The 144,179-nt window shown below is 35.3% G+C and overlaps 1 protein-coding gene and 2 long non-coding RNA genes across 9 annotated transcripts; 2 read left to right on the plus strand and 1 right to left on the minus strand.

Moving 5' to 3' along the window:
- The first annotated feature begins 22,329 nt into the window (after window positions 1-22,329).
- LOC102155318 lies at window positions 22,330-58,076 on the plus strand. The gene is made up of 5 exons (XR_005376331.1): window positions 22,330-22,550; window positions 24,052-24,134; window positions 52,472-52,548; window positions 55,168-55,338; window positions 57,714-58,076. It is a non-coding gene; the product is annotated as an uncharacterized LOC102155318 (long non-coding RNA).
- Window positions 58,077-58,566: 490 nt separating this feature from the next.
- PCDH20 (protocadherin 20) lies at window positions 58,567-64,121 on the minus strand. Its single transcript, XM_038569707.1, has 2 exons — window positions 63,840-64,121; window positions 58,567-62,711 (listed from the first exon to the last, which is right to left on the minus strand). Exons 1-2 carry the CDS (start codon window positions 63,888-63,890, stop codon window positions 59,985-59,987), a joined length of 2,778 nt encoding a protein of 925 aa, XP_038425635.1. The 5' UTR covers window positions 63,891-64,121; the 3' UTR covers window positions 58,567-59,984.
- A 514-nt stretch (window positions 64,122-64,635) lies between these two features.
- On the plus strand, window positions 64,636-108,481 carry LOC111091635. Of its 7 annotated transcripts, none has more exons than XR_005376334.1 (8): window positions 64,636-64,774; window positions 65,343-66,708; window positions 69,016-69,201; window positions 70,166-70,262; window positions 83,626-83,710; window positions 86,395-86,598; window positions 97,633-97,910; window positions 105,786-108,481. It is a non-coding gene; the product is annotated as an uncharacterized LOC111091635 (long non-coding RNA). The 7 variants fall into 7 exon arrangements; XR_005376337.1 differs by having other exon boundaries at window positions 97,737-97,910; XR_005376338.1 differs by having other exon boundaries at window positions 69,016-69,082.
- The last annotated feature ends 35,698 nt before the right edge of the window (window positions 108,482-144,179 follow it).

The following is a 144,179-nucleotide window of genomic DNA, read 5'->3' on the forward strand; positions in this document are numbered from 1 at the left end:
TCGTTTTGGGCAGCCCAATATCTAAATCCATTCCATTCCAGTTTGGGTGAAATCTTACATGAATCATTGTATGTGGCAGAGGCCATGTTTCCCATAATAATAGAATCAGCCATTCTGTCTCTTCTAATGACCCATACCTTGTACATCTTCAAGAATTGTTTAGGTTAACACAGATTTTGTGCTATAGATGTCTATGACTTAAAAAAAATAAACAAGAAGTTATTAAATGGATTCAGATTGCCACAATTCTTAAGAGACTCAACTAGTTAGCAGTCAATTTGGGGTCTCTTTGTACAAAGATCTGTGAATGGTTTGAGATTTTACCTACTTTCAAGTTAACAAGTTTGTCTGTCACAGTTTAATGGATCCTGGTAAAGATATAAGACTTCGGCATCAGAGAAAAAGGATAGTTTTTCCACTCACAGGAACATGCTCACAGCAATAGCAGTAGCCAAAGTACTAGCACTTTTGCATGTTTCCTGAGTCCCATTGTCTTCAGAGCTATATGAAGAGTGGTAGATGACACTTGTATACTCAGTGAGGTGCATGACAAAATAGGAGCATTGAGAGTCTGAATCTTTCATGGACAACAAGCATACCTACTCTTTGCTACAGAAGGAAGCACTATCCGACTCTTGTTTTCTCAAGTGCTTCACTATACAAACATCCTTGAAGGGTAGTAAGTGCCTTGCTCACAAGATGTACAGAAATTTGATAGACTGATCAAAAGTTTTTTGATATCCAACACTCATGTATCAGGATTATTCTATATTATAAGATCTATGCCTCAGAATAGTATGCTCTTAAGTGATAACAAGAAAGAAAACTTTAATCTGGAATTTTTTTTTATAATTTTGTATTAATGCTACTATTCTTAAGTAGAAAACACTTATATAAAGAATATCAAATTTAAATTCCATTTACAGGTCTCTTATGAGGAAGAAAAGTGGTAAAGTGTTCTGAGTATAAAGTTTTATAACTCTCAACAAAGATTACCACATATATATTTAATAATTGTTTTATGTCTATTAAAGCCAATGATGAGAGGCAAATCTAATTCTGTTCTAAAGACTAATAATTGACTAACTTATTCCTTGTGATTTAGGAAAAGTTTTGTTTTGTTTTTCCAATTTGAAAAGATTCATTCCATTTTAATGCTAGGTTTATAACAAGCAAACATACTGGTTGAACATGAATTTTTAAGATTTTTTTCCCCATGTTTATTAGACATGTTTTATGGTATATTCATTGTTTGATTTTTATTTATTTATTTTTTAAGATATATTTTTTATTTATTTGAAAGAGAGAGAGAGAGAGAGAGAGGGAAAGCAGCAGGTGGGGTTGGAGGAAGGCAGAAGAAGCAAGAGTCCTAAGCAGATTCTGATGCAGGGGCTCGATCCCACAGCCTTGAGATCAGGACCTTCAGGACCCCAGCTGAAACCAAGAGTCAGATGCTCAACCAACTATACCACCCAGATAAATATTCATTGTTTTAAATGCACACACAGAATTGTTTCTTCAATTTCTTTTTTTCCCCTTGATAATGCCATTTCTGTGGCATTAGCAACTGAATGCTATTTTTTCCATTGTCATGAATAATAGTGACAATGGCATTAGTACCAGATACACAAGTGGCTCTGATAATACATAATCTGACCTTTATCTCTAATCTGATCAGCATGGGCTGCCACCCTTCTAGCTGTGACATAACAGCTGTTTTGATAGCTGACTGCAATCAATCATTGCACTTGCCTGATTCAGCAATGTTGAATTGCTTTGAGCTTTTCTCTGAGAAAGACTACTTCACTCTGGGAGTTGGTGGCTAATATTTGTCTTCCTCTATGTGGCTTTTGAGAAAATCTGATGGAATTATTAATAAAACAGAATGACAATGCATATGCAAGCCTAATTTAAATAAACATATGTTTAAAACTATGTTGTGAACCAAAATTAAAATTAGGGAGCTGGTTTTAGAAGTTTGGAATGAATGTCTTAGATACCAAAGTTAAAAAAAGAAAATCTAATGTCACTTTACATACTTGTTAGGCTCTAATATTAATCTTATTAACTAACAATAAAACTGAATGCCAGTAGAAAACAATGTTTTCTAAGACTTAAAAATTAAACAAAGGTAGACATATTGAATTAAAAGTGCCATTTTATTTATCTTTACTTTTAATACTTGGGGAATATGAGAACTCTGAGAATCTGAGAGGTCATTATATACATGCCCATTGTTTTGTGGGTTCAAAAACTAAAGTATGGAGATATTAAGTGATGTTTCCAACAACCATGGTGGTACCAGAGAAGAGCCTTGGTCAGAAAAAAGACATGTAGTAGAAGTCCACTTATAGAGCTAGAAGAAAGGGGTGAGAGCCTCTGAGAGCCAGTTTTCCTCAAGGCAGAAGTATATAGGTATCAGTAAACTCACCACTAGACGGGGCTTTAAATGACTTATCTGTCCAAATACATAATATATTGGTTTCTTTATGACTGCTGGCAGCCCTATATACACTGTCCAACCCAGAATCTAGTGATGTCTTTGGGGTGCCAGTACAATTACCAATTCATAGTACTGTATTGGAACCAACATGAGTTTTTTCCTTGGTGAGTCAAAAACGACACCAGGTTGAGTTGTCCCACAAAGAAAAGTTGATCTGTAGCACACAAGGAGATCACAAAGAATGGCTTCCAAAGCCATGATGCCCCAAGCAAGCCTTTTATTTAAGGTTCCTTTTATTTAGGGTTAGGATGAATATTTAGACAGGGAAGCTTTGTCATCAGATGTATATAGAGGTGGGCAGAAGGTTGCACATGTGCCTTAAGGAAACATGCCAATACATACATTGTATCTTATGTAAACAAGGCTTGTGCCTTCCTTTGATGGAGATTTTAGTATTCTAATGAGGTAATGGTTATCACTGGTCACACCAGAGGTCACTCCATGGTCCATCTGCACAGATACGAGTCAGGAGTTAAGCTCAAACTGGTCTGAGTGGTCTGGGCCTACTGGAGGTCTTGTCTGGGCAGGTGCAGTTACTCAAGAAGCAGTTTTGCTTTCCATTTGCCTGAGTTAAGAGATAAGCTGGAAAGAAGAGCTTAAGGGAAAATATGGGACAAGGTTGGTGAGTATAAGTAGGTGGGCAGTAAAGGTCAGATCTTAGGGTCTAGCTGGTGGCAGTACTACCATAGCCATTTATTTCACCTTGATTTTTTGCTGTAATATTTTAAACTGTCATCTTGTAACTAAGTAGGCTTTTAAAGAGCTGAATAGGGAAATTCTTTTTAGAATGTTTAATAGGGAAATTTTAGCTGATGTTTTTCTTTTCTTCCCTTTAGCAATTTCCCTTATAGCAAGCAGATGCATTTATAATAATTTCTTCGACCTTAAGGCTACTCAAAGCATGGTGGAAACTGATCAGTAATTTTACATCATTGATAATATGATGTTAGTGTTTCTTCAGCTGAAAAGCCAATTATTTAGCTACTTTCTTCATCACAAGGCAAAGTGTCTCTTTCCAGCTCAGCTGAAATAGTTTATTAATTATATTTCCTTATCTATCTAGACTCAACATTTTGTTTGATATTACTTTCACTTGCAAAAGCCAATGTACATACAAATGTGGGTGTAAAAAGTACAAACAAATGGATTCGCATGCATATTCCATGCATTGATATGAATGAAGGCTGTTACTCCTGGTGGTCGATATTAATTAATGAGGTCATAGGAGGAGGTGATGGTTTTCTATGATGTTATACATGTACACATTTCACATACACAATTAAATTTGATAATGTTATTCCATGTCTTATGTTTATACCTATTTTCCCTTTGCTTATGCCTAATGAACATAGACCACATCTTCTAATACTTTCTACTGAGTACTTCTTTTTAAAAAGTATTTTATTTAAATTTGCCAACATATAGTATAACACCCAGTGCTCATCATATCACATACCCTCCTTAATGTCTGTCACCCAGTTACCCAGCCCCTCACCCCCCTTCTGTAACCCTTTGTTTCCCATAATTAGGAGTCTCTCATGGTTTGTCTTCCTCTTTAATTTTTCCCCACTCAGTTTCCTTCCTTTCCCTTATAGTCTCTTTTGCTATTTCTTATATTCCACATATAAGTGAAACCATATCATGATTATCTTTCTCCAATTGACTTATTTTACTCAGCATTATACCCTCCAGTTCCATCCATGTCAAAGCAAATGGTGGGTATTCATCCCTTCTGAATGGCTGAATAATATTCCATTGTGTATATATATAATATATATATGTATTATACACATATATGCATATACATATATATACCACCTCTTTTTTATCCTTTCATCTGTCAAAGGACATCGTGGCTCCTTCCACAGTTTGGCTATTGTGGACATTGCTGCTATGAACATTGGGGTGCATATGTCCCATTGTTTCATTACATCTGTATCTTTGGGGTAAACACCCAGTACTGAGTACTTCTAATACTTCTAACACTAATTCCTTTAAAATTATTTCTCAACATTGTTCTCCATATACTATGAACAATTTCTTGTTTTTAGTGGTGGGGAGGGGACAGGGGCAAAGGGAGAAAGAGAGAGAGAATCCCAGCCAGGCTCCACACCCAATGCGGAGCTTAATGCAGGTTCAATTTCATGATCTTGATCATGACCTGAGCCAAAATCAAGAGTCAGATGCCCAACCTACTGAGCCACATAGCCCCGCTATGTACAATTTCTAAATTATGTTGACTTGTATTATAAAATATAAGACTGCACCTATTCTCTCAAAATGTGCTTGTATTAACTAAAAGTTATACTCTGGCAAACTACTGAGCAGAGAGTTTACTTCAATGGTTTTTTTGATAGTAAATAAACACCTAGGTTAGAACACATTTAATACTATTTTCTTCTGTCTCCTTTATCCCACTCTACTTTTAAAAATTACTAATTTTGACATCCTATTTCATGATGAAGGAAAATGCACTTTTAAATTAGAGTTGTGCAGTTTTAGAATTAGAAGGAATGCCTTATCACCACCAAGTAACCTGATGTTTCTGTTGACTTTATTTTTGGTATTAAGTATTTATTTCATTGCTTTTTTTATTTTCAAGCTTTGTTGAGATCATTAACATATAGCATTGTGTAAGTTTAATGTTTATGGTGTGATGATTTGACTTATGCTTATACTGATAAATTATTAACAAAATAAGGTTGGTTAACATATCCATCATCTCACATCATTATCATTTTGCTTATGAGTGTACTAATAACTTTTCAGATTTACTCTTAGCAACTGTTAACAATATAGTATTGTTAACTATAGCCACCATATGGTACATAATATTCCCAGAACTTATTTATATGATAATTACATATTATAACCATTGGACTACATGCGCTTCTCCCCAGTCCCTCCACCAGCTTATTCTCTATAGACCTCACCAGTGGAGGGCATCTGGGTGGCTCAGTGTTTGAGCATCTGCTTTTGGCTCAGGTCTTGATCCCGGGATCCTGGGATGGACTCCTGCATTGGTTTGCTGTGGGGAGCTTGCTTCTCCCTCTGCCTATGTCTCTGCCTCTTTTTCTGTGACTCTCATGAATAAATAAATAAAATCTTAAAAAAAAAAACATAAATTTTCTGGTCCTGAGTTTTCTTTATTGGGAGCTTATTAATTACTGATTCAATTATGTTATCATTACTAATGGTCAATTAGGTTATCATTCAGGTTTTCTGTGTTTCTTCATGACTCAGTCTGGGTCAATTTTACCTTTCTAAAACTTCATCTATATTTTGCGAGGTTGTCCAGTTTGTTGGTGTGTAGTGTTCATAGTAATCTCTTATGGTTCTTTATAGTTCTGGGATATCTCTTTTAAAGTCTCTTCTTTAACTCATAAATTTATTGATTTGAATCCTCTATCAAAATTTCTTGTTAGTCTACCTAAGGTTTTGTCAGTTTTCTTTATCATTTAAAGAGCCAACACAGTTTTAAAAATATTTTCTGTTGTTTTCCTACCCTCAATTTCATTTATTTCTGCTCTGATCTTTATTGTTTCCTCTCTTCTGCTAACATTGGGCTTAGTTTCTTCTTCTTTCTCTAGTTCTTTGACGTGTATAGTTTGGTTGATTGATATTTTTATTCTTGATATATGTATTTAGCTGTAAATTTTCCTCTTGGAATTGCTTTTGCTGCATACCATAATTTTTGGTATGTTGTGTTTCCATTTTTACTTGACTCAATATATATTTTTTAATTTGAAAAATTTCAATTCCAGTATAATTGACGTATAATATTATATTAGTTTCAGATGTACAATATAGTGATTCAAAAATTCTATACATCATTACTAGTGATGATCAAGATAAATGTACTCATAATCCCCTTTATATATTTTGTCCACCCCTCCCATCCACCTCCCCTCTGGTAACCATCAATTCTCTATCGTTATGGGTTTTTTTTTTTGTTTGTCTATTTTTTTCTTTGTTCGTTTAGTTTTTTAAATTCCACATATAAGTGAAATCATATGGTATTTGTCTTTGTCTGACTGACTTATTTCACTTAGTATTATACCCCCTAGATCCATCCATGTTGTTGCAAATGGCAAGATTTCATTCGTTTATATGTCTGAGTAATATCCCATTGTATATATACAAAGTATACATATACACTTTTGTTTTATCCATTCATATGGATATCAGTGGGCCCTTGGGCTGCCTCCATAATTTGATTATTGTAAGTAATGCTACAATAGACAAGGGTCCATATATCTTTCTGAGTTAGTGTTTTCATGTTCTTTGGGTAAATACCCCATAGTGGAATTACTGGGTCATATGGTAGTTCTATTTTTAATTTTTTCAGGGATGTTTATATAGTTTTTCACAGTGGCTGTTTGCATTCCCACCAACAGTGCATGAGGTTTCCTTTTTATCTACATCCTCACCAACACTTGTTTCTTGTGTTTTTTATTTTAGCCATTCTAACAGGTATGAGGTGATATGTCATTAGAGTTTTGATTTTCATTTCCCTCATGATGAGTGATGTTGAGCATTTTTGCAGGTGTCTGTTGGCCATCTGTATGTCTTTGGAGAAATACCTGTTCATGTCTTCTGCCCATTTTTAATCGGTTTATTTGTTTTTCTGGTGTTGAGTTCTATAAGTTCTTTATTTATTTAGGACATTAACCCTTTATTAGATATGTCATTTGAAAATACCTTTTCTCATTCAGTAGCTTGTCTTTTAGTTTTGTTGACTGTTTCCTTTGCTGTGCAAAAGCTTTTCATTTTGATATACTCTCAATAGTTTATTTTTGCTTTTGTTTCCCTTGCCTCAGGGGATATATCTAGAAAAATGTTGCCAATGTAAGAGAAATTAATGCCGGTGCTCTCTCCTAGGATTTTTATGGTTTCAGGTCTCACATTTAAGTCCTTAATCCCCAATCTGAGTATTATCTATGAGGTGAGCCTATTATCTTCCTATTTCACCATTTTCCTCAGAAGTATTGTCCCAGTGTATTTTTGATTACCCATTTGATTTCTTATTTGACCCATTGGTTATTCAGGAATGTGTTGTTTAGTTTCCACATATTTGTGAATTTTCTAGTTTTCCTCCTATTACTAATTTCCAGTTTTATACCATTATGTTTGGAAAGATTCCTGATACAGTTTCTATCTTCTTGAATTTGTTGAAATTTGGTTTGTGGCCAAACATGATAGATGCTGGAAATGTTCTGTGTGTGCTTAAAAGAATGTGTATTCTTCTGTTGTTGGATGCAATGTTCTGTATATGTCTATTAGGTCGATTTGGTGTATATTGTTATAAAATCTGCTTTTGCTATATTGATTTTCTGTCTAGATAATCTATCCACTGTTGATAGTGGAGTAGTAAAGCTCCATTTATTATTATACTGCTGTATATTTCCCTTTTAGTTCTGTTAGATTTGCTTTATATATTTAGGTGCTCTGATATTAGGTGCATAAATATTTACAATTGTTTAGCTTCTTTTTTAAAAATATTTTTAAAATTTATTTATTCATGAGACACACACACACACACAGAGAGAGAGAGAGAGAGAGAGAGAGAGAGAGAGAGAGGAAGAGACACAGGCAGCAGGAGAAGCAGACTCCATGCAGGGAGCCTGATGCGGGACTTGAGGATCAAGCCCTGGGCCAAAGGTGGCACTAAACCGCCAAGCCACCCAGACTGCCCTGTTTTAGCTTCTTGATAATTTGATCCCCCTATCATTATATAATGACCTTTTGTGTCTCTTCTGAACATTTTAATTTTATTTTATTTTTAAAGAGTTTATTTATTTATTTGAGAGAGAAAGAGAAGGTGTGTGAAAGAGAGACCACAAATACGGGAAAGGGCAGTGGGAGAGGGGGAATTGCTTTCTATCCCAGATATTTTGTTTCTTGCTTCCTCTCATGCTCTCCTCCTTTGTGACTTGATGATTTTGTGGCCATGTGCTTTGATTCCTTTATCATAATCTCTTCTGTATCAGCTATAGGATTTTCCTTTCTGGTTACCTTGAGACTTACATAAAATGTTTTCATAACATTCTATTTTAAGCTCAAAACAATGTACAGAACTTAATACTTTTACTTTTCCTTCCTCACAGTTTAGGTTACTGATGTTACAATTTATATCCATTTCATATTTTGTACCCAATAACAAATTATGATAGTTATAGTTACTTTTAAATAATTTGCTTTTTAGGGATCCCTGGGTGGCGCAGCGGTTTGGCGCCTGCCTTTGGCCCAGGGCGCGATCCTGGAGACCCGGGATCGAGTCCCACGTCGGGCTCCCGGTGCATGGAGCCTGCTTCTCCCTCTCCCTTGCCTGTGTCTCTGCCTCTCTCTCTATGTGTGACTTTCATAAATAAATAAAAAAAATAAAATAAATAATAATTTGCTTTTTAACTTTTAAACTAGAATTTTGTTGATACACCACCATTATAATATTACAGAATCTGACTTTAACTCTATATTTACCTTTACCTATAAGTTTTATACATTCATATGTTTTTACAATGTTCATTAGCATTCTCTCATTTCAACTTGAAGTTCTGTCTTTAGCATTTCTTGTAAAGACATGTCTAGTTATAAAGAATTCCCTCACTTTTTGTTTGCCTGGGAAAGCCTTTGTTTTTCCTTAATTTCTTTTTTTTTAAGATTTTATTTATTTATTCATGAGACACAGAGAGAGAGAGGCAGAGACATAGGCAGAGGGAGAAGCAGGCCCTCCGAGGGGAGCCCAATGTGGAACTCGATCCCAGGACCCTGGGATCATGTCCCAAGCCAGAGGCAGATGCTCAGCCACTACGCCACCCAGGCATCCCTCTTTCATTTCTTATGAACTGTTTGGCAGTATAGCATTCTTGGATGACAGTTTTTTTTCTTTCAGTATATTGAATATATCATTCCACTCTTTCCTGGCCTATAAAGCTTCTGCTAAGAAACCCACTTATAGTCTTATGGGGGCTCTCTTGTATGTGATGGGTTGCTTTTCTCTTGCTAGTTTCAAAATTCTGTCTTTGTCCTTTACTTTTGACAATTATGATATTTCTCATTGCAACCCTTTTCCAATTCAACTTACTTGGATTCTATTGGACCTCAAGAATCTGGAGGTTCATTTCTCTTCCCAAATTTTTGGAGATGCCCAACCATTACTGCTCTATCCTTTTATCCTTTTCTGTTTCTTCCAGGAATCTTATAATGAGAATACTGTTACTTTCAGTCCTGTCTATGTGGTCTTTCTTCATCCTATTTCATTTTTTTTCCCCAATAGCTTCTTTGACTGAAGAATTTAAAATAATTTGTTTTCTATATCATTGATTCTTTCTTCTGTTTGGTTGAGTTGATGTAGAAGCTCTTTATTAAATTCTTCAGATTAGCCATATCTTTAGTTCTAGGATTTCTGTTTTCTTTTTCTTTTGATGGTTTCTGTGTCTTTTTGGAACTTCTTATTTTCATCATTCATTATTTTTCTTACTTCTTTTAGTTGTCTGTCTGTGTTCTAGGTTGCTGACATTATTTAAAAGGATTATTCTTAAGTATTGGTCAGACAATTCATAGATTCCCATTTCTTCAGGGTCAGTTATCAGAGTTTAATAGTATCCATTGCTGGTGTGAAGTTTATCTGATCCTTTGTAATCATGGTATCCTTGTAGTTAGTATCTGTGCATTTGAATAAGTTGTTCAGACGTTACAGGTTCTCCTTTTCAAGGGAGGACCTTCACCAGTCAGTTCAACTTGGACTCCAGGATGGATCAGCGGGTAGTGTCCCTGGATAGGCAGGCTTGCTATTACATCTCTAGTTGGGTAAGGTCACTGCCTGTGCTCTGAGGTCAAGGAGGGTGCTGCTGATTGGGCTCTATAGTTGGGTGAACCACTGCTAGCTATGTTCCACAGTCTGCTGGGTGTGTTATGTCATCAAATGGGGCCACTAGCTTATCTCTACAATCACGTCTGGTCAGGTGTGATCATAGGCTGTGTTTCCTAGTGAGGTAATACTACTGGTTGAAAATCTGCAATTGGGCAGGCTATGGGCTATGGTCTTTCATTGTTTCTGGTCAGTCAGGCCTCTAGTTTTGCTCTTAACTGGTTGGTGCTGCTGGCTGAACTCCATGTTTAAGAAGGACATAGGCTGTGCTTCATGGTCAGATAGTTTCTTTGATTCTATTCTGTAGTCAGGCAGGGCTCCAGGCTGTGTTTTGAAGTTGAGCAGGGCTGCAGGTTAGGCTTCACAGAGGTCATTGGCTATGTTTCAGTGTTGGGCATTGGACCTTGTGGCTGGTTGCAGTCAGGCTCTTTCATCAAGTAGAGCTTTCACCTGTACCCTACAGTAAGGTATTGCTGGAAATTGCTGTGTGATTAGGCTGGGTGACTGTCCAGACTTCACTGTTGGGTAAAGCTCCAGAATATGCTCCATATTTGGGCAGGATCATGGCTGGGCTTCCTGCTTGGGTAAGGCTACAAGCTGTGTTCAGCAATCAGGCAGCAATTAGGGTGGGGTCTTCTGCTTGCTGAAATTTTAGACTGGATTCTGTGGCTAGACAGTGCTGTAGACTGGGCTCCAAGGCTCAAGGTTAATGGTTGTAGACTGTAGTTAATGCTGTAGACTGGGCTCCTTGGTACACACAGATGACAGGCATCTGTGGCCAGACTTCCCAGTGGGCTGAGACTGGAAGCTATGCTTTGAAACTGAGTAAGGCTGCTAATTTTGCTCCCCTGCCTTGGTGAGAATATAGAATAGTCTCCATGGCCAGTATGGCCCTTTAGCTGAGAACTCAAATCAGGTAGAACTATCAATCAAGTTCCCTAGCCAGACCTAGCTACTGGCTCGGTTCTACAGATGGATAGAGCCAATGGCTGAGATTTCTGTTTGGGTGCTGCTGCAAGCAAGATTTTGGGTCTACAAGATCTAAGCACTAATAACTGTTCTCTACCCCTTTCAATTTCTGTCAGATCCCCAATGTTAGAGTTCCACAATTTCTCTGTGTGATCCCTGTGAGGTAAGATCTGTGTGGGCCTCTTAAAAAATGTTTTGCGATACTGCAAATGCAAATGCCCACCTTCAGTCTCTTTTTCCCTTTGGAAAAACAGTAGGCCCAAGAGGGCGTTCTTGGTGCTGCACTACACCAATCTGGTGGGGGTGGGGCATGATGCAGTCAAAGCAAAGCTGTTCCTCTTAACTCCTTTAATGGGGTTCTTCCCAGTCTTTGTGTTTTGGGAGACTGCTTCACCTTTATACCCAGGTTCTGGGATTTTCACAACGGTGTCTTGCCTATGGAAAGTTGTTAGTTGGCCTTCTTGTCAGGAGAACAGAAATTAGGGACAACCTCTGTCAACATCTTAATGTTACTCTTCTACTGGCTCTTTTTTAAGTTTGAGGCCATAGAGCTACTTCAGGAGTGTAGTCAGAATAGAAATCCTAAATTTAGGCCAACAGAGCTTTTTCAAGATGCTACTCTGATATTTAAAGATTATTGGATTTTCCTGGGCAGAAATCATATCTCATTAACCTGCTTACCATTCTCTCTCAATATCAAAATTTTCCTCAAAGGTCAGTTTCAGTTATTTATTTTTTTGAACCTCAAATCCTAGCTTATATCTATTATTTGTCAAGATCACAGTGATCCTGTGCATTTCACAACTTTTGCTGAAATGTAACCTTAGGGACTGACAGTGAAGAAACAAATTAGAATTTTCCTGCTGATCAAACCCCCAGGGTAAAATGAATTGCTTCAGAGCGTTCTGTGGAAAGAGAAGGCAAAGGGGACAATTTATGTGTATCAGTTTAACCTCTCTGGGCTGTTGACATTGGAACTGCCTAATGGCAAACTGTTAAGACCTATTAAGTTCTCATTAGCGATGCCCCTGGATTAGTGCCATGTGGTACAGGACATCATTTAATAGTAAATATTAAAACATATTTATGAAAAGAAGAGAAAGGCACATCTGCATTATTTAAAAGAAAATAGAAGAGTAGAACTTAATTGGTATCAAAACCAGGTCAGAGACTAATTATGATTTCAGTTCCATGTAACTTTACCTTCTCATTTCTTGACTTAGTAATTGTTTCGGGCAGTGCTATGGCTAGAAGAATAAAGTGCTTTCAGAAATGTGAGCAGCTCAGAATCATTATTAACCTCAGGCTGTCTACACAATTAATAATTCAATGTAATTTTATCTATACTAGTTTTCAGAATGCTTTGTTATGAGATAAGGTATTATTAATCCATCTGCCAGGGAGCAATCTCTAAAAAAGAATACAACTCATATATCAATTAATTTATTGTTAGTTTGGAAGTCTGTATGTGGACTGCAGTGTGGCATGCCAATTATTAATGATTTAAATCTGAGTGAATCCTTAAATATCATTGAAATATTAAGGTACAATAAAGCAAACGTAGCAACACATATTGTCATGCTGATAGCACTGAAAAGATCTATATAAAACGTGTGCAAAAGCTGAGTGTATTTCAAGGCATCAGAAGAAAAACTTAGTCACACCTTATGAAAACCATCATATTCATTTGTGAGCTTTATGTACATATATTTTAAATTTCTTATAATAAACACATAATTACGTGGTCAAAACAGTATATATTGTATGAAGACATTAAGTGGCCATTTTATTTAAGTTCAGTTCTCTTAAATTTGATTAGCTCTCCTTAAGTACTTACCTGGAGACCACTTGTTAGACTGTTTTAAACAAATTAGATTTATTATTATTATACATTGAATGTTTGTTTTTTGTGTCTAAGATTGTTCATTGTCTAAAATTGTCTGATCTATGAAAAAAAATAATTAACATAAAACTTTGAAGATCAAAAAAACTTTAGCAATGCAGAATTTAAAACTAGGGACAATGTAAACACCCAGAATTAAAATTTAGATAAAAACAGTATTTTACTGAAAGAAATTGTTAACCTTTTTATATTCTGCTTTTGTCTTACTGTGTGACCATATGCACATCAGTGTGCCTGTCTATTTTGACTTCCTTATCTGTAATGTGCAGTTAATACATTCTACTTAGTTTATTAGTTTGTAGTGAGAGTGTAAAAGTGAAGTATAGTGTTATATTTGTAAAGCACCCAGTTTGGGTGTTAATGGCAGATGAAAATCTCATTAACATTCTGAGAGCCGTTTAATCTCTCTCTTTTTCTTCATTTGCAAAGTGTTCTGAGTATTACAGATAAACTGTCAAGCACCAGGCACACAGTAGGTATTTAGCCAGTGGATCTATTTTCTAATCTTATTTACTACACAAGACTCGGTAGGAAGACTGATAACCAATTGTAAATTTCTCAAAGTGCAGTTTTCCGCTAACACTGAGGAAAGGACAATGTTGTGCAAATAACAATATATGCACATAACAATATATGCACAAATAACAATATGAAACCATGATTTTGGTATGTACATTCAATCAAACTATTATGACAAATTATACTTCATGATGATAGATGATTTTGTCTAAACACTTAGCTCTTTAGCAGTCTCCATTTTATTTATTTATTTTTTTAAATTTTTTTATATTTATTTAAGATTTTATTTATTTGACAGAGAGAGAACACAAGCAGGGGGAGCAGATGGCAGAGGGAGAGGCAGACTTCCTGCTGTGCAGGGAGCCTGACATGGTGTGTGTTGGGGGGTTGATCCCAGGACCCTGGGATCATGACCTGAGCTGAAGGCAGATGCTTAACCCACAGAGCTACCCAGGAGCCCCTCAGAGTGTCTATTTTAATTGTGAATTTTATCCTACAGGTATCTATTGGGTACTGAAAATTCACAATACTTTTTTTTTTCCACAGAAAGTTTTAGGGTTCCCAAGTAAAAGCCAATTTCCTGCCATATTCAACAGAAACATAAGTAGCAGTTTTGAATCTCTATTACCTAGAAGACATAGTTTGATAGCAATAATTCCAAATTGCTCCTTTGAATGTCTTTGAATCTCAAGTATTAAACTCCCAACCCAGCCTGGTTTGGGAGCTGAGTCAAGAGGTGAATGGAGCTTAACTGGATTGAGAATAATGGTAACTTCAGCAGCATGGAAATTAAAAGGGAGAGTCAATGAAGGGAAAGTCTCTAGCAGCAGGGAGGCAGGGTAAAAAGTAAAAACTTATGCCTATAGTTCATTGAAGGTTGAAGATTGACAATGTCTTCCCTTATGATTTACTACGTACATATGCCAGATGTGGTGGGATGTAATGTATGACACTCTTGACATGTGTATCTATGTTATAAGTCATAGAATCTCACATTTGGAGGAGACATTAGTGATTATTTACTATAACCCGTGTGCAATTTCAAATCTCATAAGCTCAATTTATAAGTTATCCTTGGATTAAATGAGAACTTCAGTATCAGTATTTATTTTGATGTACCTGTTTTATATCCTCTCTTTTTCACTTTAATAAGAATATATGTGATTTAGACTTTGTGCCATTTAGTTCAATTTAAATTGACAGCTTATAGAGCAGGAGCCCTCTTGTTGACTACTGAGCACTAGTAAAATGAATGATTGGCAACTTTGACTCTGCTCATTACTTAAAAAAGAAAAAGAAAAAAAAAAGAAATTTGATGATAATAGTAATAATAAAGTGAAGGTTCTGTAGCAACATATTTCCAGTTAGTTGATACCCACTTAATACTTAGCTGCTTTTGGAAAAAACAACAAAAAGCCACTAGAATACACAATGCTATTTATAGTGACCAAATCTAGAAAAACCATAATATTTTTCTTAGAGGATCAGTGGGGATTTTTATCAAAAGCTGGAAGTGACAGCTGATAGATTTTATTTTATTATTTGCTATAAGAAAGGGATACATTTTGTCTCCTGAATGTGTGGCATATACTTTGTCAAAGGAAACAATAGTACCTTCCAAATGGATTTAAATCACATATATATAATAATTCCCATTATCTCAAAAAGCTGCTTTGTGTCTATTCATAGATTATAAAAAGAAACCCTTAATAATTTAAAATTATAAATTTTTAAATTGTTTATGATTGGATATAAGGACAAGAAGGTGGTATTTTCCACACCTTTCATTTTTTATACATTAGAAACCCGTAACAACCACCACAAATAGAGATTTGGTTTGGGCTTTATTTGTTTATTTTCTCTTGTGGTTTTGATCTATAAATTTTAGGTATTTTTAAAGACATGAATTACCAGAGATGGAAAATTCTTAGCTAAAAATATAGGATAATAAAGCAAATTCCTTTAGATGAGCTTAACTGCCATAAAAAAGATAAAGGTATTTTATGTTATGGCCTGAGGCATTATATCTAGACTTGTGAATATCCACATACTATGAAATTTTTATATCTTGGGAAATTATAAAATAAAAGCACCTAGTGGTGTAGAACCTGTATAAAGTATATTTTGGAGAGTAGAAAAAGAGAAAAAGAGGACAATTTGGAGGCACCAAAATGTTAATTTACATTTGATTTAGTTGTAAACACTTCCAAGTTGTGATGCTAAAATTATAAGATCTTAATCTTATAAGCATAGACATGTCTTGATTATCACTAAAATATTATTCATGCCCCAAAGTAGTCTGCAGTTTCTACACTCTTTAACTTCTGTGCACCTCTCCATAATCTGGAACTAAACTTTGGTTGGCTAATCAAAAACTGAATACTCAGCCTTCTGTTAGTTTTCACTGTAGTGAGGAAATAAGGTTTTACTACTCAACCATGACCTCTCTAGGTTTGGTTAGGCTTTTCTGAGCTCTCTAAAGACAAGGGAAGAATAGTCTTTTTTGTACCTGTTATTTCCCAGCTACCTTCAATGACATAAATATATTATTTTAAGGAAATTTGCCAATACATTGTAGCATACAATGCACTCCTACTCAGATTTTCAGGAGAGATATTAGCATGTGATGGCAAGGAAAGTGATGATAAATTATCTAAGAGAGTTAAGAAAAATTGTGTGTGCATTTAATAGGAAATTTTAAAAATAGACACTTGACAACAAAATTGACTTAAATTTTAAGCAAGAGAAAAATATATTAGATATGTTTCTTGGAGCTATAGACTATCACTGTGATAAGGTCATAATTACATTTAATTAGTTTTACATGGTTATTTTGTTTCTTTTAATCTTGGGCATGCCAGAGAGTGCAGATAACTTTGACGGATAAAAGGTAAAGACTTTTCAAATATGCCAGGCTTTACTGTTTGTTGCAAATGGAGCTATTGACAGCTTCACTTGAAATTTTCTGGCAAATTTGGTAGGCCATCTTTACCAATAATATGAATAACCCCAGGGTAAAAAAAAAATGTAGTTGTTGATTTTAAATGACATAATAAATTGTCAACTGATAGAGTGGAAAATTTAATTCATGGCCCAGGAAAGAAATCTATAAAATATACAAGTTATATTTTTGCTTTTGTTTGATTGCTTTTTTCCATGCGACCAGTCATCTCTTTTTCTTTCTTTCTTTCTTTCTTTCTTTCTTTCTTTCTTTCTTTCTTTCTTTCTTTCTTTCTGAGAGAGATAATCAGAGCATGAGCGGGGTGAGGGGCAGAGGGAGAAGTGGACTCTCCGCTGAGCAGGGCGCCGAACATGAATCTTGATCCTAGAATTCTAGGATCATGACCTGAGCCAAAAGTGGACACTCAACTGACTGAGCCACCCAGGCATCCCAGGACTAGTCATCTTCTAAAATGTTCTCTCCATATTTTCCAAAGATTTTACTATTTAATAGATGTGAATTTGTATGTGTGGGTATGTGGATGTATGGGGAGAGATAGACAGATAGACAGGTAGACAGACAACAGATAATGTAACCACAAGAGAAATAAAATGTGTTATCTAATAGTCTTGGGTTATTGATTTCAACAATAAAGATCACTGGTGTTTGAGTTTGTCCTGCATGATCACTCATGAGGTGAAAAGTCTGAACATTTGTTTATGGATTAGCAAGAAGTTTTTATTTTATTTTAGTTTTATTCATTCTAACCACAAGTCGATCACATACAACTTCACTAATTGACATAATTGGCAACTCTTCAGACTAGTTTCGAACATTAAGATTCATTGTGACATCTTTCCTTTTGGGACAACTTAACACTAAAGTAACCCATCTACCTGATGGAGCATATAGTCTCAATCAAATCAGTACTGGAAAATTTTCAAAGTAAGAAAGATTCATTTGTGGAAACAATAGGTATTTTTTTCTTATAAAACAATTTAAAATACTGAAAGCATATATAGTTATATATGTACAACATAAAATATTACATTTTTGTTGTCTGTTGTTGATTAATAATGTGAATCACTGGGCAGCCCAGGTGGCTCAGCGGTTTGGCGCCACCTTCGGCCCAGGGCGTGATCCTGTAGACCCAAGATCAAGTCCTGCATCTGGCTCCCTGCATGGAGCCTGCTTCTCCCTCTGCCTGTGTCTCTGCCTCTCTCTCTTTCTCTGTCTCTAATAAATAATAAATAAAATCTTAAAAAATAATAATACTGTGAATCATCCTAAAACATTAGTAGCTTAAACACAATATTTTTCTGTAACAATTCTGTGGCTTGGCAAGGCTCAAATAGGTGGTTCTATCTTTCATGTGATTATTGTCAGAAAGCTGTTGGGCTGGAGATGTCTGGAGACCCAGCTGGACCAGATATCCAAGATGGCTTGCTCACATGGATGACAGTTGATGCTACTTGTCATCAGAGAGCAGAGTGGCTGTCTACAGTACCTTGTGCATAGTCTCCTGAGATGTTTTAGGCTCCTTACAGCAAGGCAGTTGAGTTCCAAGAATGAGTAATTTGAGAGGCAGGAAACGGCTGCCAATATTGTAAGGCCCACAGACAGAAACTGTGTCAACATTTCCACCACGGTATGTCAAAGTGGACACAAAACCTGCTCACCTTCCCAGGAAGAAAATATTAACCTCACTTTTCCATGGTAGGAGTAAAAGGAATTTGTGGCTGATTTTATTTCCCCATAATATTTGTTTTATAAATAATTTCAGTAATGTACTACATAGTCTTGCTTTTTGTGAAAACGAGGAAAGTACTATCTTTCCCAGTTCCATTCTGTTCCCTTGATAAATCATTTTATTTTGGTAACTAGATTTGCATAACTTGAATAAAATTTTCATAAATGAAATAATTTTCTATGAGAAAGACTTGGGAAATACATAAATAATATGTAAATAATAAATAGCTAATTATCAATCTGCGTCTAGTGATCAATCTATGATCTAAGTTAAACAATTAAAGATTTCAGAATAATTGAGCCAAACATCCATATAAATGTATTGCACTATGACTCTGGTAGATAGGTACAAATTAACAATTTATAAAGAACTTTCAACTTTTAAATGCTTAGTGACTTTTAAATTATTTTGTCTCATTGACTTTATGACAGTTTACTATGGTTTTTTCAAAGTGAGGAAGATTTCAGTTATTCTTTTAATATCTGAAAATTATCAAAAAAATTATCATACCAAATGCCTACAGATTGGTAGATTCTGAAGAATAATTTGGGAGTGGGCTATGAGTAAAATCAAAAGCTACAAATGTTTCAGAATAGAGTACTTCTGAAAATTGGTACATTTTTCCTTCTCATTTGACATTTATTATGGTCTTCACTGCATTTCTCTTTGAACAGTGTCTTTTTTAATTATTAATTTTTTTTAAAGTTGGCTCTGTGCCCAACATGGGGCTCAAAATTCATAATCTTGAGATCACAGTTACCAACTCTACCAACTCTGCCAGCAGGAAGCCCCTGAACACTGTCTTTTTATTCCTTTAATTATTTGTTTCACTGATACAGTAATCATAATATATCATTATAAATGTTGCATAGTGAATATGGTGATAGAGTATTTTAACAAAAAATATTGAAAAAGGGAAATTAGTGTTATTTTACCTTTCTCCACCTTTATGATACAAATAGGAATTTACATATTTGTGGTGACTTACCTTTTATAAATGTATGTAGCTGTAACTGTATTTAAAATGAATACAGTATAATAAAAGGTGATGATAATTAAATGTAATATAAGAAATTTTCTTATTAGACATTTTGTCTACCAAAAAAAATTAATGAAATAGTATGTCAAATACCTGCAATGAGCCATACTTCCTTTCTTGTTAAATAACCCTAAATGAAGCAAATCAGATTTTTTTTCAATTGATTCCACATTATAGAATGACATAGTACCTGAGCTAACTTTGAGTTCCCTTTGGTCAATTGCCCTGAAATGATAATCTTCAAAGTTTGTAGGTGAAATGTAATGATAGTTTTTGTAAGTCTCCACTAAAAGAACAAAAAACAGAAGAATGTGTAAGAAGAATATGTACAATTCTAGGCTGCCATGTTATTCATAGTGTTAATACTTTTCTACCTTATTATTCTAGAATATCAATGATGGTCTCATCTCAAATTTATATTTTCCTAGAAGTAGAATAGATTCTTAGACTTCCTTTAGAATAACCTGTTTTTGCAGGCATAATTAAATCCTTATTATTATAAAAAGTATGTCATAACCTCTTAAAAAGTTTTACAAATGAAACCTTTCAAACATCTATTTCGAGCCGTATCTTCCTAAACTATGACTTTAATTGCCTAATTTAGGTACACATTTCTTTGTTGTTAAGATATAATTTCATATCATTTGAGAAAAAGATTTTGCTTACCGTAGAAAGAAGAATCCTGAACAAAATTATTGCATAAGACATTACCATGAGTCATATCAAATTCATTGTTTAAAAAAGAGGTAAAATTTCAACAACTGTGAAAATTTAAAAATTTTATCCTACTTAGAAGCTAACAAATTAGCCTACCATAGTTTCATGAATGGTGATAGAAGACATGAGACTCTTGGGTCAGAGATGGACAGTTTATTGTTCACAGCAATAGAAGACACAGTGTTATCATTTTGCTCCATTTTACAAAACTCCAATTGTCATACAGAAACATTAAAGAGAGTCAACTGATACATGTGCATATGGTAGATGCATTATAGGAGAGGAACCCTGAATTTAGGGGACCTGAAGTATGCCTATTCTTTGCCCTTCAGGAGACATTATCTTTATTCCATCAAACAGTAAGCATATATTGCTTTTGCTCCAGAGGGGCATGATCTGTATGTTGGAAGGCTTTAAGCAAGCCTGTCCTTTCATACTTTTTACTATACAAACATCCTTAAAAAGACAATGTGGATCAATGGGTCATCAGTGCCTCACTTTGCTAAATGAGCAAAAATATAAGAAACCTATGGAGAATTGTTTCTCAACAGTAAAATGTACAATATAAATTTCCTAAAACAAAAATAAGATAGAAATAAAGACTAGCAGTGTAACACATTGACTGTTCATTCATAATGCCTCAATTGAATGTCTAATTGGGTAGCAACTTTTCAAGTTTCTTATTTATACAAAATATTGAAATAGTAAGTTTTAGGAAAATATCAGTCATTTGACTTTTTCCACAAAATCTGAAAGTGAACAAATGGTACCTCGTTTTTGCAAATTTATGCTAGGCATTATGGCAGTACCAAAAAATTATATGCTCTGAAATAATGTATGATTTCTTTGGAGAGACATAATGTCCATATATAAAGCAAGCTAGAGAACAACTTATTGTACTGTATATTGAAATACTAGATTGTGGATATAGAATTAATATCCTATTGATTTAATTTATAAACCATTTTAGCATATATTGCCTCATTTTGTATCCATGCCTCATTTGTATTATGATATTTTATTGATTTTTGCAATTTAAAATTTTTATCATCTCTGAAATAACCATGGATCTTATATTTGGTGGCATCTTACAAATAAAACAGCAGTATTTTCTGAGTGGTACAGACAATAATGGTACATTTTTCATCATTTGAAATGCATAATTTCCATTTGGAGAAGAAAGTGAAGCTCAAAAATATTAAGTTATTTTCCCAGGATGTCACAGCCAGTAGATGTAGAAGACATAATTTCTATCTAGGTCTTTTTATTCTATCACTCTTTAATCTAAGAAGAAGTGCTTTCTGCCTCTTGGCTTAACACCTCATGCTATTTCATTATTGATAGCACTGAGAGTTTCAAAAGAATACTATTTGCTCAGATTAGCTTAATATCAAACAGATCTTTTGTTTTAGTCCCACTGAGAATATCTTCAAAGAGTTTAAAGGTTAAATACAATAAGGCTGATGCGAAAATGAAGGAAAATACTATATGTTTGCCTGCGACCATCTGAGCTGTGTTTTTCTTCCTCTTTAGTATATAGATCTTTTACTGTATTAGTAACATAAAAACTTTGTCATAAGTATTTAAGATGTTTTCATTTTTTAGTTTTTGTTGGTTTTATGCTCTGTCTTTTGCTAAACTAGAATAATCTATATTTCAAGCCTTCAATATAAATTTATAAACTTTCACATAGTTTGTTTATGCACTCTTTCATATGTGTGGTTTTTATTTTCATTATTGACATTGATATTTTTACTTTTATTATTATTATTATTATTATTATTATTTGTTTATTTTAACAAATCAGTCTTTTCTGTTTCTTTTGTAATTGTTTGAAGATTTGTGAGTCTGGATAAGGTAAGATGGATCACAAAGTGGTCCAGTTTTAAGGACTGATGAAGTTACCGGATTCACCCAAGGCAACTTCTACTAAATTTATAAATTAGCATTGCAATACTCCAAATGTTTGCATATGAAACAAATGAGTGTCAGGATCCTCAGTGGGTACCACAACCTGGTCCCTCCCTTCTTCCTCTGGCAGATACTCCCTAAAGTTTGGTCTAAACTATGGATGCAGATTCAGGAATAGTTTGAAAGAAGTTCCTGACCGTACTTTTTAGTAGGAATTGGGGCACAGTGGTAACCCACGTTGCTTGAACCTAAAGTACAGATTCCAAGTTTTTGCTGTCGTAGAGTTCTATATTCTAGTTACAGAATGCTTACAAATTCACTGTTTTCATATTTTATTTCAGATTTCATCTCCACAGGCTCTGTTATGGTCTCCCACAGTAGGATGCTAGGGGGAGGTTAATTATAGTTCTGTGCTTAAGAGAATGTCTGTAAGTATAAACAAGCCAAAGATATGTGGCCTATTTTGGGGTTTCCTGGGGCCTGATGACTCATAGAAGTACAGGCCATGCTATTTGTCTTTTTGATCTCCTAGGTAACTCATATTTTTATGGTCTTTTCTTAATAGTTAGGAAGTAATAGAAATTCTCCTTATCTTCATACCTTGAGAAATAGGACTTTTTAATTTCATTTTTTTCTCTCCTTTTTAGTTTCTTCTTTCATTTTTCTTTTCTTTTTCTGATGGGAGCAGTACCAGAGAACCTGTATCATGTCATCTCCTAATCAGTACTCTCAAAACTAAACACCATATTGACTTTTCTTACCTTCAGTGTCTTGCAAAATTATCTGGAAAGAGAGAGGTCACACCTTCTTATTCTCAAAGGGATCTGTATCCCTCAAAAGTTAACTAACATTTTTCTGGAAGTGTAATCATTATGATACTATAGTGAGTTGTTGAAAGAAAAGAGTGTAAAAGTGTATTATCTTAGAACCACTTAGTTTTAACTTCAAATATAATACCAGGTACTGCATACTATAAAAATGTAGCAAACAGGAAGTAGAGGATCTAGAAAAATAAAATGTATTGATCATCTACTGTGTGTCAGGCATTACATTTGAATTATTTCTAGTTTAGTGATTACTGTGATGCATTTCAGATTCCCAAGACAGTGTTTAGAAACATTGTGAAAGAGAGATAGCAATTATGGGCATCTGGATTGCCCTAGGCATGACTCAAACATTTTTATCTATCCTCTCCTTTTAAATGAGAGTGGTATCTAACACTGACTGCCTAGATAAGAATATTGCCAAGAACAGTAATGAAATTACAAAGTCTTAATTGCTGTATATTTTTATGATTGAAATTTATTATTACTTGAAATTTCTTTTGTCTTTTTTTGCAACTTGCTGAGAATTTGTTTTTAGAGGATGGTCTTATTACCTTATAATAATCTAGTAATTTCCTCCAAGATTCTTCAACCTGGGTTTTTCAACTTAGGTTCATAGGCTTTGAGGGGAACTAGAAAAGGTTAGACATCAGGATCTTTCATTACTTCTTACTCTTATTTATAGTTTAAATAAGTATGGGTCTGTAAACATTCTACTCCATTTTTCCTGCTTCCTTTTTATATTTTACTATAAATACAAATGACTATAATCATTGAGTATATATTATTTTTTTGTCTGGCTTAATATTGTGAGATTCTTCTGTATTGTCATTAAAAAATTTATACATTCAGGTGAGGGCTTAATAGTATCTCATGATATTGATGGCCATTTCTCTGAATATTTTCCATCTGGATAATCTTCATAACAGTTTATTGCAAATTATGCTGTTGTTAAATATAAGAGAGGAAAAAATAACCATGATAATGAAGAAAAAAGGGAAAAAAGAGAAAAAAAGAAAAAAGACAATTTGGTGATTTACAATAGAAAATATATTTTTCATACACGGTCCTCAGTCATCTTGAGTTGACTGACTCTCCTCCATAGGTTCTATACCCTGGGACCTAAGCTGATGAAGAAGCCTCATTACGAGCATTGCTTGTCTCATGCCAAATGGAAAGGAGAACATGGTAGGTACACCCCATGGCTGAAAGCTTTTACTCAGAAGTGACACATGTCACTAGTATTTTTACTCAGAAGTGACACATTTTCACTAGTATTTCATTAGCCATAGGAATTTTCATGGTGAAAATTTTTCATCATTGATCCATTTTTCTCCTTGATCAGTTTTCCTTCCAACTTGTTAGTGCTTTTACTTTGGTTTTGTTGGTCTTCCTTTATTTTTTTCTATTTTATTAGTTCCCCATTTTATCTTTGCTATTTATTTATAATAATCCTTAATTTAGTGTGTCTTTCATATATTGACCTCTGATGTATACTTGGCTTGTTGATTACCAACATTCTCATTTTTAATATATACATTTGATGGTATACATAATGATATATATTTCCCTCTGATTTAAGTTGTACCTCACAAGTTTTAACATGTGCTATTTTCATTGTCATTCAAAGTACTTTTAAAAAAAATTAAATCATGACTTTTTAATTCAATCAATAAGTTAAAATTTCTAAACACCTTGAGATTTACTCATTCATTTGTAGCTTAATTGTGGTTATGGAAATACTTTGTATGATTTCCATCTCTTCACCTTAATTGTCAGGAATAGGGAAGTTATGTAATAAGTGTTCTCTATGCAGAAAAAGGTATATTGTAGTTATTAATAGGGAAATGGCCTACATGCACATTCTTATAAGATCAATTTATTAATCTCTTTTGTTCAGTATATTATATCAAGTGGTGTGGAAAGCTCAAGACAACTTTCCTGGGGCTAATCTACGTATTTTTTCCCTCCTCGAGATTAATGACAGATGTGGAGAGCTTGAAATCTGCCATGGTGGGAGAACTAACGCCACAAAAATTAGTAAATCCTCCAAACCAGGGCTTTTATTCTTGAGAGCCAGTAATTACACATTTACCAGGACCAGTGGCTATATTCTTATGTGTTTGTATGTGCATTCATACTACCAGCCATTGAGAATAAGTATGTTAACGTTTCCCGCAAATATCATGTATAGATATATTCCTGGTAGGGTTGTCAATGGTTATATATTTTGAAGCTACATCATTCTAAATTTAAAATGGTTACTTCTGATTGCTGAATTGAACCTTTTATTACAATGAGCTGTCCTTCTTTATCTCTAGTGATAGTTTTGCTTTATCATCTTTGAAATTAACAGCAACACCAGTTACTTTTATGAGATTTTCCATGGAATATATCTTTCTATTCTTTGCTTCCATCCTGAAAAGTTATGTTTAAATATGCCTCTCCTAAATAGAATATAATTGAGGTTTTATTTTTTATTCAATTGACAATCTTGTCTAATAAATGAAGCACTTAGTTGATTTACATTTAATATTGTTATTCACATATTTCAGTTTAAATCTCCCAATTTATTAAGTGATTTGTCTTTGCTTCATCTGTACTATGTCTTGGTTCTGTTGGAAGTGATTGTGTGAATGTTATTATTTTATTTTTTCTTTTCTTCCAATTTAGAAATATTCTTTAAAATTCACTTTCAAGTGAATTTATATTTATATTCAGAAAAACAAAAATGGAAAGAATATTGTGTCTACTTAAATTAATATAGACAGAGAGAGGGGGTGTATTATAATATTAGGGAATATTTAACTTTTAAGCTAATGAAAAGAAAAATAAAACAAAATGCACATAGTCATTCCTGAAAGGTACAAGGACAGTGAGAAAAAAAAAGCATAGAATGAAGCAAAGGGAAATCACTTAATAAAATGGTACATTTAAGTAACAATATCAAAAGTAAGTAAACTAAATGTTCCATTTATAAGGCCAGATTATTAAACCGGATGAAAATTTTCAATTATATTCTGTTTGTAATAGGTTTTATAGTTTTTTTTTTTTTAAGTCTATTGCTAATAACTCCAGTATCTGTAGTGCTCATAGTTCTGCTTCTATTTTTTGTTGTTTCTCTGGGTTTTGTTAATTTATCTACTCAATTTTTGGATTATTTTTATAGTGTGTTAGATATTGAATTTGCAATATTGTTTATAGAAATATTTGTATGGCTGGCATGTTATTCCTCCAAGAAGGATTTACAGTTGTTTCTGCCAGTCAGCCATAGAAAGTAGCCATCCAGAATCACAGCAATCAGTTTCATGTATTGAGTTAATTGGAAGCTGAATTTAAGTCCTAGTGGTAGTCTGTCATTTCTTACTCAGATTCATGCCTGAATTTCAGCCCTTTGTTAGTTCAGCCAAAGCAAGGACTTTCATCAAGGATCTTCTAAAGAGTCCTTTGATTACATCTCTGTACCCCTGAGTGCCCTAGGCCACTAAATTCTCTCTCAGCATCTCTGCTTCTCAGTTGTCTCTCTCTTCAACGGAAGGTTCCGATTTCTTGTCTTACTTCTCTTAAACATTTGAGAACTTAAAAATATTTTTCCAGCAGGATACTTATTCCAGTTTTAGTCAATCATTACTGAAAAGTAAGCCGTTGATATCATGGGAATTTATTTTGATAAATTTGACAAAAAGCTATTATCTTTTAGTGCCTTACTTTTTTAGCAAGCTGTTCCAGTCTTTATCGTTAGGAAATTCATTTTCCTTTTAAGTTGAAATATGGAAAGGAATCATCTCCATTGTACACACAACACAATTAAGACATAGGATATGAGGCATGAATATGTTAGTTTATTATATATCTCATTAACATGGATACAAAGTTGGGGATTTGAGTACTTAACTTCTTTCTACATAAGTAGCATTAGCAGTGATAGAGGATCCTGGCTACAGCTGAACTAGGAGAAATGGCCATATTAAGATTTCTCCTTTTTCTTTTACATACCAAATGGCTGACCTTAAGAATAACACACCTTCACTAGGCTTATGTCTTATTTAGATGAAAAGTGATTGTTAGGGATCCCTGGGTGGCGCAGCGGTTTGGCGCCTGCCTTTGGCCCAGGGCGTGATCCTGGAGACCCGGGATCGAATCCCACATCGGCCTCCCGGTGCATGGAGCCTGCTTCTCCCTCTGCCTGTGTCTCTGTCTCTCTCTCTCTCTCTGTGTGTGACTATCATAAATAAATAAAAATTTATAAAAAAAAAATAACCTAAATCCTTTCTAATGTTGTTCTATTGAAACTGAAATTCATTACAATATCTTTTTTTTCTTTTTTGCACATTAATGATATTTAATGATATGTTCTATAAGAAACAGTTGGATTTCTGGTTACATAAAAAATAATAACTTTCTATGTGGAACATAAAAATATAAAAGCATTCTCATGTCTATTTATCTGTGGCAACACATTTCATTTGGATATATCTGACAGAGAATGGTATTTTAATATAGTTGAGATTAAGATTTCTCTTGAAAGATTAAGAAAAAGCATTTCAAAATTTTATAACCTATCTATCGGATCCTATATGATGTTTATTACCCACCATAGGTCTTTCCTCACTTATTATAGTTTGCATCCCCAGAGCTGTACAATAGGTCACTGCTCATATTTATAGGCAGTTTCATCTGGATGAAATCAGGAAAGAATTCTTTTAATTAGATAAATTAAATGCAATCTGGGGAATTTACACTTCTGTATGTGCAGCAAATTTATCTCCTCCACTAGGTTTGGTAACATAAAATGAAAACCTGTAATAATGAGATTAACATGAATTATTATACATGATTATAGCTGTCAGAAGGGAATTGGATATATATAAACAGATGCATGCTCTAATCTTCCTTGAGGGTCATCATATTCTAGGATGTGATTGCAAAATACCGGCAGTGTGATTGGTGGCTGTGTTTCCCCTATCACATTAAACTTGTCAAAATTTTATAATAAAACTAATCTAGGAAAGACTAGGAGAATGAGAAGTCATCTCGTTACTTGTTTCTCTTAATCCCTAATCTGTCCTCCCTTTCCTCAAAGGGAATTTTGACAGGGCAGTCAAAGTGATATAAAAATTACAAACAGTAGTCCAACAGGAGGAAAAATGTAATAACGTAGTAGTAATGTAGTATGAATGAAGCAAGAGGTATTGCTACTTTTTGATCTAATTCCATAAAAGAAGGTAATGGCTACTTGCCTGTGCTGTGCGATTATAGAAATGTCAGTATAATTTTAAGGTTTTATATAGCCCATGGGTTTTTAACTTAAATTAGATCCAGCAAGAATAGAAAAGATTTAAAGACAAGCCAGGAGATAGTCATTTAGTGTGGTATTCAAAGAGGATTCTGCTATAACTGGAAGTAGTATGAGTAGTATGAAAAATATTTATATCTTTTCCAGTTTAGTGATTAACCAATAATTCACAAAAGGAACCTACTAACATCAGATATTTTCCAAATTTTATGGAGTTTCTTCTGAATAATCTGATAGATGGTGGCTTTTACTGTTCATGTTGCATTTTAGCTTCCAAAGGCAGTATATTAGAGATTTTTACGGGAGAGAGATAGCAATTAGGGACACCTGGAATGCTCCGGGCATGACCCAAACATTTTCTACTTGTCTTCTCTTCAATGAGAATAATGATATCTAACCCTGACTGCCTTGGTGAGAACTTTGCCAAGAACAGTAATAAAATTACACAGTATCTTTTTACAATTAAAATGTAATATCACCATGGAAATTTATGTACTATTTATGCAACATGTTGAGAATTTAGAAGATGGGCTTTTTGCCTTATAATAACCTAATCATTTCTTCCAGTGTAGAATTCCTTAATCAGGGGACAAGGATTTTGTGGGATTTATAAATGGGATGGACCTCAGGAACCAGAAGCACAATTTATGGATTTCATGGCTTCTTCACATTCTGAAAGGAATCTTCATTCCCCAAAAGCTAACACTCATTTGAGAATGAGATCCTTACATTACTACATCGCATTTTGAAAGAAAGGCACATGAGGAAGAGTCATATCCTAGGATGGTATATTTATAATTAGCACATAAAACACTTACTGTTATTAGGACATTTAAATGTAGATTATTAAAGCACAGCAAACAGGAAGGGAAAGTCCTAGATAAACTAAATGCATTGATGACGAGTATATATATTCCTTCAGGCATTATGTTGTGCCCATCATGCAGATTTCATTCTTGTAGAATAAGTTGTATACTTGTACATAGCTAAATATGATGACTATTTGGGATAAAAATGGTTTTTAATGTCAACATTAATTATACTTTAATGGAAATCATTGGATTTGGCAGAAGCTAATGATTGGTGGCCCTCCACCTTTGCTCCATATTAGTTAGAATCACCCTGGAAATTTTTTTAAAACTCCAGAGCAAAGTCCCATCCAGATTATTTGGATCAAAAACTCTAGGGGGAAGGGTTGTGCGCTGGTGTTTTAAAATATCTCCTTAGGTGACTCCATTGTTCAGAGGGTGTTGAGAACTAGTGCTCAACTACTGAAATGAATAATACCTAATTATATCATTTAAGCAGTAAGTACATTCAAGTACAATTTTACTTAATTTATCCTGACAAACTAACAATTCGTTCATTCATTATTCATTAAATATACATTTATAGAATGCCTGCTGACAAGTGAGCATTTTCTAAGATGTTGACAATTAGTGATAAATGTTTGGGTTTTATTCTCAAGGACATTACAGACATAAAAGGAAAATTATTATTCTATTTAGGTTTGACTTACCATTCACAGAAAGTTGCTCAAGTAGTTTTGAGAGAAAAGTGGTTTTAAAAAATTCTTTGTGGTTTTGATATCGTGAGGTTTTTCAAATAGACCAGACATTTTTTTTTTCGTAGTCTTCATTGTTCATTTCATCCCACTGTCAAAAATTTAGCACAGTCTTATTATACTTCCTACACTGGCAACTGAACTCAAACAGAGTAAAACACTTTACCTTTTATCTCTACATGCAAGACTCTAAAATCTTCTTTGAGCATTCAGTAGAGAGCAGCAGTCCTACTTTATTTCCTTATAAGCTAACTTTTAAATTTTTCTTACAGGTTAGAACTAACAAATGAGTTCAGCCATATTGCAAGTTCACAGATAAATATGTAAAATCAATTATACTCTATATACTTGTAAATGGTATGAACATGAGAGTAAGAAAACAATTGTATGTAAAATAGCGGGCTGGAGGAGGGAAGGGGTGAAATGAGCTTGGGTTTCTTTGTGAGGTGAGGACAATGTTCTAAAATGGATTGTGTGGCTGGTTGCAAAATTCTGGTAAGCTACTAGAAAACAATTGAATTGTATACTTAAGATAGTGAAATTTTCTGGTATGGGAGTTATATTTTAATAATTTCATTAAAAAGTTCCATTATAGGACTATCACATGTCATCTCTCCTCCCGACAGTACCACCTCTATAATCATTTTCCGCTTAACTCTGGCCTTCTATTTCTTAAAACAAAAAAGCCAAAAAACAAAAACAAAAACAAAAACAAAAAACCACTCAAGAGGAGTGAAAGTGCACCCCTAATTTTCTAGCCTCAATGCAGCCCTAATTTTCTAGCTTCCTCTGGGTTCTTTAGGGTTTCTTTTTCCCCCTGAGTTCTCTGTGTTGACATTCTAGATTCTATCCATGGAACTAGTTCTTAGATAATCAGAACCAGTCTCATGGCATCGAATACTCTCCACATACTAATGAATTCCATGTGGATCTCTAGCTTAGTGTTTGTCTTAAACTCTGTAGCTGTCTGTCCTGGCTGCCAACTCAATATCTAAAACTTCATTTCCAGTGCTTAACTCATTATTATTCCATACACGTTCCAAACCTTTTTCTCCCTCCATGTTCTTCACTGTCTCAGCAAATGACAACTTGAGCCTTCTATGTGTTTAGACCCAAACCTGTGGAATCTTTCTTGATTTCTTTCTCTAGCTAAATCTCGAAGATGAGTTTTCATTTCCTGGGCTGCTACCATCCTAGTCTATACCACAATGATAACATTAAGTCTCATTCTGGTGCTCTGGGTGTCCAGTGGGGAAATACTAACATTCAAAATGTTTACTTAATCACCATGATTTTAGTGCAGTGCCTCTCTGTTCTTAGTATGACATACATTCTATATTTCATAAGCTCTCTTGTGCAACCACTAAAAAGTACGTCTTCTGGTCTTTTTGTTGGAGTAGCAGTCCTCCGTCAGAGTAGAGAGGGACAGGAGATTTAGGCCTGTTTCTTTTTTATATATTATTTCAACCAACATCTCTGTACTCAATCCAATCTGTTTAACCAGTTTCTTTCTTTCTTTTTAAGAATTTATTTACTTATTTGAGAGACAGTGAGCGAGAGAGAGCACAAGCAGGGGAAAGAGCAGAGGGAGAAGGCTGGATCCCAGGATCCTGACATCATGACCTGACCCAAAGGCAGATGCTTAACCAACTGAGCCACCCAGGCATCCCTCAATGACCTTCAGAAACACCTGGTATTATTCAGTAATGCACTGTTTGAGAGCTTTCCCCATGGTCAGCTGAATTTTCAGTTTTCTAGGTTTGCTCTTCCAGTTGCCACTTTTCAGGTTTTTGCCATATCTAAAATTTTGTATCTATTATTTCCTCAGACCCTGTCTTTTGATGTTTTTCCCTTAAAATATTTTTTTTTCTGTCATTGGAATGCAGTCTCTGGAGAACCAGCAATAAGCAGTTTTTAAAACTTATGTTTGCTCATATACCCATTATCTTTTTAATTAATTCCAATTAAGTTTTCATCTTTACCACTTCACTTAAGCTATTCTTTTCATGGCCTCAAATATTTCAGTTTGCTAATCCAGTGCTCAACATCTCAACAACTTTTAACAAAATCGTTCACTCATCTAGTCTTGAAATATCATTAACACTTGGTTTTCAGAATACCATTTTCTCACTCATTTATGGTTTTTCTTCCACTTCAGGGGACACACCATCCATATTGGTTTTCTTAGCCGGCTTCTATTTTTCTTCTAGGCCTTGATGTATTGGTGAATTCCAAGGGTTCTGGTTTTAGATTTCTCTTTTCTATCTACATTTTCTTTAAATGAGTTCATTTATTTACCATGGACTTCAACTTTGTTTAAATGCATAACTCTAAGATTTATATACAATCCTGACCTCTTCCTTAAGGTACAAAGCTAATTGTACACATATCTTGTCTACAACTAAGTAGACAATACAAGACTTGCTTATATCTTGTTCATATTGCCACTCCATTCCCTTTCTTAATCTGATCCCATTCTCTTCCCTTATTACCTCATCTTCATTATTTCCACAGAGATATTCAGGTCAGTTGCCTTGGGCTGTAAGGCCTTAGGGCTTATTCCATTTTCTACTTCTTCTAAATGGAGAACTCAATCATCTCATCACTGCTCTTTATTTTAGCTCCTGTATCAGCACAATGGTTCCTTCCCCAGTATTTCTCTTCATTCTGAGTTTATCTTTTTTTGAACCTTTTGGATTTTGCTCGTCCCATACCTTCTCATGCTTGTTATCCATCTCAGGATAGTTTGTTCATTATCTTGCTTACTTAAGCTTTCCCTTAAAATTTCAGTCTCTTGTCAAAAGAAAGAATAAATGAATATATCATACAATGAGAGAAGAACATTAGTATTTAAGGAGATGGTGTTTGACACTGAGTCACCAAAACAGTCTGGTGTTAACATTAAGATAGCTGCTTAACCTTAGTTTCATTTTCCTCAAAATTGAACATGCAGACTATCAGAAAAAAACAATGGCTAGTGTTAGTTAATAAGGAGCAATCAGAAAGTTAGTAATACATCAGAAAGCATGCTGTAATAGGAGTGAGGAAAGAAGTCTTCAAAAGGAGGACATGTCCAACAAGTGTCAGGTCATTCTAAGATATTAAGTTAGATATGGAATGAAAAGGGCCTCCTAGATGATGCAAGGGACAAAAGGAGAACTGAATATATTGGTTTTCTTGGATTTTTTCTTTATGAAGGAAAGTCAAAAGATGGTGGGATATTGGATGTGAGAGAGCAGGGCTTTGACTAAACTCATTTGATAGTGGAAGAGCACTCACCATTTGGGGAGAGAGAAATAGCTGCCCACTTTTCTTCAGTGGGATAAACCTTGGTTATTTGAGTTCAGTGATAAACAGTATAGAACTGTACAGTCTCTTTCTAATAAACTTTAGGTAGCCTCTCTTTCATGTGCCTCAAACTGGTTTTACCATGGCATAAATTCCTTTGTTATTTGCTTACAATTCAGTTCTATCTGCCTTGTATTTATTGGCTAAGCATCCCATATTTTGGCATTAGGTTGTCCTTTCCATTTAGTTTTCAGGGTTATGTATTTTGATCATTTTTCTATATATGTGTAGGCACTTCATTTAGAGGGCTACATAGTTGAGCTACATTAATGCAGAAGTCTGTCAAGACTTTCATAAGGTGTCTTGTAGTTTTTGTTCTTAAAGTTCTTCCTATTTCCAGTTGGATTATAAAAAATTATGTATGACACATGTATTATTTAATACATGTGATGTATAAAGTTTATTGCTTACAGAAATACTTATCTTCCCTATTTGTGGAGAGTTGAATAAAAGATATCCATCTGATAATATTTCATGTGCTTTGGCAAAGTATTTGATAAATACATTGGCTAATATGATGCAATCTATTGTACAGTAAAATACTGTAACAAGGAAAGAAGACATGTAAGAGGGCTTCAGGAGTGATCTTCTTCTGATCTTAAATAAAACATTGTCCATCTAGCTACAACATATTAATCTAGAAAAGAATTTCGGTCTATTTAGATATGCTGTAAACCAAATAACTCTTTGGAGCTCTTTCTTTTAATTGTGTTGAACAAGCTATTCACTTCCTCTCAGTTAGGAAATCAAGCATGTATCAGAATTGTAGAGCGATGTATATGTTTCTAAGATAACTTCTAGCAAAATACCTATAATTCTACCTAGGGACTCTACCAGAAAACTCTCAGAACTAATAAAGTCAGTTCAGGGAAGTGGCAGGATGCAATCAACATAGAAAAATCAGTTATGTTTCTATACACAATGAACTATCTAAAAGAAAAATAAATAAAACAGTACTATTCACAATAGCATCAAAATCAATAAAAGACTTAATAAGTTCAACCAAGGAGGTAAAATATTTATATTAAGAAAAGTAAGACATTGATGAGAGAAATTGAAGAGAAAACAATTAAAATAAAAGGTACTTCATGTTCAGGGATTGGAAGAATGACTATTTCTAACATTCCTCTGCCACCCAAAGTCATCTATAGATTCAACACAATCCCTATCAGAATTTTAATGGTAAGATTTACAGAGTAGAAACAACAACTATGAAATTTTATAACCACAAGGACTCCAAGATTGCTAAAGCAATCCTGAGAAGGAAGAACAAAGCTGGAGGCATGACACTTCCTACTTCAAAATATATTACAGAGTAATAATAATCAAAACAGCATGGGACTGGCATTGAAACAAACACATAGATAAGTAGAACAGAATCAAGAAATTAGAAAGAAATCCTCATATATTTGGTCAACTAACATTTGACAGAGGAGCCAAGAATACTCAGTGAGAACAGGATAGTTTCTTCAATAAAGGGTGATGAGATAATTGGATATTCACACACACAAGAATGAAACTGAACCACTTCTTATACCACTCACAAAAATTACCTTGAAATGTATTAAAGATATAAATGTAAAACCTGAAACTGTAAACTCCTAGAAAAAAAACATAGGGAAAATTTCCTTAATAATCTTAGCAACAGTATTCTTTAAATGATACCAAAGCACAAACAGAATAGAAAATAAACAAGTGGGACTACATCAAACTAAAAGCCTTCCAGATAACAAAGGATATTACCAACAGGTTGGAAAGACAGCCAAAGGAATGGAAAAAGTATTGGCAAACCATCAATATGACAGGGAGTTAATATCCAAAATACATAAAGAACTCATAAAGCTCGATAACAAAAAAACAAATAATCCAATTAAAAATGGACAGAGGAACTGAACATAAATTTTTCAAAAGAAAACATACAAATGCTCAACAGGTACCTAAAAAGACACTCAACATCACTAACCATCTGAGAAAAATACATCCAAACCACAGTGAGTTACTGCCTCATACCTATCAGAATGGCTGTTGTCAAAGACAAGAGAGAACAAGTATTGGCGAGGATGTGATGAAAAAGGAACCCTGGTGCACCGTTGGTGGGAATGTAAATTAGTGTGATCGCTATGTAAAACAATATTGATGTTCCAAAAAAAATTAAATATAGAACTACCATCTGTTCTTAGCAATCCCACTTCTGTGTATACATTTATAGGAAATGCGATTACTTATCTTGAAGAGAGAATCTGCATCACCATATATATCGCAACATTATTCACAATAGCCAAGCATGGAAACAACTTGAATATCCATCAATGGGTTAATGGATTAAGAAAATGTGATGTGTGTATATGTGTGTGTCTGTATATGTGTATGCATGTGTGTATAGTATACATTGAAATAGTATTTAGTCATAAAAAGATGAAAATCCTATCTTTGCTTCAATATATATGGGCATTATGCTAGGTAAACTATGTCAGACAGAAAAAGTCAAATATTGTATAATATCATTTATATGTAGAATCTAAAAGAGCCCAACCTTTAGAAATAGATTGTAGATTGGTGATTGAAAGGGGCCAGGAGCTGGGAGAATAGGGAGATGTTGGCCTAAATGTATAAACTTCCAGTTATAAGATGAATAAGTTCTGGGAATCTAATGTACAGTATGATAACTATATTTTAACAAAGTGTATTATATATTCCAAAGATCTTAAATTTTCCCACCACACACACACACATTGGTAATTTACGTGAGGTTATGGATATGTTAACTAATCTTATTGTGATAATCCTTTCACAACATATGCACATATCAAATCATCACATTGTACATGTTTAGCTTACACAGGAAGTCAATGATAGATATCTCAATAAAGCTAGAAAAAAAGTTGATATGTGTTTGTTCTAAAATTAACTTGGAATTTCTTTAAGCAACTCCAAGGATTAAGAAATAGGCCTCAAGTCCATTAAGTCACTACTGAATAGGAAAGAATAAAACTGTAACTCCAATTTCAGAAATTATTTTAAAAATGTAACTGTCCAAAGAGTAAAATATCAAAAAATTATTTAAAGAGATAGAAGATAGATTATTATATAAATGAAGTAGATTACTCAAGCGATCAGAATTGAGTGCAGCTCCATATGGGTACCTGCTAGAAGAGCACAAGATAGAAGTACAGGGAGGCAATATTTCAAATATGCTTGCTATGTATCTATTATGGGTAAACCCACTTGTGAAGAAGTAAAACATGTCTCAGAGAATAATCTAAATCATCAAAATATTAGAAAAAAGCCCAATTACTTTACTGTAAGGTCATAACACAACTGAATTTCTTCTTGATAGAACTAAATGATTTTTTACTTTGAATAAAAGTTACTGCCTCTTTGGAAATTTTTCATTTTTCTTTGTAGGAAAATAAGCTCAAACTTTTATGTTGAAAATGCCAGGTAAACACTTGCCTTATACTGTATTTATCATTTAAAACTTCAACCTCCTACTAATTGAAAACTGAAGAAAAAATAAAAAAATAAAAAATAATAATAAAACTTCAGCTTCCTGTCTGTTTTCCTAAGGCCAGTGGCATGCATTCTTATTAAAGGCTGAAGTAAATGACCAGCTAACTCCTTGAGGAGTAAGGGTGACTGACATTAAAATACTTAAAAGCCAGATTTCTAAAGTGATGTTATTAAATATTAAGCATCATTATAATAATACTTTAATAAAAAGCCACTAGTTCTATTTAATTTAAACTCAGAAAAATGATTTATTTTGATGAATAAAAAGGCAAGAAGAGCATTAATTTAATCTAGACTTCATGTCATTTATTTAATTTATGCAATTATAGAATTATTACAGACACATTTCAAGTGATCTTTTGTGAAAGAAATATTAATGCTCATGAAAAGACAAACTCAAGTGAGTGTAGGTAGGGTGCACTATATGCTATTTAAGAGACCTATAAAGAAGTGCACAATAACTTTAGTATGTTCTAATTCAGTTACACAGAGAGTGATAGGTCCTGGACAGACCATGGTTGTGCTAAGGATAAACTCCAGATCTGTTAAGGGACTCACTACTGGGGCCCATTAGTGGCACAGAGGGTCATGATATTCCATACATATGAATCTGGCCTGCCTCTATTTCTGGCTCAAATGGAAGCCAGATCTCCTAATTGGTCACTGACTACAACTGGTACATCATCCTCTGTGTGAGGAGTGTGTGTGTGTGTGTGTGTATGTGTGTGTATCTTCTATATAGCATTATCTTTTAATACACACCAAAGATCTACTGAAAAAAAATTTCTTGGAGAATCACATCAATCTCTTACAGAATACAGCCTACCTTCCACACTGTCGTAGTTCTGAACAAGCATAGATTTCCTCCAAAAAACCCGAGCAACAGAAAGCATATCCTGCAAAAAACATGCTGCTGATAAAACGCATGTGGCAACCAGGTCTCTGGAGATTTGGAGACACTGCCTTCCTTCAAAATAGATTTAAACTCACAAACAGGAAACACTGTGAGTTCTGTTCTCCATGTGAATGAAGAAGACATTGCACTTGTAAATAGAATACCTAGGGAGTGTTCTTAAGGAACAGTTTGCACATTTTAATTTAATTTAATTTAAATTAATTTAAATTTAATTTATTTAATTTTAAGACCCTTTTATAGTGCTTATTCTGTGTAACGCAATTTTTTTTTTCCTTGGTAGTCATGCACTGTTTAATCCTGAAAACAAACCAAGGAAGAAGATACTATTTTTACTCTATTTTACAGATGAGGTGTACATAGTACTTTTTAAAAGTGATTATGTTTGTCATGATATTCTGCTGCTGCAGAGAATGTGATTGAACAGTTCTAAGGGCTGTCTTTTGAAATCCATCACCATGTTTGTGCCAAGGCTGTATGTCACACAGGCGGCTCTAGGACAGTGACTTAGTTGGTAGGATATTAAGGGAAACTGGTTTTTGGCAGACATGTGGCTGCCAGGACTCCTAGATGGCTGACTTTGCCAAACATTCTTGAAACTGCCCCTTGAATGGTGATGCAAGATGCTTCCACACAACCTTTTCTTTTTTTTTTTTTCTTAAGATTTATTTATTTGTTTTAGAGAGAGGGAGAGAGAGAGAGAAGAAGCAGAGAGAAAGAATCTCCTTACTGAGCATGGAGCCTGATACTGGGCTTGATTTCATCTCTTTGAGATGATGACCTGAGCCAAAATCAGGACTCAGACACTTACCCGACAGAGCCACCAGGCACCCCTCCACTCAACCTTTTCTAAGCTCAATTCTGCCTAATTGTTCCAAAGGATGAAACACGGAAATGTTTTATTTTGTGATTTTAGTTTGTTCCTAAATTGTGAAAAAAATTTAAAGAATGCAATGAATGAAGAAAAAACAACAAAAACAAATTAATTTCCATTGTGTTTGATTGCACTTATGATGTAAGTGCAGAATCCTAATTAATATGCCTGAAAATAATTCAACACCATATTCAAGAAAATCAGAAATGAGTACCAATAGTTTTTAAAAAATGTGATGAAATACCACCTCACACCTGTCAGAATGGCAAAATTAACAACACAGGAAACAACAGATGTAGGCGAGGATGTGGGGAAAGGGCAATCCTTTTGACTGTTGGTGGGAATGCAAACTGGTGCAGCCACTCTGGAAAACAGTATGGAGATTCCTCAGAGAGTTAAAAATAGAACTACCCTATAACCTAGCAATTGTACTACTAGGTATTTACCCAAAGGATACAAAAACACTGATTGGAAGGGGCACATGCACCCCAATGTTTATAGCATTATTATCTTATTATCAACAATAGCCAAATTAAGGAAAGAACCCAAATGTTCAAAATGCACATCAACTGATGAATGGATAAAAAAAGAGTGATATATATATATATATATACATATATATATATATATATACACACACACACACACACATATATATAGCCTATCTTGCCATTGCATATATATGCAAATCTTGGCATTTGCAATGATTGGGATGGAGTTAAGAGTGTAATATGCCAAGTAAAACCAGAGAGGGACAAATAGCATATGATTTCACTCATATGTGGAATTTAAGAAACAAAACAGATTAACATAGGGGAAGGGGAAAAAGGAGAGAGAAACAAACCATAAGAGACTCTTAACTATAGAGAGCAAACTGAGGGTTGCTGGAGGAAAGGTGGGTGGGGGGTTGGGCTAAATAGATGATGGGTATTAAGGAGGGCACTTGTGATGAGCACTGGGTGTTATATGTAAGTGATGAATCCTAATTAATGTGCCTGAAATAGGTCAATTCTAATCCTGAAACCAATATTACAGTATATGTTAACTGACTAGAATTTAAATAGTTAAAAAAATAAAATAAGAATTTGAAAAAATGTGATGTGGAAACATATTTGCTAATACTCAAAATTCATTCTTCAAAAGAAATTAGATTGATAGTGTGAGGTTACTTTTTGTAACATGATAAAACTATCTCATATTGTATTAGTTCTTCTAAGTTTATAAATGGGACTGATCACTTTTCCAGGATAACTGTTAAAATTGCTGGATCTATAAATAAAAGATTTATAAAATTAATGTCAAAGCTGAAGGAAAGTAAGTTTAAAAAATTTTTAAAGTAAAGTTATTAAACATTAGCTTAGTTTTCTAATTGAAGAAAAAAACCTCTAATCTTTAGCATGCGAAACAACACTCCTGAGATATCAAAAGTCCTATATTTTAAGACTATTATATAAAGGCACCTAATATTTCCTGATGAGAGTTTCTGTGAATTCTAAGTGAATTTTTTTCTGTTAAGAAGAAAAAAATAATAATCTTTTGAGAACTGACACAAAATTCTGGATTTTTAAAATGATGATAAATATCATAATTCAACTGATAACTTAAAACATAAAACTAATTGTTAAATTTATATATTGTATTACACATTCATATGAATGTGTAATGTGAAATATACAAATATATAACATTATTTTGTCATTTTATGCTAATTTTTAAAAAGTCTCCAAATTCTAGAATATTTTAGGTAAATATAGTGCACAAAATAAAAAAAAAGTTAAGATTGAGGCATGTATTATTCTATTTATTAGAAGTAAGATTTCAGTTCTGTCAAAGTCTTGTGCTTGAGTCAATAACTCTGACTTAGAGCTGCATTCCAAGCCACATATAGCTTTTGCAAATACTTTCTATTCAATTGTCTTCATACTAGATTATAGATGACTTGCGTACAAGAGCCAAGACTTATTCACTTTTGCATTCCAACCAAGAGGAAACCAGATATGAAACTTTTTTTTTCAGTGAAAATCCGTGTAATACATATTGTATTTTATTGAAACTTAGATATCATTGATTATAACATGTAGTGCTAAGACAGCAAAAACACTGCCAATTCTTAACATCCATCTCTATTTAGGAGATGATACATGTACAAAATGTTGCCTCTTAGGATTCATGAGATATAATACTGCCACTTTTACTATCGATTCTGGGATCCTCCGTGAAACTTTAAAAGAAATACCCGTGGTCTCAAGCTTTGGTCCTCTTGATTAATCTCTTGAATTCAGCCAAACCATAGTCAGTACCTTTCAGGACTGGAGTAAAATATTCACAGACTTCAATCCCTTGTGTAACTTAATCTACAGTAAACCAACCCTAAGTGTCTCGAGTATCTTCTCCTCCCAAATTCCTACCTCCTATTTTTTATGGGATCATCAGTAGTAATTTTGTTCAAAACCCACCATTTTGTGTTTTTGTGGTCTATATTCTATACACATGCTTCTTCAGTCTGTTCAACTCATTTTGTCCTGTCTTTTGAGCCTGTTTCCCACTCATCTGTCTCCTGGTTTTTTAATTTGCCTGACCCAAACTCTACTGTGTTTATAGCAGGTACCTACTTTATTGTTTCTTATTCAAATGTGTAAAAATGTAACTGTCTTTTTCTATAACTCAATTTCATTCCACTCAGTAATGGAATACTTAATCTTGCCAATTCCAAGTAAATTCAGTCAAATTTATTTGTTTAATATGGGTTTATAATTCAATCATGTTAAGATTTAAATGTATTTCTGAGGTTTTCTCCTTACTCTTCCATAATGAGGTTAATTAAATTATGAGCCTGCTAGGCACACCTGTTGCTAGAGGGTCATTATGGACATAGGACACTCTAGATTCTTCAGGATATAAAACAGACCTGAGGTCTTATGCTTGGGCATAAGAATGGTGAACTGAATGGAATTAAAGTATATTTTTTCTATTTCCCTTTTTGTCTTCTGCCACTAATGACCCACTAATACATGAGCTCTATCTTCATATAATTTCCAGTGGGGATGTTCCAGGCTGTACTGGGAAAACCATCTCATGGCAGGCCCAGTAACTTTCTTGCAGTGACTTTCTACACCTTATTTAGAGACAAGGAGAGCTTTCAGATTCCAGACATCATGAGTGATTGCTAGACATCAGAAGCCTTCAAATGCTTCACATTTCCATAATGAGATTTCTTGTCTCCAACACTAAGTTTATTGTTTCTGCCTCAACTCAGATATAAAAACACAGGTATCCCTACTCTTGGACTCCAAATTTGAAGGTGGATTCCAGATTGGGAGGTGGAGGCAGTGATTTTACACCACTACCCACCTACTCTCTGCCACCTATCTGTCCTCTACCACACACACAAATTACTTCTAACACATTAGCTTCCCCCCCCCAAAAAAAAAAAAAAAACTTTCTCTTTTTCACAAATCCTGAGTTTTCAGGCAGGGAAGAACTTCTTTGGCCAATACATGTGGAATTTCTTAATTTATGTTCCAGATTAGTATCCTGCCACACTCAGTTAACGTCCTCATAGTCTTTTAACTTTTTCCTTCATTTTCTGGGATGAGAGAGACATGGCTTTTTCCAGAGGGTGCTACTAATTTAAAGCCCTCTTAATCCTCTATTTTCCTACACTTCCTTTAGCTCAGGTTCAAGAGATGTTATGAGTCTCTTTACTCTATGACCCTGGGAATAACTTTCATCACTCCAATCTCCTGTGGGCATTCCTCTCATGAGCATTTCCAAAAACTCAGGGCATTGGGGTGCCTGGGGGGCTCAGTCAGATGATCATCTGACTATTGATTTTGGCTCAGGTCATGATCTTGGGGTCCTGGGATGGAACTCCATCTGGCTCCCCACTCACTGAGGAGTCGGCTTGTCTCCCTCTTTCTCTCTGCTCCCCTCCCCGCCTGCTTGTATGCTTGCTCTTGCTCTCTCTCAAATAAGTAAATCTTTTTTTAAAAATTCAGAGTATTTATATGATTAAATTTTAAAGTGGACACTGAGCTAATGAGATGTAATTGATATCATCTTTCATACTGTGATAACAAAGGTGAGAATTTTCAAATAATTTGGATGAAACCAGCTATGTGACTTTAAATGCCCATTTGATTTAAGGTAGGGCAGGGCTGAGAATGAGAATATGAATGAAAGAGGATTTGGGGTTGAAATATGTTTTGATATTTAGAGTTGATAAAAGGTGGTTCCTTACATTTTTAATTAAAAAAATAATTTAAGATTCATCAGAGAAGTCATGAAACCTCTGATTTTGCATTTGGGGACAGTGAGTAAATGAATAAATGCTAAGGAACACTGGGAAAAACGCCAAGCTTTTTGTTTCATGCCACAAATAGTTTTTTAGAAGGATACATTTATATTCTGCTATACTTTTTCTTGGTCACTGCCAACCCCAAAGTTCATCGTCTTTCCCATTTATTCACTGAAAAGACAGCATATTCCTCGTAGTCATCCCTACTTCCTGAAGTTCTGACACTTTCTGAGTTACCTTATTGTCCAGGTAGTTGATCCAGGCACTACTGTAATATTTCACTGCCTTCTCTCCAGTGACTCTCTTCCTGGCACTGTGAAAGCTTCCCACGCCCCCACCTCCTGGGTCACACTTTGGACCATGCAGTTGTCCAGAACTGCTTCACTTCTAAAATAATAAATACGTTGTTTTGTCTGACCAAATCCATCTAACCTACTCTTTCAATTTAAGTAACTCAATTCCTTCACGTTATTATGTATTCCTAACCCATGGAGTCCTCTGCTTTCTCCACTGCAGCTCTCTCGTCAGAATTCTTTTACGTCTTTCATAAGCTTTAGTGTTATGTCTACTTCAACCACCCTCTTTCTAGTATCTTCATCTCCTCTGCCCCATTTTCTTTTCATCACCCCTGTCTTGTAAAGTCTGTCTTGGTTGACATTCATACATCCCCTTTCTCCATGCTGGCATCTGTGTGCATGAAGAATGATTTAGATGATCACAAAATCACACAAGTTCATGTTTGAAGTATCCATTGCTGTCCTTGACATAATTAGCTCTTTTTCCTTTCCAAAAGCAGTTATTTCAAACGTTCTTCACTGTCCACAAATTTCTAACTCTCCCATTTCCTCTTAATTCTCAACAGATGATTTCATCTTTCAACTTCTTTATACTTCACAGAGAACATAGGTAATTACTCTTTTAAGTTCCTTCAACCAACTTATAATTTCAACCATTCTACAATTTCATCCCTCTTTGGCCTCTACCTCTTCTTTGGATAACATACTCTCTTGAATTATCTTCAACTTGAGCTACTGATTCTTCTCTATTTTCTCCTTCCAAATCTTTCTATTAATTCCACTATGTCCAGTGTTTTTCACAGGATGAAAGGCAGGAGAAAGGAAAACCTTCAATCATGTATCCTTCTTCAATTTTGTCCTATATTTCCCCTCTCTCTCTTAAAGCCAAATTTCATGAAGGGAATTGTCTGCCTTTACTTTCTGATGAGTCTAAATTCTACTGCAGTTTTGCCTACCCTCACACCACACAGTGAAACTCCTCTTGTCGAGGTCACAGTGACCTCTTTGTTGCTAAATCAAATCCAGCACTTTAGAATATACAAATTATTTTCACCTTCCTGCTTTTCTTTTAGTATTATTTCACAGTATTATCTACATTTTCAGAGTAAGAAACATATTCTTAAAGCTAATTTGGTTAACCTTACGGACATAACTATAGCTGGCAAAAGTTGATCTTGAATCAAGGGTTTCTGACTCGGGATACTATATTTTGCTACGATAAAACAAGGCAAACCAATTTTATTCTTGTATTCATTATTCCATGGATAATTACATTTATTTTTTGCTTATTATCATATAGTTCCATGGCCTACATTGATAGCAGATTCCACAGTATCTGAAGTTATTAATAATTTAGATGACCCAGAAATTTCTGGGAAAAGGGAAAGCTAATGAGAACAGTTTTGCCTCATGAATTTCTGAGCAAACATAAAGACACTGAACATGTTAAAGACATTCCTCCTAAGTAATGTAAATTGACCTAAGCAAAAATCTAAAAAAATAAAATAAAACAGTGAAAGAGTAAAATCTTAGCCATTATGAGGAACTAGACTGGGCTAAAAAAACAAATATTGAATGATAGATCTCTGATCCGGTTTGAAAAAAATCCAATCTTTTCTCTTTTTCTTTATAAATCTCTTTTCATTGAGAAACTTATATTTTGGCGATAAGAAAATTATGCAGAAGAATAGTTATAATCCACAAGAATTTTCAGTTCATTGCTATAGTATTGGTATGTGTAAAGCGCTCTGAAAGCAGAAAATAAGCTCTCCAGAGCAGGCTTTTCAGAAGAAATAGCACTTGAGCTAAGACTTAATGGATTACAGATGTTTTTCAGGTGGTTAAGAAAGGAAAGACATCTAAGCAGAGGGACCAGCATGTGCAAGATGCAGAAATATAGATATCCTGATGTATTTAGAGAACTACAACCCATTGTTCCAAGGAAGTATTAGTTAAGGCTTTAAAAAATATAATTGCCAGGGTGACAACTCAAAATAATTTGGAGGAATAAAACCCACAGAGTGGATTTATTCTTCACACAGTGGAAAATCTCCAGAGTGGCTGGTTTCAAGCACAGATGGATGGAAAGATTTAAAAGATGCCATCAATTCTGTTTTGTGTTCCTTTCTTGTCTTTCTCTCCCTTTACTTCCTCCTCTCCCTCTCCCTCTTTTCTCTTTTTCCTTCTATGTTAGACTGATCCTCACACAGGCTCTTACTTACCACAGAGAAATCAAAATAGCTACCAGCAGTGCTAAGCTAATAAGCTCATTCTTGTATTCCTGAGTCACAAAGTATGTATTCATTTTATGACTAGTGTCCTGTGCATAAGTGCAAATTTCTTGATAATGTGTACTATACAGCCCTATCTCATTTTATTTTCTATTGTTTACCTATATTTCAATTATACACATACCAGGTTAAGAAACTTCTAGATGAATGGGGAGCATTTGTCAGGAGTATAATAGATTCTTATGTGAGAAAAATAAGATAACTCTAGTAATTTTAGAGATAATACAGGGAGACAAAAAGTTGCTGTCATTTGTGACAATTCAGACAATTATTGTCTTTACTATGTTTTTTTTTAAAGATTTTATTTATGTATTAGAGAGAGAGAAAGAGAGAGAGAGATTGAGAAAGGCAGAGACATAGGCAGAGGGAGAAGCAGGCTCCATGCTGGGAACCCAACGTGGGATTAGATCCCGGGTCTCCAGGATCACACCCTGGGCTGAAGGCGGCACTAAACCGCTGAGCCACCAGGGCTGCCCCTCTTTACTATGTTTATGTCATAATTTAACCAATTAAGTACCAATGTAAACAGAGTTTTTTAATTACTATTAAACTGCAAAAAGTTTGCTTGTACACACAAGTTTGAAGCTATTCCCTTTGGTTATCTTTTTAGAAGTGGAAATGCAAAGGGAAAAAAATGCACAATTTCGAATGTACATATATTGGCCAATAGCCTTCCAGAAAAAAATTCCCGGTTTTTAGTTGCATTAGCAATCTACTTGTTTGAATTTTCTAGCAGTACACATTCCTTGAAATTCTGTAGCTTTCTAATTGTCAATATGATAATACAATTCTATTAGCAGAGAATTTCTTTGTGTATATTTTCACAAAGCAGGATCTGTCTGTAGTTATTTTATGTGTCCATTTATGGAGTGGTTAGTAAAGGGTGAAAGAGATGATTGTTTTCACACTTTTACTATCTGGTGACTTAATTTTTAATCATAATATGTTAGTGTGTCCACCTCATGTAGTATGACATGTGTGAGAAGGGATTGACAAATCCAACATTTTTACAAAAACAATAGGTTAGCAGCGCAGATTAGAAAGAAAGGAGCCAAATGAAGATGGCATATATTACTGGCATCCTGTCTTAGATGGAAGGGCCAGGAAAACAAATGAGAGAACCATTTGGATGTAATTAGGAAGCAGGAGGCAGGAAAAAGAAAGAAAAGTCTGTAAACGAAGGAGCAGATGATGCCTCGATAGCCAAACTCCCCAAATCTTTCAGCTTGCCTTGCCTGCTTGTTCGGCTGAAACAATGTATGTGGACTCTCACTGAAATGTACTCAGCCTTGAGATTATTAATAATTTTGAAACTGAAACCAGCTGCATACAAAATACTGTAGACCAAATGCTTCAATTGATTCTCCTGGCTTTATTGATCCCCTATTAAGACATTTATCTCCTTAAATTGCAGTTTTATTTTCAGTGTCCTTAACTAAACTCTGAGCTCCAAAGAACAGTTCCGATAGCACGTTTGAAAAGTATCTCTGTATGTGCCGCATACTAGATGCTTAATGAGAATTTTTAATAAACTAATTTATGAATCAATTTTCACATGTCTTCACGTGGTTCCCTCCCACCTCCCATTCAAAGCAACTGAAACCCAGAATAATACCTACCACCTTTTAAAAATCATTTGTCCATTTAACAAAATATTTAGTCTTAGGTCCTGAGGATACAATAATTGGCCTTGGAAATTTCTATGCCCTTGATGTGTCATACTTTAAATAAAGTGGTGCAGGCAAATGAGAAGTAAAAAGGAACTAGTATTTGAACGATTGACCACCATGTACAAGACATAGTGTTCTGCCCTTATGTGCATTATCTGCAATCCTCAGAACAGCTCCAGGGTCATCCTCCTGTGTGCATGGGGGGAAAATAGGGCTCATGGCTACTTATGAAATGTCTCTAAGGTTTTAATACTGGTGGTAAGAAGATCCAGGATGTAAATGCCTATTTTCTTTGCCCTGTTAAATGTTGCTAGTCCTTATTTACTTTATGGGGCTAGACAGTATTTTTCTATTTATTTCCAGTCAGATACAATGAGAGGGTAGTGAGATCATCATCAGCACCTCTTTCGTTCCTAACAATGAAAATTGATACTAATTCCATATTTTGTCTCCCTCAGGTTTTCATGCCTAAAATATATTTTCTATATTTTTCTCCAATTCTTCTTCCTTATTATACACTTCTCATACTAGTAGTTGAAATGGGGTTTCCAGGTCCTGGAAAAGATAACCTCTTGAATAACTATATCTTTTGCACCAGTGGCCATACATGATACTTCTGTTACCTACTTCATCACTTTTGCATGAGCCAGAACGTTAGGTCTTATGATGATGGTGCAGATCGCACCTGTTCTCACCACAGAGTCTCCTTAGAGTAGCACTCCCAGGCTTAGCTCCAAGCCTCTGCTAAATTGCCTTTTAAAGTCAAGATACAATAGTTTTCTTCTCAAGTATATAATTATTCTGATTTATGTATGAGGACTACCTGCCATTCTTGCTTTCACTCATTCCACATTATTTAGGTTCTAAAGCTACAGCTTTTTGTTTTTTAGACAAAGTTTCTGTGTATATCAGGCTTAAATTCTAGTAACTGTCCTAGACCAGAATTCCTAGAAGGTAAGAAGAGACATACTTGTTACCATTCTAGCTACTTTGCCTCCTTTTGATGATGATGATAACAACATTCTGATGAAAAAAAAAAAAAAAAAGACCTGATTCATGCTAATTTAGGAGTTCAGTCTTTAGGGAATGTTGGAAATTGTGTCCTTTTTTATAGCAGGTTTGGAGAGGATGCCAGTGATGAAATAAATCCCAAATTGGCTGGATATTAGAGTATCAAGAAAAAATGGCACATTAAAGGAATAATGAGAGTCAAATCTGGTGATTCTCAGACTTTGTTTCCCATACAAATCATCTGGGGAGTTTTTAAGAAAGTCTTGATTTCCATCCTACACCCCATACCCATTAAATTAGAAAGAGGGTAGGTAGGACCTAGAAATCAGGCTGTTGTTGGTTTTTTGGTTTTTGGTTTTAACTCCCTGGGTTATTTCAGCATGCAGACAAGCTTGAGAGCCAATAATCCAAATGCATTTTTTATCAATCTTTAATGTACATGTACATCAACTGGGGATCTTATTAAATACAGATTCTGGTTTAATAGATCTGGAGTGGGCCCTGGGTTCCGCATGTCCCAAGAGCAACTGGATGTTGCTACTGCTGCTCTGCATGGTGCACATCTAATAGCAAGGGTCTAAACAACAATTCTCACCCTGTCAGGACTGGAAGAGCTAGGTAGCCACTAGCCCTTTTCTGGGCAGTGGTTACTTCAAACCCTATTCACGACGGTGGAGGCATGTCAATGTTCCATGACGAGGACCACTTAAAAAGCTTTCAGGGAAGAGACTGCAATGTCTAGGTTTTCTGACAAGTTTGAAAACCTCTCCTTCTTGATCCAAGCCTGAGCAAGAACTGTGGTGACCTACATCTGTAGGTGCTGATCCCCTTCAAGGTCTTCGGGAAATACCATTATCAGGACTTGGCTTCTATTTACCCAAAGGCCAAACCTCTAGGAGAGAAGAAAAGGCCAGGCTTTTCATCAACATGTGAAACTCCAGTTCTGTAGCTTTTGTCCATTCTAAATGTGTTTCATAAATGAATAACTTAACTATGAATTGCCACACAACGTAGTGGGTGATTAGACAGATGGTAGGAAAGACCTGGTCCTTTTGTGAAGGTACAGCTTAGAATTGGGCAATGTTTAGAAATGAGCTATTTAACCTCGTGAGTGATCACCCCAGTTTCTTACAAAAATATGTTCTAATTGTTTACATAAGGTCCCTTGCTTCTCCACCTCCCCCCAGTTCTTTTCTCTTAGCTACATGAAAATTCTATTCTTGGAATATGTTTTTATTTTAAGATTTTTTAATGTTTGATTTTTAAATGTACTTGAACCAGTATCCCCAATTTTTTTCTTAGATTAGAATTTAGAACAAAAACCCTACAATCATCAAAAATGGCTGACATACAAAAAGAAAGAGAAATGTATACGTTGAAGAAAGAGACCATTTTTGCCAAATGAGGAATAAAATGACTTTGCATTTTAACCTTTCAGTCACAGGAGTCCTGATACGAATCCAAAATATTTGACTGCACTTGCAAAATGATATTCTTCCAATACAAAACATATTCTGTAATGTAGTCCTATTGGACTGTTATGTATTGGTTATGCCAATAATAAATGCCCAATAAAAGTCAGTGCACACTAAATCAATGATTCTAATGAACTTCATCTTCTACTGTGAATTTATTGTATAGAGTTAAGCAGCTTTTGAATAGGAAGTGGAGTTAGTAGAAAAGTAGAGTAAGAATGTGTTAAAGAGAAAAAAAAAGACTCCCAAAATGCTTGTTTTCAAAGAATTAAAGATTACAAGTCACTTCAAATGATCCATCGATTAGAGAGACTCACCCATTAGAAAGGCTCTTTGTCTGCAGTAACAAAAGAAAGATACATTTTAACATGCATCTTTTTTTTATATCAGAGCAACCTTTTACATATGCAATCATAACACATCCACCCACAGTAGTTCTCTATTACAAATATCAGCCATTCAGTTCATCTCATCCCAAACTGGGTCTGAGATGAATTCAACAATTCAGCACTGTTCATGCCAGCTGTAATCAACCAAGAAAATCCTTTATGGAAATAAAAACACTTCTGGTTTTCTGTTTATTTCTGTGACCTAGTGAAAGTAAAATCAACATACACTTTAACTAGCAGGGTTCTGTTGACTAGAACACAGTAGGTTCACAGTACATAATTTTATTTTCCATAGTATGCATATTGATTATTCTAAGATTTGTTTTTTTCTTTCCTTAGCAAAAGGATAATTAGGTATGTACTTAACACTCTTATAAAGGAAAATTCAAACTTCTATTGTAAAAGTTGCCCAAAATACAAGCAGATTTTGTTACAATGCATCAACTAAACTCAGCCTTTAATGGATGTGTAATGTATTTTTCAGGAGACTATAGTAGTTTCCATTACTGCTTTAACAAATTACCACAAAATTAACAGCTCAGAGTAACATCCATTTATTAACTGCCATTCCTCTCTCGTCAGAAGTGAGTACAGAGTGGCTTAATCAGTCCTCTACTTGGTACTTTGCAATGCAGAAATCAAGGTGTTAGCGGGGTTGTACTTTCTGGAAGTTCTGTGGATGAATCCACTTCCAAGCTCATTCAGGTTGTTTGTGAATTCAGTTTCATATGGTTATAGGACTGAAGTCCCTTTTTCTTGTTAACTGTGACTTAGGAGTCTTTATATTTCCTTAAGTCAGGAAATCTCCCTATTTTAAGGTCTATAGTGTCAATTACATTTGCAAGTTCCCTTTTGCCATATTACATAATGTATTCATAGATTCCACACACTCAGGCATGGATATCTTTGGGGCACCATAATCCTTACACATAGGCTAATATAGGTATTCTGAGAACATTGTGCTTCCCTTATGGAACACCAGTAGGATGGTTGATTATGATCAAGGAAGCTCAAAGGGGAATAAAACATTGATGTCTGAAGATTCCTCCTGGTTCAGTGAGACAAATATTTTCTAAGTCTTTGTGTATATTTACCTGTCTTTTCCAATATGTACTTTTACCACTAAGGTCTTTTAGAAATAATCTCCAGCTGGGCTAATTGACAATTACCACCAAACGGTTTGATTGAGAATGTTGGTATATCATGGCACTTCAAACTGTGTGTCCTGAGTCAAGCATAAAGCACAAAAATGAAATTAATTTGATCCATTTCAGTTGTATTAAATCTCTTACTTCAAAGAAACTTATAAGCCAACTTATATTCAGTTATTCTTCACAGAAATCTGTATATTAAATTGCTAAACATATTTGTAAATGAGATGGGGGAAATGGTAGTGGTTTTTGTAGGATAAAGTCTTTTGTGGACTAGATGGAGAAATCAGACATGCAGGATGGTTGGCTTTGCTAAATTTGAATGCTTAGATGATTCAGTGTAAGTGTTTTAAAGATAAGATAAATACCTGTATTGAAATTTCTCTCGTTGCAGTGAATGTTAACGGCTATTTACAAAAAATTCTGTAAATAAAATGAAGGTTTTTACTGTCGAAAAATGAAAGGATCATAAATTGAAAGCTGTCTCAAAGCAATAGTGCTTTTTAGCACCTGTTTTATGGTTAGCATTGCACACACTCATTTGGATTTTGAGAACATGTGGGATCTTAAAATTTAAGACAGAAATGTGAAGGAAACTGCTTTCCCAAGTTAATAAGGCAGTGGGGGTGAGTGATGAGGAGGAGGGTGGATGATGCTTTTCAAAAGGGAAAAAAACTTTTAGGTAAGTAATTTAATTTTTTAGGATTTTAAAATTATTATTCACTTAAATTTTTCTTCCTCTGACCATCCCACTCTCCCTTTAAAGTACAGTGTTTTTTTTTACCATGAATTTTCTAGAGTTACCTTCTCTGGAGTATTTTTTCTTCATAATAAAATGGAGAATTCAGAATGTATGTGCAGTAATTTTTATACATTAACATTAAAATGTCCTCTCATCATACATTTCACCAGATCTCATAACTTTGAAAAACACTGTTACATAGTATTACTTGAAAGATTTACATAACAATTCCCAAAGTACATTTTACACTCCCATTAAATCAAAACTTCACAATGCCAAGAAAACACCTTAAGAAAGCTTATTAACACAAAACTATGAATTTGAAATGATTTAATGTATATTTGAAAAATAGAAGTCTGTGCTATTTGTGAAACATAGTATGTGTGTACATATGTACAAATGTAGAGTCAATGAATATCATAATTACGTTTTAATTATTCTGGAGTCTAAAATTTATGATCTTTCTGAAAGGAGTGACTGGTTAACAGTGCCTGTTGCATTGATTTCTTTAAGTTTTTAAGTGGAAGTTTCCTTTAGAGTTACAGGGAATTCCAATTTTCAAAATGAGTAAAAGAAATAGATGTTGTAAAAGTCTTTAAATTTGCCCATTCTATCCACAGAAAACAATTTCCATTTACTAATTCATATACATTGCAAAGATGATATTCTTCTAATAATTTTGATATTCTCTTTATTAGCTTCTAGATATACCACATATCTCTGGGCAGCACTTTGATCTACTATCATGACCGTTGTCTCTCTGGTAGAGGTACAGGTAAGAGACACAGGTGAAAGAGTAGATGAGAGACACAATATTAATTTCTATATTTGTGTGGTTCACATTCGTTTTTCCCAAACTGGAGAGTAATCTTTTTGAGGATGGAAGAAGATTTATCCTTGTGCCAAGCATTAATGTCTTGCTTATAATAAGCATAGGCTAATATGTTTAGTAAATAAATAGTTAATGGTAATACTTTTATCTTTGTTAAAGACTCAGGATATAATACCCAAATCTGTAAGGAAAAGGACAATAATCCAAAGTTCCTTTGAGGTTGTGCAGTTTGTGATTTAGTGAGTTCCTAACGTTCAGTCATTCTGAGTTTACCTTCATTTAACTTACTATATATATAAGCCTGGTCATCTTCATTTTCTTTCTTCTTTCTTTCTTTCTTTCTTTCTTTCTTTCTTTCTTTCTTTCTTTCTTTCTTTCTTTCTTTCTTTCTTTTCTTTCTTTCTTTCTTTTCTTTCTTTTTCTTTCTTTCTTTCTTTCTTCTTTCTTTCTTTCTTTCTTTCTTTCTTTCTTTCTTTCTTTCTTTCTTTCTTCTTTCTTTCTTCTTTCTTTCTCTTTTTTCTTTTTCTTTATTAGGGAAAGGGGGAGGGACAGAGGGAGAAGGAGAGAAAGAACCACAAGCAGGCTCCATTCCCAGGACAGAGCCCAATGTGGAACTTAATCTCACATCCCTGAGATCATGACCTGAGCCAAAATCAAGAGTCTGATGTGTAATGGACTGAGCCACTGATTGCGCCAATTCATTTTCAAATCAGTTATATCCCTATAAACACACTCGGACTTACATTTTCTATCATATACAAGTTTTGCATAAGTAAATATTCATTCCCACATTTTAAATCAGGTTTATTCCTTCTGTGTTTCTGTAGGGTTCATGGAATTGTCCTTGATTATTCTCCCTTACTCTCTAATCTCTTAAAGTTTTATGCTTTCTTACTATTTCTTTGCAGTTATAATTATCAAATACATAATTGGAGGGGCACCTGGGTGGCTCAATCGGTTAAGCGTCTGCCTTTCGCTCAGGCCATGATCTTGGGGTCCTGGGATCAGAGTCTCTCACCCAGTTCCCTGGTCAGCAGGAAGTCTGCTTCTTCCTCTGCCCCTCCTCCTGCTCTTGCTTTCTCTCTTTCTTTCTCTCTCTCTCTCAAATAAAATCTTTAAAAAACTATAAAATTAAAAATACATAATTTTATCATTTTCTATATTTCTTCCTTTATGAGGAATAGCTTTATCTTTAAAATTGTGTCAATATTTTTTCTCCCAGTGCAAGCAGGGAAGATACATAAATCTCAATAAATCAAGTGAATAATTAGTTTTGATGGACCTCAGTTTTAGATGAGATTTCATTGCAGAGATTTTTTTTTAATTTTAATTTTTAGTATTGTCTTTATAAAACTTTGGTGAACTTTCTGATGAAGGTAAAATTAAAGTATATGTTGTAAGGGAAATATTTCAAAGTTGGATTTTGTATTTAGAAGGATTTTGAATATTTTTTACATTCATAAATCCTGTTTTGTTCTTCTTATCCCCTAAATTGTCAAACTTTTCCTTGGTATTCTGTATTTTAGTTTCTTCAACTGAAAAATGAGAGAGTTGCAAGTTCCGTGGTCTGACAACTTAAAGTCCTGGCCCTCATGAGATTTCCAAAAGAAAAAGGACATATGAATTCATTTTAAGAAAAAAAAAAAGGGGGGGAAAAGTCAAAGGGCTTAAGAAATGAATAAATATATTAGATTGCTTTGAGCATATGGGCCTTGAATCTAAAACAGTATCAATTTTATGGATTTTTGTTGTATAATAAGGACGTTGATTCAATGAATGTGATGGAAGAATGAGTGAAAAAACTGCTAAGACAATTTCATGGCAAACTAGTTAATTCCAAAAGCAATAATAATAGCCCCCCTTTTTTGTGGAGCCCTTCATTTGTGTGAAATATATTGCATGAATTAATTTATTTGATTTCCAAACTTCACAAGGAGATAGAACAAATACATAATTTTCATGTAGACAAGTCTTAGGGCAGTTATTTTGGAAAAGAGGACAATTTTTCTCAAAGCTAGGACTGCATACAATACTGTTTTTACACCTGTTATATGTTTATTTAGCCTGGGTTTGAAACTTCCACCAGTGAGTACTAGATACTAGTAAATTATTCATTTACACAGATAAACTCAGCCTAAGATATGTTCAATGACTTCTTTCATCCCAAAGTGATGTTAAACCTCAAGACCTAGGTATCTCTTTTTTTTTTTAAATAAAGATTTTATGTATTTATTCATGAGAGAGAGAGAGAAGCAGAGACATAGGCAGAGGGAGAAGCAGGCTCCCTGTGGGGAGCCCAACGCAGCACTTGATCCCAGGGCCGCGGGATCACAACCTGAGCCAAAAGCAGATGTTCAACCACTGAGCCACTCAGGTGCCCCCAAGACCTATGTATTTCTTGACGGTATTTACCCTTTTCACCTGCTCATAGTTCCTTGATCTTGTTCAGAATTGCCTGCAACAGACATATCATGTTTCTTGAAATGCACAAAACACTTGAAATTATGTTTGCATCTTATACTGTCCATTTGATATTTTATTCTTTTTTTCTTAAATTTTTAGTATGACTCTTCTGCCTGTGGAGATGTTTAGTGCAACTGCAAGCAAAATATTGCAAATGGATGAAATATTCTTCATGAAGTCAACCTCATGCTGGACTGTCTACCACATGCGCACACAATAATGTTTGTTAAATTGAATAGAATTGACAGTCATAAATACGAAATAAATTGGGTAAGTTAGTGCCCTTTATAATTCCATCTGTATCATAAAACCCAACATTAGAAAGGGGGTTATGGCTCCAGTGCTTTCATTGATCATTTAATGTTTAGTAAATGAGTTCCCTGCCTTTTCAAATTTGTAAAATAGGCTTGAAAGCCAAATATGAAAATTGTGAATTTTCTGGTCTCTCACATATCGATTTTTAATTTCTATTGGTATCACAAGTTTATAGCTTTAGTTTATAGCTTTATCAGCTATAAATTATTTACCTGCCATATCCTATACTATATCTTGTTCATATTCCCTGATTTAAGACCCAAACTTTCCCTTGAATTATCACTACTACCTTGTAGTGAGTCTCTATAATCTTCCTCAACAGAAGCTTCATACATGGCCAAAACGGTCAGTTTAAAACACAGATTCCCTAGGATAAAATTGCAACCTCCAAGTAGAACAATGAATCCCTTCATTATTTGCAGTATATGTACAGCTCCAAGCTCCTTACTCATTCTTTTCATCCCTTCAACCAAAAACATTGATTTTTCAATCATGACATGCTCTTTCACCTGTGTGCTTGGACATTATTCTCTCTTCCTTGAATACCCTTCTCTCTCCTCTGCCAACTTCTCCTAGTTAAATTTTCAATTAGACATCACCTCCTTTGAGAGGGCCCAAATTAGAAATTGCCCTCTTTGGGAAGCTTTATCTAATACTTTGTAATATTGGGTTAGGTCCTGCTCACTTGACACTCGACAAACTGGGAGTAATCATTTATCCCACACAATGTTTTGAGATTGAAGGGTTTTCTATTCTATTGGATTTCCACACTATAAAGTCATTGAGGGTCAAAGACTCTGCCTTGTTCTCAATTAAATTCCTGGTAATTAAGAGTACTAAAATAAATACAAATGGAATGAATAACTGAATTATTTTTTTTTAAATCATCCTGGTATTCTTCTTGACATTAGTGGGTTAAGGTTTAAAGTTCATCCAGTTTTGTTCTATGCCAATAAAGGAATACATTCCCATTTTAGGGGTTTATCAGAGAAAAAAAAATGCTACCATTTTAAAAGCAATTCTGTACAATATTTGACATTTAAAAATTATTATAGATTGTATGCATGTATGTACATATGAATCTGAAAAGTTTTATGATCTTTTCTTATCAGATGTGGAAACAACTAGAAAATACATTATAGTGGGGTTTTTTCCTCAGGAATTACCAATTAAAATTTTTTTTTCCTGCTTCGAGTCTATTTGCAGGACTGTCATTTCTCTACCTTTTAATAAATATTTATTTACAATTCACACTGTGAAGGCACATGGCTAGGCAGAGATAGTCAGCAAAATGGTATTTTGGAGCAATTGACTAGATCCTTGCAGTGAGCAGATCTACCTTAGAGGGAAGAAAATGGTCAGATATCTAGGTCTCTGGTCCCTCTGAGCTTAGACTGCCCAATGTTGAGTTGAAAAGCACCATATGTTTAGTATTGTCTTTCCTTACATTTTCCATGATCTGTAAGAGGCAAGAACCCCACAGAATCTTCACTTCTCCAAGGAGAGATTGAGACCTGAGTCTCCACTGACTCAGGAGAGCATTGCATAGTTCCTCCTTTTACAGTTGTTAATTGAGACATTTTCTGGGAGTACAAACTGGAATCCTTATGAGATATCTAACTGGAATCACGTCAACTCCATACCATCCTTAATATAGCCTCGGTATGTCTTTCATAGCAGGATTATGCCCATTGTTTTCATAAAACACATCCGGAACACAAAGGATTTGGATTTTTATTTTCATTAAAAGAAAATAAAATTGTTTTAAAAGAAGGACCATCCCCCCCCCCCCCCCCCCCCTTTAAACCACCATTGATAGAAGCAGAACTGCGGAGAAAACTTTTTTTTTTTTTTTTTTTTTTTTTTAAATAGGGTCAGGGAATCTACTCTGAAGACTCAAGTAATGTAAATTGTTTTTTCCCCTATAGCTGAAATTGCTTGTTGCTTTTAAATTTCCCAATCCAAATTAATGAACAATTTTCTCTGTAGTATAAGAATGGCTTTGGCAGTGCAGATCAGAGCAATCTCTTCTTCATTAAATTGGGCAAAGAGGATTCACTGGTTCTCAAACTGTTAAATGGATATTAGGGCTTTTAATGAATGGAACATTTATTTTTGTGCCAGCTCAACTAACAACATTGACATGATTAGCATACATTTTGGCAACTGTTCTAGCACAAGGTGTTAGTAAAAAGGGGCTTTTATCTTTGAGCTTAATTTACTTTAACCTTCCTTGTTATAAATGCTTTTAATGTGAATGAGATGTTTTTGTAAAGGAAATCCTGGCACAAGAAGTTATTCAGAAATATGTCTTTTTATTAACGTTACAGGCATTTCTCATGCTAGAGACGAAGCCTCTACCCCGAGGAACGTGAACTTTCTTCAAATTTAGAAATAAATAGAATATTTTGTTACTTTTACTCATGGTGAAATCACTGCCCTTAAGAGGATTTTTTTTACCTTAATGGTGCTACTTATTTAATATGTAGTTCCTTCCTTTAAAAAAGAGAAATAAGATACAAAGATGACTGGTAGAGGATGGTTTCCTCCACTGCCATACATCAATTATGAATGAAAAGTTTTGGGGGGTTAAATGATCTTAGTTTCTTAGCTCAGGTGCTTCTTATACAAAAGGAATTTCCAATAAAAATATAATTCCTTTTTGTAATAAACAGTACAGCTTCCTATGTTTGTTTTATTTATTCAAATTGTCAAACCGAAGAAAACAAGAGAAATGAGTTAATAATACAAATTCAAAAGGTCTTGGGTGTTTGCATTCAATTTTTTTTTGCAATGTATTTTAAAAATGTATTGAAAGCCATTGTAGCACAGCTAACAAAGGATTGGTTATAAGTATGTAGTAAAGCGAATGTCTATAGTTGATACTAGACCAAAAATTAATATGCGTGTGGACATGCCTGGGTATAAATTTTCATATGAACTCCTGTCAAACATATAGGCATACTATTATGTATATATATATACGTCTATGTCTACACACATATGAAATGATTTACCCAATGTTTAATTGAGTAATTAATTAGTTTAATATAAACTTTAGCAAACAGAATATTTGCACTTTACCCACATTTACCTCTAGAAGCAAACAAATGCCAATAGCAGGCACTTCAGTGAAAGAACAAGCCCATGTCCAAATATAAGATGGAAAAAATGAGAAAGAAATTATGAAAATATATACCTTTAATTTGCAGACATATAAACACGTTTGGTACAGTACAGACACGTGATGCCAAAAAGTAGAATGATCCAGTTTAAGCTAAACACATTCCTTGTGTATACAGATATTTTGCTATAGCTCTCGTATAAAATAAAATTCCCAGCTCACACAATGAAGTGAAAGAGATCAATCACTAAGGAACCAGCTTGCTTCATTGCAAAGGATTCAGTAAAAGCGAAGTTATCAAAGAAATCTGCTGCTGGGCTTACAAATAAACTCTTGGACCTAATCCAAAGCCAAAGAAAGGAAGCCAGAAATGGTAGCCAACAAACCTAAACAACAACAAAAAGATAAGTATAACTTTTCTATAAAGGGCTCAACTAAAACAACCGGTGATGTACACACTAGCTTCTAGAATAATTCTGCTTTAACATGATTTTTATTTTCTCCTGTGATAAATGAGTTCAAGCGCATGAAAACCTAAAATATAACCCAAGTAGAAAGTACTACTGACAAGTTGTCAAAGCACTAAAATGTCGTGAACACCTAGGAAGCACCTAAGGATTGAAACATTTCTTTGCTCCTGGCTGTTTTCCTTGGACACAATTTCTAGTTACAATGTCTTTAAAAGGAGAATATACACATTTCCCCTGTAATAATAGCAAGTGCAGTGGTACAGGGAACAGAAAGCAATTTGAGTACACAGAAAGTGAAAGACTCTTCAGCAGGTCAAATCTTTAACACATGGCAATGCCTTCACCCTTGCTAAAAAGAAACTGCGCTTCTTGGTAATGCTTTCTCTTTCAAACTATACATGATGTACTGGTGAGGTAATAAACATTCTGCTTACGGATGCATTTCCTTTCTTGCAATATCATACATTGAAGTGCAGTGAAATTCAATTTATTTCAATTTCATATTTCTTAAATGTTAAAAACAATATATTTAAAATATACTCTTTCACTAATTTCATGTACAACAACTGTCCTGTACAATACCTCAAAACAGTTCCCTGCAAAGGAGCAGCTGATGCCCTCTTGTGGTTAAAGGACTTTTTCCACCAAAAAAAAAAAAAAAAGCAATGTACCATTTCTTACCTTATTCCCAGGTTCTATCAATCTGCTTGGTGAATGAAAGCTGCAAATCATGTCCAAGCTTTTTTTTTTTTTTAAATATATATATATATATATATATATTTATAACAGTTCTATAGCTGTTAGTACTAATTTTCATTAAAAAATGCTGTACACATTTTATAACCTCTGATTTCGAATTTAAAAACCTGTAAACAGCTTATTTACAATATAGTACAAGTTATAAATTAGTTGTTCTTCATTGGAACTGTCATCTACACACTCTTGTTTAGGTGATGAAGACTACCCAAAGCCAGTTAAAACAGTTCTGTGTTATTCACAAGAAAATATCAAATATTAGAAATAGCCATTGGTTTCCTCTCTCTCATATGCAAGTCAATTTTTCCTTTGAGTGGAATTTGTACTTCCAAATTTTCGTCTTCCCTGTGGTGCTTTTTCCCCCTCCTTAAACAGATGTATATGCCCATCCCTGTTACAAGTGTGATAGAACCCAAGCTTATTACAGACAGAGCTACGAGGGTGGGCACACAGGACCCAGACTCGATTTTCCTATGGGTTGGTTCTATTGAGATCTGTGGTTCTTTCTCCTCTATGTTAATTTCTGGTTCCTTTCTTAAAAGACTCTCGATGTAGCTCTCATTACTGACAGTGTCATTGACAAACAGGTTCACCATGACTGTGGAATGGAGAGGTTCTGGATAACCATGATCGCTCACTTTCACTAGTAAACGATGGAGTCCATAGTGTGTCTGCAGCAGCGCCTCTTCCAAAGTAATATTGCCGGTTTTAGGGTCAATCCTAAAGGACTCAGGCCGAGGACCTCTTCTTCCAATGATGCTGTAAGCTATGACAGCATTCATGCCTGTGTCTTTGTCAACAGCATAGACCTCTGTAACTGGGGAGCCGGGAAGTGTAGAAGGCAGTACCAACAGGTAGGACATGTTAGACTGAGGAAATAAAACAAGAGGAGGGTTGTCATTGATATCAAGAAGCAGAATTGTGATTTTTGCAGTCGAAGAGAGGGCAGGCTCACCCCCGTCAACAGCTTCGACCCACAAAGTATAGGAGCTTTGCTGCTCTCTGTCCAAAGAGACTTTGGCTCTCAGCATGCCCTTTCCTGTGTCTATGACAAAAATATCACTCTGGTTCACCACCGAGAGGGCAACCCATCCGTTTCGTCCGGCATCGGCATCTGTTACACTAATTACCCCAATCTCACCATACCCTGGAAAGTTTTCTGGCACAAAAAAGCTGAAGTCCTTGTTGATAAACCGAGGGCTGTTGTCATTTTTATCCAACACTGTGAGAGCCACAGTGGCTACTGATTCCCTGGGTGGCTTTCCAGAGTCAACAGCTCTGACTGTGTACCTGTACTTTTCTTTCTCTTCTCGGTCCAGCTGAGTGGAAACTGTCAGAATTCCTGTGACACTGTCTAAGGAAAAATATGATGGGGCATCAGGTCCCAGGAAATATGAAACTTGGCCTCTCTCTCCACTGTCAGCATCTGTCGCATACAGCTTAGTCAAAAAGGCATTGGGTGCATTATTTTCTTCAATAGTTAGTTCCAGCAAGGGTTGAAGGAAAACAGGAGCATTGTCATTGTCATCTAAAAGTTGCACTTTAATAATTTTTTTGACATGAAATCCCTCAGAGTTCCAGGCCACCACAGCTATTTCATAGAACTGCTGTAGCTCATAGTCCATTAGTTTTGTGGTTTCCAGCAAATACTCATTATTGTATGGTTTGTAGGGTGATAACCTAAATGGTCCTTCACCGTCCAGGTAGCAGTTCACCTTGTATTTACCTTCTGGATCTCTTATGGTGAAGAATGCAATTGGAGTGTTAATGGGTTCTAGTTCTTTCAGGTAAACAATACCATCTACCTCATTTGCTATATAACGAGGAACAATTTCAGGTGGTCTGAAAATAACTTTGATAATGGTCACCAGGGCTGTGGTCACAGCAGGGATGCAGCCCGGCCCATTAGCAAGGATGGTGAGCTTGTGAGTTTGCAGAACACTTCCCCCAATCTTACTGAAAAGTTTAATGACTCCGGTGGTTTCATCCAGATGGAATAAATCCTTGGACGCTTGTGGAACTTTCTGGCTGTAAGAGTAGGTGATCTGAGCATTGGTTCCCAAGTCTCTATCCACAGCCTGGACAGCTGCGACCGGTGTGCCCACTGTAGCATTCCCAAACACAGTGACATTGATTTGTGAGTCAGCGAAGAGAGGGCAATTGTCATTAATGTCAGTTATGCCAATGGTGAGGGTGGCGCTGCCCAACAGTGGTGGAGACCCACCATCCTCTGCTATGATGATGCTCACGTACTGGTCCTGGGTCTCCCTGTCCAATAGTCCCATGACAATGAGGTAGGGAGTGCGCTCCCCATTCTCGTTCTCCTCCACATCCAGGGTGAACATGCGATGGTAGTCCAGTAAGCGGTAGGTCTGCACCCCATTAGTGCCTATATCTGGGTCCATGGCAGGATGCTCTATGGCGAGCCGGGTGTTTATAGGTGCATTTTCCGGGACCCAGACAGAGATCTGGGAAACGGGGAACTGCGGGGCATTGTCATTGACGTCCCGGATGGCGATCTTCACCTTGACAAACCTAAAGTATTCCTGAGGCAGGACCAGTACATCCAAAAGCAAAAGACAAGAGTCCGAGGAAGGGGAGGAGGAGATGGAAATGCTGCCGCCCCAGGCAGCTCCCCCACCTCCTTCGAGACACAGGGCCTCCCGGTCGATCTCCTGGGCAGAAGTGTGCAGCTCCCCGGAGCGGTTGTCGAGGGTCACGTACTGGCCGCTCAGTCCCCGGGAGGCCAGGCTGAAGGAGAGAGGGGGGTTGCGCTCCGCGACCGCGCGCTCGGGCAGCTGCGACAGCTGGTCCTGCCTCCCGGGCGCGCGGGGCACCAGCCGCAGGTCCTCGGCCAGGCTGCCGATGAGCACCCCCGCCGGCAGTCCCTCGTTCAGGCTGTACAGAAGCTCCGTGGCCCGGCTGTAACTCGCCAGGCAGTTGAAGGGTCCCACGAAGAGGAAAAGCAGGAACAGATGCTGCAAGGGGGGGGTGGGGGGAGAAGGCTCGTTACAGCCGCGCGGGAACACGGGGGCTGGGGTCCGAAACCCGGGCGGCTGGGTCATCGTCTTTGCCCCCATCCCCGTTACCAAGGGCAACCCCTGCAGTCGGAGAGGGGCGACGAGGAGGAAACTTGCTGCAAGGCAGAAGTGTAAGGGGCAACATTGTCGCCCAAACTTACATTTTCTGTTCCCTTTCCGGCCTCCCCTCCCCCCCCCGCCCCCCGCCGCTCTCCATCAGCCCCCTCCCGAGCCGGAGAGCATCCCTGGAAACACACGCCAAGACTGGAGGCCCCCGACTCCGGGACTGCGCCACGCCGCGGGGAAGCCACGGGGAGGCTACGGAGAGGGGGGGGGGGCTGGGGGGAGCCAGGGCCGGCAATTCATCAACTGACTTCCCAGTGAAACGTTTCTACCACTGAGGTCTCCGGAACGCGACGTGGGTCGCATCCCTGAATACGAGACCCCCCGCAGCAGCAGCAGCAGCAACAACAACATCGGTAATAGTAATAATAATATGGAAAACGTAGAGGTGCTTTCCCTTCCAAACCAGCCCCCCCCCCCCCAATTAAATAAACACTTTAGGTCAGAGAAGTGATTTTCATTTTGGCTCTCCTCTAGTGTCAAATCGGAAGGATCCGGATCTCCACCTCTTATCAAGCCCTCACTAACCACCCCCCCACCCGGCCCCCCGAGCGACCAGAAGTAGACGCTGAAAATGCTTAACGCAAAAACAATTTGTCCATTACAGCGGCCAGTCCGGGCAGGTGCCGACAGCAAGAAAGAATCCCCGCGCCCCAGTATCTCCAGTGGATCGAGCCCCCCCCCAGCCCCAACCTCATCTGCCTACATTTCAATTTCGGAAACTTACTCTCCCGACCCAAGGGCTTTGCCAATCTCGTGCTAAGACACCTTAACCCCCCAAAACTCCTTTTCCCTCCCTTCCAGCCTTCGCGTGAAGTTTGGATTCCGGGGAGAGGTTTTTTTTTGTTTTGTTTTTGTTTTTGTTTTTTGGTTTTTTTTTTTTTTTTTTGCAAAAGCTGCCTCGCGCGCGGCACCGCCGCAACCGGGCGGGGGGCTGCAGGGCTCCCGGACCCCAACCCTTACCGGCAGGCGGCTGCGGCTGCGGCTGCTCCTGGGACGACTTAGACGCCCCATATCCAGGCGCGGGTGCCGGGTCGCCGGGCGCCAGCTCAGAGCCGGGGCCCGCGAGCAGCGCGCGTTCCCTCGGCCGCGCACTCCCAGGGCGGCTGCGGTCGGCGCGCTCCTGACCGGAGGGCGGCACAAGACACTCCCTCTCGGTTCATGCAAATCGCTGGGGGAACTTCAGCCAATAGTCACCGGCTCGTCAATTAAGGACGGGGGCTAACGGGCGTTGGGGGGTGCGGAAAGGGCGCGGGGCCCGAGGGCACGGGCTGGGGCCGGACGCCGCGGGAGGCGCCACCCGGCCCGGGCCCCGCGGCGCGCGCGCCCACCAGCCTCGCCGGTCGCAGCCCGAGTCCACAGGTTGCGGGCGCGGGAGGGAGAATCCGCATCAATCAAGAAGCCTGCTCGTAGATCCGCTGGAGAGAGGGAGAGGGGGGAAGTGGGCGCCACCGAGCAGCCGCAGGCGCGAGCCCCAAAACGCTTCGCTTTGCCACCAGCTCTTCGGAGACACTTGCAACCGAGCGGGGTTTGCACAGGGAAGGGGCGGGGGCGGGGCGGGGGCGGGGGAATCCGCGCTCCTCTGCGGAGCGAAGGGACTTAAAACTCTCTTTGAAGGTGGTTTGAGCCCAAAAGGCAGCTCGAGCGCCGCGGCGTCGCTGAGGGCCTCGACGTGCTCTCGTCCCGCGTCCTCGCGGGCGGCGGCGGCAGAGCGCGCGGGGGGTTCTGGGTGTCCCGGCCGCGCGGTCTGCACCTGAGAGGCGGGTCGTGGCTTCCGGCCCCGGGAGGGAGCCCGGCGGCGGCGGCGGTGTGGAAGCAGCTGTGGGGAGACTGACCCGAGGGGTTCTGCCGGCCCGCAGGTTGCACCGACTTCTCTGAGGGGGGGCCTGAAGCCTTAGGTAGGAAAAAAAAAAATTGTTACTTTTCAAATTATCCCTTTTTTTTTCTTCCTGGGAAAAGTGGCCCTTTCGAAAGGAACCCTGAAGGGGTGTGGTGCAAAAAAAAAAAAAAAATGCTGAGATTATTTCCTCAGACTGTCACACTACGTTGCCACCAGAGCTGTTTCCTCATTTATAAAATCAGGACTGGGGAGAGACTCCAATACATTAAGTCTGTGAAACACTTTTTGATCTGTGGGGTGCCATATAAATAATGGAAAAGGCCATTGACCTTTTCCCTGAGTAGACATTTCTCTTCATGCCTGGGCTTCCACATAGCCTCTGCACTGCCCTGAACAAAAAAAAAAAAAAAAAAAAATTCCTCCCCACTGCATATTTAGTGGCTGGGCCCAGAATAGAAAAATCTTCCTTTTGGGTCAGAGAAGGATCTGACATCCTGTGCTTTACATAGGAACCACTTTAATTTTCCTAGTCTACCGTATACTAACTAGAATATGAATTGGGCGGGGGGGAGGGGGACCAATTGTTTAGCTCCTTCCTATTATCTCTTCATCTCTGTTAATTCTAGAGACACAGAGTCCTGCAACGGACAACACCCTACATCAAAACACTCGGTCTGTGTAACTGTTTCTTATTGCACGAATGCGACCGTCCGCGGAGTCCACAAGCAAAATTCCCTATTATACGTATCTAGCTTATGACATGGATCTGATTTATGAAATTAACCCCTTTAAGCTCTTTACAGTGAAATTGGAGGGCTGCGAAGAGGTGAACACACACAGCAACACGTACACGTGGGTGTGAAGCCATTCTACAGCTGATAAAGCACAGTCCGGGAAGTGATCAAGCACACGTACATCTCTTCTTCTTCAGCAGCTGACTCTGCCCTACAGCTGAACTTTTACCATAATTGGTAAATGTTTACCGAGGGATCTGTAGTTGAAACATATCTGACTCCAAAAATCAGTATCAAGCTCCTTCTAAAATGCGTTTAATTTGTGTCTTCACACAATACCCACAGCTTCTGGAAGTTTGGGGCACATGGCCAGAGGCAGGCAGTAAGTCAGCAGTCAGAATACATGCAAGCAGGGCCCACTGTCTGAATTTTTTTATATATAAAGATTTTATTTATTCTTGAGAGACACAGAGAGGGAGGCAGAGATACAGGCAGAGGGAGAAGCAGGCTCCATGCTGGGAGCCCAATGTGGGACTCGATCCCAGGACCCCGGGATCATGCCCTGAGCCAAAGGCAGATGCTCAACTGCTGAGCCACCCAGGTGCCCCCCACTGTCTGAATTAATTTTACATCTCTACAAACAGCAACAGTGCTACACTGTATATCCCCCTCACAGTTCATGTCCTCTCCAATAAGTTAAAATCACTCACCTTTTATTTTGGTGAAGATATAAAATCTCTCTTCCTAATTTGTCCTTTGCTTACAATGACACTACACAGGAGCTGTAGTTTACGAAGACGATCCAATTGAAGTGACATCACCTCTTTGTAATTATTTTGAGGACAACCTTTAATTCTCCCTGGACTCTTGCACTCTTTCTTTCTCTAATTTGCAGTGGATACTTTGGGCACAGATGTACCATTTTCAAGTGTCCCCATCCCACATCCCAGCAGAGTTTTGGTCTTCTGACCATATCCAGCTGGTTTCTATGAAAAGGTTAAGTGTTCCTCTTACGCTTCATGAAGTAGGCAAGAAACGAAATCTATGTATTCTGTAATACATAGAATTTAGTAATATAATATTTCTAGAGTTTCTAAAAAGCATGGTCATATGAATTATAATGTAAGTTGAAACGCAGAAGTTAAACATTCTGGAGATAATGCTTAGAATGACAATAATAACTCCTGTCGCTTTGTGATTGCAAAGTCCCTGGATGGAAGTTTGTCATCAAAACTGGAAGACCTTGGGACAATTTGAGGTAAAACCTTCAGGTCACAATTCAAACTGTTAACTGAGGTACTTGTTATTATCTTTCCTTTTTGAAGATCTAAGCAGAGGTTTCATGCAGGGTTACACTGTAATTTGGCCTCAGGGAAAAAAAAAAAAAACAGACCAAATACCCTTCTTTTTTCTCCCATACCTTCATCCTGGCTACAGTGAAAACATTCCCAGACTCTTGTTCCTTATGATGCCAGCCCTGTGACCTGCCATCTGGTGTCACATAGTTCTTTCTAAAGATGACCTGGAGAGCTTCTGTTCTATTCCTCCCTTGAAAATAATACTTATGAACTTCTCAGATGTCTCAACTGCACTGGGCTTGCTTCCCAGGTGTTTTATAAAAATTGATATAGAAGAATAGTTAGATTATATACCTCCCAAGCCTATTTTTCCTATAGAAAAGGAAAACAATTTGATAAGAATAGATGGTACACTGAGCAGAGTGAGGAAATTTGGATTCTCTGGGTTTTCTGGGTTATTGCTAGGATACTGTGTGACTTTAGGTAAGAAATCACACCTCTCTGTTTCAAATTTCCCGTAAATACACCCCTACACTCTACAAGGACTTATATTCATTAAATAGCTTCCCTAATATCTGTCATTAACAGACACTGAATAATGATACACAGGTTAGATAATTATTTTCTGCATGACATCCCTGAAAGTTAATAATAATTCTCATTTACTGCAAGGTTCTCTCCTTGTAGTCTTATCTCTTTATGAAGTGTGAGCATGCTTGTAAGTGTCCATCAGGATATCATCTTCAAACTTTGTACATTTATCAAATATACCCTAAAACTTTAAAAATATTTGAGGTAACTATGTTTTCCAGGTAGCTTTTATTTTGAACTATTTAAAGTATTTAAAATATATACACAGATATTTAAACCTATTTTGAACCATAGTTCTATAAATGCTCTAATTAATTCAAGATTGAGAATAGGTATAAATTTATAATATGACCTTAAGATTATTCCATTTCTGCTTGTTAATATATGAAATTAGCAGTCCTTTTAGATGACTTAGATGTATGTATATATGATGTATATTATATATGCATAAATATAAATAGTATAAAATATAAGATATAAAAATTCAGTATAATATAAAATAATATAAATAGGTAATTAAATATGCATGTATATACAATATTTTATACATATATTCTTTTACATAATATGTGTGTATGGAATGCATGTTTATACACACACACACACATTCCTTTTCTGATCCAACAATCAAGACTGAGAGCTGATCACATTTATAAAACCAATGCAATATTTGAAAAATAATAAAATTGACCATTTATTGTCACTTATGTTTTAAACATGCTACTGGGTGTTTTACATGTCTATTTGCTTACTGTTCATAACAATTTTACAATGTAGGTATCATTATTTCAATTTTACAGACCTAAGTCACATGCGTATCAATATCTGTGGCCTCCAAAGCTCACATTCTTTCTGTTCTGGTACGCCCTTCTCATCTGAATAGACGGATCTAGGGCCTATATACATTTAGATATATTTCAAGCCAACAAACATTAATCACTCAAATACAGTAGGAAAAACATTGGAGGCATAGATTTGCTATATAATGCCTTTTTGAAGTAAGAACTTCTTTAGTCAGTTACTATGTTCTAAACAGATATATATACAGAAACACAAACTCTTCTGTGTCTGACTAGCTTCACTCTTCTTACAACTTGTAGACTTAGAATACATTTTGTGTGTAGATTTATTGTGTGTACTTGAAAGTCCTGAAAAGTTCTAAGTAATTTTATGGATTGCCCAGCTAACCCTCATTTTATACATTAGTTGAAAGCAAGATAAGTGGTGCATAACTAATTCAAGTCTTAAAAATACTCCTATTTCTTGGAATAGTAGATTTTGGCCTCAGGATTGGATCTGATGTTAGAGGATAACTTAGAAAAAGAACAGTTATTTTCTTACCACCCTTGACTTCCAAAAGCCTTGATATTAAACATTGCTATATGTACTAGTCAGTTATTTTATATTATTTTTCCAATTTACAAATATGTTTAAGAAACAATACTGCAGTAGCTCCCCCTTATTTGCAGGGCTTATGTTCCAAGACCTTCAGGGGATGCCTGAAGCCATACATCATACTGAGAGCTGTTTTTCCTATACATATGTACCTTTGATAAAGCTTAATTTATAAGTTAGGTACAATAAAAGATTAACAATGATAACAATAAAGTAGAACAATTTTAACAATATACTGTAATAAAAGTTATGTGAATATGGCCTTTCTCTGTCTCTCTCAGAAATCTTACCATTCTGTACTCACCCTAGTTGTGATGACGTGAGATGATAAGACATCTACACAATCAGGTGGAGTGAGGGGTGAACAGAATGGCACGGGGACTGTGACCTAGCATTAGGCTACTGTTGACCTTCTGACAACATGTCAGAAGGAAGATCATCTGCTTCTAGACTACAGCTGCCCATGGGTAACTAAAACCCCTGGAAAAATTGAGGAAAAAGGGTGGCTGTCGGGGGGGGGGGGGCTTTAATTTAGGTAAATTGTTGTTCAAGTATATTAAACTTAAAAAAAAAAAAGCCTACTTGCATTTTTCCTACACAGCTCAGAGATTAATTGTGCAGCTAATAGGAAATTACCAGATCGGTTCTTTTGCTAAAAAAAGCTGTATAATTACTTTAGTAAATAAATATACTATTTATACTACTTGTACAAAAGGATGCAAATAAGATAATTTAGTATAATACAAACTTGTCTTCTAAAACATTTAACACTGAACTGTGCAATTTATGTGACTTTTGTAAGCATTAGACTATACTGATACTTTCTTTTTGTTTTAGAAAACTGGGTGTAAATGGATCTTACATTTCTCCTCTTTCCCCACATATTCCAATAGGAAGGGTAGAGTAGGGTAGAACAGTTAGTAGGGTAGAGCAGTTCTTTTATTTTCAGAACTTAATTAGCCTCACTTTAACAGGGATAAGTATAGCTAGGCAAAGTCATCAGAAAACCCCAGGCCTAATTTTAGCTCACATTTTCAACTTTCTCTCCTTATCCTCAAAATAAATTTTAAAAGTCATTTCCAACTCATTTAAATTTCACATTCTTTCTTCTCACTTCTGGTAGAGGTGATAATGAGCAGTGAAATCATCAAAAGAAAGGTAGTAGGATTGAGGAGGAGACAAAATGAAAGGCGTGGAAAATCCACAAAGTGGATCAGCAGTGGCTGAATAATGAACAGTTCAGTGAATGCAGTTTATCGATGACAGTGTGCCTTACTTCCCGGAGTCAGACCCTGGGAGACTAGAAAGAAGGCAGAGGTATGGGCTGTGAGAGGATAAACTAATCATAAGCCCTATAAATTAGCATAGAAATTAGGTCAGGGGCAAAACAAATCCATTGAAGGAGAGAAATCATTTTACGTTTTATTTTAGGGCACTGATCCCATGCCCCGTGTTCTTCAGATGCCAGTTCTTCACTCGCAGGCTGAAGTGTTACATTTGGAAAAGCTTCATGAAAATTTGTGCTCAGGTAATGTTTTTACACAGATCGACAGATCTTTAGCCTGGCTTTACAACATCTCTTTTTATCTGATTCTTTGAATCTAAGGTAGGATTGTTAAAACCTGCGTGACGGCTCTGATCCCAGGGTGTGTGGTATATGAAAGCACTGAGCTAGTATTGCAGGGCCAATGAAAGGCTTTTTCAGTGACGTAGAAAGTCAACATTTTCATGGTGCAGAACTATGATCGCTAGCTGCTTCTTTCTGGATTATCTTTTTAGGGAGAGGGTAGGGATTGCTGACCTCAATTTCACTTACTGCTAACATCTACCAATTACTGAGCACCTAACTTTTGCCAGGTGCATGGTGAGCATTAGCTCTGATCTTCACAAGGACCCTGCAAGTTAATAATGACCCCATTTTAAAGATAAAGAATCTGAGAATTTCAGAGGGTAAGTAGGTTGCCTGAGGTTACACAGCTGGGAAGTGGCCAAGCTAGGACTGAACAAGAAAAATTTGAGGTAGTTTATTTTAAGGTTGGTGAATCTTTCTCCTATATATTCACTGAAATAAGCACACATATTGAGTATTGAATATGTGCACGTTATAAACAATGCATAGAATGTGATAGCAACAGGATCATTAAAAAATACCAAACTTGTAGGAAAATTGGACAATTATTGACAAAATGTAAATGTCATATTTATGAAATGATGCATAGTTTCTTCTTTATTTTGATTATCAAGAAAAGGAAGTCATTAATGGTCTGAAGTTATATGCCAATAAGACTTTTTTTAAAAAAGATTTTTTATTTATTTATTTGACGGAGAGAGAAAGTGAGCAGACGAAGCAGGAGAGGGAGAACCAGACTCCCTGCTGAGCAGGGAGCCCAATGTGGGGCTCATTGTGGAGCTGGATCCCAGGACTATGGGATCATGACCTGAGCCTAAGGCAGGCTCTTAACCAACTCAGCCACCCAGGCGCCCACCAATGAGACATTTATTTGGTGAAAGTAATAATGCTTATTGATAATGAAATAATAAATATTCTAAAGGCTACCTAATTCTTAATTATAGGTAATATTTAAATCCTGTCAAGTTGGTACTAACTTGATTTAAAATACAATATTAATAAGTATAGTTTTTTCTCTCTTTATGGATAAACTTTTAATGACAAAATTGTTTTATTAACTTTATTTTAAATATTTCTACCTGCCTTTAGGGTTTAAAATGAGATAAATGTAGATAAGGGGACTATTACTAGATTAATATTTGTCATTACCCAGAATTTAGATTTTGTGCAATTTAACACTCATGGACAAAGGGGAAAAGAAAGCTAGAAAGAGAAAAAGGATAAAAAGAAAAAAATTGATTTGTGTGGGAAGCAAACTTTTTATATTATATTTTTCTCTAAATGGAAAGGATTAAAAATGTCTTGAATGTGCCATAAGCATGACATATATTCTCTATAGAAGCAATTTTTTTTACTTTACATGTGGAAATATATGATGTACTTTCTTGAACAAAAAGAATATTTCCACCTCCATATTTCAATACATTAAAAAAACACCCAAATCTATTAGAGTCATGTCAGAGCTTGTTAAACGATTAAGTAATGATCATAAAAGGCATTTGACACACAACCTATACTAGTCATAAAGCTGAAAAAAACCTAAGATAGACTTGTTAGCTGTGCACATGAATATTTTAGCATTTTTGTGTTATTTCTGGATCAAGATTGAGTCCAGGTGCCATTTCCACATAACTGTGTATATGAAAGTGAGGTTCTTCTAGGCTAGACATGAACAGATCCTTGGAATCTACATCACGGCCAGTCTGGCTATCTATGGTGTTATACCACAGCCTACATTTAACTTCTTAATACTGCAATCAAAGCAGCAGTGAATTTTTTTTTTTTTTTGTAAAAGGATAGGTTTTCACTTCTACTTACTGTTAATAAAAAAAATACTAGCTATCTTGAGTCACCTTTATATTTTTCTCTCCAGTAGATTTTGGCAATTAGGCAGCATATCCTTAGACATCATCAGACGCTGAAGGACAGTAAAAACAACATAAAAGGTGCTTGACCCTTTTTATTGTCATTGCCTTTGTGTATTTATAGCCCACTTTCCTTGACTTTACATGTTCATAGTCCACTTTTCCCAACTCTGTGACACTACACTTAAGTATGTTTCATATCTAATACCTCTGACCTCTATTGACTTTGTTGGATTTCCTCTTCTCACCATTTAACTATAGGTTTCACCAAAGATTCTATTTCCTTCTAGTCACTCACTGGGAAGCCCTCCCATTTTAATTCTAGTCATCTCTTTCTATATCTAGCCTTCCTGATGCCACTCCTAAAGTCCCCAAATTCTATACATCCAAAACTTCTCCTGTTACCAGAAGTCATCTACAGTTGAAAAAAGCTTTCTCCCAGGTGACACTGAAGTCCCTCCCTAAGGATACTTACTCCTTTTCATTCAAAATGGCCTGTTCTAGGTCAAATAATGTAACATGGGATGGTACCTTTAGCACAGAACAGAAATATCCATGCTCATAAACATACTGATTACCGATTTGTGAATATTTACTTTATAAATATTGTGAAACCAACAACTAATCTTGTCATTTGTTGAGAGAAGGCAAAACTGAGAGGCATAGTTTTGTTTTCACCCTATCAATACATACAGAGCTAACCATTCCTGGAACATAGCAGATACTGAAGTACAAGAAATCACACAGCAGGGAATGCCTGGGTGGCTCAGCAGTTGGGTGTCTGCCTTTGGCTCAGGCATGATCTGCAGTTCTGGGATCGAGTCCCACATCAGGCTCCCTGCATGGAGCCTGCTTTTTCCTCTGCCTCTGTCTCTGCCTCTCTCTCTGTATGTCTCTCATGAATAAATAAATAAAATCTTAAAAAAAAAAAAAAAAAGAAATCACACAGCAGTACAGAGCATTGTCGCCTGAGAAAAGTCTGCAACCTATCTCACAAGGGGCCTCAGAGAGTTGAACTAGAGTGGTAAGGAAATAATAACAGCCATCAGTTTTTGAGCATTCACTGAACTAAGATATACAGTTGACTCTGGATCAACACAGGGGTCAGGGGCTGACCCCCTCCACCCATGCAATTGAAAATCCATGTATAACTTTTGACTCCCCTCAAACTTAACTACTGGCCTTACCAATAAGCATAAAAAAAATCAATGAACACATATTTCATATATGTATTATATACTGTATTCTTACAATAAAGTCAGCTAGAGGATCTAAAATTTTATTAAGAAAATCATAAGGAAGAGAAAATACATTTACACTATACTGTAGCTGTTTACTGAAAAAATCCACGCATAAGTGTATCTATGCAGTTCAAATCCATGTCATTCAAGGGTTGACTGTATATACATATTCACATATATAGACACACATATATTTATATGTGTATTTGAGTGTACATATGTGTGTGTTGTACATAAATTCTCACAACAGTCCTATCAGATGGGAATTATTGTTTCCAATTTAAAATAGGGACAGTAGAGTTTAAAGATTTATATATGTTATCCAAGATCACACGGCCACATTTAAAGATTTTTTTCTTTTATTTTTAAGTAATCTCTATACCCAACATGGGGCTTGAACTTACAACCCCAAGATCAAGAGTTGCATGCTCTACTGACTGAGCCAGCCAGGCACCCCCACACAGCCATATTAAAAACCTTCCAAGCATACCTTAACTCGGGCACTATATATTGGTATGCTACATAGTTGCACAGGCTGAAAATCTAATTTTGGGAAGGAGAGGAGATGGAGTATTTTAAAATCTAATGCTTAACTTATATTGACTTAGCTATATGTCCCAATTTCCTAAGTCCCTTTTAGCCTATTGTCTTAGGGCATTGATAAAAAAGTACCTTCTTTCACTCTAAAATACTGTGGTTTAGATAATGAAATATAAGGCCAACTTAAGTGAACCATATGTACAAGATTGGTGCAGAAACTCAATGTGCAATGAAAATATAACTGTTACAAAGACTTTCACGCTTCTGTGGCATGGTCAGTGTATTCTTTTCTGAAGACAGATCTAAGTGGGAAGCAAAAGAACTAGGAGAATCAAACTATAAAGTGAGTCAAATGTTAATTCATAGCCGGCTGAGTCCAGGACTATGCAGCCAATGGAAATGGGATTCTCACAGCCATTTGCTTCAGTTCCAGTTACCGCTCTTCAATGCACACTTCCTCTGGGATACTCCTTTTATTGTTTCCAAAGCTGGTTGGTCTCTCTGCTGATGAACACATGCTTTATTAAAAAAAAAAAAAAAAGACAAAAAAAACAAACAAAAAAACCACATAAATACCTTTCTCAGGGTATGACAGCAAGCTTGATGACCGGGAACCATTCTGTTTTCACTGGAGAGCAGTTTTATGCTTCTGCTCTGATTCTGTGATCAGGAAGAAGGTGTTTTTCCTATTGCCAAGGTATGGAAGGGCGTTTCATGGTAGCCTGTAGGTCGGGGCAAAGGGCCCACATTGTGCCTATGAGCCTAGGCTTTGCAGACCTGGCTTCCCCCATTCTACAAGTTACTGGTGATATATCCTAGAGTTTTACTTACAATTTTGAAGAGTCAGTTTTTCCATTTGATGAAAAGGGTTGAAAATTATCAACACTTGCCACTTGCCATGCACTGTCACAGGAACACTATCCATGGTAAAGCATTTAAGTTTCATGACAATCATATATCCAGGGACTGTTAACTGTGGATGTTTTAATATGAGGTATAAAGAGGCTCATGAATTTGCCCCAGATCATGCAGCCAGTAATGAAGGAGCTGAGATTGGAAATGAGGCAGTGTGCCCCAGAACCTGCACTCTCTGACCCCCATGTATTTTGTCTTGTAAAACAGGACTGAGAGTACTTATCTACTAGTGGTTCATATTTAAATGAGTGAATGCTTTTAAAGCCTGTCACGGTTCTGGCACAGAGTAAGGTTCAATCAATGCTAGCTATAAAGGTTATAGTTCCATTCACTCCTTTCTCTCTCCTTCCCATCCTTCATTTTCACCCAAGTTAGACCATGATTCTTTTTATTTTCGATACCACATAATTATTGCTGTTTTTATATCTTTTTCACCAATTAAAAAGTCCTATGCTGTCTGCTTAGCTTTTTCAAAATATGCTTATTCTTCACAGTCCAGCATATGGAACCTTTTTCATTCAACTTTTTTGGTGCCTTCATCCATGTCAATTTTGATTCCTAGGAGTTTTATTATAATTAGATTTCTGGAATAAGTTATGATCATTTTGCAGGTGTTCACATATTCTATATCATTTTTGGACAGAATAAAATTTACTCATATAGGTTTGCCATGTGGATATAAACATTTTACTTATTTCAGCATTGCATATAAATATCTTTTCAATGAAGCATCCACAACTTTGCAAACATTTATGATTGTCTACTACGTTACTAAATATTGGATATGTGTTTTAAATGGGGTGTAAAATTAAGGTTTTCTGGTATGTTTCAGTAAATATATCTCAAGAATTTTTTGGTAGTTTGTAATAGCACCTGTAGTGTATGAGGATACTCATTTGTCTACAGTGATATCATTACTAGATAACATAAAGATTTATTTCCAATATGATAGTTCCAAATAGCATTTATTATTGTTTTTACTAGAATGGTAATAATTTGAGAACATAGAAAATTTCTTTTATGTTTTAATTTTGGGGGAAATGAGTAGTTTTTATTATTGCTTTATAGACTTCATTAAACAATAGAGGTGATGGTGCCATTTTTTTCTTTCAAATGCTTGGTAAATTTCTTATTTGCTTTGACTTGGCTTGTATTTGCCCAACTAAATAACAAGCTCTGTATAGTATCATGGTAACACAAATAGTTAATGTTTAACTAATAATTTTCAAATGGCTAAAAATGCTAATCTTTTAGATTTTAATTATTTATTAGATATTCTAAAATGTCTTCAAGTTTCACTAGCAGCACAGATAATAAATTTCTAAACACAGGAGACTCGTCTGGTTATACAGTACTTGCATAGCACTATTTATTTAATTTTAATGAACATAATATTGTGTATTAACATTAATGTACTTTGACTATAGTATGTATTATGTAGTACTCCAATGTGAGCATACACAGTGTAATTAGTATTCCCTTACGAGTTAAAATGTAATGTGTGGCTAACTTTGTTTAGTGAAGCAATTTGAAATTCTTTCTTGCCAGATTCAATATAGGCAATGTCATATTCTCATTCTCATCTCTGCTAGATGGACCTCCTAGCATCCAGAGATGGTTGGTCCCATGAGATCTGCTAATCCATTTGTTCCTTTCCTTGGTCAATAAATTCTTCCCCAGAGTTCAGCAAAATGACAATAATGTAAATATACTTTGCTCCTCCAGGGAAAATATTTCCTTTTTTTCTTTGCTTTGATAAACTGTTCTTTTCATTTTTGGCTCTAGTTTAAAACATGAGGGAGAGCAATAAATGAACAACTGAATGAAAATGAAAACTTAGAGTTGCTTCCCCAGTAGAGTAAATGCCTCTGGGTAATGAGAGACTCTCTTTTATTCTGCCTGTGGTCTATGGTATATTTTTCTTATCTGCAAAGTACAGGAAATAATACCTTTCTCTGATGTTGTGCAGATTAACTAAAAGTATGTCTATAAAGAGCTTAAATTTCTGTAGCAAAAAAAAAAAAAAAAAACTCTTTTTTCACTCTCAGTGTTCAAGTAGTCTTCAATCCCAAATCTTGATATATAAAGCTATCATCGGAGCATTACGGAAGAATCCTTTTGTACTGAAGTGTCTATTAGTCTCCACTATTGTCTTTCTACCCTCTCCTACTTCTCCCTTTTCTCTGGCTTATATTTCCTTTGTGTAATAGAAAAAATATGTTGTTTCTAAAAATCAAAAGTATCATTAGGGATCCCTGGGTGGCGCAACGGTTTGGCGCCTGCCTTTGGCCCAGGGCGCGATCCTGGAGACCCGGGATCGAGTCCCACGTCGGGCTCCCGGTGCATGGAGCCTGCTTCTCCCTCTGCCTGTGTCTCTGCCCCTCTCTCTCTCTCTCTCTCTGCCTCTCATGAATAAATAAAATCTTTAAAAAAAAAAAAAAGTATCATTAGTAAGTCAGAAACTGGGATGTTTCAGTCAAGATACAGATATTTCACATGACAAAAGTATTATATATCCTGGTAAAGCCATTTTATATTACAGCAGAATTTGAGACTTTTATTTTTAATTTGAGATGATATGCATTGCAGAAATGTGAACTCACTGCTGACTAAATCTGGATTTTATGACAGGTTCTCTAAAATCTAGTAAGCTGGCATATATAAACTGTACTAGGGTGTACACAAACTAGTACTATTAATAGGAATTTAAAAACTGTATTGATTTTATACTGCAATAAAGTCTTGCTGACAACCATAAAAATAATTGGATGCTGTTATATTCCCAGTTACAGACGAGGAAACTGAGACACAGTGAATATATTAGATATATTAGGCAAGGTCATGCTGCAATAACAAGTTAATTCCAAGCTCTTGGCTGCTTCACACAACCAAGATTTATTTCTTGCTTATATTACATGTCCACTGTTAGTCTCCCTGTACTGTCACCCAGGACCAGGCTGATGAAATTTCCATTGCTTGTAACACTTCTATCTCATTTCTTAACGTTGAGGGACACTGTGTTGGGAAGGAGAAAACATGGGGAACTCATATTGATCTCTGCCCCACTACGCACATGTCTTTTCTACTGATAGGTCATTGGCCAGAACTCACCACATCTCTTGCTTATCTTGTAAGAGATAGAGAAATATAGTCCTCCCTTATGCTTAAGATGGGGAATCAGATTTAAACCCTTAGAATGATTTCCAAAAAAAGCTTAAGTAGCTTGTCCAAGGTCCAATAACCGGTATATAATGGAACTGGGATTTAAATCCAGACAAGCTGGCTCCAGACCCTGTACTCTTAACAGCCTCACTATTGTTAATATCTGATAACACATGATGTCATTTTATGACCTCCATTCTTGCTACAAATTATACACTTAGTGACTGATTCTGGAATAATTTACTTCAAATATCCATTGCTTTAAAAAATAATAGAGATGGCTCCTTTAAGAATCATAGATTTACTATTATCTAATATACCTCCACAGGTGACTACAGCTATGGAGCATGTTCTCAATATTATATATATTTAAATTCTCTATATAAGTATCACATATAATTAACATATATAGTAAATATATTTATATATTTATTATGTTATATTTACAACAAACAGCAATAACAGACTGTTCCAATGTCTGTCTGGTTTACTTGATATTTTAAAGAAATGTACCTTAATTGCTCAGTCTCTTCAGATTCTTAAACGCCATACTCTATCTGTTACTTTGTAAGGCTACTAGTCAAGAAGGAGGACAAAGCATTCAGGATGGTCTACCCATATACTGGGGCTATCAAAATTCTTTTTTCTCAGTCTACAATAAAAAATTAATATTTTAGTAACTCTAAGCCTGGGAACACTCTACCTGGTGTCCTAAGTAAACAGATGATGAATTTCAGATTTTTCTTTATTACAATCTACATAGACTCTATAAAAGCTGTAAATGCTGAAATTTGATTTTCCAACCCATACCTTTAGTCTAGTCAAGGAAAACAAAAAACTAAACACACATTAGATTTCAGAATATTTTCTTGTTACTGCCTGCTCAACAGCAAATAATATGAGGATCATAAAGTCTTGAAGAAGATACTGAATTTCTTGTGGGAATGGATAAAAGTGCTCCCTGGTGTGCTAAACTCATTTTAAAGAGTGCTTACTGGGAAGGAAAGACATTTTATTGTCAAAGGAATTTAGGTGTACATAAGGTTACAAATTTGTATGGGCCTGCTAGAAAAAGTATGTGCAAAAATGAAATAAAGAATTTAGGATATTGAAGTTCCTGTTTTTTTGTGCTTAGAGATTGATGTCTTTCTTTTGATTTGTATTAAACTGTAACTCATTCTAATCAATTATTTTATGACCCTGTAAACATATATTGAAATCATTGACAGCAATATAACACCACATGTTAAGAATTTAATAAAACCCTTTAGCAGTGCAAAATAGATAAATGCAGGTAAACTGAAACTTGTACAATTGTTGTCTTGTACAATTTGGAAAGTTAGAATTATCTTTTTTTTTTTTAAGATTTTATTTATTTATTCATAGAGATGCAGAGAGAGAGAGAGGCAGAGACACAGGCAGAGGGAGAAGCAGGCTCCATGCAGAGAGCCTGACATGGGACTGGATCCCGTGACTCCAGGATACATGCCCTGGGCTGCAGGTGGCGCTAAACCGCTGCACCACTGGGGCTGCCCGAAAGTTAGAATTATCTATTAGATTTACACACTTTTAGAGTACTAAGATGCCTTAGGGCCCAATTCATGTTATAAATCTCTCATTTTATGTATGGGGAAACTAGGCTCAGAAAGGTGAAGGTCATGCCACTAAATGTCTCACTAATGGCAAAGTAGAATAAGTGAATTCTATTTACAGTTATTTTACATTGTTACATATTTCTCTTTATCTTTCATTGAATTACAGTTCTGATAAATCTTCAGTTTGGATATTATGATCTGTTATAATTATAGATGATGATGCCTACTATAAATTTCTTAAGTTTCATAGAATAAACAACAACAGCATTGAGGCAATGCAGAAGTAATCTTATATTGGCATATAATGAATTAGGCACTGATTAGCTTGACATTATAATGAACTTAGTTGTGACTTTAGAAGGCTCAATTGGCTTCTCACTTTCTTATTACACAGAAAGTTATTGCTTATTACATATTCCTTCTTATTCCACATCCTCCTTCAATACCATTTTAGTCATGTCAGAGAAGAAATCCTTTTTTTCTTTTAGAGTCTATGAGATCATGATATGAACAATTACATAAAATAGCTTTTTATTGCAAAAATATGGTGTAATTACAAGCCTTTACATTTTTGTACCAAACGCATTTTTTTCCAAATGCATTTTTTAATGGTAGATCTAAAGTTTTATTATTGTAATATTTATTTCAGAATCTCTTATTTTACATTCCTTCAGAGAAGTTATTTGTGTTGTTCCAAAACAACGCATGACAGCAGGAAGCCTATTTTTATCAGTCAACAATGAAGATATAACAATAGCCAAAAGCAGATCTAAAATACTAATAACATATTGAAATTACCTCTACCTGCTCACAGATTTCTAATCTTTCTTTGAGTCAACTATAAACCAGTCCCAGTTTAGGCTGGCATAGAATCCTGTAGGATGATATAGAATCCTGGACTAACAGGAATAAGATATAGATTTTAATTCTCTCAATTTTTCTATGATCTTAATCAGATTTTTTGATCTGTGTCTCAATTTTATAATTAATTTAACATGTTGGATTAGAATCTCTAAATTTCATTACTTAAAAATTCTGACTTTGAGGGTTTCTATAATACCCTTTATGATTTAAAATTGGATAATGGTGAAATATAGAGTAACTTTATTTTTTGAATTGACTACTTTTTTCCTTATATTCCACTAGTTAAAAGACAATTGATCCTTTAATTCACATAGACTTTGGAGTTATTTGCCAAACTACTCACATCATACTTTACCAAGATCATAGTCCTGTATTGAAAACTCACATTGGGTAGCAAGAAGCAACAGGTAGAGAATATTAGTTCTTATTTTAATCAAAGGATCAATAAAGAAATAGAATTAGCTTTATTAGTAGTCAGAGACATTAAAATTAAGACTTTATTGAGTTGGCATGTTTATACTTGCTAAATTGGTGAAAATTAGGAAGTCTGACTAAACAAGTATGGATAAACATGAGAATCAGTAGGAATAGTCATAGATTGGTGGTATGTTGGTGGTAGATCAAAAAATCCCTCCTACCTTAGGAAACAATTTAGCACTGTTCAAGGATACTTACATGTGTAAAAGAACTTTCTTTTAAAAAAGGGAATTATGAATATACAATTCAGACTAGTATTTATAGATGAGAGCAAGGCAGGGGATGACAGAGAAAAGGAACGAAGATTGAAAATCATGGGTTTTGGTCTAGTTAAGTTGGGTAGTGGGTTAATTTATCATTTTTATTCAGAATTTATACATGACATATTCTTTTGTTTTTATCAAGTATTATGCAATGTAAACATTAGCTAGTAATTATAGCACATATATACTTTTATAAAACGAATCTCAACTTTCTGTTAAAAATTTTTCTGGAAACTCTAAGAAATTTTATATAAGAGTGAGTTAGTTTTTTCCCCAAAGGGAAAAATTATTACTAGGGGATGAATTAATACTCAATGAATTGGTATCAAAGAACTTCAAGATCTAGTTGTATACAAAAGTGAGAAATAATCAGACTTCTGGAAACAGAAGGACAGCAAATGATTATAATATCCTATCACATAAAGAGGACTTGAAAAGTGTTAATGGAAGCACCTAAAAGAAATCCCCATTAAGTCTTAGGAAGTCAATGGCATTTTAAAGTTAAAAATATTACAAAAAGAATTTACTGGACAGGAAAAGAAGTAGAGCCAACAGCATGGCCAAAGATGCTCAGGAATACTAAAGCAAAATGTTTTGGGAGAACAAGTTGCCCAGTGAGTGTGACATTTGGAGGTCATGAAATAAAATGCTAGGGATATGTTAATAGGAAAACCAAGATATGAGGAATGTGCTTTCCATATTAATACATTTGGATGATAATTGGTAAAGAATTGAGAAAATTTCTGGATGACTGTAATTTCTTTCTTTGGAAACTGGGAGCATATTTGATGGGGAAAGGTGACAAATAATCTATTAAACTTGTTAGGTTTCATATTCCTTATTTGAGAAAGAATGACATGCAAGAGTACTTAGACAGGCAGGCCAATTTCTGGGGAGAGGTGAGACTTAGAGATGTAATTATGTTCTTAAAAAAATCAGCTTAGAAGTGGCAGGTGAACCATGGACTGGATAAAAACATTTTGGGATAATGGTGAGGGAAATGAGAGTCAAAGGCAGAAATCTGGATTATATAATCAAGATGCTGTCATAAGAGGCTGAGAAAGAGAAATCAGATTGGTAGGGCCGACAAAAGAGGTAATCATTTCAGTAGGGAATAAAGGGTACTCTTAATAGAGTGCTTAGGTGTGAGACATTGTACTGAGCCCTTTACACACTTTATTTCATGTCATCCTCCCCACAGTCTTCGAATATGTTATGTTCCTAATTTTAAAAATGAGTTGAATGAAGTAAAGAACAGTTAAATTTACTTAATGTCAGACATACCTAGTAAGTGTTAGAGATGAAGTTCAAACTCTGTTCTGTCTGGCTGTAGCTAACACTCTTAAATGCCCCTCTATACAGAATAGATTGAGAGTTGATAATGCCCAAAGCCAGAAATTAATCAAATGGAAATTAATTAGAAAATGAAATCAAGGGCAGCCCCGGTGGCGCAGCGGTTTAGCGCAGCCTGCAGCCCAGGGCGTGATCCTGGAGACCTGGGATTGAGTCCCACGTCAGGCTCTGCATGGAGCCTGCTTCTCCCTCTGCCTGTATCTCTGCCTCTCTCTCTCTCTCTCTCTCTCTGCATCTCTATGAATAAATAAATAAAATCTTTAAAAAAATAAAAAAGAAAATGAAATCAAGATTGAAAAAGAGGTCATTAGATTTAGTAGTAGTGACGGCAAATTTGGTGTATTAGAATGAGAAATTAATTAAATCATGAGGAATTTATGGAAAAATATTTTTTGAATGTAACTTGGAAGAAGGTTACAAAGGAATTATAAGACAAAGATGATATGCAGCAATGATCTGTATCATTAGACAAACTGAATAATAATGGACAAGATACATAATATTTCAGTATGTTTTCTCCTCTCTGAAATGTAAATAATCTTCAGTTTATTTTGGATGGATAAATTGAGCAACATACATAAAATCTGTCACTATGAGCATTAGATAATGGAAGTTTTAATAACATTTGCAATCCCCTACTGTGTGATTTTACTCAGTTCTACCTTTGAAGAGTGAGAAAGCTGGAAACCAGATCACACTATGCTTATTATGTCAAGGAATAGATGAGAATACAGTAGTGGAGATGATGAATGTAGAATATTTTGTAGCATTTGACAGTGAAAAGAATTGCACTAGGGATGTTGTTGAATGAGGTCATGGGAATTAAAGGAAGAAAAATTCAGAGAATAGAGGGAAAGATCAACTGAGGATGGGGGCAAGATGGCTCAGCACCTTAAAAGAGGAGGGTGGGATAGAGTTCAGTTATATGCCAGCAAAAGATAAGATTTTAGTGGATTCCCTGATTATTTGTTTCTTTCACTTTTTAGCCCCTTTGAATAACAAGTATTGGGTCATCTTGCAGTGGAAATTATATTAGACCAATTTTCAGAATATCTGAGACAGGGTCCTCAGGTGAGTCTCAGTGTCTGCTACAGACTAAATGTTTGTGTCTCCCTCAAATTCATATGTTGATCGTGTTTGGAGGAGGGGTTTGGGGGAGGTAATTAGGGTTGGATTAGGCCATGAGAGTGAGAACCTCATGATGAGATCAGTGCTCTTACAAAAAGAGAAAGAGAGGAGCCTGGGTGGCTCAGTGGTTGAACTTCTGCCTTCCACTCAGGGTGTGATCCCAGAGTCCCAAGATCGAGTCCTGCATTGGGCACGCCATAGGAAGCCTGCTTCTCCCTCTGCCTGTCACTGCCTCTCTCACTGTGTCTCTCATGAATAAATAAATAAAATCTAAAAAAAAAAGAAGAGACAAGGGATCTTCCTCAGCGTATGATACCAAGGAAAGTGTGTATGATACCAAGGAAAGTGTGTGTGAAAGGGAACTGACCATGTTGGTACATTAATCTCCGATTAATTTCATGTTTCATTAATGAAACAATGAAACATGAGAAATAAATTTTTGTTGTTTAAGCCACCTAGTCTCTATGATATTTCTTTTATTTTTTTAAAAAGATTTTATTTATTTATTTGAGAGTACTAGGAGTAGGAGCAGGGGGGAGGGGCAGGGAAGAAGGGCAGCGAAAGAGGGTGAAGCAGGCCCCCTGCTCAACAGGCTTGATCCCAGGACCCTGGAATCATGACTTGAGCCACCCAGATACCCCTATATGGTATTTCATTATAGCAGCTTCAACTGACTGAAAAAACAGTGTCCCAGCGCTTACTTGGTTTCATTTTGTATAACGAGGTCACTGGACTGAATCCTTGAGATCCTTTTCTGTTCTGTCTTCAGTTCTGACAGTGTCTAAAACAGGTTCTTCCTGAATTTGGTATGTGTCATTTTTTTTTTTCTGTGTTCTTCACCCAACACTAACCCCTAAACTTTTGGGGGGGAAATCACAGAAGGCAGCCTGAGATGCATGAGAGTGGTTAGGGGAAGGGGTTTTTGAGTAGTTGCCTAGAGAAGCCCAGAGGTTTATGGGCTAATTGTATACCTATCAGGATCAGAGCTTTTGGTGTTTTCTTCTCTCTTTCTCTCTCTCCCACCCTGTTTCTTTCTTTCCTTTCTTTTGTTAAAAAGCAAATGGAGACCAGCCTTGAAAATTCCCTGAGCAGACAAAACCAATTTAGTCATACAAACAAAGCTTAGGTTAGCTTATTTTCCAAGACTAACATGACCCGGGTCATTTCTTGCTTGTGCCACTGGAAATCATCAGCAAAACTTGAACTCTTTTCCAAAATTGGTATGAGGTAACCACTAATCAATTCCCTATCATTTAAGAGAATTCTAATATTGCAGCCAATCACTGTGAAGAGTCAACAGTCACTGCTTTCTCACTGTGTAAGCTGCTTTATAACCATACACCTCAGAGCCTCATTCCATCTTTTGGTCCTGGTTTACAGATTGTCTTTTTGGTATGTGCACAGGGGACATTTACGAATTACTGCTTCAGTAATTCATTGGTTTTACTTCAGCAATTTCTAACTTTTCACACTTTCTTTTCATTCCTTCCTTTCTTCCTTTATCCCTCCCCTCCCACCATCCAAAATGAAATTAGTAAATCGAAAAAGTAGGTCCTTTAATTCTATATATGTATATTTTTAAAAGATTTTTATTTATTCATGAGAGACAGAGAGAGAGAGAGAGAAAGAGAGAGGGACAGAGACACAGGCAGAGGGAGAAGCAGGCTCCATGCCAGGAGCCTGATGTGGGACTTGATCCCCGGTCTCCAGGATCATGCCCTGGGCTGAAGGCAGCGCTAAACCGCTGAGCCCCTGGGGCTGTCCCTATTCTATATATTCAAATAAGATAGCTGAGCCATTTTATGGATGAAACATTTTAGATAATTTTGTTACAGATATTAAATATTGATTTACTTATGGATTTTTATTTTAAAATTTGTCCATTTTTTCTAAAGAACAGAACAGGAATTCCCTAGTGCATATATGACATGTATATTTCTTCACAAGTCATTTGGAAGATATGAAAGTCAACATTTTACTTGATTTCATGGACCCTTCCCAGCTCTAATTTTATGTTTACTGCCTATTCTTGTAGAAGCACATTCACATACCTTGTACTCACATCCCACACAGACCTTCACACATATTCAGTCAGATACACACTCTCCAAACACATCCATGTGCACATACAACCACATTTCTGCCAATAGATAAGTAGGAATACAAATTTTCGAACAAAAATTATTTTATGACATTTCTGGAAGACACTGTAAACTAAATGTTTTCAAACTATTTCAATTTGGGGAAGAGTTTTAAAGATTTCCTCTTTTTAAGGAAAAATGTTAAAATCTCAATGTATTTTAGATCTTCTATCCCATTAGCTTTTTTCCCCAATTATTTCTTAGGAAGAAAGTCTTAACATAATAATGATTTCTGTATTGTGCTGGAGAAAAGCAAGGTCTATGATACAGTGCTAATATGATACAGCTGAAATGCTTAATACCGTAAGTCTTTCATACCATTTCTTATCACATTAACACAGAGACAGCATTCCTCTCCTGACTAGCTTAGTCTCCTCATTGCCTCCAACTATTGGAGATTCATGAATATTTAAAAGTTGTGAAAAAGCTCTTGTTGACTCTGTGCTATGGCTGAAGGGCTGAAGTTGGCTTTCTTTTTTCTTTCAGAAGTTGGATTCTCTCAAGGAAGATTCTATCACCTGTAGTGGAGTGCAGCACCTGAGAGAAATGAGTAGGTCTTGCCAGATACTTCTCAGAACATAGGAATGAGGATTCTCTGATAGCGTTCTAGCGTTCTGTGTCATCCAGTTGATGACACAGAACCAATGGGCTACAGGCAGCATGTCTTCCATGTTGGCAGTGAAAGGAGAGGTATGTATGTCCAAAGAGTTTTCTGTTTCTTAATTACCAAGCTTGCTGACTTGCCAGTGTAGCAATTTGACAGTTTACTATTGATCTCCTTTAAGCTGATAGTTTTGCATAAATACTTTGCATAGTCATTAAGCCTTTTCCTGTATTTGGCTGTGTAATTCTGTATTATACCTGATTCCTTTTCATTGAAAGACCAAAAAAAAAAAAAAAAAAAGGCAGTGAATGAATCTGTATTCCCTTGTGACTTCTAATTTGTTAAGTTTTTCTTTTTGCAAAATACAGAAGACATCATTCATTCAATATATATGGAATGTGCTGACAGTCATCTAAAAATAGATATATAATTTCTTATGAAAATATCCTTTTTTAAGTAATCTCTTTTGGTTTTAATATGACTTAGATAAAATTACTATGTATTAGGTGTAGGTGAATGGTCATTCAATCAATTCACATTTATTCATAGTTCAGAGGCTTTGGACACTGTCCTAAATTCTGAGCACAATAAAATGAATGTATTTAAACTTGATTAGTTTAGATTCTTTTGAAAAAATTCTATCCTTACTGGAAGGAAATTTTTCAACATTGATACAATGTTTTTCTATAATTTTCACAGCTTTGATCTATAGTCAGTCTAAACTTAGCAGAGAAGAAAGTATTACTTCAACTTCCGACTTCAGTTATTATTTGTTATGAGTCAACAGTAATTTAATATTTATTATCTGATATTAAAGTGTAAGATTGTGAATGACTGTAAATGTCCACAAGATTCTCAGTCAAGTTGACTTAAACATTGACACTTACTATCTCCCATGACAGAAGGCCTAAAAGATAAGGTGAATTCTAGATAGGCATCATCAGGGTTGTGATTCTATTGCTCCTTGGTTTTCTTCTCTGTACACTCTTCCTTACATCAATGTTTTTGTCCTCAGGCTGACAAACTTCATGATTATGTCACAGCAAAATTTGCACTAGGCAAAGTCAAAGAGACATCGAATATCTTATTCAAAGCTATTGAGTGGATCTAGAAGGTATAGTGCTAAGTGAAATAAATCAGAAAAAGATATCATATGATCTCACTCATATATGGAATTTAAGAAACAAAATAAACAAACAAAAAAGAGATTAACAAATGAACAAAACCCTAGACTCTTAAATACAGAGAAAACAGTGGTACTTTCCAGAGGGGAAGTGGAAAGTGGGAATGGATGAAATAGATAAAGGAGATAAACAGCATATTTATCGTCCTGGGTAGCTCAGTCAGTTAAGTGTCTGCTCTCAGCTCAAGTCATGATCCTGGGATCTGGGGATTGATCCTCAATGTCGGGCTCCCTGCTTAGTGGGGAGTCTGTCTCTCCTTCTCTTTCTGCTTTTCTCCCCTTGCTCATGCTCTCTCTTTCTCTCTCTCTCTATCTGTATCTCAAATAAATAAATAAAATCTTAAGAAAAAAGAGTACATTTATCAGAATGAATGCTGAGTAATATATAGAATTGTTGAATCATTTTATTGTACACCTGAAACTGATATAACTCTGTATGTTCATTATACTTCAATAAATAATAATAATAATAATAATAATAATAATAAAGCTATTGCAATAGGAGAGTGTGCTCACAACTGAGTCTAAACTTAACTATGATATAAAGCCAGAGGATTTTTAAGAGTTCAGGGGAGTGTATCATGGGCCATCTCTGTGGCCTATCCCAACTGGCTAATTGCTAATTGGCTTTACTTAAAAGAAAACTAAGCTATCTCATCCTTCCATACTAGGAACTAGCTTTAGAACTTGGAGCAAGGGGACTGCAGAAGGTAGGCTCCTACTCTCCCATGAAATTGGGAGGGAGAGGCATCTTCCTGGATGCTTACATTTCAAGGAGGTGGCTTTAAGTCCTTGAGAAAGTCCTGTTCTACAAAACTGGCAAGTCTTTTTTGAAGATTTCTATCTCAAAAGGGCAAAACAAGATTTACAATGACAAGTTTTCTAAAGTAAATCTTATAGAAAAGGGAAGTCAGGGGCTGCTGAGTCAGAAAGAAACCTGTCTCAAGCGTGGTTCAGCTGGGGTGTGGGGAGGCTACAAAGGCTCTCTTGGTCAGTTATAATGTGGTTTTCCGTAGCAATGAAAACAGCTTGTTTCTTTAAGGTTAGTTGGAGAAAGAAAGTAAATCCATCTTCCTAGTATGGATTATAAATTTTTCTTCATTGTCTGGTTAGTAAACTCAGTGCACATGCTCACTCCTAAAGAGCAATAATGATGAACAGGAGAACGTCATATGGTGATTGTCCTAAGGACTCCTGAGTCAGTCATTAGAGATAGGTATTTTATTATTGGTTTACACTCACCTTGGAATTGGCAATAAAGAGACTACTTGAGTTAAATCTAAGTTCTATTGGAAAAAAAGAAAGGAGAAATGGATCCTGTGTAGGCAAGAGCCATTGTCACTGTGTCTTATTTTAAACATTTTCTTCATTTATGCATGTGTTTTATTTGGGAGAGGGATATAGGCAGTTCATTGTTGAATGGATGTAGAGTTTCATTTTTGCAAAATGAAAAAGTTTTAGAGATTGGTTGTACATACATTTTTAATACAAAAATTTTAAAAGATATATCCATAAAAATATTGGAGTAATTGAGGATAATTCAAATTACTCAGCCATTTTTTTATTATCCATTTTGTTTGTGAAATTTTGTTTTTAATTCTTAAGAATATATTTTGTTCTTAAGGATATTTTAATTTTAATTTTTGTTTCATGATAGTATGAATCAGTGCAAACACTGCTGCACTGAATATGATTTACTTTTCTCTGGAAATATTTATTATATTAGCCTGTTAAACACATCGGAGTTAATTAGCTTATCTTTAGTACAAAAGGCAGAAAAATAAATGCAGATATATAAGACATAAGGGTGATGCATTTTAAATCCACAAATCATTTAGAAAACTGTAAACTTCCTCCTTATACACATCTAAAACTACCATTATCTCCCTCAGAAGAATATATACAACTCTTAGCTGTACTGTAAGAAAGTGACTTGCTTTTGCTTCTGAAAATATAACATGGAAAAAGCTTTGATTGTATTAAGGAAGTAATTTTAAAACTTGGGAATGAATATAAAGAAAGATACATAAGACATTAAAATATCTTACGGATATATAATATTACAGGACAGACTTTCAGAAGTTAATGTCCCATGAGAAAGTTATTTTGGAACAAAATAAAGCATGCAACTTTCCTAATCATGATAAATCTTCTAAAATAAATGTGAAATACTTCTCCATTAAGATAAAATTTATGGGTTCTGTTTTATGAGTCATTAGTACATGAATACGTTACTTGAATTAGGAAGGACATATGCCAGCTTGTTACGAATTAATAAAATTGGATAATGGCTATAATTGTTTGCTTAAATTTTGGTTTTTATAGAATACAAACTTACTTATTAACTTTTAGATGTAAACTTTTTGAGTTTATTCCAAGATTATTCAGAATATTTAGGCATATGCAATATAACTCCACTCAAATAAGGGAAGCATAATTTTACCAATAAGAAGTTGGTTTTTGTCAATTTAATTGGATGGTTTATTTCACAAACTAAATATTTGGCTACAATGTTAAAAAGTGGAAGTAGACATATATTATGAAATCTCTGTAACTATCAAACTCAAACAAACATGTACTTTTGGATATCTGAAACTCAGGGGATAAGAGAGGCATTGGGAGGAGAGGAGAAAACTCAAAGCCACCTGGATAATCTATTCTAAATTCATTTGATAAAATGGTGAAGTTACCTCATTCTTAATCCTTCATATTTTTGTTTTCAGGAAAAATAACTACTGATATTGAGGAAGAGATTAGATACCTGTAGTTATGAACAACTTTTTTTTTTTTTACAAATATAAAGTTTACATATAAAAAGTTCAGGCATAATTTTTTATTTAGTTTAAGATACTGTTATTAGCATTCAAGTTATAAATTTGTTTAGTTTGATCATTTTTAGAACTGAATTAATAGTGATTATTTGGGATCATTTGGCTTTTCTATGTGTAAAATGACTTCTAAATGGGGAATTTTGTCATCATTTCTTGTCATTAGCATATATTTTTAAAAGATTTATGTATTTATTTGAGAGAGCAGGAAGGAGGGGCAAAGGCACGGAGAGAGAGAGAGAATCTCAGGCATACACCCTGCTGAACACAGAGCCGAACACATGGGCTCCATATCAAGACCCTGAGATCATGATCTGAGCTGAAATCATCAGACACTTAACTGATTGTACCATCCAGTCGCCCTTGCCGTTAACATATTCTTATGTTTCACTTTAAATAAAACAGCAGCAATATAGTCTCATCGGACAAGAACTATGAAGAGAAATGATAGAAAAAACAAAAGTTATAGGGACGCCTGGGTGGTTCAGTGGTTGAGCGTCTGCCTTTGGCTCAAGGTGTGATCCTGGAATCTGGGATCGAGTCCCGCGTTGGGCTCCCTGCATGGAACCTCCTTCTCCCTCTGGCTGTATCTCTGCCTCTCTTTCTCTGTGTCTTTCATGAATAAATAAAGGAATCTTAAAAAAATAATAATAAGAGCAAAGCACGATACAAGTGTAAAAAAAGTTACATGACATTAATGTTTTCCATTTCTCTTTATATAAAAATTCTATGAGCTTTGTAGCCATTATTAAAAAAAGAAAAACTTCAAAAAAGCAACTGAAATGCTAACAATATTACTATTAACCCATCCAAATTTTTAGGAAAAGATAAGAATCCAGATATTTAAACCTAGCACTACAAATTGCCTTTACCCTGTGGACATTTGCTTATGTAGACCAAACAGCTAGGAAACAGAGATATGTTTTTGTCAGCATTAAAAGAAAAAGAGATAAGAGCCCAAAACCAGGTTTTGCACAAGATAAAGTCTGATACTCTTCCCCATCTTAAGCTGGGACCTGATTGGCTACAATTTCATGGCAAAAATAATTGGAATTATCAGGACCTTATCAATCAGTTTAGTGTTCGGCACCTGAATGGTCCAGTGACCTTCACATGTAAAAATTGGACTAAATATTTCCTGGAAATATAGTGCTTATGGGATTCCAGATGAAGCTAATGAACTTCTTTTCTGGGAAAAAGATCTGCTAACCCAGACCTCAAATTACCTCATAAATTAATTTTCCCAAAGTGTTCAAGTTATAGCCTGAAATAACTAGACACACAATAGAATACAATGAATTAAAATCAGTGAAAAACATAAAAAACCCCAAAGGCATAAAAATTTGAGATATTGAAATTATTAGACACAGGTTATGAAATAACCAAATAAATAACCAACTCTAAAAGACATGAGGAAAAATCTTGGAAATAATTACAGAGAATAAGAAACTATAAATGTAAAATACTGATTTGGAAAATAAACAGAAACTAAAAGTGGAAAACACAAAAATTAAAGTTGAAAACTATAGATTAAACACAACTGAATGAAGCTTATTATTCAGAATTATTGAAGAATACAGAGGAAAATATGGAAAACACAGCAAAGAAAATAAGAGACTTTGAGGATACTATGAAATTATAGTAATCTATTACTTATATCTTCTGTAATATATATTTACATTAGAATGAGAAAACTTTGATTTAAGAAAAAATCTAACCTGGAATGCTATACCCAATGAATATGTATTTCAAAATCACTTTCAAAATACACATTTCTTTCTTTTTTTTAAATACACGTTTTCAAAGAAGTATATAAACATATAATTCACCACCCAGAGAAGTACACTAAAGTAAATTATAAAGGATATATATTAGTGTAAAGTAAAGTGATCCAAAAATGGAAAATTTGAGGGATAAGAAAAAATGAAGAGCCAAAACAATGGGGTACATATTTGAGAAGGGGTGACAATGAGCATTAATTGCAACAAAAACCAAAACGAAAACCAAAAAAAAAAAAAAAAAAAAAAAAAAAACCAAAACGAAAACCAAAAAAAAAACCCAAAACAAATAAGAAAAAAACTCCAAACACAAGAAAATCTTTTGGATTATAAAATAGAGAATGAAAACCAATAGAGAAATGGGACATAGACTGACAGAGAATAAACTCTTTCAATAATTTAATTACTTTATCAAGTAAGAGAGCAAAAATTTTGATTCATGTTGGATTTGAAAAGTAGAGAATGCATGTTGAAATCCAGATGAACTAATACAAAAGACCTGATTTTCAAATCAAACTCCTACCCCTTCTCAGGCTTTATTGTTAATTTCAAGAATAGAGGTGATAAAGAGGCTATGCAGAGCAGGGAGAGAGGTATGGGCAGGAGGTAGCTACTCAAGTCTTTCCTTCTCTTAGGGGATATCCAGTCTCTGGTCCAGACTGGAAGTCACTTCTAAGTGAGGCACATAAGTTATCACCTCACACAGCTAAGAGTGTTCATTCATGTCTGTTTCATACTCCCAGCTTATCTGATATATTCTTAGAGAAATGTGCTTCATAAATTTATGGATTCTAAAAGGCTTACTAATATAAGTAATCCTTTAGCCTGAGATTGCTGTTTAAAACATTCCATAATGGGACACTTGGGTGTCTCAGCGGTTGAACATCTGCCTTCTGCTCAAGTCATGATCCTGGAATCCTGGTATCGAGTCCCGCATTGGGCTCCTTGTAGGAAGTCTGCTTCTCACTCTGCCTTTGTCTCTGCCTCTCTCTCTCTCTCTCTCTCTCTCTCTCTCGTGTGTCTCTCTCTCTTGTGTCTCTCATTTTAAAGCATAAAATCTTTAAAAATAAATAAATAAAATATTCCATAAAGACTCGCCACCTAGAAAATATCATTGATCTATTTACATAGAATACCAGTAGTCATGTTGATCAGGAAATTAGGCCAGGTCACCTGACTTATTTTCTTTCCCTTGTGTATATCCTTCCTGTAATCTGGAAAGGAATGAATTAGAGGTTAGCTATGTAACTCCCTTCTTTCCACTATGGTAGCCAATGAAAGAAACAAAACTCTCATACTGGTACAAAAGACAAAGTGGAATGGTAACAAAATAATCATAGAATTCTACAGAAGGCAAAAACAGAAAAACAGAGGACAAATAGAAAGCACAAAAAAGATGATAGAATTAAATGTAAATCTTGCAGCCATCATATTATATATATGTTAATGTTCAAGTATGTTCAATTCAAAGATGATAATTATTTGATAAAAAATAAAATACAAAAATCCAATCACAAATTGTGATAAATCTGAAATGGAATATAAAAAGGTTTGATGTAACATTTACATTCAGATAGACATGTAAATACCAACCAAAAGAAAGCAATTTTAAGTACATTTCTGATATTCAAAATATACTTTGTTGCAAAAAAGCATTATTAGATATAAAAATTACTTCAAAAAGCTGTTAAGATTTGATTTGCCAAGAAAGTGTGTATTTTGATATGTCTCAATAATGTTCTTAAATTATGTAAGGCAATTGAAAAAAAAACCATAATCGTAGTGGTTGATTTTATTTATTTACTTAGTTATTGTCATATATATCAAGTTAGGCATTCATTTACTCAGCAAATACTTGTTCAGTGTCTCCCTGTGTACCAAGAACCCTTTTTTCCAGCTTTATTGAGGTATAATTGACAAACGTAATTCTAATATTTTATGAAGTGTATAGTCTGATGATTTCATGTACATATACATTATGAAATGATTACCCCAATCAAGCTAACTAACATATTCATTATCTTACATAATTAACGTTTTATATATATATGGTAAAAACACTTAAGATTTACTCTCTTAGCAAATTTCAAATATATATTAACTATAGTCACCAGAACACATTAGGTCTCCAGAACACATTCTTTTTAAAACTTAAAAGTTTGTATCTTTTGGCTAATCTCCTCTTTTCTTCCAGTGGCCAGCCCCGTTACCACCTTTCTATAGTCTGTTTCTCTGAGTTCAACTATTTTTTTTTAAAGATTTCCCCATATAAGTGATGCCATACAGAATTTGCCTTTCTCTGATTTATTTCACTTACATAATGCCTTCCAGATTAATCCATGCTGTTGCATATGGCAAGATCTCCTTTTTATTGGCTGAATATTTGTTTGTCCATTGATCAACACATAGGTTGTTTCTATGTCTTGGTTGTTGTGAATAATGCTGCAGTGAACATGGGGGTACAGTTTTCTTTTCAATATAGTGACTTAGTAGTAGTGACTTAGTAGTCCTTTAAAAAAATAGTAGTGGAATTCAGGATCATATGGTAATCAATTTTAATTGGTAGTCACTTTTTTTTTTTTGAGAAATCTCTATACAGTTTTCCATAGTGACTGTACCGATTTACATTCCCTTTCCCACCAACAGTACATAAGAGTTCCCTTTTCTCTATATCCTTACTGACGTTAATTAGCTCTTGTCTTTTTTTTTTAATATATTTTTTAAAAGATTTTATTTATTTAGTCATGAGAAACAGAGAGGAGAGAGAGACAGAGACATAGGCAGAGGGAGAAGCAGGCTCCATGCAGGGAGCCTGATGTGGGACTCGATCCCAGGTCTCCAGGATCACGCCCAGGGCTGAAGGCAGCGCTAAACCGCTGAGCCACCCGGGCTGCCCAGCTCTTGTCTTTTTGATGATGGCCATTCAAACAGATGTGAGATGAGACTTCATTGTAGTTTTGACGTGCACTTCCCAAAGATCAATGATGATGACATCTTTTCATATACCTGTAAGCCATTTGCATGTCTTTTTCAGAAGTTGTCTACTCAGTTCCTTTGCTCATTTTTTAATTGTGTTACTGAGGATTTTTTTTTGCCATTGAGTTGGAAGAATTTCTTACATGTTTTGGATATTGACTCCTTATGAGATAGGTGGTTTACAAATATTTTTCCCATTCTGTAGGTTGTCTTTTCGTTTTGTTGATGGTTTCCATAGTTGTGGGAAAGATAGTTTTGATGTAGTCAAACTGGTTTATTTTGGCTTCTTTCTATACTTTTCTTTTTTTGCCAGTGCTTTTGGTGTCAGATCCCAAAAATAATTCCAAAACGAATGTCAAGGAATTTATTCCCTATTTTCCCCAAAGATTTTTATGGTTTTTTATTTTATGTTTAAGCGTTTTATTAATTTAAGCTGATTTTTGCATGTAATGTAAGATAGAGGTTCAGTTTCATTAATTTGCATAAGGATATCCAGTTTTCCCAACATCACTTATTAGAGAGACTATCCATTCTTCATTGTGTATTCTTGGTGCCTTTGTTGAAAATTAGTTCATGTATTAGTGTGGGCTTATTTATGGGCCCTCTATTCTGTTCCATTGTTCTATATGTCTGTTTTTATGCCAATACCATAATATTTTAATTACTATAGCATTGTAGTATAGTTTGAAATAGGAAGTGTGATGCCTCTAGTTTTGCTTTTCTTGTTCAGGATTGTTTCAGCTCTTTGGGGTCATATATAGTTCCACAGGAATTTTAGGTCTGTTTTACCTCTTTTTAAACTCCTTTCTATTAGTAATTAGTGAAACAGGCCAAAATATTTACCTAGTATGTAGAGTATCTAAGAAACATTTTAATAGTTTTACCCTAGTGGCATATATAAAATATTTCACCCAACAACTATAAAATATACTACATTATTTTGAGCATATATAACATAATTACAAATATTATTCATGTGCTAGTCCATAAATCATGTCTCAATAAATTTCAAATGATTCAAATCATACAGAGTATACTCTTTGACAATGGTATCTTAGCCTAGATATCAGTTATAAGAGATAATTTAAAGTCCTCATGTATGTGGGGATTAAAACATGTAACTCTGTATGACAAACTTAAAAGCTAAATGCTAACCTCTAAAAGCTCCTGGTTTGGAGTTGATAGGGATAGGTGAAGGGTAGAAAAATAAATATATAAAAGTCAGTTATATATAAAAGGAAAAAAATGAGAGCCAAAGAGCACCAACTGATTTTCTATTCATAAATTTATTTCTCACAAGACTATGAAGTGAGTATAAAGGCAGAGTAAGGCATCTGTAAGCATGAAAAGGTTTATAGAATTGATCTCCAGTGCACACTTTATTGCTAGGATACTGAAGAATGTACTTCATAAAAAGAAGTGAGTAAACCAGTTGAGGTAAAAAGCTAAGATACAAGAAACAGTGCAACTGACTGAAGAGAGTAGCAACAAGGAATTTCAGGATGGGCTGTAAACCTACAGATAAAGATAGATTGGAGGTGGAAGATTCTAGGAGGAGAAGTCCAGGAAAACAAACAAACAGACAAACACAGAAAGCTTATTAATTAATTAATTAATTAATTAATTAAAATTTAGAAAAGAACTTTATGATGCCAGATTAATAGTTATCAACCATGATTGTCTATCACATTACCATTGCCTAGGGAGCAATAAAATGATAACAATGACTGGGTACCACTAAAAAGTTTTTGATTTAATGAGCCTGGGTAAGGTAAGTGGGATGTGTGTGGTAGATTTTTTGGGGAAGGGAAGGGTACCTCATAGGCAGAAGGCTGAGTTCATCACACTCCTCACTTTATGGCCATTATTGTCATTGGTCTTTGCAAGATTCCACTCCTAATTTTCTTATTTCCTTTAATCCCTATGCCACACTTCATTTCTTCTTCCGCCATAAGAAACCATTTTGATATATTTTTTATGTATTGTTTATATCTGTAATAACTGTGCAAATGGGTATTATTTTGAATGCATATATTTAAGTAATATAAGTACTAATGATTGATCCATCTCATTCTAATTTCTTTTTTTTTTTCCTTTCTGTTGAACACTATGTTATAAGCTCACTCCATGTTCTTTGTATTTATTTAATTATTTCTGTGGGATACACAATTTACATGAAACAACAGTGGATTATTGCCTCTCATGATTCTAGAGCAATTATTCTGCTGGTTGGGCAGAATTACATTTACATGTGTTATGTAAGGTCTTTAAGGGTTAGGGTGGCATGGCCTCTCTCACTCCTTGGGGTGTTTTACCTTGGCTTCTTTTTTTCGTGTTGTCTCATGGTTCCTACAGAGTAAAAGCAGAAACCTCCATTGAGGTCCTTTGAGACTGAATCTAGGAAGTAGAACAATATCCTTTCATTCTCATTTCATTGGTCAAAACAAGTCAAATTACAGCCCAGATTCAGGAGGAAGAGGAAAAGGCTGTTCCTGGAATGAACAACGAATAGCAAAGTTACATTGTAAAGGGCATGGACGAAGAGAGGCATGCTTCATTGGAGCTCTCAATTGTAACTGTCAGCCATAGAAGTAAAAGAAAAAGACTCTCCAAAAATCATAAATGAAGGAAAGGTAAGAAAATGAAAAAAATATATATATAGAGAGAGACCATTACTTGGCTCTGAATAATATTTTCATGACCATTATAATAATGTAAATATTATGTCAGTTTGAGTACAGAATGTGGTAATTTTGAGAAGGCTAAATGGTCATCCAGCATCACAAAATATTAGCAAATAATTTGTTAGATGAATAAATTAAGGGAAAGTAGTAAAATTCAGAGTAAATACTTGAAGAAATAACTTGAAGAATTGAAAGTTGTTGCCAGTAGGGAGTGGTTTGTGGACTGGAAAAAACGGGACTTCCTGCTTTTCAAATGGACCTTTTGTCAGCATTGTAATGTGTGTACAAGAGTTATTATGATTGAATTTTAAGGAAAATAAAAACAAAATGAAACCCAGATGCTTAAACAAATAAAAATAATTAAGTTGATGATTTTTTCTTAGAATATCTCTTGATTAGCATCCCTACAACAAATTCTTCCAACAACTAACTAGCAAATATAAGACACCGAATAAGGCAAAATCTCTCACACACTGTCAACGGGGATTTGAAATCAGCATGTTTATTTTGACATGCCTATATTAATAGACTCTAGGAAGAAGTTTTTCTAAGGATGAGGAGAATTGTCTTTTTAAAAAGGCACAGACTATGTTTCATCACCCAAATAAGTCTTCAGAAATTTGAGTGGACTCAGAAATTCAACCTGAAAACCAAGCAGACGTACCCTCTGACATGATAGCCATGGATCATTCCAGAACAGCCTGAATAGGAGTCTTTGAACTAACAACATCTGAACCCATCCCTAGATTGCAACAGCAAATGTTTGGAAGGAAATCTTTGTGACTGTGGGTTAAGTGTGGGCTGGGGGAACTGAGGCTCATCACTGGTGCATTACATTTTGCAAGAGTCCTAGCAATCAGAGTGCTTTAGGCAGGTCAAAACCAGAAAGAAGCCTGGTAACAATTCAAAAGCTTTTGCATTTTTGTATTATGTTTTGCATTTAGTTTGTATACAATTCTGTACTATAGTTTTGTTTTTTTATGAGCCCCTTCTCTTTTAAGAGCCTAGCACACGGGAAAAGAATATCCTATTTCAATTCAGAAAAACAGCAGTAAAAGAAAGCCTGTTTGACATAGGGGTTTGAAATGGAAGCTATGCAGATGAACAGGCTTGCAAGCTGTAAAATGAAGGTATAATTTGAGTAGAAACTATTTTTGCGTACTATTTTTATTACATTTATGGAAAATACACATAGGAAAATGAATATAAAAAGATGCTGTATCATGTTTAGGATGACTGTATCAAGGCTGTAGGATTCTGGATTTCTTTCTTTTTACCTCTAAATATTTGTATTCTCTGTAGTAACCACAAACTACTTTTAGGATGGAAAACAGCTATATTAATTTTTAAAAAGACTTAATAGGACAGTGACCTTTCTATTGGAAAACCAGGAAAAGAAGCATTACAAAAAATTCTGGATGCAATCAACTTAGCAGAAAGATTGTATTCAATAGTAAAAATAACAAAAGAAAAGTCAATTGCTGCACAGGGTGGGCAGCTGTCAGTTGGTTCTTCTGTTAGTGCTCTCCTCTTTAAATGTTCCTGGCATTTTTGATCACCATGATTACAACTTTGTCCATGCTTTTTCTTGATTCTGGTTTTCTCTCTCCTTCTGAGATGGTTAGTAAATTTGTAGTATTCTTATATGCCGTTTACTTCCTGGTAGCACTCTGACAATGGAAACAAAATCTTGAAGGCTGGTAAGTTGACCTCATTAGATGGTATGATGTTATTTATTTAAGAGAACTTAAACCTCACGCTTAAATGAAGTACACCTGAATAGCTAAATATAGTGTGACATAGTAAAAATACTTAAGTGTAATAAAATCTATTTGCTATTCTTTCACCCCTCCTTCCCATTAAAGCTGCAGTCTGTTTCCCTGTTTGTTGACCTTGGGCTTGGCCACTTGAACTATGCTTGTATGATTAGGCTTGTTCTTATGTCACAGCCATTACCATAACAGGAATTCAGCAAGGTTATCTAACTGGTCCAAAGAAGATAAGAGACATGTGGAACTGAGTTGTCCCCAGATGAGCCCTGCTCCAATCGGTCAACCACCCAGGCATGGGAACAATAATAAATTATTGTTATTTGAAGGTGCTGTGTTTAGAGATGCATTGTTATACTGTTATAGAAATTGTTGCTGTTAAGTGGAGTGCTATAATTATATATATATTTAGAATTGTGAAGTGGTAGATGAGCAACCTGTTAAAAGATATAAGAATATTGTAATAGGAAGCTTTAAAATTTGCAAGCCATGTTATGAGTTATATAGTAGTACAGTAACTAGCTATTACAGCCTGTCTAAAACTGAGAGATTTCTTGGAATGTGGGACATTCATTGCTAAAACCGGGAAAGTTATGGACAAATCAGGATGAATTGATGACCATATGAAATGTTGAAATATTTGGTAGGGTTGTTGCCTGCAGTAACATATAATATAGTACATGAACTTAAGAACTTGTCCACTTGAGTAAGATGGCAGCCAGGTGGACATCAAAATCATGATAGCTGCATGTAATACAATTCTGCAACATGTAGGCTCAGGAAAGAATTGATCAGTTTGCAAGCAGAATTATTGGCTTGGAAACTAGAACTTTTTCTTATCTCTATACTCTTCTACTAGCAAAATTTCAAAACAAGAGTGCAGACATTATGCTCAGGGTAAAAACCAAGTTAAGGATATACTTCCAACACCCTTTGGTTAAATTCTCTAGAAATGGGGCATCTAGGTGGTTCAGTAGGTTGAGCGACCAACTCTTGGTTTCAGCTCAGGTCACGATCTCCTGGTTGTAGGATTGAGCCCCGTATTGAACTATGTTCAGTGCAGAATCTGCTTCAGATTCTCTCTCTCCCTCTCTCTCTCTCTCTGCCTCTCAAATAATTAAATACAACCTTTAAAAATAATTCTCTAGAAATGATAAGGTAGTTTCTAGTAGACACTTTCAGGTAGGCGGTAGGTCTTCTAGGAAATGTGTGGGCCAGATATGCCCCAAAACCGAATTATTAAGTCTGGAGGGAAAGATGTTTACCTCCAAGAATGGTGGAATCAGATACATAGAATGCCCACAAGCTATTTGGAAGAGATAACTTACAAAAGTGCCATAAATCTGAACTAAAAGGTACTAATCCTGCTTTAAATAGTAAATAAGACAAAAATAAAGCAAAAATATTTTGGGGCTCCCAACTTTCTGCATGCAGAAAGCAGTCAGGGAAAGGGGAAGCTGTTTCATTACTAAAAAAAATTCATTTTATAATGCTGTCTTCAGATATGATGGAGGAAGATGAAAAACATGCGGAGCAGCCCTTGATCCAATGAGCTTTGGCCAGGAGCAGGGCTCCCCTTTGCCTATTCACAGACCCATGAAAATAAATGCTCATTCTAAGCCACTTAGAATTGGGATGTTTTGTTACAATCAGCAATAGCTGGCTGATACAAAGCCTCTGTGTATGTTCACAAACCAATGTGAGGCTCCATCCCTACTATAAAGGTAATTTAAAATTGGTAAAATAGGGATCCCTGGGTGGCACAGCGGTTTGGCGCCTGCCTTTGGCCCAGGGTGCGATCCTGGAGACCCGGGATCGAATCCCACATCGGGCTCCCGGTGCATGGAGCCTGCTTCTCCCTCTGCCTATGTCTCTGCCTCTCTCTCTCTCTCTCTCTCTGTGACTATCATAAATAAATAAAAATTAAAAAAAATAAAATTGGTAAAATAAACAAATGCTTGCCTTCAAGAACTGCATTTCTTCTTCTAATTGCAAAATGAATATTTAATAATTCATTGACTTGGTATATGGCCTAGGGTTGCCAGGATTTTGGAATGTGGGAGAGATATACTCTGTATCTGAGTATTATTGGAATATCTGGGCAATGTGGTCCGTTCCTTGCATGATCTGTACTAAAAAGTAAAGAGGGAATTGGAAGTAGTAAAGCATGTGTGATGTAAATCAAAATATTCTGCTGAAGCCAATCACATGGGAAATAGCTTACAATCTTGATATGATATTTCATTATGTTTTTACAGTAGAAAGAATGCCTCAATAAGACTTAAACCTCCTAATATTATGAAAAATGTCAATGTTACAAATAGACTCGAAGTAATTATGAGTTATAGAGAAATTAAAGTTTACAAAGTAAAAAGCAAAATAAATACATAATTAGATGATTGAGCAAAATGATTTTGCTGTTTTGGAAAATGAGTTATGCATATGAGTCTTCATTGATAAAAATACTAATTATTATTTTATCATTTTAATTAATGTTTGTGGTTTATTTGATTCTAGCTACTTTAAAATAATACTTGCTATTTTATATTCCTAGAAACTGCATCTCTGCAGTTTTCAAAGCGGAATGATTTTATAGCAGAATTAAGGATAAGAGATAACCTTAGTTTATATGCATAAAAGGACTGGATAGGGTTAATTTTTCTCTTTAGCAAGAAAGAATTTTCCACTATGCTACTATTATAATACACATTGGGTAGTCAGTCAAAACCATTTGTTGAGTACTTACTTGGGGCAAAGTGCTGGGGGACTATATAAATGTTTCCTTATCTTTTTAAATGCCACTTAAATAAAGAAGCAGAGAGAAAAAGTAAAAATTAAAACCCCAAATATTAGAAATGTGTAGTAGATATATAAATTTCATTTGTAAAAATTTACTAAAAGATCTAAAGAGTAATTGGAGTGTTTAGAATTCAAGGAAATTTCCTGAGGTTCTCAGAAAATAACTTGGATTTATAAAAGTAAATGCATTGCTGATTAATGCTCTTCACTCTTTTCTTAGATGCCTAACATACAATCACCTCCATTCCCAGGAAGTAAATTTTAACTTCAGTCTCTAAAAACAGAACTCAGTGCTAACTGTATAATTATGTGATTCAATCAGGAAATAACCTTCTTACCACCTTTCTTATCAATTCACTTCTGTTTTGCAATCTGGGAAGCCATCAACCTTCCTACGAGGGCAGCTCTGTCTCAGCATAATGAGAAGTTGCCCCTGAGAAACGAGACCTGGGCTACACTGATCTAGAGCTATTGTCTGGAGAAACTGACATCGTTGCCACTCATGTATCTGTTCATTGCACAAACCTTCACTTAGGCAACAAAGAACCTAAAAATAGCCAAACATCCACAAAAATGCTGTTCCGACTTCATACTCTGTTAGTCATCGAGTAAAATGATCTTGTTATCACCCTATTAAAAATAAAAAGGGAAACATTGTTTAGATTTAACATTCCCAAGCTCCACTTTGCCTCCTCTTCTCTCACCTCCTACTTATTCTTCCTCTGTTTTTTTTTTTTTCTCTCAGGAAATGGCATCACAATCTACCCCACTGCCTAAGCTGAGCACTTCACAGTTATCTTTGCCCTTCTGTCAGAGATCCAGGTTCAGATAACTTCCGAAATATCTTTCTCTCTATTTTTAACTTTTATTCCCACTGTGCCTGGCACATGATATACAATCAATAAATGAGAATCACTAGTATATATTTTTCAGCAAGGCCCTTTGCTGCAGTCCACTGTCCTAATCTCATCTGTAGCTCTATCTTCTCATGCTCACTGCACTCTACAGTGTTTCCTAGACACTCACATTCAAATAGTGACTTTGCACAAGCTAGGAGCGCTGTTTGGGCTGTCTTCCCCTATTTTTTCTACCAGGTGAACTGCTACTCAATATCAAATTCCCAGTCTACATAAATTTCCCTAGTATTTAACAACTCCCTGATTATGTTCCTATCAAGTTTTCTATCCACTTTTTTAAAAAAGATTTTATTTATTCATGATAGACACACACACACACACACAAAGAGAGAGAGAGAGAGAGAGGAAGAGAGGAAGAGATACAGGCAGAGGGAGAAGCAAGCCCCATGCAGGGCGCCTGACGTAGGACTCTCTCCCGGAACCCCAGGATCACGCCCTGGACTGGAGGTGGTGCTAAACCGCTGGGCCACCCGGGCTGCCTTCTATCCACTTTTAACACATCACTTTCACCTTGCATTTTAGATATTTGTCCTTGTTTCCTATGGTGGCATCCTGAGAGTAGGAGTCTTGTCTTATTTATTTTTGAATTTCCAGAGAATGGCAGAGTGCTTGAAATATTGAAGGTGCTCAATAGGTTGTTTGTATTATTCTGTCCTCTAACAAACATTATGAAAATCTTATGATTTCTGAAAGACTTTAATGTAATAATGGTCACTGTGCTTTGCCAGGTGCAGAAGTAGTCATCATTTGGAACCACAGATGATGGAAATATTTATTAGGCTACTGTGAGTCCTATAGATGCAGATGAGTCTGCCAGATTCAGCAAAAATACAGGACCTTCAGTTAAATGAAGGTTAGAGGGAATAAATAACTTTTAGCATAAGTCAACTTCAACTATTGCATGGGACATACTTATACTGAAAATTTATTTACTTATTCTCTGTCAGACCTTCAAATTTAACTGGGCATCCTTTTTTTTATTAGGCATGTATAAACCCTGGTTTGCCCTTAGGAGGACTGGTTTATATTTACTGTCTTTGTGTTACTTTCCCACTTTTGATGGTTCCCGCTTTGACCCTCAAATATGACCAGATTTGGACATGGATTATGTGATCATGGCAAATATCAATAGTAGCTCAAATCATTATTTAACAAAGATGACAAGTATAATATCATGATTAGTTCTAGCAATACATTGTTAAAATTACTACAAACCCAAACGTACAACTTCAGCAGCAGAGGAGGCCAATTGGAAGTGTGACTTTTCTGGACAGTATGAAAAATGGTGGATGGATTTGGAGACACTCATTCAGCTGAGATTTGAGAAACAGACTTGGTAACTACTGTCACATATAATGTTGGACAGGGTGTACATGTACTGGATATCACTTTAGGGAGGAGATAGTAGCAAATTTAGAAGACCCTTGGGGCCTTAACTCTGCCTGGCCTCTACTACCTCTCTAGTTTCCTCTTGCAACTTTTTCCTTCTTGTACAATTTGCTTCACATACTTTGTCCCTTTTTCGGCTTCTTGAATGCAGCTGTCTGCCTCGGAACCTACACATCTAGTCTTCCTCACACTGATCTCTGAAGTGAAACAGGCTTTCCTCTCCTCCTCTCCTCTTGGTACCCTCCACTCCTGTCCCCCAACCTCCATTTAAATCCCCTCTTCTTAGTTCAGCAATAGGACTTTTTAAAGCCTGTTTCTGTGTGAGTGTGAGCCCCTGAAGGACATCAGATTTCCCAACTGAACATTAACAGTAACTTTTTTCTTCCCTTTTCTACATTCATCTCAATTTATAATAATATATCTGTGCCATTATTTGGTTATTCTGTGTCCTTTCTATTGGACTATTAGTTCTGTGATTTCAATGTATTTGACATTATCTGACATGAAATAAATACTTGTAGCAAGTATGTGTGACTATAGGGAAACAGTTTAATAGAAGTAAAATTTAATAAATACTCCAGCTGTCCAGATGCAAAATGAGCTGCCTTTAAATTACTGAGCTTGTGATCACTTGACATTTTTAACCAAAGGATGAATGACCATCTGTCAGTGATAAGGATGTTCCAGGACGGTTTATACCAAAAATGGAGTGGGGAAGTTGATGGCCTCTGAAGTCTTTTCTGACCTTTATAGTCTGTGACTAACAAATGAACTTTACAGTACAACTTGCTTATAAATTAGAACTGCCAGTATTTTATAAATAATCTTAATTATTCTGAAATACTAATAGAATGAGACCCACTGATGATTGAACATTAAATTTCTGATCAATATTGATTAAAACAATGAGAATGAGAGATGACTTTCCTGGTTTTTTTGTTCTTTTCCAGATGAGGATTTGAAGACATACATTGATTCAAGGAGGTGTCAATTCGAAGTTTGGGATAGATTGAGATTTAGGACTCAAGATTCAGGAATTCTCCTTTGCATGTTGGATAGTGAGTTTCTGAATTTTTTAAAACATAAGAAAATAAGCATACTATTTGGCATACTGAATAATTAGCATTGAAATGACATAAAAGCATTTTCAATTTCTCAATGAAATTACAAACAAATTCAGAAAATGCTGCAGTTTTCATTCACTTTGCTTTCTGATATCACAAATTACATACAATGCCAAATATTATAATGTCTAATTCCTTCCCATAAAATTAGTACTTCAAAACGGGATCCCTGGGTGGCGCAGCGGTTTGGCGCCTGCCTTTGGACCAGGGCTCGATCCTGGAGACCCGGGATCGAATCCCACGTCGGGCTCCCGGTGCATGGAGCCTGCTTCTCCCTCTGCCTGTGTCTCTGCCTCTCTCTCTCTCTCTGTGACTATCATAAATAAATTAAAAAAATAAAATCTTTAAAATTAGTACTTCAAAACATACAACTGTTTGCTCTAAGTACTTATCATCTTATTAAAAAAACCTTTATAAAATTAGATATTTGTAATGTATCAGGTGCCATCATAAAAATACTATTTCACTTACTCAAAGCAATGTTTTCAGTAATAAGTAATGTTAATTAAAATTTGAATTATGTGTTATGAAATGCATTTGCCATTATCTGTATGCATGATGTTTCTTTTCTTTTTATTTTACTTAATTCTTTTATAATGCTTACCTAATCATACACACTATTTATTTATTTATTTATTTATTTATTTATTTATTTATGACTTTATTTTTAAGTAATCTCTCTACCCAGTGTGGACCTTGACCTTAGAATCAAGAATCATGTGCTCTACCAACTGAGCCAGCCCCAGTACCCCTGGCATATGCTTTTTAAATATTAGGGCGTTAAGCCCTGAGAAGAACCCTCCAATAGAACCACTTTTAATTTTTAAATTCACAAAAGAGGAAACTAAGATGAATAGGTATTTAAGATAGATAAATAGATGTTTAGTGAATTGTCTAAGGCCCTAGGTTGTTAAGTAGTGAAACTAAGATTTGAACCAAGGCAATCCGGTTGTAGATTGATACTCTTAGTCATTATGTGATAGCAACTAAAATATTAACAGTGCAGTACAATTAAAAATAAGATTAAAATATCTTGCCACATTCCTTCCTCATATCTTTTACCACTTCTTAGAGTTAAACATACTTAATCTTTAGTGTTCATAACTATTTCTTGTAGGAATCACCATAACTTTAAACACCTTTAAATACCTTTATTTACTAATTTTTTAAATGTGTAAATTTGAACATACTACTTCTAATTCTTTTTCAACTTCCATCCTCATATTTTTGTTAGTTGTGTTTTGGTTAATGTAGTTCCTGACAAATTATGCTTATGTAATCATTATTTAATTTAGAACCAAACACTATGAAAGACATATAATCCAATGCCATTAAAATTTGGGATTACTTTACCTTCTGTCCTTATAATTGTTCAGAATTATGCTACACTTTTCTTTGCCTAAATGAAGACCATGCTTTTATCATATAACTTTAGTTGGTATGATAAGATCCATAGACTCTCTGTATTTTTTATTTGCTTTATTGAAGAGATATTACAATGTCCTCCTGATTCTTTGGTCATATATGTCAAATATCTGTCAGATTCCATTTTATGCATAATCATTGCAACAGTGTTTATAATATGGATATTTCCTATGATAATATCAGTATGTTTTTATGTATATATACCTAAATGAATCACTCATTATACTTAATGATTTTTATAGATAAGATAATAATTATTTGTGTAATAGGAAAATTACATAATGTCATTATATATGCAGTAAATTTATGAATTATTCCAGCTTGAAATTTATTAATATTACATAGGATGTATTTTTAGTTATTTAGTTAATAGAGCCATTTATATTCCTAGATAATCCTCTCGTCCCCAGGGAATATAATGTATAATACTTAGTTACCCTTTCCTCACTGGTCAGCTACACATATCCTTTTCTATCCTCGCAGTAAAATCAGTAATTCTGAGACATTTAAACAAACCCAGTTCACTTTGTCCAGTACATTAAGATATTATGGTTACTTACTGCGGTTGTCACTTAAATTTTCAAGGAAATGTTTTAATGTAGTCCCATCATTAGATGCAGTTTATTTATCTCCTTCTTATAATGCTGTTGAACAAAGTGCTAAATAATCTGAGTGGCCTAGTTGCTGAGATTTCTTTGTTAAGGGAATATGGGCATTCCTCACTTCTACCCCATTTAAGGGGAGGATCCAGGAGAAAAAGAGAAGGGGGAGACATCATTAGTAGGATGACAGTAATCTAAAGTAAAACAATGGAAATGATGTCTACTGTACTAACTTATATCTAGTAACAACATGCACATCTTATTCATATGGAGAATTTTATTTTCCTATTGAATTTATTCAGTGTCTAATTTTTAACATTATTTTTTATCCCATTTGAAATATTAAGATTCAGACAACTATACCATAACAGCATTGAACATGCATATAATATTAATATTAACCACCTCACACCAGTGAGAATGGGGAAAATTAACAAGGCAGGAAACCACAAATGTTGGAGAGGATGCGGAGAAAAGGGAACCCTCCTGCATGGTTGGTGGGAATGTGAACTGGTGCAGCCACTCTGGAAAACTGTGCGGAAGTTCCTCAAAGAGTTAAAAATAGACCTGCCCTGCCACCCAGCAATTGCACTGCTGGGGATTTACCCCAAAGATACAGATGCAATGAAACGCCAGGACACCTGCACCCCGATGTTTATAGCAGCAATGTCCACAATAGCCAAACTGTAGAAGGAGCCTCGGTGTCCATCGAAAGATGAATGGATAAAGAAGATGTGGTTTATGTACACAATGGAATATTACTCAGCCATTAGAAACCACAACAACCCACCATTTGCTTCAACGTGGATGGAACTGGAGGTATTATGCTGAGTGAAATGAGTCAATCGGAGAAGGACAAACATTATATGTTCTCATTCATTTGGGGAATATAAATAATAGTGAAAAGGAATAGAAGGGAAGGGAGAAGAAATGTGTGGGAAATATCAGAAAGGGAGACTGAACAAGAGAGACTCCCAACTCTGGGAAACGAACTAGGGGTGGTGGAAGGGGAGGAGGGCGGGGGGTGGGGGTGAATGGGTGATGGGCACTGAAGGGGGCACTTGACGGGATGACCACTGGGTGTTATTCTGTATGTTGGCAAATTGAACACTAATAAAAAATAAATTTATTGTTAAAAAAACACACACAAATTAATATTAACAATGTTAAATCGCAGAATAATCAATATATTCTTTTGAAAATTTTAGTTAGGGAATCCCTGGGTGGCTCAGCGGTTTAGCATCTGCCTTCGGCCTAGGGCATGATCCTGGGGTCCCGGGATGGGGTCCCACGTCGGGCTCCCTGCATGGAGCCTGCTTCTCCCTCTGCCTGTGTCTCTGCCTCTGTCTCTCTCAGTCTGTGTGTCTCATGAATAAATAAAATCTTAAAAAATTTTAAAAATAAAAAAGAAAATTTTAGTTAAATAATTAATAATTAAAAGTGCTTTATAGGGGTGCCTGAGTGGCTTAGTCAGTTAAGCATCTCTCTTTTGCTCAGGTCATGATCTCAGGATCCTGAGCAGGGAGCCTGCTTCTCTCTCTCCCTCTCCTGTTCCCACTGCTTGTGCTCTCTGCCTCCCACCCCAATAAGTAAATAACATCTTTTTTAAAAAAGTGCCTTATAAACATGGTACAAAATATAAGACTGTATTATAGAAAGGAAATTTCTACCAAAACCTTTAAATTAGTAAAATGTTAAGTAAAGTTTGCCTCAGAGTTTAACATGAAGATATTCTTATATAATTGCTGCGAGAATAATCATGCTCAAATATAATTAATGAATGTCCATGAATGGAATACCCATATCTGCTGAGTAATCAGAAAGCTTTCACATCCATGTATTTTGGGGGGAAATACCTAAATAAACATCTATTAGTGCCATACAGAATGACTCATATAATGTCCAATATTTTATTAATATATTAATATGTACAAAATAACATATGTTACTTGTGTAAAGTTTATGCAAAAATAATAACTCATCAAAGTTTGAATCGATGTTTCCAGAGATAGGTGTGTTTAGGTAGTAACTATCACCCCATTCACAATTCAAATCACCCATACATCCATAACTTCACCCCAGACTGATGGTGTTTATCATGGTGAGCATTTTGGGGTTTTACTAAAGTTTTAAATCAATTTATGGAGTAGAAAGAGAAAAATTTAACCATTGATTAAATCTTAAATAAATTCCTCAAGTTTTTATGGGATGATGCTGTTGACTTCAGTACCTGTTCTGAAAAAAACAAGGATATGCCAATACTTACATAAGGACAAATGAGAACAACTATGTTTTATGTATGCTTACTTTGTTAAGAAATAGAAAATGTTGGATGTATTCTCACTTTGGAAGGAGGTGATTACTTTCAATTTTGGCACTGAAAATAGTATTTTCCCATGATTTTAACCTATCATTCTAAAAAACTGTCTTGTTTGACAACAGCTATCAAACATTTATTGCTAGATAGGATGATAATAGCATAAGGGTGAATGAAACATACCTGCATCAAACTCAGTAATTGGCTAGATAACATTAAAGTTCCCATAGAAAAACAAATAATCTAAAACATCTTTTTATTTTTTTATTATTTTTTAAAAACATTTTTTGTATAACACTTTATTTTTTAATTTTTTATAACACTTTCTTTGAGTTGAGTTTATCTTAAAGTGACTAGAGTGTTTAAGAATAAGAGAAGGTTAAAAATGTGTTATAAAAGAAATAAGTATGATCAGTTTGAAAAGAAGACAAATATATTCACTTAAGTAGGAATGAAATATAAATAGGCTCCTTTATTGGAGTAAGATGGGAATCTTAATTTCCTTGATTCTGAGAAAATGTTTATTGGGTTAGGGACAATTATGAAGGGGCAGTCTCAGGCAGAGTAAAGAAAATAATATTGTGATGATTCTTTTAAATCAGAATCTTACAGAGGGAATGGATAATCAAATCAGTGCTGCATTGTCTTCTTACCTTGCTCTTGGTCTTTTTCTACTAGCATCTTTTGTCATAGGGAAGTTAATGTAATTTATGTTTGATAATACATTTTTTATTTAAAGACCTCAGTGGTTCCTTACTGCTGAGAGAGTAAGTCTACAACTACAGAGCAAGGTAATTGTAAATGTGGCTCCAGTTTTCTTTTCAATTTCATGCTCTTTGTATCACCAATAGGTCCTACAGGCACCAGACCACCCTGGTACTCTGAACTGAGCTCCATTTCCCTGAACAACATGAATTTGTGCTTACACTCTGCTTTGACTTCAGCCTTCAAGGCTCTCAGAACAAATGCCATCAACATCTGACTCTTTCTTAGGTGAAGCAATCACTAGTATAATACAATCTATACTGTTTTGAAAATACTTCTGTGTCTGTTACTGTGATTAGTCTGGGAGGTCCTAGAGAGCTTACATATGGCTTTATTCATCTTCATAACTGTTTTCCAGGCACAGTAGAAATTCTGTAAATTATTTTGTAAATGAAGGCCGATGTTTTTTGTGTGTGTGCGTCTGCATGTGTGTGTTTAATTGTTTGCTTAGATTTTTATGACCAGACATTAGTGGACAAAAAGGACTTTAATAAAAATCTCTTAATGTGTAATTTATTTTTTTCAAAGACTGATTTATTTATTTTAGAGAGAGAAAGAGAGAGAGCACGAGCAAGAGAAGGGGAGGAGCAGAGGGAGAGAGAATCTTAACCAGGCTCCAAGTGCAGCAGGGAGCTGGACTTGGGGCTTGATCCTGCCACTCTGAGATCATGACCTGAAATCAAGAGTCAGATGGCTGACCAACTGAGCCAACAGGCACTGCAAAGGTTTATTAATGTGTAATGTAAAAGAAAAATCAAAGTTGCATATCCAACTCAGTTTTCCCTTTAAGGGAGTGACTGTCAAATTTTGCAATTTAAGGTTAATTAAGGTATCAGGGACATGAGAGTCGATGCCATCATTTTTCTCTTTTTTCTTTTGTTTGTTCCATTATATTTATTTGCTTGGTAAATATTAGAGATCTTCTTTGTCTAATCACATCAGTCTTGCTCATACTATATGAGTGACTTAGAACAGACTACATTGATCGGAATGATATTAAGTAACATCTTTGAAGAATTATAATGTTCATTATAAAAATACATATTTTAATTGAAATAAAAGAAGAGTTTAACTATAGAAATCAATAGAGAGATTCTTTAATTAAAATAACATGATATTTTGAAGTAGGAACATTTATTTCCAATTGAATATACATGTCCAAAAGTTTAAAATGTTTTCCAAATATAGACTAAAGTTTTTAGAAACTCACATAATTGAATGTAAGCAAATCAGGAAAGTTCTTAGGCACATACATAAACACACACACACACACACACACAGGTACACATAAAATTTGTTTTTAGATTGTTAGCCTACAAACAACCCCAAAATGTCAATAATGAATAAAAGATAGCCATTTGTTAAGGTGAATACTCAAATATGTATAGTCATAGAAATAATTTATGTGGTTTATGAGTTATCGTCTAGAAAATTAATTTTCCCATCTAATTTTTCTTTTTTAATTTATAGTGGTTACCCATGTCCTTATAAGTTTTGTGTATGTATGTGTGTGTGCATATAATTAATCATCACCCAAGTTGTAATATACATTATTATTCAGTACCCAAATACACACACTTTGTTAGATTTTTGATGAAAGAAAGTATATTTTCAGTATCAGGAAATATTTAACAAAGAATGATTTTGTATTGACAGTTTTGCCTCTAATCACAGATTGTATATTGCACATGCCCATAATTTTTGAACAATAATTTTGGAGAAACCCCTATGTATCATGTCATTTGTAGATACTTAAAAAGTCTGTGACTATAATAACAACAATACATTCCTCTTAACATTAAAACAGTATATTCTTAAGAAGTAGTTACAAGAATAGAGCTTGGTGTAAATGCTCATTCAAAGAAAAGATTTCTTTTCCTTTTTTTTTCTTTTCTGTCTCTTAAGTATTGGTAGACTTTGGAGATCTGTGCTATTGTTTAGCATCTTCTTTTTTTCCCACATTCTTTTCTATGTGAACCTACCAAGTGTCTACCTACCTACCAAGGTTCACATTCTTTTCCATGTGAACCTACCAAGAATGCTCTCACATTTTATTGTGATTTATTTTTCTCAAAACACAAACCAAACCATGTGACCCCACTGTTTAGTAATCCTCAGTGGTTCCTCAGGGCTAAGAGGGCTAACGGGGACAGAGGACTTTTTTTAGGGTTACCTGGATGGCTCAGTTGGTTAAGCATTGGACTCTTGATGTCAGCTCGAGTGGTGATCTCGGGGTTGTGATATCGAGCCCTGCATCAGGTTCCACACTCAGTGAGGAGTCTGCTTGAAATTCTCTCTCCCTTACTCTCTCTTTCCCTACCCACACACTCTTTCTCTCTCTCTAAATAGATAAATAAATAAAATCTTAAAAAAAAGATTCTCTTCAGTCTGGTCCTGCCTGTCTTTCTAGACTTATCTCTCAACATTTGTTGATCAGATGCTTTCCACTTGGGCTATTTGTGGGTCTGCATTAAGCCATGCAATTTCATGTTTCCATGACTTTCCCCTTGTAAACTTCGAAAACTTACATTTTTCAAGATGCAACTCAAAATGCTGTCACTTGCATTCTTCCTCTATCCTATACATATCTGTATGTATAGCCCAGACACCATCAATTCATCTTTATTTTATTAGCGGTATATATCTGATCCATACCTGACTAGGAATGTCTCTAAATCTTTGCATCTCCTTAGAATGCTATACTCAGTATAAAAAGATAGAATGACTGACATTGGGATAAATTAAGTATTTATCTTGCAAAACAATTGCTACTGGTAAGTTTGGACATGAATAATTTAGAATATAGGATTTTTGTGTGTGTTTTTTTGTGTATTTTTTTAATGGGAGTTCGATTTGCCAACATATACTATAATACCCAGTGCTCATCCCATCAAGTGCCCCCCTCAGTGCCTGTCACCCAGTCACCCCAACCCTCCTGCTCACCTCCCCTTCCACTACCGCTTGTTCATTTCCCAGAGTTAGGAGTCTCTCATGTTCTCTCACCCTCTCTGATATTTCCCACTCATTTTCTCTCCTTTCCCCTTTAATCACTTTTACTATTTTTTATATTCCCCAAATGAATGAAACCATTTAGTGTTTGTCTTTCTCCGATTGACTTACTTCACTCAGCATAACACCCTCTGGTTCTATCCATGTTGAAGAAAATGGTGGGTATTTGTCATTTCTAATGGCTGAGGAATATTCCATTGTATACATAGACGACATCTTTATCCATTCATCTTTCGGTGGACACCCAGGCTCCTTCCACAGTTTGGCTATTGTGGACATTGCTGCTATAAATATTGGGGTGCAGGTGTCCTGCCGTTTCCCTGCATCTGTATCTTTGGGTTAAATCCCCAGCAGTGCAATTGCTGTGTCCTAGGGTAGCTCTATTTTTTACTCTTTGAGGGACCTCCACACAGTTTTCCAGAGTGGCTGCACCAGTTCACATCCCCACTAACAGTGCCAGAGGGTTCCCCTTTCTCCACATCCTCTCCAACATTTGTTGTTTCCTGTCTTGTTAATTTTCACCATTCTCACTGGTGTGACGTGGTATCTCATTGTGGTTTTGATTTGTATTTCTCTGATGGCAAGTGATGCGAGCAGATGGCAAGCTCTCGCTTGATGATGGCAAGCATTTTCTCATGTACTTATTGGCCATGTCGATGTCTTCTTTGGTGAAATTGCTGTTCATGTGTTTTACCCATTTCAAGATTGGATTGTTTGTTTCTTTGCTGTTGAGTTTAAGAAGTTCTTTATAGATCTTGGATACTAGCCCTTTCTCTGATATGTCTTTTGCAAATATCTTCTCCCATTCTGTAGGTTGTCTTTTAGTTTTGTTGACTCTTTCTTTTGCTGTGCAGAAGCTTTTTATCTAGATTAAGTCCCAATAGTTCATTTTTGCTTTTGTTTCCTTTGCCTTCCTAGATGTATCTTGTAAGAAGTTACTGTGGCCAAGTTCAAAAAGGGTGTTGCCTGTGTTGTCCTCTAGGATTTTGATGAATTCTTGTCGCACATTTAGATCTTACATCCGTTTTGAGTTTATCTTTGTGGATGGTCTAAGAGAATGGTCTAGTTTCATTCTTCTGCATGTGGCTGTCCAATTTTCCCAGTACCATTTAGTGAAGAGACTCTTTTTTCCAGTGGATAGTCTTTCCTGCTTTGTTGAATATTAGTTGACTATAGAGTTGAGGGCCCATTTCTGGGTCCTCTATTCTGTTCCATTGATCTATGTGTCTGTTTTTGTGCCAGTGCCACACTGTCTTGATGACCACAGCTTTGTAGTACAACCTAAAATCCAGCATTATGATGCCCCTAGCTCTGGTTTTCTTTTTCAATATTCCCCTGGCTATTCGGGATCTTTTGTGATTCCACATAAATCTTAAGATGATTTGTTCCAACTCTCTGAAGAAAGTCCATGGTATTTTGATAGGGATTGCATTAAACGTGTAAATTGCCCTGGGTAACATTGACATTTTCACAATATTAATTCTTCCAATCCATGAGCATGGAATATTTTTCCATCTCTTTGTGTCTTCCTCAATTTCTTTCAGAAGTGTTCTGTAATATTTAAGGTAGAGATCCTTTACCTCTTGGGTTAGATTTATTCCTAGGTATCTTATGCTTTTGGGTGCAGTTGTAAATGGGTTTGACTCCTTAATTTCTCTTTCTTCAGTCTCATTGTTAGAGTATAGAAATGTCACTGATTTCTGGGCATTGATTTTGTATCCTGTCACACTGCCAAATGGCTGTATGAGTTCTAGCAATCTTGGGGTAGAGGCTTTTGGGTTTTCTATGTAGAGTATTATGTCATCGGTGAAGAGGGAGAGTTTGACCTCTTCTTTGCCAATTTGAATGCCTTTAATTTCTTTTTGTTGCCTGATTGCTGAGGCTGGGACTTCTAGTACTATGTTGAATACCAGTGGTGAGAGTGGACATCACTGCCGTGTTCCTGATATTAGGGGAAAGGCTCCCAGTGCTTCCCCATTGAGAATGATATTTGCTGTGGGCTTTTTGTAGATGACTTTTAAGATACTGAGGAATGTTCCCTCTATCCCTACACTCTGAAGAGTTTTGATCAGAAATGGATGCTCTATTTTGTCAAATGCTTTCTCTGCATCTATTGAGAGAATCATATGGTTCTGTTTCTTCTCTTGTTGATATGATCTACCATGAGTGTTGAACCAGCCTTGCATCCCGGGGATAAATCCCACTTGGTCAGGGTGAATAATCTTCTTAATATATTGTTGGATCCTATTGGCCAGTATCTTGTTGAGAATTTTTGCATCTGTGTTCATCAGGGATATTGGTCTATAATTCTCCTTTTTGGTGGGGTCTTTGTCCGGTTTTGGAATTAAGGTGATGCTGGCCTCATAAAACGAGTTTGGAAGTATTCCATCCCTTTCTATCTTTTGAAATAGCTTTAGTAGAATAAGTATTGTTTCTTCTTTAAACATTTGATAGATTCCCCTGGGAAGCCATCTGGCCCTGAACTTTTGTGTCTTGGGAGGTTTTTGATGACTGCTTCAATTTCCTCCCTGGTTATTGGCCTGTTCAGGTTTTCTGTTTCTTCCTGTTCCAGTTTTGGTGGTTTGTGGTTTTCCAGGAATGCATCCATTTCTTCTAGATTGCCCAATTTATTGGCGTAGAGCTGCTCATAATATGTTTTATTTATTTTATTTATTTATTTATTTATTTATTTATTTATTTATTTATTGACTTTATTTATTTATTTATTTATTTATTTATTTATTTAATTTTTTAAAAGATTTTATTTATTTACTCATTATTTATTTTATTTATTTTTTTTCATAATATGTTTTAAAAATCATTTGTATTTCCTCGGTATTGGTTGTGATCTCTCCTTTTTCATTTGTGATTTTATTAATTAGAGTCTTTTCTCTTGTTTTTAATAAGGCAGGCTAATGGTTTATCTATCTTATTAATTCTTTCAAAGAACCAAATCCTCGTTTTGTTTATCTGTTCTATAGTTCTTCTGGCCTCTATTTCATTGAGTTCTGCTTGAATCTTTATGAACTCTCTTCTTCTGCTTGGTGTAGGTTTTATTTGCTGTTCTTTCTCCAGTTCCTTTAGGTGCAAGGTTAGCTTGTGTATTTGTTTTTTTCCAGTATTTTGAGGGATGCTTGTATTGTGATCTATTTCGATCAGGACTGCTTTTGCTGTATCCCAAAGATTTTGAACAGTTGTATCTTCATTCTCATTAGTTTCCGTGAATCTTTTTAATTCTTTTCTAATTTCATGGTTGACCCTTCCATCTTTTAGCAGGATGCTCTTTAAACTCCATGTGTTTGAGTTTCTTCCAAATTTCTTTTGTGATTGAGTTTAACTTTCAAAGCATTATGATCTGAAAATATGCAGGAGACCATCCCAATCTTTCGGTATCAGTTGAGACCTGATTTGTGACCCTGTATGTGGTCTATTCTGGAGAAAGTTCCATGTGCACTTGAGAAGAATGGGTATTCAGTTGCGTTTGGATGTAAAGTTCTGTAAATATCTGTGAAATCCATCTGGTCCAGTGTATCTTTTAAAGCTCTTGTTTCTTTAGAGATGCTGTGCTTAGAAGATCTGTCATTTGCAGAAAGTGCTGTGTTGAAGTCTCCCAGTATTAGTGTATTATTATCTAAGTATGTCTTTACTTTGGTTATTAATTGATTGATGTACTTGCAGCTCCCACATTAGGTGCATAAATATTCATGATTGTTAGGTCCTCTTGTTGGATAGATCCTTTAAGTATGGTTTAGTGTCCCTCTACACCTCTTACTACAGTCTGGGATAAACTTTAATTTATCTGATATGAGGATTGCTACCTCTGCTTTCTTTTGAGGACCATTTGAATGATAAATAGTTCTCCAACCTTTCATTTTCAGCCTGGAGGTGTCCTTAGGTCTCAAATGAGTCTCTTGTAGACAGCAAATAGATGGGTCTTGCTTTTCTATCCCTGTGCCTTTTGATGGGATCATTAAGCCCATTCACGTTCAGAGTTACTATTTAAAGATATGAATTTAGTGTTATCATAATACCTATTCCATCTCTGTTTTGTGGATTATTTCTTTGGACTTCTTTCTTTTACAGAGTACCCCTTAATATTTCTTGCAGAGCTGGTTTGGTGGTCACATATTCTTTCAGTTTCTGCCTATGTTGGAAGCTCTTTATCTCTCCTTCTATTCTGAATGAGAGCTTTGCTGGATAAAGTATTCTTGGCTGCATGTTCTTCTCATTTAGGATCCTGAATATATCCTGCCAGCTCTTTCTGGCCTGCCAGGTCTCTGTGGAGAGGTCTGCTGTTAACCTAATATTTCTCCCCATATAAGTTAGGGATCTCTTGTCTCTTGCTTCTTTAAGGATTTTCTCTTTATCTTTGGAATTTGGAAGTTTCACTATTACATGTAGAGGTGTTGAACGGTTTTTATTGATTTTAGGAGGGGACCTCTCTATCTCCTGGATCTGAATGCCTGTTTCCCTCCCCAAATTAGGGAAGTTCTCAGCTATGATTTGTTCAAATATGCTTTCTGGTCCTGTCCTTCTCGGCGCCCTCTGGAACCCCAATTAAATGTAGATTTTTCCTTCTGAGGCTGTCATTTATTTCCCTTAATCTTTCCTCATGGTCTTTTCATTGTTTTTCTCTTTTTTCCTCAGCTTCCTTCCTTGCCATCAACTTGTCTTCTATGTCACTCACTCTTTCTTCAACCTCATTAACCCTCGTTGTTAGGACCTCCAGTTTGGATTGCATCTCATTTAATTGATTTTTAATTTTGGCCTGATTAGATCTAAATTCTGCAGTCACGAAGTCTCTTGAATCCTTTATGCTTTTTTCTAGAGCCACCAGTAGCTTTATAATTATGCTTCTGAATTGGTTTTATGACATCGAATTATAATCCAAATTCTGTAACTCTGTGGCAGAGAATAGTGTCTGATTCTTTCTTTTGTGGTGAGTTCTTCTTTCTAGCCATTTTGCTCAGTGCAGAGTGGCTGTATGAGCAGGCTGAGTGAAGAATATCCAGCACGACCTAACTAAATTTCACCCAGATGATTCTTGTTAGAAGCGAAAACCATTCTCTCTGTAGCATTCCAGCTGTTCTCTTTTTAAATCTCAGGTCGAATTCGTAGGTGTTCAGGATGGTTTGAAAGTTATCTAGGTAAGTTGGTGGGGCTGGGTAAGTTGAGGACCCTACTCCTCCACTATCTTGCCCTGCCCCCATCAGGATGTTTGTTTACACCTCTTCTTAATCCCCTATATGTAGGAAGACTCTCTTTATACCCACCTATACCCTCATATTTATGTTTACAAGCTTATAAATTTTTAAATACGTAAATATTCCTTCCACTTTGCTGACAATTATGTATTTAAGCTCAAATTCAAGAAGTCAGAGGCAATAGAATGATATGATCATAAATATGTATACCTAATATATTTTATATACAATTTATACATGTTATATACACACAAATATTATGTATATATAACATACACATATCAAACACATATATAGTATGCATACATATCACAAAAAACATATGTATGTGTTATATATATTATTCTTTTTATATATACTTGTCTTTTCAATGAATTTATGAGGATTAGATATATTCAAATTAATAAGCTATAAAAATATTCAGGATATAGTAAGTAGCATGGATCATAAATGTGGAAATTGACAGGCTAATTGAACCATAATAGAGGCAGGCTTAATAGATTGTGAAAATAGAAACATAGATAGATAGATAGATAGATAGATAGATAGATAGATAGATATAATTTGTCATAAATATACCTAACACTTTTTCATTATTTTCACAAGTTAAAATTCACCATATTGTTAAAATGTTACTAAGTTCTTGAAGATATTTATACTAGAGTTTGTAGCCATTGTCATTTATGATACTGTCCCTTTATTTTAATCTAAACATTCCTCTTCAATATCTAGATATTTTTCTTAGGCTCATATTTTGAAAGTCAATGTAAATAACTTCTGTTTTGACCAATAACATAAAGTTACTTCAAGGTAATTATTCAAAACATTTTCAGTATTATTTAAACCAATGGTTTCTAAACAAAGGTGCTTTTACCCTCAAGCAGACCTATAACAATGTTTATTTTGTCAATCTTGGGGAGGGGGTGCTACTGACATCTAGCGGACTGAAGCCAGGGATGCTCTTAAATATTCTGCACCACACAGGACAACTTCCCACATTTGACCCAAAACTTTGATATTGCCAAGGTTGGGGAACCATGCTTTAAGTAAGTTGTGTTAAGTCCCACATCTAGAGAATCATTGAAGATCATTAAAAGAAGTAGCTCAAATTCCTTTGTGACCTAAGTAGCATTAAGTAGAATCAAGTTCCATTATTACTTTATATTTCAAAATCATTAAAAAAAAAAACAACTTTCAAAACCTCCACCCAAGTAATGGTATTTTTCATTTCTTTCTAAATTTGTTGATTTGGGGCATATTATCATGTCTTAATAATTCATTACATTGGGATCAAGTCCTTTTGTTCAGGTCCATGACCGAGGACCCAGAGCTTGTTTATTGTAATCTACTCTTTCCTGAAAAGCATCTTGTGAAAAGGGTAGAATAGAACTTGGGAGCTACTCTAGAACCTCTGACCTCTCTAGGCAACATTCTAAGTTATGCTATGTAGACCAAAAAAAAATTGTTTTCCTTAGAAAAAGTACTTCTAACCTTCTTTAGCATCTAGTTCAAATCAGTTGAAATGATTGAGGCAGTGTATAGTGAAAAGTAAACCAGGATCACTGACATCCTTAATTTGTTCTCAACATGAGATGTATTAAACTAAATGATTTGTTGCCACAACACGAAAATATTATGAGTAAACTCCAAAAGAGTTGTTCTGTTCAAGTTCATTGCAAATTATGTTGTATTTGGAGTAAAAAATATGTTCTTTTTTTATTAAAGATTTTATTTATTCATGAGAGACAGAGAGAAAGAGAGAGAGAGAGAGAGAGAGGCAGAGACACAGGCAGAGGGAGAAGCAGGCTTTATGCAGGGAGCCTGACATGGGACTCGATCCCATGTTTCCAGGATCAGGCCCTTGGCTGAAGGCAGCACTTAACCACTGAGCCACCTGGGCTGCCCCTAAAAAGTATGTTCTGAGTCTCACACTTAGTATATTTATAATTAGCTTCTTAATCAGTTTATTAAATGTGGCTCTAGTAACATTTTAAGTTCCCTTTTAGATCTATTTCTGTGATGAATGTCACATAAAGTCTCACATATGTTAGTGTGTATGTATGTATCTTGGACTATGCATATATATGGTGCATATATGTCTGATGTATATTTGATATGTACAAATATATATGATATGATGTGTGTATATATATATATATACACACGTATATATGTACTTAAAGTGGCTATAAATATAATATTTATATATATTGACTTTAATATACCTAAAGAATAAGTATACAGTAAGGGATGCTGAATACTTGTGTCACAGTTGTCTATTCCTTTATGGGAAACCATATTCTGAATTAGCAGGGAGGTAGCTTTGTAGTAGATATTGAGTTAAACTTTTGTTTGCTGATTCATACATTTTAACTAAAAAACTACATAGACATTATTTTAATATACTATTATAAAAACCCTAATCTTCATTGATGATGGATGGTTTTATTCAGTGAAAACAAACATGTTTAATCCATATTACCTGCCTTCAAGGAAGATATAATTTGTTGCAGTATATTGTCAACAGACTATTCCAATACAAGTCAGAATAAAGAATGTCTTGTAATAGAGTTAGAAGTAAAGCAAAAATAGATTGGAGTAATCATATCTGATTGGGTTTAAAACAATCATCATTAAGAAGATGACTTTTGAGCTAGGTTTTGAAGAATTAGGAAGATTTCCATAAATGAAGGATAAAGGTAGCAAGTTGCAGTTTCAGGCAACATATTCTTTCTTATAGTCAATTAAATTTAACTTCTGATAATGCATTTTGTTTTTTTACAAATTTTCAATAAAAATGTGAGATTGTAGTTTATCATAATCTGATTATAATACATGAGAGTAAATTCAGATAAATTGTCACTGCCTCTGTACTCTAATTTTTAGAATCCATGCCATTTCTTAACCTAAGTTAGCTCATAGTAAAATCATAAACATTTTGAAAATTTCTAAAAGTAAATACTTTTGATTCTAATTTTTTTATCACATAAGCATGTACTTTGTGCTGTATTGCAGTTAGTAAATTTATTTCTCTTTGCTTTCTCATGGCCTCTAAGCACATGAAAAAGAGACTCTACAGTTTCATTTCAGTTTATATATGACATAGCAGTGCAAATTAAGGATGGAGTGGTAAATAGAGATCAGTTCATGCACAGCTATATAATTAAGTTAAAAATTCTAAAGTTAATACTGAGAGAGTAGGGGATATTTAGAATAGGGAAACCAAATAGGATAATGCTATTGGGTAAGAGATGGTTGTAGGAAAGACAGAGGTAACTGCACAGAATAAACATAGGAAGTACAGGGAATATAAGTTATGATAGTATGAGCATAGACAAGTAGGAAAGCAGAGATTATAGAGGACTTTTGGGCTTGAGTTTCAGAAGCTGGATTGAAGCAGGTGTCCTCTGGAAGTGGTGAATGGAACAGGACAGAGGCAGGAAAATGAGGACTCCTCTTTCTGACATGCTGAAGGTGAGAGATCTCTGTATACTTAACAGAAATACTCAAGTTCAGGAAAAAAAACTGGGCTTGAAATATAGGGGCACACATCGTTAGCATATAGTTGACATCTTATATGGTAGGAATAGATGTGAATACAAAGGAAAAATGGCTGATAGGAGAAGGCAAGAGAGCCTGGTTTAGATGCCCCCAAACTCTGAAATAATTAGGACCTTTTCTTCTGACACTCTCTATCTCTATCACTTGTTACTTCTTTCCAGGCACACTTTCTCCCCCAGGATGCACAGGGTCAATATAATATTGCATTATTGGTACTAAGTGACTTACCTCCTGTCTTTCATTTATAAGGGCAAACTTCTCACGTCCCCAAAAAGATCAATAGATCACATTGGGCTGCTTCTACCAGTCCTTACTATGCTGGGTGCTAATTTATGTGACTCTTCCCAGGTAGTTCAAAGGCTCTGAAGAGGAGATGAACTGGGTTATGTTGATCCTACCTACCCAGGAGGTAGGTAGAAGGCTGATATTAGAAGACTATATTCCCAATTCCTCGCAGGAGATGAAGCATTAAGGCTGTACCAGCAGAAGTGGTCTCTTAAAATGTTTTAATCCAATTAATTATGCACTAACAAATGACTACTGTTGGGCATTCCATTCCCTGGAGGATGGGCAAAGAGAACTCTGCTTATACTTCCTGTGAACATCTCTCAGATTATGCTATGATAGAATCTGGCTCCCCTGTAAGGCAACATAACCTGTTCTAAGTGTCAGGAAATATTCCAGCCTAACCACCTGCAAAATTACAATGAAGGCAGAGAATAGTGCTATAAGTGTGTGTCTGATTTCCTTTCCCCTTCCCCAGTGGTATTCCTCTCCTGTGACTATGGGTACCCTCTCACTACATGATATTTTGCACCCCCATGGCTTTAAATAAACTCTGGATGGTGATGATTTCCAAGTGAAGAGCCCAAGCTTTTGCCACCTCTCTCATCACATACTATTTCTTCAAGTTTGGACTCTTATCGCCTCCTTCTTTCTTAATGTCACTGTGATATTGATATTGAATATCTAATAGACATCTTAGTTGTATGCATATATCAAATACCTGACTCTTGATTCTACTGCCCCATCATTTACCTGTAGCTCAAGCCAACATACTGACAGCATCCTCGATTTGTCTCCTTTCCTCTCAAACACAGCGATCTGATCAACCTTTAAACTCAACATTCAAAACTATACAGTTTTAAACTCAACATTCAAACTATAGTCTCAATCTAATGAAGACCACTTCTGCTGATACAGCCTTAATGCTTCATCTCTTGCAAGGAATTGGGAATATAGTCTTCTAACATCTGCCTTCTACCTACCTCCTGGGTAGGTAGGGTCAACATAACCCAGTTCATCTCCTCTTCAGGGCCTTTGAACTTGCTGGTCTATTTGCATAATATTTTTCCCCTTTACATCTTTGCGTGGCTCATTCCCTTAATGAATTTAAGTCTCTGCTCAGATGAGACAACTTCAGAAAGAGGTAGAATGATTGCCCTTTGTGAATTGTCCCCCACCCTCATCACTTTTTGTCTGGTGTCTCTGTTGTTTTTTTTTTTTTTTTAAGATTTTATTTATTTATTCATAGAGACACACAGAGAGAGAGGTGTAGAGACACAGGCAGAGGGAGAAGCAGGCATCATACAGAGAGCCTGACGTGGGAATCGATCCAGAGTCTCCAGGATCACGCCCTGGGTTGCAGGCGGCGCCAAACCGCTGTGCCCCCGGGGCTGCACTGGTGTCTCTGTGTTTTCATCAGAGTATTGACATTTTATTATATGTTTATTTTTATTTTTATCTGTTTGTCATCTGCCTCCTTCAATTATGTAAGTCCTATGAAGGCAAGGACCTTTCCTTCTCCACTTCTGTATCCAAGGTCTTAAAATATTACCTGAATATGAATATTCAGAGTTATTTGTTTGGTGAAGGAATGGAATATTCAATAGATTTAAAATTCAGGTCTTTTATGTTTGACATGACTCTACCTTAAACCTTTACGATTCCATTGGAAGGAATATAGGCAAAATATTTAAGGATGATGGAAGGCCAAATATAACAGCATTCTCTGATTAGTTCCATTAATGATCTTACACATTTGCCTGTGAAAACCTGCTTCTCCTAAGTGAGCATTCAAGTTTTATCTGTTGCCTTTATGTTTGTATTAAGAGTCTTGAAAGAATGCAACCAGACTGCCTTCTTCCTAAGAGTTTTATTTCCTCATGCTGAATGTAGGACTTTTATATTTAGAAGCACAAACTCTTTCCTAATTATATACAACCCACTGTTCTAAATTTTGCATGCCACTTTGCAGTTTAGTGCTATGCGATTTACTTGCTACCAATTTTGGTGTCAGAAATTTGACATTTAGATTGCTTTTGAAAAGTAATGGTAAAGTGGATTTTGTACTGAATGAAACTTAGCATCTGCTTTCTTGGCTTCTTCTTAATTGTTTGTTTCTTTCACTTATGTCTAATGATCCACCCACAAAGTCATGATACTAGGTCAAATACTCACCAGGACTTAGAAATTAAGAGAAAATATTTTTTAACCCTCAGTAAGCTAATTTTCCTGAGATATTTTTCACAGAAAACAAAGAAGTAGAATACAAATTTTAGAGTTTGTTAAATAAATGCCTACACATTAATACACACTAATTAAAGACATTGTAATTTATAGAAAGAACCTAGCAGAAGTGTTGGTTTATTATGGATTTCTACCATTAACTAGATTCATATCATGGTTTGGAATTTTAACTAACAAATGAATTATCCCCTAACTATTGAACAGCATCACTTATATTTGTGGTTATATGTTGGGTCTCTCTCTCTCTCTCTCTACCTCCCTCCCTCCATCTATAAATATATCTGTACACATAGGTATACACATACCTGTATGTGTGATATATATAATTGTGTGTAACTATAAATATTATAAATATTCAATCAACAAAGCATTTAATTAAAATTCATAGCAGTTAAAATGGACAAAAATTCAAATCTTCTTGTTTTGCTTACTGCCTGTTCTTCTACTTCTATTCACTAATTCATAAAATTGAGTTTGTGGGCATTATGTTAAAATACTGCAAAGAGTGTATGGTAAAATATGGTAATATCTTTTAATAGGACATAAATAACAATATTATTCAAAATTTCCCTTAGGACGTTACCTAATTTTAGTTGTACTGTGAGGCAGCTTGAAAAAGGGCAAACTCATTAAAGGACTTCATTGTGAATATTTTTCCAACCTGTAAAATAAGATTGAAATTACTTTATTTACAGTTTTGTCTTTGAGCTATTTTTTTCCTTTGTTGTAAAAGAGAGCAGCTGGTGATATTCCCAAATGTTAGCCTAACTTGAAACATTCTCACACTCCTTTTTGCTTGTTTGATATTATCTTTAGATATCACAGCTACATAATAAGAATCTCTTTTGGCATATGAAAATTAAAGATGTGAAGGGCTCAAATACACATTCTAGAGTATAGGCAAGTACATTTCTCTTACAAAAAATCATATTTGACATTATTCTTATTTTCCATTAATTCCATGATTTCTAAGCTAAAACTTTCATCTACTGTTTACAGAATACAATCCAATTTTGCACATCATCACTGTCAATTTTACATTTGACTAAGATGGGCAATATATGTTGCTGCAAATGGCAAGATATAATTCTGAATTATAAATGGCTGAATTATAAATGGCTGAATAATAAATGGCTGAATAATATTCCGTTGTATGTATATATGCTATTCCTCTTTATCCATTCATCTATCATTGGACACTTGGATTGCTTCCATATCATGAATTGTAAATAATGTTGCAATAAACGTAGAGGTGCGTAATCTTTTTGAATTAGTGTTTTCATTTTCTTTGAATAAATACCCAGTAGTGGAGTTACTAGATCAAAAAAGAATGAGAGATTGCAATTTGTAACAACATGGACAGACTCAAAGTGTATAATGCTAAGTAAAGTAAGTCAGACAGAGAAAGGCAAACACCTAAGATTTTGCCCATTTGTGGAATTTAAGAAACAAAATAAACAACAAAAAAATCCACAAAAACCAGATTTTTATTTTTATTTTTTTTAAAGATTTTATTTATTTACTAATAGAGACAGAGAGAGAGAGGCAGAGACACAGGCAGAGGGAGAAGCAGGCTCCATGCAGAGAGCCTGACGTGGGACTCGATCCAGGGTCTCCAGGATCACGCCCTGGGCTGCAGGCGAGGCTAAACTGCTGCGCCACCAGGGCTACCCAAAAAAACAGATTTTTAAATTCAGAGAACAAACTAGTGGTTGCCAGAGGGAAAGTGGGTAGAAGGTTGAATGAAATAACTGAAGGAGATTAAGAGTACATTTATAGTGATGAGAACTGAGTAATGTATAGAATTGTTGAATCATTGTATTATATTGTACACCTAAAATTAATATAACACTGTATGCTAATTATACTTCAATTTAAGACAATTTATGAATAAATTAATGGGCTATATAATATTTTTTCAAAGTAAGTAAAAGATTTCAGGTTGTTTTGGTTTTGTTTTTACAGGAAAGAATGTGATAACCTGATTATGTCTTCAATAATTTTGTTTCTTGGTACATATTCTTCCCATAATTTTCAACTATCTCAAATTTTGTATCTTTTTTTTGAAAGAAAGATCTTTATACATTACTCAGTGCTCACCACCATAAATATAGTCACCATCTGTAGGCTCACCTGTAAAGAAAACTATTTCTGGTGTTTGATATTTGGCATGCAAAATGATTATAAAATGACGTTCTTACTCCAAATCTTCTTTTACAATATTTTTCAAAACATATCAAGCAAACATTCAGTAAGTATAAATTCAAATAGATCCTTTTATTGTAAAAAATGTTCAGTTGCATGATTTAGTTTATTATTTTCTTTAATGATAAATTATACTGTCATTAATATTTGTTCATAATTTTTGGCAATTTCCTCTGCTCTCCTTCTGCTGTAGAATATTTCTCTGTGTCTCATTTCCCTTTGGCCAATTCTTACTCCATATAAGCTGCTAATCCTTATTATCAATCTAAACTAGAAAGTAGAAAAAAGAAGGGAATTGAATGCACATCACTCAATACATTCTGTTTTTGTTATTTTCTATTAAAGCTACCCTACTCAAATAATAATTATTTCTGAATTTTTACACAAAATGGAAGTTATACAGATGAAATACAACTTTCTTCTTGCATTAGCTGGGATCCTTTTTCTTTTCTTGTTTTTGTTTTACAAATGCAAGAAATCCACTTGAAGTAGCAAACAATCAAGAACTTATATAACAGTAATGTCTCATGGTTTATTATGACTTTAGGCAAGGCTTGGTCCAGTGGATAAAACAATTTTGCTATTTGCCTTTCTCCATCTCCTGTATTTGCCTTCATCTGTCATGGCATCATTTGGAGGCACACTGTCTCTGAAGTGGGGAAATGGCTTATGTAGTCCTTATAGCAGCCCCATGTATATACACCTCTGTAGGTGGTTCTTACTGCTTAAAATTTAGAAATTTTTTTCACAGGAAAATTATTGGAATTGAATAGTTAAGAAATCTATTAAGAACTTGAGAAAATTGTGTTGGCTAAAAAGCCATATAGTTGAGAGAAAAGTCTTTTTGGTGTAAACCTAAACTCATATGGTGGTCCCCCATACTTGCATAAGAAACTGTGAGAATAGTATAGTCCCAACTACATCACATTCAACAAGACCCACTTCAGTATGTTCTGTATGTGAAAAGAAGAGAGCAGTGAGCTATCTGGTGACAACAAAACCAGACTTACAAAAAATGCTGGGATTCACCAACATTTATGTTTTTGCATTTTCCTGGACACACAGCTAGATAGCATTTCCCCTCTTATTTCATCTAGATGGGGCATGTGACTGGCTCTTGCCATTGGAATGTGAAATGTCTCATGTGCAGGACAAGGTGGTTGAGCTTACTCTCAACTCTTTCTAGTTTTTTTTCTCCTTTCTTATCTGCTGGCTGGATGTGACAGCCATTAAAGAATGCTATAAGACCTAGAATATGACAGAAAAGAACCAGGTGCCTCAGTTGTTCCATCGAGAAGAGTCCTGGTTACACATATCAAGCTGTGATGTATGTAAGAAATACCCTTGTATTTGTGTTAAACCACTAAAGTTTGGTGTAATTAATTTGATTTTTTTTTGGTTTTGTTTTACTGGTGATCTAGAAACTCAAAGGAAATGGAAAGAAGAGAAATCTGGGTAAATATAGCAACGTGTGATAAACCTAAGAGAATAAGTGCATGAAACAGAAAAAAAAAAAAGCAATAAAAATGGGATATATGAACTAAGTCACATTTGATTCCTTGAAAAGATGATAAGGTATAGGACATTGGCATTACAGATTATTAAAGAAAGGGAGAAAGGCAAAGAATAAAACATAACATGGAGAAAAGCAAAGAATAAAACATAACACAGAGAATTAAAGATTAATGGAAGATAAAATTTGAGCATCTTAAAATATGACCTAAAACTGTATGTCTGATCCACTGAATCATGAATTAGATTTTCAGTGACAAAACAATAACAATTGTTAAAATATTAGCCAGTGGTTTATTTTATTTTCAAATGGAAAATGCCATAAACAGTTTTGCTTTTCTCAGTGGAAAGTATTTTTATAGTTTTAGAAAATGTTCTCCCACAAAATAAGAGCATTTTTCTAAAGTACACATCTGAAAGAATGAAATTTAAAATTTTTAAAAATATAGACAGATGTTGTAGCAAATAAACAGACATATTTTTCCATCACTGCCTGTGAATAATTATATTATATCAATCAACAATAGATTAAGCCTATAGGATAAACTTGATGTGTTATGGGAAAGGGAGATGGAAGATTTTATTATTTCAGAGTTTTAAGTAAATATAAAATTGAATTATACATTTTTCCTGCTGTTTGCCTTTATTCTTTCAGAGCCATTTATTGGAGACCAATTGTATTCCAGGCACTCTGCTACACATTAGGATATAATATGAAGAAGATACCTGTCCTTGTGACTTCTACTGTTCTCTTCTTAACCCCAAATATGATCTCATGCACATAGAGCCTGATGCAGGCCCAGATGTCTCCTCAGCTAGATGAAGGCAATTATTCCGATACATGAGTTAGAATTTTATGACTTTATAATGTAGCTGTTTGGGTGTGAACAATAGAGTCTAGACTGTATTCTTTCATTTCTGTCCTGGATTCATTTCTGTCCTTAAATGTTCTATTGACTGTGCTTAATCTCCTCTATAATTTTAACTGTGTATCCGACTCTTTTAATGTCCCATGTTGAATCCTCTAGATCTGACCTGTCTCTAGGACTTTTTGCTCATTATTTTCCAACTCAAGTGCATGTTGTGCTAATCAACTGTTTGAATTCTGACCCACTTCCATTGGAGCAACCATTCCTGAGTTGCTGCATCTCTCACATCATGCCCCAGCACTTCCTATTAATGATGATGGTTGAGACACTAGAGGCACCTTTCATGCACAGCCTGGGAGTTCAGTCTGTGGAATGAACCTTTCACCAATGAGATCACTGCAATTGTTATCTCAGGACACCCTGAGATGTACTCGGTTGGGCCTTTGAGAATGAGTAAGCAGTCATGCTTGATGGCAAGCAGTGGTCAGCCCAGTCATAGAGACTTTATTGGTTTGATTGACCCCTTTTCTCTCCCTTTCCTTCTATGAGACTTTAGTCCCTAGTAAAGTAATAGTACAGGAGCCTTAGCCACATGATGAGCTTTCTAGGCAATCCAGATGAAGAAATTCTTCCTTCCTACTGATTCTGTAAATAGATTTTATCTCTGGAACCTAATAAATCCCTCCTCTCTCCTTGGCCTCACCTGACTTACTACAGGCTGAGTTGCCACAAAGCTGTGAAGTTTAGGGTGTTCCAAGACACAAGCTTTTCTAAAGCCTACTGCCTAATATGTCCACATGACCTACTGATATAAACTGGAAGTTCCACAAAAACTAGCCCTACTTCAGGCTAGCTATTACACTGTCATTTGGCTTTCAACATGGTCCAATCTCTTGAAAACTGCCCACCTTTACTACCTGCCCTTTTTCAGATCCAACTATGGTATGTTCCAACACTACTGAACCATTAAAATTGTCCTTACTAATTTCCCCAGTGAGCTCCTCATAGAAATCCAGTGGACACTATTCTGGCCTTATTTTGCTTTCCTTCCTCACTTTTTAAAAACATTACTAATCATTTCTTCCAATAAACACTCTTCCCTTGTCCTCTCCAAAGCCATGCTATCTTGATTTGTCTTACCATTCTTTTCCAGATTTTGTTCTGACTCTTCCCTAGGTACTTATTACTCCAGATATTTTCATTTTTATTTTAGTTTTTACTTTCTTTTATTTTCTATTCATGTATGAATCCTGTGTAATGTTACATAGTCCTCATGATATTTATTACTATCTATTTAAAGTTGATTCCCAAATACGTACATAGAGTTTATATTTCTTTCCTAATTTCTAAATATGTATATCCAACTATTAGCATCTTTCCTTGAATGTTTTCAAATGGAAACACATTTGAATATGTCTAAAAGAGAATTTATCCTCTTTTCCCCCAAATCTTTCTTTAGTTTTCTTTCACAGTTGATGGTACTGCTCTCCATCCAATCTGCCAACCCATAAACCTATAAATTATCCTGTTAATTTCCTTTTTCCAATACTTTCTCAGACTTGATCAAATAAACTAACTTTGATTTTCTAAATATCTTTCAACTATATTATTTCTATTTTCTTCCAAGTTTAAGTTCCTTGTTATGGCTCATAAAGCCCACCTTAAACTTCCTTAGTCTCACATATTATCACCTCTAGTCACAGACTTGACTCCAGTCATTTTAATATTCTTTAAATTCCTCTAATGTACTGAGCTCTAATAGGGCTTTCACATGTGTTCTATCTAACTGGAATATTTATTCCCTTTCAATCTCCCTCATCCTTCCACCTTGTCTTGTGGAATATAACATTCAGAAGTTGGGTAGAAGTGTTCCTCTTCACCACCATGCTCCTGCTTTTTATTTATTTTTTGTTTTAAATATTTTATTTATTTATTCATGAGAGACACAGAGAGAGAGGCAGAGACACAGGCAGAGGGAGAAGCAGGCTCCATGCAGGGAGCCTGATGTGGGACTCAACCCCGGGACCCCAGGATCACGCCTGGGCCTAAGGCAGGCTCTCAACCGTTGAGCCACTAGAGACCCCACTTTTTATTTTCTTAACCTTGTTGGCCTTAACAATAAGATTTATGATTAGTCAAGGTTGTGACTTCTCTCATTTCAGGACATTTCTTCATAAGAAATTTAATCCCAATATTAATCCCTGCTCCTTCTTTCCCTCCACAATTAAGAATATTTAATCTTGTTTCCAATGAAGACAACCTAAAATCACATCCAGTTACTAAAAATGCCTTAAGACTACAGTTTAAGTTGATGTCTCTTCTTTTTAGTTCTATAACAATGCTGCACTGGTATTTTCCCCTATGCGAATGAAACAGAAAATGCCACAATCACTGCATGATGTACATACATAGTAGAGAAGTGAAGTAGAAAGGTAAAAATAAAAATAAGGTACAGTAAGCTGGGGAATGCAAGAAGTTCCAGTTATATTTCATGTAACAGTTATAAGTAACAGTTATAAACAAACAGATATATGTTTTTGACTTTATTCCTCTGTTATACCTATTAGTACTATGTCCTTAATATTCAGTTATATTTTCAGTTGGTATGTTTCTTTTGCAAACAGGGTATCCTCAGATTTTCATCTTTGTGTCATCGAGGTTCACTGTGCCCAATGTAATGTTGAAGTTTTTTATTGAACAATTTGAACAACTTATAAAGACTGATTTTTTGTAACTTTTTAAAATTGGAAGTCTTCCAAAAAACAAGAAATTTTTAAAACAAAGAAGGATTTAAAAATGTTTTGCAATTTTATTCTAGAAATTACTTCAGCATAATTCATCAATTATTATTGCATGCTAAAAAAATGACCAAAATAATAAAGAAATAGACAAAGAAATCATCCAGAAGGATCATGCAATAGTAAAATAAATCAATACTGCGTATCATCTGTAGGTTTTCTTATTGTTCTATCAAATTATTTTATTATCTTCCATGAAGATATAAATGATATGGAGACACCATGTTTGTAAGTTTTAAAAACTCTTATTTTTATTAAACAGTTGAGAATTCAGAATTTTTAAAATTTTTTGTCCATGATGTCAATGAGAAAAAATTTTTAAAAATTACAAAAGAAGAAATTTCACATGAGATAAATGCAGAGACCCATAGCAGACTCAGCTTCTAATAATGATAATATTGATTGTATTTTATTAGTCTTCATATAATGCTAACCTAAATGAACTTTCTTAAAAATGTAAAAAAGTTGAGCAATCTTTATTTTATTTTCTCTGAGAAATCAGAATAGGGGACAGGTTTTGAGGAAAGTGGAATATTTTAAAGAGCTGTTGAGATGAAAGGGAGAGAAAGATAAGGCAAAAGCAATTAAGGATTGTTTGGTTGTTGTCACTGATCATCAAATTATAGATATACCTTCCACCCTGTTCTATGCTTTTCTCCCCACAAAAAATACTGTTGCAATAATGCCTTTATGCTTATTTTATTAATGCTGAGCTCTCAGATACAGAAAAATGGAGCCTGATATCCTCTCCTTACCAGTTCTTTACCTCCCCCTTAGAAGAAGCAGGAAGATTTGTCTTGTTCCCGGAAAGGAAAATTTGTTTAGTTGCAAGAGAAAAGTCTTATTCTAGATTTAAAAGGTCCCTCAACCATGAAGAACAAATTTTTGGGAAGTAGCTTTTGATGATTTCTTCCAAATTCTGAAGTACTTGAAAGCTCACAGACACAAAAACTTTAAGTCTGTCAAATTTTGAGGATACAGCTTTTCTCGTCTCTGTGTTGATAAGAACTTGAGGAGTTAAGATACTCATTTAAATTCTTAATTCCTTTCCATAAATCTTGTACTTTTTTGATAAGTGGGAATTTGAAATGTGGGGTTGTATCTATAGAATGTGCCTAATGTCTTCATGTAATTGTTAATAAAGTTCATTCTCATTATCAAAGAGATATAGTTGGATTGATAAATAATATGGTCAGCCTAGAATTTTTATGGGATTATAGAATTCTATAAAATGCTCCCATAAGTCAGTTCATCACTAGACAGACACTTTCATGATCACTTTAGGCAGAAGGAAATGTAAATTGGACAAACTATTATGCTTATACAATCAGGATTAACTGATACCTTCTTGGGACAAGTTGTATAATTATCTTCTTTAGTTCAGATATTTCTACACATGGTTGTAATGAAGAGTTAACGATGTTTATTGTAGAAGTTGAGAGCAGCTGAATGGATTAAATTAGATAATTACCAGCTGTTACTCACTTCAAAAATTGGCTGGAACTCAGAAAAGAGCCACTTACATGGCCTAAGAGAGTTGTATGACATGGTTAGATACTCAGGTGTCACACAGAAATACAATGGCTGTGGTCTTTCTCCATATTAAAAAAGGGAAAGAAAGATTTATCAAGTGAAGGAATTTGGTGAAGATAATATTCAACTTTTATGAGGATTTACAAGCTTCATTTCCAATCTCAGTACTAGAATCATGGGATTTTGATAATAATCATGATTATTTTGGATTAACAGCTATATGTAAATTGGATAGCCAGCTTTCCAAATCCCTTTATGGACTTAAAAATATATATACACCGTATCAACACTCTGTTAAAGAGTTACATGATTGTTCTGAACTACCGCTGATAATATTTTTATATTTTTGTCATTTATGATTACATTTCTGTATTTCTTTCTTTTGTTTTTACATTTCTGTATTTCTGTCACTGCTGATTATATTTCTAGGAGTGCTGGTTATTTCTTAGCACTACTGATTGCAGAGATGTGGGCAATTTGTAGTTTCCACCATAATAATTAGTTCTCCTTTGATGGCATATTTTCCCACTGTCATTGTTTGTATAGTGTGGTACTTGTTGACTTTTTTGAGATGTAGGTGAATAAATTGCTATTCATAAGGAAATGTTCAAGTGCTTCCATTTATGATGTAAATAAATAAGTTGTGATAGAGGAAATTTAGTTGATCATAGTAATTTATTAAATCAGTATACCACACATACCTATACTGATATATTTCAAAAAAAAGTTTTAAAATCTATCAATTATGCCAGTGAACTTTAAGTAATGACTTCAGCTTTATTATATAATAAACAAGTGTTGCAAGTGTAGGAGGCAGGACTATTTCATTCATTACCTTAGTAACGAGTTCTCTTGTTTAGTCTAGACCTGGATTTAATAAAAGCTTTAAGTGTGGGAAATTTCAAAGTGTTCCTTTTAACTTTACAAATTGTGTTCTGTTTTCCAGAACCACAATTATTTGATTAAAATGACTTCAACTTGAGTATGCATCAGAGCCAAAAATTAAAATCTGAAAATTTGTCATGTACAAATGAAGACTCAACACAATGCAATTTTTGTTCATTGGGACTGTTTATAAGCTGCTGAATAATGGGGTCAATTCTTCTCTCTTTGAAGGGCATGTGAGTTCAAGTCCGTGGGATAGTCAGCTTCACAATTTTTCTATATTTAGTGTTTCAATTTTCATTCAAAGATGTCACATTAGTTCTCAAATTATATCTCTTCATATAGACACATAACAACTTATACTAGAATATCAATTAATATAGGAAAAAATTAGAATAAACTAAATAAAGCATTGACTATGTCCTGAAGAGATGAGTTAAGGAAATTTTTCTAAGTCTTTTTTCAATAATAAAAGCATTTTCATTTACATTGAGCTTCACAAGTTGTTTCTTTAGGATAGTATAGCACCTGGGCTTTGGTATAAATTCATATGAAGCCATACCACATATAGTAGAGCAGAAAGAAGCCCAAAAATTTATGCTGAACTATTGCAGTGAAAAAATCCAAAATATAAACTAGGTCATTCTCCCATATTTGTTTTACAGCAGGATGTCTCTCCCAATTAAATAAAACCATCATCGTGACCCAGAGCACATTCAGATTTGTCTATAAATCTCCAATTGTAGCTCCAGCTTTAGTTCTTTAAGGGGAGATAACACAGTCTTCAATTTTAAGAGTATAAATCAACAATTAGTAGGTTAAATATTTTGTATTTAATATGATATGATCCAAAGTTTCTGTAAGTCAATAAAATCTTCTCCATCATATCTAATTATCTCATGATATGCCCTCTTCCACTCAGACTTGTACTTTGCACATACTAAGCATATTGACTCTGGTGTTTGTTCATGATATACACTTATTAATATTCTGTTTTTATTCACAGTCCATCTGGCTGCCCACTTCTGCTGCAAGGCATCTCTGACCACATGTCTTTAAATCTCATTGTGCTTTCCAGAATGCTCATGGAGCCCTGATAGATATTACTTTCTTCTTTCTCACAATTCTACTGCCTTCAAGTAACTCAGATTTTCAATGATCTAAAAATGGCCACTTGATATAAAACTTGGACATGTGATTATAAAACAAAGAGATTATATTTTAATATGGAAATCCCTCTCTTAATCTTTATTTTTCTCTACAATCAACCACTACATACCATTTGTATTTGCTTATTATCTTTTTTTCCCCTATAGGTTGTAAAGTCTACAAGTGAGACTGTTTTATTCATTACTGATTCCCCTAAGCCTATCATGGTACCTGATGTTATTCCATAAATATTTTCTGGTTTATTGAATGAAAGTCAATAAACATCCAAGATATTGGACTAATGAACATTGGTTTATAGATCAACAAAAAATACATCACAAAGTACTTCCCTTTTTGGCTTCTGTCTTTAATGATATTTATTTCAAGGATGATAAAATGTTTAAATTATTTTAATTACATGGGTAAATTAGAAGCCTATGATCCCTTTTTATATATAGGGTCTACCATATATTACCCAAACATATTTGAGTAATTCTTCAAAAATGATTTAGCTATTTTCATCCTATATTTTATTGATTGTTCAGTAAGGTTGTATGATAAAGTTAATTATTTAAACAATATTGTTACTCCTTACCTTTATATTTACTAATTTTTTTATAAGATCCTTTTGAGGGACTAGGTCTACCATTATTTTGTTTTGATATTGAGCTTCTGATTCTATGTGAATTTGTGTAGCACTCCCTAGGGAAATCTAGCATAATTTTTTATTATCATGATTGTCCTTAGCTAACTTTATTTAGGAGCCAAGTAAAATATCCCGAAGTAAGTTCATTTATATTGCAGAATACTAATATTCCTTTCAGTAATTCAATTTGTATTATATTTAGTATAAAAACATTAAAAAAAGAAGTCCAAAAACCTTAAGACACATTATTTCGTTTTAATTAGAATTTATATACGTCCTTCTTGATGTCAAAAATAGAATCCAGTAACCTTATATCCTTTAGCTTCCAAGTAACTTTATACATTAATTAAAATTCTAGTTTCTTCCTTGGGATTATATGGATAACTGTAATTTATTAAACAAGAACAGTTCATGTTAGTCATTTAACTATTTAGGAGTTCTTTAAAACACTCCCTTATTATGATTCTTCTTGTCTGATTTTAACCGGGACATTGTGAAGTTAGAGAATAAGAATCATAGGTTTTCCTAAGGGGATTCATTTAATGGGAAATGAGTATCATATAACACATACATACCCACACGTACACAGACACACACAAGCATACACTTAAGAGAGTAAGATGCAGTTAGAAACAAAACTGTAAAGTGGAGATCATGGTAATGTTCACATTAAAGAAGTATTTAAAGTTAACGCCAAAAAGCTGAAGAACTTATTTTTGACTGTCACATTTCCCAGCAAAATGAGGAAGTGCAATCTTGATCCTGTACATGAATTCTGTGCTTTAATTATGCATCCATCATGACATAGGTAGTGAGTACTTCATTTTTATTTTTGACTCAAAAAGAGAAAGTCAGGTAAGCACATTTTTCTACTTTACCAACCACACCTAAGCAGCATCTGTGATCCAGGAGTCATCAGTATTAGACTCAAAGGAACCTCATCGGGTCACATTTCAGGAGAAAGCAGCACATGATTTGAGAAAACAGACTACTGTGATGAAATTTTATATGCTCACTATCAGAGCTTCTTCCCAACTTTGCAGTATTAAAATACAAAATTCTTAAATGCCTGAAAGGCAGAATAGTATAATTGAAATATATGTGAAATTTGAGAGAAACTATACAGTTCAATGATATACAATTGCATATATGTCTGCTTTTGAGCAAGAATGAGAGAAAGTGAGAAAAAGGCAGGATACAAAAAGAGAAAAGTGAGAGAAGTTGAAAAAGAGAACATTTAAATTCAGGGAACAATATTGGCATTTTGGAAACTATGAAGTGTAACAAAAAAGTCATGGGTATTATGGAGATTATAATATTCATGGGAAGACAAGAGGAAAATGGGAACTAACAGTAGTAAAAGATCTTCTGTCACTTACTAGAATGTAAGCTGCTTCAAGAAGAAATTTTTATCATTTTTGTCCATTGATGTGTTCTGACTTCCTATGGCAGAGTCTGGCACATAGCTATTCAATAAATATTTCTTGAATGAAATTAATGGATAAGTTCATATAATAAATAAGAGTTTTCCATTGATACATTAAATTAATTGCTTACTTAATTACATAGATTCAGTGGTTTCCAAGGAGAGAGAGATTACCTTGGGGTAATGTGGTATTTGGGATGTGTTGGTAGATTTTAGGCTAATAGACTTCAGATGGCTAGATATGAAGGATTAGGCATAATTTAGTAATTTCTTGTATTAGCACATTTATTGAATAATTGTCATGCGACCATCAATATAGTAGGTCCTATGGATACAGAAGAGATAAAGGCACAATACTTGGTTCCACATAGCCTATATCCTAAGAAAAACAAGAAAAAAAAAAACACAGGTAACTATTGCAATACAGGAAAAAGTATATGATAGAGATACAAGCATGCACAGGGCATAAGTGTCTAGTGAGCCCTGAATACATAAAGAATGTCTGGAGGAAGTTGAAACTTGGATGATCCTGAAAGACTAATGTGTAACAAAAATAAGGAAAAGTTATAAATGCTTTATAGTCTTCAGAAATGGTGCCTTGGGGTTTGAGAGAGCCTAGTGCTCCTGGAGGAGTGGCAGGGCATTGCCTCCTGAGTACAGAGCTTAGATTTTATGCCATCAGCAATAGGAAATATGTTAAAATTCCATGCCTGGGGTTATGTGAGCAGATTTTTCTGAGAAAGGTCACCAACAGAAGAAAGAACTGAATGAGACTTCTCAGAACATGATAATGGGTTGAATATAATTGAGGAAAGAGAGGGAGAAAGTATAGGCCTGCATTCAGATGAGAAATGGTTAGTTAGGGCCTGAAGGAACAGTTTGAGTGAAGTGAGGAGGATAACATCACGAAGTAAATAAATTAACATGGCTAATATTTATTGAGTCCTTTTCTTTACACTGTTCTATACTTATCAACCCTTTTAATTTAAATAACAACCCTATATGATATGTATAATTATGTCCGTCTTTATTTTATAGATGAGAGATTTTAAGAAGAGTAAGTGATTCACTGAATGTCACAGATAGTACATACTGAGGAAGTGGTCAAGATGGAACTTAAATGTGGGAAGTCTGACTCTGGAATCCCTGTTTTTAACCACTATCTGATCATGTCCCTAGAGAGACAAAATGTAATAATGAGGTAGAATCAACATTATTTGCTGATTAAAGATTGAGGGAGAAAGAGAAATTTAAGATGATCCCTAAGTTTCTGACTTGGGTTACAGTTTAGAAAAGAGGATAATTTTGGGGATCCCTGGGTGGCTCAGCTGTTTAGCGCCTGCCTTTAGCCCAGGATGTGGTCCTGGAGTCCTGGGATCAAGTCCCACATCGGGCTCCCTGCATAGGGCCTGCTTCTCCCTCTGCCTGTGTCTCTGCCTCTCTCTCTGTGTCTCTCATGAATAAATAAATAAAATCTTAAAAAAAAAGAAAGGAGAATAATTTCACTGAGAACAGGTTAACTGTAAAATGTACATGGGGCACTAACATGAAACTAGTAGGGAATGTGATATATCAGTATGTATGTAGCAGAGAAGTCTCAGCTATGGATGTAGAAGTTACAGTTTAAAAGGCTGTGGCTTAGTGTGTGGCACTTGATAGTCTGAGAATGAATGGGGCATTCTAGAACAGGTAGTCATGCTCTTGGTTAGGATGCTTTGGGCTGTAAGTATCTGGAAGCCTCAGATGGACTTATCAACAAGAAAACAGATGTCCTCAAATAACAACTTGATAGCAGTTCTCTAGATTGTTGTAACATTTCAACACTGTCATCAAGGGGTTGGGTTTTCTTTTATGTCTGTGCTCCACCATCTCATTTTTGTCTGTGCCCTTAGAATGTCTCTACTATGGATGGTTACAAAGTACTGCAGCAGTTATAGGTATCATATTAAAATAAATAAAAATCAGGGAGACAAAGATATTCATGTTTATGACCTCAGATATGTTTTAAAATCTCATTGTCTATGACCACAACACATGGCCACCCTTAAGTCTATTGTTAGCCAGGAAATAGAATCACTCTGATCTGGTCAGTCCACTCATCATCTACCTCCCTGTTGAGGATGCAGAAATCTTTATTGAGAAATGACAGGGTGGGGTGACTATTTTAACAAAGTTGAAATTTAATTAGCAGGTGTAAAGAGTGAGAATGACTATTGGGTAAGCAATGAATGTTTTTTTCTACCGCCAAAGAGTGTACAAACAACAAAAAAGGAGTCAGCAAGAAGACACGAGGGATAAAAAGAAATGGTAAAATGTGGTGGGTCAAGGGAAAAGAATATTCTTACATAAATTCTGAAAAAAGATTCATTTTAATTTAACACCAAAAAGATATATTTTTCTTGTCCTTTTCCCTCCTTTTCTTTCTCTCTCTTTTTTCCCACGAAAAATTATGGTGAGATAAAGTAAAAAGGGAAAGCCTGGTTTTAGGAAGGAATGGAGATGAAGAACCACAGAAGAGTGAAAAATATTCTTTTAGTTTCACTAAGAAGGATGAGAGAAATTAGGTGGTAGCTGGAAAGGCTCTTTGAGGCGTTTAGAGAAATTAGTGACTATCTTTATAGGTTTCTGATCTCAGAAGTAGTACATATACCTTCAAAAATTCAATAACTGCTAAAATATATGTTATATAAAGTGATACTCCCCCAGATTACAACAGCAAAAATTCAATGAAGAGTAGATATAAATTCCTCTTGTGATTCTCTATATGTTTATTCATATAAGGATAACCACAACCTTTGACAATTTGCTTCTTTCTGGTTAATATATGCTGGATACCATTTTATATCAATGCAGATAGGTTTCCTTAGTTCTTTTTGATAGAGGACTAATGTGCTATTGTATAGCTTTAGCATTCATTCTATGTGCAAGTCTTTAATTATAGATATTTTTTATTTAATTATATACTCAATGAGGCGATCTTACACTTATAAATACCAAACTTTTGGGATGCCTGGGTGGCTCCGCAGTTGAGCATCTACCTTTGGCCCAGGGCGTGATCCTGGAGACTCGGGATCAAGGCTCCTACATGGAGCCTGCTTCTCCCTCTGCCTATGTCTCTGCCTCTCTCTCTCTCTGTTCTCTCATGAATAAATAAAATCTTTAAACAAAACAAAACAAGACTTTCTTAGTAATTAACTTCTAGGTGAAAAATTATTATTCAGAAAACATAACTTACTATTTTTGAAGGTATCACGAAATATTTCTCACTGAATATGTTTAGAGATAGCTAAGACTTGAAATATTTTAATGTTAAGAAGTGATCCCTCCTCTACTTGTCTATAATCTTCCCTAATATCACCAGAAAGAATTAATCTCTCTCTTTTTTTTTGCTTACCTGCAACATACTATTTATATCTCATAGTAACATGTTTTTTCCACTCAGCGGTAGAAGAAAATTAAGATGAACATGTCTAGTTCAGCTTTTTTGTCTCTTTCAGCAGCTCCCATATTAAGGACCATATAAACATTTATCAAATCGACTTTCATAAGTGAGTGAGTGAAAGCCAATAAAAGCAAAATGATAGTGGAAAAATACATACTTTGGGTTAATAACTTCATCCTACTTTAATCATACAAAGATGTTACAGATCACCCAAATAGGTATAATAGAGTTTATATTTAAGGTTTTCTTGATCTCTGAACAAGCCAGATCCATCATAAAACTCATGCTGTAAAAATAATCAAAGTGTCCTGGATTATTCAAGAAGCAGCATTGATCTTTTGATTGTAATGTGTTTAAAAGAGAGATAAAGTTATAATTAGACACAAAGATGCCCTTTTACAGAAAATGTATATGGATATTAAGCATCTGCACTATGAAGTATTTGTTAAAAATTGCTTGTGGTGAACATGTTCCACTTAAAGATGACATTATCCCTTGATCTCTGTGACTGTGGGTTTTATTACAACATGTCTTGATGAAGCTAATGAAAGGTTTAATAAAATCAACTCAATTGAAAAGTGAGAACATCCAGAGAAATGATGTTTGTTTTCTATTATTAAAGCAGGTTGACCAATGTCTACTTTTTTTAGTCTGGGATGAGATCAGTACAGAGCATTCAAAAAAGCTTCACAGTGAAGCCTTTTGCTTTATGCTAATAAGTATACATCTTATAATTAAAATGAGGAACTTTTATCATTCCACAAATATTTAATTGTCACAGTAAAATCAAAGTCTGCTTTGTTCAGTTCCCTACAAGAAACCTTGAGTCACTGACTCAAAGCTCCAGTTGAGACAGCAAATTGTTGTTGAGGCTTGATTCAATGACACAATTGTAACGAATGTATATGAACATAGCTGACTGTGCAGGTATCCAGGAAACTTATAGACTATACAGGTATCCCTATTTACATATTTATGTATATTGGTTATAATTAAAGTAACATGAGTTACTAAAGGAAAAACGGCTACAGGAAAAATGTTGTTCTACATTTAGATGCAACTTTAGATTGTCTGTAATCTTGCCTATAATCTATAAGGTTATATGAGCCCACCTGCACTTTCTTTTACCTAGGCAATGCCATTTATTTTTGTCCAGGCCTTCTTTATGCATCACAGCTGGAATTTGTTACTTGGATTTTCTCAATATTGCTTTTTCTGTTTTCTAATTTATTGAACATAGAAGTGCCAATTTACAACAGATGGTGTCATATGTCCATCTATGATCCAGTCACTGTAGCTCTGCCATGACAAGCTAGCTTCGAGTTATACACTTACCTCTGTGAGTTGTCAACAACATTCTGCATAGCAAAGGATTGTTCTGTAGGGATATTCAAGTACTATTACTGCAGAAGAACAAATATTGTGTCAAAACAAAGAATGCCAACCGTACACCTTGAAAAATACTGTAATATTAATTTTCCAGACATATATTTTGTTCATTTTTTGATTGCTTATATTACAATAAAATATAATTAATACACTTAAATGAAAAGATATTAAGTTGATAAAATATGAAACTCTTAAGATATATGTACATATATGTAATACATCTGTCTACTCTTGGAACTTCCTTTTTTATTAAATCACATACTTATGATTGAGTTGATTATGCATTACATGATAAAGTAATCCATAAAATCCATTATGGTATCTAATGATAGAGCACTTTTGATCTTTGGAGAACAAAGGATAAAAACTATATATTGTTTGGAATTTTTAAAAAACATTTTATTTATTTATTTATTCATGAGAGACAGAGAGAGATCGAGAGAGAGAGAGAGAGAGAGAGAGAGAGAGGCAGAGACCCAGACAGAGCAGGCTCCATGCAGGGAGCCTGACGTAGGACTCGATCCAAAGTCTCCAGGCCCAGGCCCTGGGCTGAGGGCAGCGCTAAACCACTGAGCCACCCGGGCTGCCCCATTATTTGACATTTAAATAGCACTTGACATTTCATCTATATTTTACTGTCTTTAATTAGATATTTTCTGTCTAACACCAAAACACACAATTTTTGGTCAAAAAACATACTTCAGAAGATTAAAGTTATAGGAAATTTGCTATCTTTCTTAAAGCAATATTAAATATATTACTAAGACTTTACACAATAAGTCAATTTGTATAAAGTACTTTACAGAGAATATTTTTTCTTATTCAGTACTTATAATTACCCTAAGGGGATGCAAATGGCATTTCTAAATGCAGTTTTGGAAAAGCCATTTCCAGGATACTTAAAAATGTGGTTTAAGAAATAAACTAAATAAAGCATGACCCTCTATCTGACTC

Source organism: Canis lupus, chromosome 22, assembly GCF_011100685.1.
Source record: "Canis lupus familiaris isolate Mischka breed German Shepherd chromosome 22, alternate assembly UU_Cfam_GSD_1.0, whole genome shotgun sequence".
NCBI lineage: Eukaryota > Metazoa > Chordata > Mammalia > Carnivora > Canidae > Canis > Canis lupus.

Bases quoted from the DNA above. Each gene is read 5' to 3' on its own strand.
- PCDH20 (XM_038569707.1), bottom strand. From the start codon at position 63,890: ATGGGGCGTCTAAGTCGTCCCAGGAGCAGCCGCAGCCGCAGCCGCCTG. The intron at 62,712-63,839 runs GTAAGGGTTGGG...CCCCCCTTGCAG, and splicing joins GCAGCCGCAGCCGCCTGCCG to CATCTGTTCCTGCTTTTCCT.